At 45.9% G+C, this 144,179-nt stretch overlaps 1 protein-coding gene across 7 annotated transcripts; it reads right to left on the reverse strand.

The window, feature by feature from the left end:
- Window positions 1-49,678: 49,678 nt before the first annotated feature.
- On the reverse strand, window positions 49,679-114,177 carry LEMD1 (LEM domain containing 1). 7 transcript variants are annotated; one of them, XM_073587208.1, is made up of 10 exons: window positions 114,049-114,177; window positions 105,358-105,478; window positions 104,616-104,726; window positions 99,936-100,030; window positions 95,920-96,009; window positions 95,493-95,576; window positions 80,074-80,154; window positions 78,266-78,358; window positions 77,855-77,913; window positions 49,679-50,836 (listed from the first exon to the last, which is right to left on the reverse strand). In XM_073587208.1, exons 1-10 carry the CDS (start codon window positions 114,166-114,168, stop codon window positions 50,572-50,574), a joined length of 1,119 nt encoding a protein of 372 aa, XP_073443309.1. In that variant the 5' UTR covers window positions 114,169-114,177; the 3' UTR covers window positions 49,679-50,571. The 7 variants fall into 7 exon arrangements, with proteins under 7 accessions (XP_073443309.1, XP_073443308.1, XP_073443307.1 ...); XM_073587207.1 differs by having other exon boundaries at window positions 77,855-77,916; XM_073587206.1 differs by having other exon boundaries at window positions 77,855-77,916; window positions 78,239-78,358.
- Between the last annotated feature and the right edge of the window lie 30,002 nt (window positions 114,178-144,179).

The raw sequence follows: 144,179 nt of genomic DNA on the forward strand, positions 1-144,179 counted from the left end.
GGTTGTGCAACCAAGTATTAGGCTGAGGGTGCCAATACTTTTGTCTGGCCCATTTTTGGAGTTTTGTGTGACATGATCAATGTTTTGTTTTTTGCTTCATTCTCTTTTGTGTTTTTTCATTTAAGACAAATTAAATGAAGATAATAATACCAAAGATTTTGTGTTTGCAATCATTTTCAGGAAGAAACTGAGTATTATCTGACAGAATTGCAGGGGTGTCAATACTTTTGGCCACAACTGTATATGTCCCAAATAGGCAGGTAAATGTCCCCAATAGGCAGGTAAATGTTCCCAATAGGCAGGTAAATGTCCCCAATAGGCAGGTAAATCTTCCCAATAGGCAGCACAGGTCCCCAATAGGCAGAAAAATGTCCCCAATAGGCAGCATAGGTCTCCAATATGCAGTATAGGTCCCCAATAGGCAGCATAGTTCTCCAATAGGCAGTGTAGGTCCCCAATATGCATCCATTCACACACAGGAAAGCACACACTATACACACTATTACATGCACTATGCATTACATTCCATATACTCACATGTGCTGCAGCACAGCCTTCACTGAGGTTAGTGCTCCATATTGGCCCCAGCACAGGACGACACAGGGAGCTGCTGAGTCTCTGCAGACAGGATCTCCTCCTCCTCCTCTGTATGACTGCCTCCAGTGATCTCAGGATGGCAGCTGCAGGTGGAGTTATGGAGGGGACAGTGTACAGAGGCATCAGCAGGCAGGGACAGCAGCTATTCTCAGGAATGTTGGAGGCTGGGGGGTCCTTCCTGCAGTGGAGGGACTCGGAGCAGCCCTATGGGTCACCCTCCCAGGGCTGTGGGGTACTCGGTACCGGGCCGGTCTCTCAGAGGGAGGTGTCACAGCAGCGGTGACCCGGTCCGTTGCCCTGGGCGCCCATGTAAAAGGGGGGTTTGAGTGATGAAATAAAGTTTATGAGTGATTCGTAACGCCACCTGTGGTGTTCAGCAATGAAGGTTTTAAGCCGACGCTGCAGACAGATCCACTGGGACAGATGGTGTAGTGCAGCAAAGATGTTGTAGCCCTCCACAGGCAGGGCTGTTGGTCCCAGGGCAGTGTAGATAGGTGTTGGGGAATAGGGTGCAGTGTCTGGCACAGAGATGTAGCAGTGCTGAAGAAGTTGCGGGAAGAAGGCAAGGACACAGCGGAATGTAGTTTCTTTACCTTTACTTGTAAGTGCAGTCCAGGGTCCAGATTACAGATGGCACAGGAGCTGATTAGCCTGGAAGCAACTTAGGAATCTCTCTGTCAGATGGGTTGTGTAGTCTCCTCTCTAGCGCTGACTTGAGGTACATGCAGTACTGTGTTACAATGAAGTTCTTCCTTCTTCCCTTTTGGATCTACCTCATATGGCAGACAGCTGTAGCCCTCTATTTCTCTTGGCTCACCCGTCGCTGTTGTGCCTCCGAGTCTTAGGAGGGAATAAAGCATTTACAGCTTCCTATTCGTCTGGTTTCTGTTGCAGGACCTTCAGTATCCATACAACCATGGAGACCAGGCTCCAGATCATGCGCTATCACTGGGAGGGAGCTCTCTATCCTCAGCTCAACCTCCAGCTTCTCTCCACACATCTACACTCTTTGCCCTCCTCACACTAACTGACTAATTTCTCCTTCCTGGCCCCCAGAGAGAAGCTTTTCCCCTTAGTATTGGTTCGGAGCTCCCTCTGCTGGCCAGGAGTGGGAACTGTGTTGTATGTAGAGATTAACTGTCAGAGAGATCCTTCATTGCTTCCAAGCCTGACATCACCCTCCCTGGAGGAAGGCAATGCCACTGTGGCGACCATGCTTCTGGGGGCGCCACATTTACATCTGGAGCCAGGAGGGGGCAGCATCTATTTGTGACACCTCCACCTACTGGCCTCTAATTGTCACACACTGAGGAGATTTCTGGCCCAGAGCTCCTCCTGCTTTGACCCTCACTGCCGATGTACTGATCAGCCAGAGGGTGAGAGAAGACAGAGGAGGTGCCGGTGCTGGAGGCGGCACCGAGCTCTGCATAGGAGCAATGCTCAGGACTTTGTGCATCAGGTCTCCTGCACTGAGCGCTCCCACTGCCGCCCAGCAGGTGGCACCGCCTGAGGCAACAAGCGCAAGTTGCCTCATTATAGGTGCGCACCCGCTCACAAGGTGATCCTGCATCTTTCCTGGCAAATGATGGCAGTGATATTCAGAAATCATCTGTCACTAACAGCCGCATGTTCACTTGTTAAACATCGCTGTGGATCTGTGACAGCAGCATTTACAGCGTGTTGGCCGGAGAGAGTGCCGTTCTAGGCACCCACTGGCTCTCTTGTCACATGATCGTGGGGAGCTGATGGGCTGCCATGATGGCCAGAGGCCTGTTGACCGTCTGTGCCTATGTTGACAATACTCTTGTGAAGACCAGCCAGTAGTTGACTTTCATAGGAGATTGTGATTTTTGCAATATTCAGCAATATTGTGGCACTGCTAAATATAGCACAAGTTATCGGATTATTGCAGGTTCAAGCCCCCTAAGGAGATAAACAAATACAGAAAAAAGTAAAAGAAAAATGCTTTGAAAAATATGAAAAAGATCAAAGTACCAGAATTGTGGTTTCTCATCATCCACAACAACATAAGAAAATGTAATAAGAGGTGATCAAAACATTAAATCTGACCAAAAATACTATCAAAACTACAGCTTGGGGGCGGAAGAAACAAACCCTTACACGACTAAGTGACAGAAAAATAAAGAGTCATTTAGAAATAAGGGGAAGAAAAAAACAAAACGTGTTATTGCTAACCTGAACCGTGTTTTGCTAACCCTGAGCGGGTGGATCCCCGCTACCACAAGGACTGTGCTTTGTGTTGTTTTCCTGTTTTGCCCAAAGGGCCGTGTTTATTTTTACTTCACCATGGTTTATGCCGCATATATAATAAACCAGTGAAGATCTTAAAGGGACAGCCTAACTCTGTGTACAGCTGTGTATAGCTGAATGAGTCTATCTAGCACAGGGGTTCAAGCCCTTGTACACATTTGAAGTCAATAAGCACCGATCAGAGGGACTTTGAACAGTCATTGTGTGCTGACAGAGTCATTTAAAACCTTAGTTCCTTGCCCCCTGTCGTATATTGACCTTCCAGGGTCTTCACCATTTTTCAGCACCACTGCAGTCCCGCTGCACCATCTTGTAGGTGCAACTTCTGACCCCTTAGAGCATAATGCAGCCACCCCACATAATATAATGAACCCCCCATAGAATATAATGCAGTCCCCCTCATAGAGTATAATGCAGCCCCCCATAGAATATAAAGTAGCCCCCTCATAAATTATAATGAAGCCCCCATACAGTATAATCTAGCCCTTCCATAGAATATAATACAGCCCCCCATAGAATACAATGTAGCCTCCTCATATAGTATAATGTAGCCCCCATCATAGAGTATGATGCAATCACCCCCCATAGAATATAGTAAATATAATACAGCCCCCATAGAATATAATGTAGCCCCCCATATTATATAACACAGCCTCCCCCATAGAATATAATGTATAATGTACCCCCCATGGTATATAATGCAGCCACATAGTATATAACACAGCACCACATGGTATACAGCACATCCTCACATGGTATATAGCACAGCCCCACATGGTATATAGCACAGCACCACATGGTATATAGCACAGCACCACATGGTATATAGGACAGCACCATGGTATATAGCACAGCACCACATGGTATATAGCACAGCCCCACAAGGTATATAAGACAGCACCACTTGGTATATAGCACAGCACCATGGTATATAGCACAGCACCACATGGTATATAGCACAGCCTCACATGCTATATAGCACAACACCACATGGTATATAGCACAGCACCACATGGTATACAGACTGCCCCACATGGTATATAGCACAGCACCACATGGTATATAGCACAGCACCACATAGCATATAACACCCCCCTGAGAATGGCCCCATAGTCCAGACAGTACTCACTGTTACATTTAAAAAAACACACTCCTCACCTTTCCTCGTGCCCGCGCTGCTCCTGGCTCCTGTCTCAGCCTACTCTGCCTGGTACACAGTGAGTGCGCAATGATATGATGTCATCGCACACCCACAGTGTCAGAGGCAGAGCGGGGAAAGCATCAGCTGACGCTCTCTCCTCCATCATTGCTTTGAACTGTACTAGCATCTATGATGCCAGTATAGTTCAATGCTGTGGCGGGGCAAGTTGGCACTGGTGGCAGACGGGCCTTCCTGCCTTACAGGGATCCCATAGCGGCTGTGTGATGTGCCGCTAGCTGGGGGCCCCTGGGGGAGCGGGGGCCCTAGGCAGCTGCCTGGTCTGCCTGCTGCCAACGCCGGCCCTAGGTAAGTAATATACTTCAGTATTTGAAAGCCAAAACCAGAAATGGGTGAAAAATACAGAAGTGGTGACGAGTTTCTGTTATACTTTTCCTCTGATTGTTCCTCTCTTGATTTTGGCCAAAACAAAAGCTGCTGGCTCTGTATGTGGTGATGGAAACTGTTACTGTATGATTGGTGAGGATGTGGTGCAGAAGTGGATTTTTTCCAGGAGTGGGCGGTGGGACTGTGGACGGTTCGAGAGGTGGAGGCGGAGCAGGGGTGGAGCCTGAATGGAGTCTCAAGGGGGTACTGAAAATTTTGCTAGTATTGGACTCCGAAATTCCTAGTGGCAGCATCAATACATGCAAAGTAGGGCAGCATATTTTCAAAGTTATTAGTATCTGTATTTATCGTGTAGAGGCTATGCTTTTTTTATACAGACAAAACCTGCTGTCTTGGAAATAAAGAAGTTACTTTCAAAAAGCAGGTTTTGCTGCTTTTTTGTTGCGTTTTTTTTTCAACTTTTCTCAGGATACAAAAGTTTAGCTTTGCATCCACTTTGAAAGCAGGTACAATGCAAGGTGTTAGTCGACCAATGCAAGATGTTAAGAAAATGGCAATTTGCTCAAATTATTTAGGGGAAAAAGTTTGTTTATGTCTTAAAAATTAGTGACAATTCTGAACATAAAAGCTGGATTAATGGATGAAGTGTAGCAGTGAACTAAGGTTACATGAGTTCCTGAAAAAACACTGAATTGTAAATGTAAAAACAGTGGGGGAAGTTGAATCGGTTCGGTTGTCATTGTTTACGTAAAGCAGCAGCAAGGCTTTCAGTTGGTAGGGCACTGCTAAGTTTCACACATTGGTAGGGCATTGCTTACTTTCCCACTTTAGTTGGGCATTGAGTTGGTAGGCCATTGTTTACTTTCACATATACTACTAATTTAATTAAACTTTACTAACAGCCATGCTCAGGTGAAGACACTAAGACATTATGGCTTAAACTTGGGAAAATAGTAAAAATAAATGAATGGGTTTCACATACTGTGGTACCTGCATTTTTTAACGAAAAATACAGCAAAAACTGATAACACGGTTTTTGCTGCTTTTTTAACTTACTAATTGCTTTTATTGGGTGAAGAAACACTGCAAAAATACTGAAAGAAGTAAAATGCGGCAGTTTAAAAGAATGCAGCAGTTTTCCAATTCAGTCTGGAATAAAAAAAACAATTGTGTGCATGAGATTTCTGAAATCTCATAGCTTTTGCTGATACTGTAAAAAAGCAGCTTTTGATTTGCATAAAAAACAGCAAAAATGCAACGTGTGAACATAGCAAAAAGCAGATCTGTGACCGTATTTGTAATGTAAGCTACATGCACTATGAAATTGATCTCTAATACCTGACGAGCCTTGTGTACATACTTAAAAAAAATGTCAGAATGGCTGTATAATCCTGATATTAAAATAAGCATTTTAAGAGAAAAGCTTTCATAGTCCTTAGCTGGACTGATAAAACGCTCATTTTAATGTAAAAAATTATAACACCATTCTGTCATTCCTTGACCGTAGTGCCAAGTGTTGTGAGTTCATTTTCCCCTTCATTACTGAGGCCCGAGGAACTCCCTCTTCTGGTAAAGAAAGGTAGTGAGCCTGATTATCAAACACCTGAGGCTGATGATGATGACTGGCTGAGTGGAGTTACTGACTGGATATAAGGCTGCCGACACCCTTCTGCCCTGCGGGTGATTTCTCTGTGGGATCCTTGGAGACCAGTCTGAATTCCTGCTCCTCTAAAGCTAAGTTTGCTGCTCGGGCCTTTTGCTTTTGTGCTTTGACTTTGTTTTGCTTTGTTTTTCTGGATTTCTGCCATTCCCTGCTGGGGTGTGCTGGATTCATTTAGCTCTGTCTTCTGAAAATACCTGAGTGCTGATTTAGTTTTTGAAGCCTAGCTGCTTCAGGGCCTTTTTTATATCAGCTTGTTGGCTTATGTCTTTGATAGGGTTTTGGCAGATTGCAGACAGCAGCCTTCCTGTCCTTTCCTTTCTAGGTAGTTTTGGGCCCCGTCTTTGCTCAGTCTATCTTTCTGTCTGTGTTAGTATTTTCATCTTGCTTCACCGTCATTATATGTTGGGGGCTGCCTATTGCTTTGGGGTCTGCTCTGGGGCAGTTTAGATTTCCCCTTTCTTTCTTTAGGCCTATGTAATTCTCCGTCTGTGATCGAGGGGTCTAGGGCATCGTAGGAACCCCCCACGGCTACTGCTAGTTGTGTTGATAGGTTCAGGGGTCTGCAATCTGATAGTTGCCAACTTCTCTGGTTTTCTGGACTTAGCTTGTATTTCTGCTTTTGCCTCCTACGGTGACTCATTCATAACAGAATCACCCGCCATACCGCAGATTCTAGGGTACTCAATAGCAGGAAAGAATTGTAAAAAAAAAACAAACAAAAAAAAAAGTGTGTATATTTTTTCCTCTATATCTCTGAGGCCGTAGGGGGAATTTTTTTTTTCTCTCAATGGAGATAAAGCAATTGTCTGATCGTGTGTAGCAGCTCACTGCGGAAGTGCGGGGAATTTCCGCCTACCTTGCTCATTCACATGCTGCTGAACCAAAGATTCCTACACCTGATGTATTTTTTGGGGATCGGTCTAAATTTTTGAATTTCAAAAATAATTGTAAATTATTTTTTGCCTTGAAGCCTAACTCGTCAGGGAGCTCTGCGCAGCAGGTTAAAATTGTCATCTCTTTGCTGCGTGGCGATCCCCAGGATTGGGCATTTTCTTTGAAACCAGATGATCCTATTCTGACTAATGTGAACGCATTCTTTCAAGCTTTGGGGTTGTTGTATGACGAACCTAATGCCATTGATCAGGCTGAAAAGACCCTGCTGGCATTGAGCCAGGGTCGTGATTCTGCAGAATTGTACTGTCAAAAATACTGAAAGTGGGCAGTACTTACTACCTGGAATGATAATGCCTTGGCTGCTCTCTTTCGGAAGGGGTTGTCAGAAGCCGTAAAAGATACTATGGTGGGATTTCCTGTTCCCTCTGGTCTTGACGATTCTATGTCATTAGCCATTCAGGTTGATCGGCGTTTGCGCGAACGCAAAGCTGCACGAGAGCTGTTGCCACCTGTTGAACAAATGTCTGAACCTGCAATGTGATAGAGTTTTTTCCAGAGAGCAGCGTCAGGAGTTCAGAAGGCGTAATAAGTTGTGTTTTTTCTGTGGAGATGCCTCGCATATTATTTCTGTCTGTCCTAAACGAGAGAAACGCTTTGCACACACGTTTTCTGTCGGGGGTGTTCAACCTAAGTTTCTTCTGGCTATTACTCTGATCTGCTCCCTGTCCACATTTTCCGCCAAGGCTTTTGTGGATTCGGGAGCAGCCCTAAACCTAATGGACTTGGATTTTGCTAAACGTTGTGGATTTCCGATGACACCTCTGCAGACGCCTATCCCTTTGAGGGGGATTGATGCTACTCCTTTGGCTAAAAATAAACCCCAGTTTTGGACCCAGGTGGTAATGCGGGTCGCCCCAGACCATCAAGAAAATTGCAGATTTTTGGTGTTGCATAATCTGCATGATACTATTGTTCTGGGGTCTCCCTGGCTACAGATTCATAATCCAATTTTGGATTGGAAATCTGTGTCTGTGGTGAGTTGGGGTTGTCGGTGTGCCTTTAGTGAGGCTCCGGTGTTTTCCACCTCTCCTCAGTCGCATGATGTTCCTGATTATTTGGCGGACTTTTATGATGTATTTAGTGAGAATGAGTCTGCGTCTCTGCCTCCTCATAGGAGTTATGACTGTGCAATTGAACTGAGCCCGGGGTGTAAATTTCCCAAGGGTCGGCTCTTCAATTTATCTGTACCCGAGCACGAGGCTATGCGATCCTATATTAAGGAGGCGTTGGAGAAGGGTCATATTAGACCATCCTCGTCACCCTTAGGTGCCGGGTTTTTTTTTGTAGCCAAAAAGGATGGATCATTAAGACCTTGTATTGATTATCGTGCCCTCGGCAAAATTACTGTTAAATATCAGTATCCGTTACCCCTGATTTCTGATCTATTCTCCAGAGTTAAAGGTGCTTGCTGGTTTACCAAGCTTGACCTCAGGGGGGCGTATAATCTTATTCGCATTAAGCATGGGGATGAATGGAAGACGGCATTTAATACTCCGGAGGGACATTTTGAGTACCTGGTGATGCCTTTTGGGCTCACTAATGCCCCTTCTGTCTTCCAGTGCTTCATGAACGATATTTTCCGAGATTTTGTCGATAAATTTTTGATTATCTATCTGGATGATATTTTGATCTTCTCCAAGGATTGGGATTCTCATGTGGAACATATTCGGACTGTGTTCCGGATCTTGAGGGAGAATTCCCTGTATGTCAAAGGATCTAAGTGCCTTTTTGGAGTACAGAGGATTTCTTTTTTGGGATTTATTTTGTCCCCGTCAACTATAGAAATGGACCCGGCCAAGGTACAGGCCATTCACGATTGGTTTCAGCCCACTTCTTTGAAGGCCCTCCAGAAGTTTTTGGGTTTTGCTAATTTTTATCGGAAATTTATAGCAAAATTTTCTAGTATTGCCAAGCCATTGACTGATTTGACTAAAAAGGGTGCTGATGTGTTGAATTGGTCTCCGGAGGCTGTTTCTTCCTTTCAGGAGCTGAAGCGAAGATTCACCTCCGCCCCGGTTTTGCGGCAACCTGATGTCTCACTTCTATTCCAGGTAGAGGTGGATGCTTCTGAGATTGGTGCAGGAGCTGTTTTGTCCCAAAAGGATCCTGTAACATCTAAAATGAATCCCTGTGCTTTCTTTTCCTGAAAGTTCTCTCCATCTGAACGTAACTATGATGTGGGGAATAGGGAACTGTTGGCCATGAAATGGGCATTTGAGGAGTGGAGACATTGGTTGGAGGGAGCTAAGCATCAAGTCGTGGTCCTCACTGACCACAAGAATTTGATTTACCTAGAGTCGGCTAAGCGCTTGAACCCTAGACAGGCTAGGTGGGCCTTGTTTTTTAGACGTTTTGATTTTGTGATTTCTTTTTTTCCTGGAACAAAGAATGTCAAGGCAGACGCCCTCTCTAGGAGCTTCTTTGCTGATTCTCCGGTGGTGACCAAGCCTGCTACCATCTTAGGCGAAGGGGTAGTTCTTTCTGCCATCTCGCCCGATTTGAGACGTGCTCTGGAAGAGTTCCAGGATGACAAACCTGAGCGTTGTCCCAGTGGAAAGTTGTATGTTCCTGACCAGTGGAAGAAGAGAGTGATGTCTGAAGTTCATTGCTCTGCTTTGGCTGGTCATCCAGGTATTTTTGGTACTAGAGATCTGGTGAGACGTTTTTTTTGGTGGCCCTCCTTGTCTCGTGATGTCAGGAATTTTGTGCAGTCCTGTGGGACGTGCTCCCGGTCTAAATCGTGTTCTCGCTCTAGTGGGTTGTTGATGCCTTTGCCTGTCCCCAAGAGGCCATGGACCCATATTTCAATGGATTTCATCTCTGATATGCCTGTCTCTCAGAGGATGATTATGTTATTTGGGTGATTTGTGATAGGTTCTCTAAGATGGTTCATCTTGTACCACTCCCTAAGTTGCCGTCTTCCTCTGAGTTGGTGCCCCTGTTTTTACAACAGGTGGTTCGTTTGCACGGGATTCCTGAGAACATTGTATCTGACAGAGGAGTCCAGTTTGTGTCTAGATTTTGGAGAACTTTCTGTTCCAGGCTGGGAATTCAGATGTCCTTCTCCTCTGCTTTTCACCCTCAGACCAATGGGCAGACAGAGAGAACAAACCAGACCTTGGAGTCATATTTGAGATGTTTTATTTCTGCTGATCAGGATGATTGGGTTTCATTTTTGCCCTTGGCCGAATTTGCTTTAAATAATAGAGCTAGTTCTGCCACTTTGATGTCACCTTTTTTTTGTAACTTTGGGTTTCATCCTCGATTTTCTTCAGGGCAGGTGGAGCCCTCTGCCTGCCCAGGTGTTGACACTGTGGTGGAGAGAATGCACCAGATCTGGGACCAAGTGGTGGATAAGTTATCTCTCTCCCAGGAAAAGGCCCAGCGGGTTTCCAACCGACATAGGACCATTGGTCCCCAGTTTAAGGTTGGTGATATGGTGTGGTTATCATCAAAAAATATTGCTATGAAGGTGGCTTCTAGTTTAAGCCTAGATTTATTGGACCTTACAAGATTGTGGAGATTATTAATCCGGTCTCTTTTCGTTTGGCTCTTCCTGTCACATTTAAAATCCATAATGTGTTCCATAAATCTTTGTTGAAGAGGTTTGTTGAACCTGTTGTTCCAGGGGTGGCACCTCCAGACCCTGTATTGGTTGAAGGTAACATGGAATATGAGGTAGAGAAAGTACTGGATTCCCGTCTGGCTAGACGGAGACTCCAGTATTTGGTTAAGTGGAAGGGTTATGGTCAGGAGGATAATTCCTGGGTCTCTGCCTCTGATATTCATGCCAAAAGATTGGTGCGTGCCTTTCATCGGGCTCACCCTGATCGCCCTGGTGGCGTAGTTGAGGGTTCGGTGACCCCTCCTCAAGGGGGAGGTACTGTTGTGAGTTCATTTTCCCCTTCATTACTGAGGCCCTAGGAACTCCCTCTTCTGGTAAAGAAAGGTAGTGAGCCTGATTATCAAACACCTGAGGCTGATGATGATGACTGGCTGAGTGGACTTGCTGACTGGATATAAGGCTGCCGACGCCCTTCTGCCCTGCGGGTGATTTCTCTGTGGGATCCTTGGAGACCAGTCTGAATTCCTGCTCCTCTAAAGCTAAGTTTGCTGCTCGACCTTTTGCTTTTGTGCTTTGACTTTGTTTTGCTTTGTTTTTCTGGATTTCTGCCATTCCCTGCTGGGGTGTGCTGGATTCATTTAGCTCTGTCTTCTGAAAATACCTGAGTGCTGATTTAGTTTTTGAAGCCTAGCTGCTTCGGGGCCTTTTTTATATCAGCTTGTTGGCTTATGTCTTTGATAGGGTTTTGGCAGATTGCAGACAGCAGCCTTCCTGTCCTTTCCTTTCTAGGTAGTTTTGGGCCCCGTCTTTGCTCAGTCTATCTTTCTGTCTGTGTTAGTATTTTCATCTTGCTTCACCGTCATTATATGTTGGGGGCTGCCTATTGCTTTGGGGTCTGCTCTGGGGCAGTTTAGATTTCCCCTTTCTTTCTTTAGGCCTATGTAATTCTCCGGCTGTGATCGAGGGGTCTAGGGCATCGTAGGAACCCCCACGGCTACTGCTAGTTGTGTTGATAGGTTCAGGGGTCTGCAATCTGATAGTTGCCAACTTCTCTGGTTTTCTGGACTTAGCTTGTATTTCTGCTTTTGCCTCCTACAGTGACTCATTCATAACAGCCAAGTGTAAGAGGTGTAGGGTCTGTATAATAATTTATGTAACCATCCAGCCATGACCGTAAAATGACATATTAATTAGATCCCGTAGTTTATAGGTTGTGCTTACCTGTTTTGTTTATTTTCTCTGATTTGGTACATGAAAGATTTCGGTTCCACTCCATGAGAACAAATTATGATCCGTGACTATAGTCACACACGAATCTATCACAGACTCACCAGGAAGTCACTGCTTGAAAGGCTCTTTATCAGAACGTCAATGAAGAATATTTATAAAGTGCTGTACAAAAAACTCCAGTGACAAAAAGAACATTAGAAATTAAGTGTTGCACATCCACTGAGAAAAATGAGATATAGTAAATGGAAACCTGGCGGGTTGCTTAAAGAGGACCTATTTTTCTTTTCTAAATCAAACATCCGGTTCCAGAGATATGGACCTTTTTATTTAATGCAAATTTTTATGGTCTTTATCAAAGGATGGGGGGACGTTGTAAATGTAAAAAATTACGTTCATCATGCAGGCACCGGTGCCTGCGCTGTAGCATGATCAGATCCATATTTTTATTTTATTTAGTATATATTTCTTGACAAAAAAAAAAATTGTTCCTCAAAATGGCGCCGGCCTCCCCTGCGCAGTGGCATAATTTGGAACGCGATAGATGCTACTGCATAGGTGCTGCTGACGCCATTTTGAGGAAGACTTTTTTTTCGCAAGAAATGTATAATACTAAATAAGATGAAAATATGGATGTTATAGGTCTGATCATACTACAATCCAGGCCGTCTGCATGATAAATGTAATTTTTATTTTTTTGCCATACAATGAGATATACAATATGTAACACAGGTGGCAGGTCACTGAGGGATCAGTGGCCTGTCATAAGACATCAGTACGAATATCTAATCCGAGCATCACATGAAGACCCCCCCACATTAACTCAAAACAACAAATAAAGATTAAACAACAACCACAAGACAGATTTAATCAACCCAGGTGTCATTTTAATCAGTATAACAGCGCCAACCTGACAGTGTGTAGGTTACTGAGCACAATCCTGCTGACCGATTCCCTTTAATAATATGAACATGTTTATACATACATGGGCATACATGCTGGCTCAGTGGTTAGCACTTTTGTTTTGCAGCGCTGGGGCCCTGGGTTTAAATCCCACCAAGAATAACGTATACATGAGTTGGAGTAAGTAAATGTCTACTACGCCCCAAAGAAGCTACCATGGTAGATAGATGTCTACAATTTCTGGCCTCATAAATAAAACAAAAATCTCATACAAATGGAAAATATATATTGTAACGTGGAAACAATATGTGACCTATGGTTAACTGTGTAATTGATTCTTCTTGAAACCCAGACATGCCTCATATGAGGCCTCGAATATAACAGATTTCTTCTCTGTATGTTCCATTTTTAAACACTGATGTAGGGTGTGATATTTTTATGTGTTGAATCTGGTTCATGCTTTAAAACTGCTAAAAGCCAAGTGATAAATGTTATTGGAAGTGGTAATGTTTATCTGGGAAGACAGTATCCAGAGACATGAAGAGGCCAGGAGGAACGAAATTTCAGTCTACAAAGTCTACAAACATCACTTCCTCACATTACCTCATTTAAATGAAACAAGCCATTAAGCTTAATATTCGATTAACAAATCACCACAGTCTACTTTACACTCTTTTGTTTAAATACCCACAAAGGATGATGGGCCAACATGTTGTGGGCATTGTGTGAAGACTCACTAACAAATGCTTGATATTTAATCCCTTCACCCCGAAGCCTGTTTTCACCTTCCAAATTTTACAATTTTGACCAGTGTCACTTTATGTGGTAATAACTTGTTCAATATGATTTACATTTATTTGTGAAAATGTCAGAAATTTGGCGCAAATTTTTAAAATTTTACAATTTTCAAACTTTTTATGCCCCTAAATCAGAGAGTTGTCACACAAAATAGTTAATAAATATCATTTCCCGCATGTCTACTTTACAACAGCACAATTTTTAAACCATATTTTTCTTTTGTCAGGCAGTTATAAGGGTTAAAAGTTGACCAGCAATTTCTCGTTTTCCAATAAAATTTACTAAACCATTTTTTTAGGGACCACCTCACATTTGAAGTGATTTTGAGAGGCCTGTATAACAGAAAATACCCAAAAAGTGACACCAACAATTTTATTAACCCTTCAGATGCGTCAAAGGAATTAATGGAATGTGGAAGGAAAAAAATTAACATTTAACTTTTTTTTCTACAAAAATTTTACTTTTTTTTTTATCTTGCAAGGGTAACAGGAAAAAATGGACCCCAATATGTGTTGTGCAATGTCTCCTGAGCATGCCAGTATTCCAAATATGGAGGAAAACAACTCTTAAACGGGCACACAGCAGATATCTGAAGTGACGGAGAGCCATTTGACATTTTGAAAGCAAAATTTGCTGGAATCATTAGAGGATACCATGTTGAGTTTGGAGAGCCCTTGATGTGCCTAAAGAGTGGAAACCCCTCAAAAGTGACACTATGTTAGAAACTAGACCCCTCAGGGAACATATCTAGATGTGTGGTGAGAACCTTAAATCCCCAGGTGCTTCACCGAACTTTATAACTTTGAGCTGTAAAAATAAAAAACACATTTTTTCTCAAAAAATGTTTTTTTAGTCCCAATATTTTTAGTTTCACGAGGGTAACAGGAGAAAATGCACCATACAATTTGTTGTGCAATTTCTCCTGAGTACGCAGATACCCAAGATGTGGAGGAAAACTACTGTTTGGGCACACAGAAGGTTTGGAAGGGAAGGAGTGTCATTTGACTTTTGAAATGTAAAATTTTATGTAATCATTAGCAGATGCCATGTCGCGTTTGGAGAGCCCCTGATGTGCCTAAAGAGTGGAATCTCCCAAGTGAACCAATTTTAGAAACTAGACTTCTCAAGGAACTTATTTACAGTGGGTACGGAAAGTATTCAGACCCCTTTAAATTCCTCCCTCTTTGTTTCAATGCAGCCATTTGGTCAATTCAAAAAAGTTCATTTTTTTCTTATTATTGTACAATCTGCACCCCATCTTGACTGAAAAAAAGCAGAAATGTAGAAATTTTTGTAAGTTTATTAAAAAAGAAATATCAGAGGGTATACATCGGCCCTTATCCCATTGGGACACTTATATAGGGCGGGTTGTTTCGGACATGGCAATACCAAATATGTGTACTTTTTTTTGTTTATGTTTACATAAATATGTGTATTTATTGGATTTTTGTTTTGCTTTATTTTGTGATTTTTTAAAATATTTTTACTATTTTTTTTAACTGTTTTACATTGTCCCATGATGGAAGTTAATGGAAAGACTCAATATATACAGCGTTGACTCTTATTTTTCAAGAGTTCTGGAATTCACACTGGCAGCTGGATATCAGCTTCTGGGCAAAATCTTGACTGATGGCAACTAGAGATGAGCGACTTTGCCTTTTTTTGGGTCGAGTCGGATTTCACGAAACCCGACTTTCGCAAAGGTCGGGTCGAACGAAATCAGCCGATTATCGTGAAAAGTCGAAGGCCGACTGAAACACGAAACCCAATGTAAGTCAATGGGGAGTAACAGTCGGCAGTGAGTGGAGGATAGGAAACACACCTAGAGTGCCCATTTAATGCCAAAAACATCAATTCTTATTCCTTAAGCTTGTCAACCTTAATTTACTTTATAATAATAGTTAGGCATTGAAAACTGGGGGTTATTTGGCTAAAGTTGTGGGGGGGTTGTGCTGGCTCCAGATTTTCGTGGGCCCAGGGCCAAAGAGTGTCACTGGGCTCCTTTAACACTTGACACAATTCATGATCCTTTGATTCGGCAGAGAAATAGCGGTACAGTACAATGAAAAATACTTCAATTCTTACATCACATGAAACAGACAGTATATTCCTCCATACAGTATTATGGCCACCGCATAGTGCGCCATACAGAGTAATGAGGCCCATATACTTCTCCATACAGAATCATTGGTCCCATATAATGTTCGATACAGCATATGATGTGCTCCACATAATGCTACAGTATATGTTGTTCACCATGGATGAAGCTCCAGTGTCTTATGAGCCCAAATAATGCTCCATATATAATGGGCCTCATTTCTAATGCTCCAGTGTATAATGGGCCCTGTAAATGCTGCTCCAGTAACTGATGTCCACCTTTTTAATGCTCCAGTGTATGGTCGTCCCCAGATATCATTCTCCAGAGTATCGTGCTCCCCAAAAATTGCTCCCAACCTTTAAAACAATTAAATAAGTCTCCTCGCTAGGGAATCCCTGTACTCTGGACTCCTCGTCGTCCCCATCTTCCATCTCTCTACACTTGGACTGTTTAGGCAGAGGGCGTACAGACGTGATGTCATCGTGCTCTTTGACCAGAATGTCACTGTCAGGAAAAGTGTTTGGTTTCCGGGGGCAGTATGGTTCCAAAGCTGAACCTTAAAGGAATGTCCAGAAGGGCACCACCAGGAGTGGAGCCTGTGGCTTAATTGGACTCAACACGGGCAACCTCAACCATGCCATCCACAAAAAAGTTGCACAGATTGCAAGCTTAATTACGTTAACGAACGAGACTCAGGCATGCCCCCGCAGTCCGCGTCCAGCTTACTACAGGGACACGCGAGGCTCTGGCACGCAAGATCTGCCAATAACAGGTCTGTCATGCCCTTACATGTCCGGGGCTGCATGTGTGCTACAATGAATGGACCAGCGTGTATCGCTTACAGGTGCGGATAACATGCTGAACCCCGTTAGTGATGGGGATCTGGGATTACAATTCTTCCCCGCGAACAAGCATTTCCCAGTAAGTGCAGGTCAACCGTAATTCCGGAATTAGGCCTAAACGGCATTCCAGAAAGAATGTGAAAAAATTAAGTGTACAAACCACAGGTGCTGTAGCTTGCTTTACAGCTGGGCTCCTCTGCTGAGTAGCACACAGTTCTTACATAAACAGGCAGCATAGCTTGGTCCACGGGTGGCCAACTCTGCTGAGTAGCATACAGCTACTAGGCCCAAAGTATTAAGTGGTGTAAATGCAGTCAAAAACTGGTTCTTTAATAAACAGGCGCCATAGCTCGGTTCACGGGTGGGCTCCTCTGATGAGTAGCAGACACAGTTACTAGGCCCAAAAGGATTTTCAGGACAATATGTGGTAAAAAATTATTAGAAACACACACGGTGTAGCTCCTTCACAGGTGTACTACACCGCTGGCTACCAGACACCGCTACTATGCCCTAAAACTGTCTATTATCATTGAAAACCATTATTAATGTGAAAAAAAGATATGCTTTTGTTTAACGAAATATTCTCGAACGGAAACTCGAACAGCCAAATTTTAATCAAAGTGTTGTAGTTCAACGAACGGATCTAACACAGCCCAAAACAGCTAGAATTTGAACTTGGCCAACAGTTCCACTCAAACACCACTCACCTGTAATCGGGAGGCAGACTCAGATGGTCTCAGGCACAGTATGGATTCGACAAGATTGCAGAAAGTTGAGAAAGGGTACAGTATCACCGGATAACAGGTATATATAGCATAGTTTAAGCATTTAAAATCTCCGTGTTTATTTCCGGAGTCCGACAAAGACACTCACAGCCTCAGTATGGATTAGACAACAATCTAAAAAGTAGAAAAAAGGAAATGATTTTGAAGCGTACACCAGTATACACTGTTAGGGTATTTTTAAATCTTCATATATATTTCTGTCTCAGTAAGACAGTCCAGACTCTCCGCAAGAGGAAACGAGATGGATAAAAGTACAGACATAAAGTCGAGTGATTGCAGAAATTTAGGAATTACTAATCAGGGGAAAAACTCCCGGGAGAATTCTCAAAGGCGATGCTGACCTTCAATTACTTTGTGTGTGGAGACAGCGAAAACAGTTCTTTGTGAAGAAAGGGTTGCTGTATCGCAGTACCATTGATCCCATCACCGTTACTCATCTCCATCAAATTTTGATCACAGGGAGAGATGTAGACATGGTCCTCACTGCCTATCATGATCTGTCAGGTAACTTTGGAGTGCAAAAGACACAAGCCACAGGCTGTAGGCGATTCTATTGGATTGACATGAGAGGGCATATTTAAAAATGTGGCCAGGAATGTCACACGTCTGTGAGTAGGAAAACTGTGAAAGCTGATGATAAACCACCACTGCATCTCATTGTGAGTCGACGTCCATAAGAAATGGAAGCCATTGATCATCTGAAGCCAGAGCCCGGCCAGCAGGACAGGGCATAGCTACATCTTAACCATCATCTATCAGTTCACCAAATTTGTAGTGGCAGTACCAGGGAAAGATTTGACAGCCTAGACTACACAGCGGAGGAGCAGGGAGAGGTAAATATTGCAAATGCTGGGTTCCTGCCCAAGCAAGGGGGGCCCACTCGTGGGCCTCGGTACTGGCACTGGGCCCCTCATAGTACGCCGGTGTGTCTGACGGCAGATGTGCACCCCCACCATCAGAGACACTTGATTGCACTATGAGGGACCCTGTGCCAGTGACGGCGCCCAAGAGTCGGCTCACCCACCTGCCCAGGGCAATGGCACTCGCACGGTTGCAAGCGCTAGGTGGTGACCCCGGCCATGGGGGAGGGCAGCCCAGTTAGGGAGGTTTAAAAAATGGCATATGTTGATGTTGGACATTCAGCAGCTGCAAATGAAGGAATTGGAGAAGTCCGAGGAAGAGGAGGACAAAAGTGAGCCATTTTTCTGGCAACCTATGTGTCATCAGGGGAAGGTGGGACAAAATCCTTTGAAACCCATGCATGGTTCATTTTAATGAAGGTTAGATCATCAACATTTTGGGTCGACAGACGGGTCCTTTTTTCTGTCAGGAATGAGCCAGCAGCACTGAAGACTCTTTCCGATAGCACACTAGCAGCAGGGCAAGCGAGCTCCTGTAAGGCATATTGTGCCAATTCAGACCAGGCGTCCAGTTTAGAGGCCCAATAGTCAAAGGGGAATGACCTGTGAGGTATAACATCGATATGGGACGAGAAGTAGTTTGTAACCATAGTTGACAACTGCTGTCTCCTGTCACTTTCAACCGATGCAGTATTACCAGTCATGTGAGTGGGACTTGAAAAATCAGTCCACAACATGGTCATGAAACCCCTGTCTCCAACGCCACTTCTGATGTGTGCACCACGAACACCTCTTCCATGTTGCCCACTACATCTCGTTGGAGAACCATCACTGCTGCTGTGTGCTGGGAATGCCTCAAACAAACGGTTTACCAGAGTTGCTTGTTTGTTAGCCAATATTAGCTCTAGGTTCTCCTGTGGCATGATGTTTTGGAATTTGGCTTTATAGCGTGGATCCAGGATGCTGGCCAACCAGTAGTTGTCATCATTCATCATTTTGGCAATGTGGGGGTCCCTTTTTAGGATCTGCAAGGCATAATCTGACACGTGGGCCAATGTTCCAGGTGTCAATGATGCACTGCGAGTGCTGAGCGGAGGAGCACTTTCTGGCAAATCCACATCCCTCCAGTTACGCACACACCCTGTACCAGACCTTGCCACGCCAACATTTTCTCTTGCCCCACAAGAAGCATCCTCCTCCCCTAAATAATCATCCCCATCATCCTCCTCCTCCTCCTCTTCTTCCTCCACCTCGTCCAGGAGAGGTCCCGGAGCAAACAATGGCTGACAGTCATCAAGGCTTCCCTCCTCTTCCTCATCCTCCTCGGCTGCAGACGCCTGCTCCTTAATGTGTGTCAAAGTTTCCATGAGCAGACGCATAAGTGGGATTCTCATGCTTATGATGGCGTCATCTGCGCTTACCAGTCGTGTGCATTCCTCAAAACACTGAAGGACTTTACAGAGGTCTTTCAGCTTCAACCACTGCACACCCGACAACTCCATGTCTGCCCTCAAAGTGCCTGGCCATGTATCCTCCCACAAATGCATTACAGCCTGCCTCTGTTCGCACAGCCTCTCAACCATGTGCAGGGTAGAGTTCCACCTTGTTGCAACGTCGATAATTAGGCGGTGCTTGGGAAGTTGGAGCAATCACTGCAGCTTCTGCATACGCCTGGAGTGTACAGGCGACCGGCGAATGTGCAAGCACAGTATTCGGACCTTCTGGAGCAGGCCTGTTAATTCTGGATAATTATTGAGGAAGCACTGCCCCACCAGGTTCAAGGTGTGAGCCAGGCAAGGTATGTGTCGGAGTTTTGAAAGGGCTATGTGTTGTGAACTCATTTTCTGGTTTACCTCTGGCTTCTGGTGAGGGTGGTGGAGCTGGCTGTGTTGACAGAGGAGTCGTGAGTTCTCCATCTGGGCTCCCTCTAGTGGTGACAGTAGGTAATGAAGCTGATCTAAATGGCAGAGACCTGCCACCTGAGGAGGAGGACTGTGAGTGGACATCAGGAGTCTCTGACTGGATTTAAGACAGCCGACTCCCTAATTTTGTGCTGGTGATTTTTTTCCTGCCCTGAGGTTCTGGTTTCCAGTTCTGTTCCTGCCTTCTCAAGCTAAGTGTGCTCTGCTATTTTTTCACATGAGATTTGGTCTGGTTTACTCAGTTTTTGTGGTCAGCCACCCCCTGCTGGGGCTGTGCTGAATTTCCATTCTTATGTCTCTGTTTATGCCAGTTTGCTTTTTGTCCCTGATCAGATTGTTCTCTTTTTGCTCTTTCTTCAGAATATACCAGAGTGCTGATATAGGCAATTGAAGCCTAGCGACTTCAGGGTTTTTGTTATCAGAAAGTGTTGGACATTTTTTGGCAGGGTTTTGTGCGTGATTGCAGACAGCATCTTTCCTTTGCTGTCCTTTCTAGTTAGTGTGGGCCCTATCATTTGCTCAGCCTAATTTTCTATCTTTGTTTTCATCTTGTCTCACCAACAATACATGTTTGGGGGCTGTCTATTGCTTTGGGGTCTTCTCTGGGGCAGTTAGGAATTCCGCTTTTCTTGCTTTAGGCTTAGTTAGTTCTCTGGCTGTGACAAGGCATCTAGGATCATTGTAGGTACGCTCCACGGCTACTGCTAGTTGTGTGGATAGGATCAGGGGTCTGCAATCCGCTTAGTTACCAACCTCTCTGGTTTTCTGTGGCTTAGCTTGTTTTTGTTTTTCCTCTTTGGTGACTCATAACAGAATTACCAGCCATACCGCAGATTCTAGGGTACTCAAACGCAGGAAAAAAAAGTGTCAGATTTTTATTTATATGTATTTTTTCCTCTTTTTCTCTGGGGCCGTAGGAGGATTTTTTCCTTAATGGAGATTAAGCAATTGTCTGATCATGTGGAGCAGCTCGCTGCTGAAGTGCGGGGAATTTCCACCTGTCTCGCTCAATCACATGCTGTTGAATCAAAAATCCCTATTCCTGATGTGTTTTCTGGGGATTGGTCTAAATTTTTGAATTTTAAGAATAATTGTAAATTATTTCTTGCCTTGAAGCCTAACTCATCGGGGAGCTCTGCGCAGCAGGTTAAAATTGTCATCTCCTTGCTGCGCGGCGATCCCCAGGATTGGGCGTTTTCGTTGACACCTGAAAATCCTATTCTGACTAATGTGGATGCATTTTTTCAAGCCTTGGGGTTGTTGTATGATGAACCTAATGCTATTGATCAAGCTGAGAAAGCCCTATTGGCATTGAAGCAGGGTCAGGATTCTGCAGAGTTATACTGTCAAAAATTCCAAAAGTGGGCGGTCCTTACTACATGGAATGATGGTGCCTTCGCAGCTCTCTTTCGCAAGGGTTTATCAGAAACCGTAAAAGATATTATGGTGGGATTTCCTGTTCCCTCTGGTCTTGACGATTCTAGGTCATTAGCCATTCAAGTTGATCGGCATTTACGTGAATGTAAAACTACACGAGAGGTGTTGCCACCTTTTCAACAAATGTCTGAACCTATGCAATGTGATAGAGTATTGTCTAGGGTGCAACGTCAGGAGTATAGAAGGCGTAATAAGCTGTGTTTTTTCTGTGGAGATGCCTCTCATATTATTTCTGTCTGCTCTTAACGAGAGAAACGTTTTGCACACACATTTGCTGTGGGTGGCGTACAACCTAAGTTTCTTTTGGCAATTACTCTGATCTGCTCCTTATCCACATTTTCCGCCAAGGCTTTTGTGGATTCAGGAGAGGCTTGGAATCTGATGGATTTGGATTTTGCTAAACGTTGTGGTTTTCCCATGATACCTCTGCGGACGCCTATTCCTTTGAGGGGTATTGATGCTACTCCTTTGGCAGAGAATAAACCTCAGTTTTGGACCCAGGTGATAATGCGGGTCGCCCCTGACCACCAAGAAAATTGTAGATTTTTGGTACTGCATAATGTGCATGATACTATTGTTCTGGGTTTTCCCTGGTTGCAAATCCATAATCCAGTTTTGGATTGGAAATCTGTGTCTGTGGTGAGTTGGGGCTGTCGGTGTGCTCTTGGTAACACTCCTGTTTTCTCCACCTCTTCCCAGTCTCATAATGTTCCTGACTACTTGGCTGATTTTTATGATGTATTTAGTGAGAGTAAGTCTGCGTCCCTGCCACCTCATAGGAGTTATGACTGTGCAATTGAGTTGAGGCCTGGGTGTAAATTTCCCAAGGGTCGGCTTTTCAACTTATCTGTACCTGAACATGAGGCTATGCGATCTTATATTAAGGAATCATTGGAGAAGGGTCATATTAGACCATCCTCTTCACCCGTGGCTAAGAAAGATGGTTCATTAAGGCCTTGTATTGACTATCGTTCCCGTAACAAGATTTCGGTTAAATATCAGTATCCGTTATCCCTGATTTCTGATTTATTCTCCAGAGTTAAAGGTGCCTGCTGGTTTACTAAGCTTGACCTCAGGGGGCGTATAATCTTATTCGCATCAAGCATGGGGATGAATGGAAGATGGCGTTTAATACTCCGGAGGGACATTTTGAGTACCTGGTGATGCCTTTTGGGCTCACTAATGCCCCTTCTGTCTTCCAATCCTTCATGAATATATTTCTGGACTTTGTGGATAAGTTTTTGATCATCTATTTGGATGATATTTTGATCTTTTCCAGTGATTGGGATTCTCATGTGGAACATGTTCGGACTGTGTTCCGGATTTTGAGGGAGAATTCCCTGTATGTTAAGGGATCGAAATGCCTTTTTGGTGTACACAGGATTTCATTTTTGGGATTTATTTTGTCTCTGTCAACTATTGAAATGGACCAGGCCAAGGTACAGGCCATTTATGATTGGGTTCAGCCCACTTCTTTGAAGGCTCTCCAGAAGTTTTTGGGTTTTGCTAATTTTTATCGTAAATTTATAGCTAATTTTTCTGGTACTGCCAAACCACTGACTGATCTGACCAAGAAGGGCGCTGACGTGCTGAATTGGTCTCCAGAGGCTGTTTTGGCATTTCAGGAGCAGAAGCGGAGGTTCACTTCTGCTCCGGTTTTACGGCAACCTGATGTCTCACTTCCATTTCAGGTAGAGGTAGATGCATCGGAGATTGGTGCAGGAGCTGTTTTGTCCCAAAAAGATCCGGTGACTTCTAAAATGAATCCCTGTGCCTTCTTTTCCCGAAAGTTCTCCCCATCTGAAAGCAACTATGATGTGGGGAATCGGGAATTGTTGGCCATGAAGTGGGCATTCGAGGAGTGGAGACACTGGTTGGAGGGAGCTAGACATCAAGTTGTGGTCCTCACTGACTATAAGAATTTGATTTACCTGGAGTCGGCCAAACGCTTGAATCCTAGACAGGCTAGGTGGGCCTTGTTTTTCACGCGTTTTGATTTTGTGGTCTCCTTTCTTCCGGGCACTAAGAATGTTAAGGCAGACGCCCTATCTAGGAGTTTCTTTGCTGATTCTCCTATTATGACCAAGCCTACTACCATCCTAGGTGAGGGGGTAGTTCTTTCTGCCATCTCGCCCGATTTGAGACGTGCCCTGGAAGAATTTCAGGAGGACAAACCTGAGCGTTGTCCTATGGGAAAGTTGTATGTTCCTGACCAGTGGAGGAAGAGAGTGATGTCTGAAGTTCATTGCGCCGCGTTGGCTGGTCATCCAGGTATTTTTGGTACCAGAGATTTGGTGAGTCGGTCTTTTTGGTGGCCCACCTTATCTCGTGATGTCAGGAATTTTGTGCAGTCTTGTGGGACTTGTTCCCGGTCTAAACCCTGTTCTCGTCGTTCTAGTGGGTTGTTGATGCCCTTGCCGGTGCCCAAGAGGCCATGGACCCATATCTCAATGGATTTTATTTCTGATCTTCCTGTCTCTCAGAGAATGACTGTAATCTGGGTGATTTGTGATAGATTTTCTAAGATGGTCCATCTTGTACCACTCCCAAAGCTGCCATCTTCCTCATAGTTGGTGACCTTGTTTTTACAACAGGTGGTTCGGTTGCATGGGATTCCTGAGAACATTGTGTCGGACAGAGGAGTCCAGTTTGTCTCCAGATTTTGGAAAGCTTTTTGTTCCAAGCTGGGAATTCAGTTATCCTTCTCCTCTGCGTTTCACCCACAGACCAATGGGCAGACTGAGAGAACAAACCAGACTTTGGAGTCCTATTTGAGATGTTTTATATCTGCTGATCAGGATGATTGGGTCTCATTTTTGCCCTTGGCCGAATTCGCCCTAAATAATAGAGCTAGTTCTGCCACATTGATGTCGCCCTTTTTCTGTAACTTGGGTTTCATCCTCGATTTTCTTCAGGGCAAGTGGAATCTTCAGCCTGCCCAGGTGTTGACACTGTGGTAGAGAGAATGCAGCAGATTTGGGACCAAGTGGTGGATAAGTTGTCCCTCTCTCAAGAAAAGGCCCAGCGGTTTTCCAACCGGCATAGGACCATTGGTCCCCGGTTTAAAGTGGGTGATATGGTTTGGTTGTCGTCAAAAAATATCTCTATGAAGGTTGCGTCTCCAAAGTTCAAGCCAAGATTTATTGGACCTTATAGGATTTTGGAGATTCTTAACCCGGTTTCTTTTCGATTGGCTCTTCCAGTTACGTTTAAGATCCATAACGTGTTTCATAAGTCTCTGTTGAAGAGGTTTGTTGAGCCAGTGGTTCCTATGGCAGCACCTCCTGATCCTGTGTTGGTTGAAGGTAATGTGGAATATGAGGTAGAGAAAATACTGGATTCTCGTCTGGCTAGACGGAGACTCCTGTATTTGGTCAAGTGGAAGGGTTATGGCCAGGAGGACAATTCTTGGGTCTCTGCCTGACATTCATGCCGATAGATTGGTTCGTGCTTTTCACCGGGCCCATCCTGATCGGCCTGGTGGCTTGGATGAGGGTTCGGTGACCCCTCCTCAAGGGGGGGTACTGTTGTGAACTCATTTTCTGGTTTACCTCTGGCTTCTGGTGAGGGTGGTGGAGCTGGCTGTGTTGACAGAGGAGTAGTGAGTTCTCCATCCGGGTTCCCTCTAGTGGTGACAGTAGGTAATGAAGCTGATCTAAATGGCAGAGACCTGCCACCTGAGTTGGAGGACTGTGAGTGGACATTAGGAGTCTCTGACTGGATTTAAGACAGCCGACTCCCTAATTTTGTGCTGGTGATTTTTTCCTGCCCTGAGGTTCTGGTTTCCAGTTCTGTTCCTGCCTTCTCAAGCTAAGTGTGCTCTGCTAATTTTTCACATGAGATTTGGTATGGTTTACTCAGTTTTTGTGGTCAGCCACCCCCTGCTGGGGCTGTGCTGAATTTCTATTCTTATGTCTCTGTTTATGCCAGTTTGCTTTTTGTCCCTGATCAGATTGGTATATTCTGAAGACAGAGCAAAAAGAGGCCAGAGTGCTGATATAGGGAATTGAAGTCTAGCGACTTCAGGGTTTTTGTTATCAGAAAGTGTTGGACATTTTTTGGCAGGGTTTTGTGCGTGATTGCAGACAGCATCTTTCCTTTCCTGTCCTTTCTAGTTAGTGTGGGCCCCATCATTTGCTCAGCCTATTTTTCTATCTGTGTTTGTGTTTTCATCTTGTCTCACCGACAATACATGTTTGGGGGCTGTCTATTGCTTTGGGGTCTGCTCTGGGGCAGTTTAGATTTCCCCTTTTCTTGCTTTAGGCTTATTTAGTTCTCTGGCTGTGACGAGGCGTCTAGGATCATCGTAGGTATGCTCCACGGCTACTGCAAGTTGTGAGGATAGGATCAGGGGTCTGCAATCTGCTTAGTTACCAACCTCTCTGGCTTTCTGTGGCTTAGCTTGTTTTTCCTCCTCGGTGACTCATTCATAACAGCTATGGCTGCCACAAAATTCCGTCCGTTATCACTAACTTCCTTGCCTGCCTCAAGATGTAGACTGCCCAGCCTTGACTCAGTTTGTCGCTGCAAGTAGTCGGCCAGTACCTCCGCGGTGTGTCTGTCGCCCAAACACATCATCTTCAACACAGCCTGCTGACGCTTACCACTAGCTGTTTGATAGTGGGACACCGAGTGTGCAACACTGGCAGCTGCGTATGGAGTACTCGAGCGGCTTCCCCTGTGGACGAGCTTTGGCTTCTGGAGGAGGAGGAGGGTCGAATGCCTACACCCAACTGTTTCCTATACCGTGGGCTAGGCAGCACTGACCCACCGCTGTTATGGATGAGTCACCGAAGGAGGAAAAAACAAAAATAATAGCTAAGTCCAGAAAACCAGAGAAGTTGGAAGCTATCGGATTGCAGACCCCTGAACCTATCCACAACAACTAGCAGTAGCCGTGGGGGGTTCCTACGGTGCCCTAGACCCCTCGATCACAGCCGGAGAACTAAATTAGCCTAAAGACAGAAAGGGGAAATCTAAACTGCCCCAGAGCAGACCCCAAAGCAAAAGGCAGCCCCCAACATATAATGACTGTGAAGCAAGATGAAAAACACTAACACAGATAGAAAGATAGGTTGAGCAAATGATGGGGCCCAAGCTAACTAAATAGGACAGGATAGAAAAGCTGCTGTCTGCAATCCACAAAAACTCTATCCAAAAAATGAACCAACAGACTGATAGGAAAAACAGGCCCTGAAGTCGCTAGGCTTCAAAAAGACTATATCAGCACTCGGGTATATTCTGAAGACAGAGCCAGAGATCAACAGATCAGAGACAAAAATGGAATTCAGCTCACCCCCGGCCGGGGATGGCTGAACTCCAAAAAACAAGGCAAACAAAACCAGAACTAAAGTGTACAAAAGGCAGAGCAAAACTTAGCTTTGAGAAGCAGAAATCAGACTGGTCTCCAAGAATCCAGCAGGAAGGTCACCAGCAAGGCAGCAGGGCGTTGGCTGCCTTATATCCAGTCATCAGTTCCTGTGACCCAGTCATCATCTACCTGCTCAGCTGTTTGGTAATCAGCCTCACTACCTTCCTTTGCCAGAAGAGGGAGTTCATCAGACCTCACTGGTGAAGGGAAAAATGACCTCACAACAGTACCTCCCCCTTGAGGAGGGGTCACCGAACCCTCAGCCATGCCACCAGGGCGATCAGGGTGAGCCCGATGAAAGGTACGCACCACTCTTTCGGCATGAATATTAGAGGCAGAGACCCAGGAATTATCCTCCTGACCATAACCCTTCCACTTAACCAAATACTGGAGTCTCCGTCTAGCCAGACGGGAATCCAGTATCTTCTCTACCTCATACTCCATGTTACCTTCAACCAATACAGGGTCAGGAGGCGCCACACCAGGAACTACTGGTTCAACAAGGACTTATGGAACACATTATGAATCTTAAACGTGACAGGAAGAGCCAACCGAAAAGAGACGGGATTAATAATCTCCAAAATCTTGTGAGGTCCAATAAATCTAGACTTAAACTTAGGAGAAGCCACCTTCATAGCAATATTTTTTGATGACAACCAAACCATATCACCCACCTTAAACTGGGGACCAATGGTCCTATGCTGGTTGGAAAACAGCTGGGCCTTTTCCTGGGAGAGAGACAACTTATCCACCACTTGGTCCCAGTTCTGGTGCATTCTCTCCACCACAGTGTCAACACCTGGGCAGGCAGAAGGCTCCACCTGCCCTGAAGAAAATCGAGGATGAAACCCAAAGTTACAAAAAAAAGGTGACATCAAAGTGGCAGAACTAGCTCTATTATTTAAAGCAAATTCGGCCAAGGGCAAAAATGAAACTCAATCATCCTGATCAGCCGAAATAAAACATCTCAAATACGACTCCAAAGTCATGTTTGTTCTCTCCGTCTGCCCGTTGGTCTGAGGGTGAAACGCAGAGGAGAAGAACAACTGAATTCCCAGCTTGGAACAGAAAGTCCTCCAAAATCTAGACACAAACTGAACTCCTCTGTCAGACACAATGTTCTGAGGAATCCCGTGCAAGCAAACTACCTGTTGCAAAAACAAGGGCACCAACTCAGAGGAAGATGGTAACTTAGGGAGTGGTACAAGATGGACCATCTTAGAGAATCTATCACAAATCACCCAAATAACGGTCATTCTCTGAGAGACAGGCATATCAGAGATAAAATCCATTGAAATATGGGTCCATGGCCTCTTGGGCACCGGCAAAGGCATCAACAACCCACTAGAGCGAGAACAAGGTTTAGACCGGGAGCAAGTCCCACAGGACTGCACAAAATTCCTGACATCACGAGACAAGGCGGGCCACCAAAAAGACCGACTCACCAGATCTCTAGTACCAAAAATACCTGGATGACCAGCCAATGCAGAGCAATGAACTTCAGACATCACTCTCTTCCTCCACTGGTCAGGAACATACAACTTTCCACTTGGACAACGCTCAGGTTTGTCCTCCTGAAACTCTTCCAGAGCACGTCTCAAATCGGGCGAGATGGCAGAAAGAACTACCCCCTCGCCTAAGATGGTAGCAGGCTTGGTCACAACAGGAGAATCAGCAAAGAAACTCCTAGAGAGGGCGTCTGCCTTGACATTCTTAGTGCCAGGAAGAAAAGAGGCCACAAAATCAAAACATGTGAAAAACAAGGCCCACCTAGCCTGTCTAGGATTCAAGCGTTTGGCCGACTCCAGGTAAATCAAATTCTTGTGGTCAGTAAGGACCACGACCTGGTGTTTAGCTCCCTCCAACCAATGTCTCCACTCCTCAAGTGCCCATTTCATGGCCAACAGTTCCCGATTCCCCACATCATAGTTACGTTCGGATGGGGAGAACTTTCGGGAAAAGAAAGCACAGGGATTCATTTTAGATGTCACAGGATCTTTTTGGGACAAAACAGCTCCTGCACCAATCTCAGAGGCGTCCACCTCTACCTGAAACGGGAGTGAGACATCAGGTTGCCGCAGAACCGGAGCAGAAGTGAATCTTCGCTTCAGCTCCTGAAAGGAAGAAACAGCCTCCGGAGACCAATTCAGCACATCAGCACTCTTCTTAGTCAAATCAGTCAATGGCTTGGCAATACTAGAAAAATTAGCTATAAATTTCCGATAAAAATTAGCAAAACCCAAAAACTTCTGGAGGGCCTTCAAAGAAGTGGACTGAACCCAATCATAAATGGCCTGTACCTTGGCCGAGTCCATTTCAATAGTTGACGGAGACAAAATGAATCCCAAAAATGAAATCCTCTGTACCCCAAAAAGGCATTTCGATACCTTGACATACAGGGAATTCTCCCTCAAAATCCGGAACACAGTCCGAACATGTTCCACATGAGAGTCCCAATCCTTGGAAAAGATCAAAATATCATCCAGATAGATAATCAAAAATTTATCCACAAAGTCTTGGAAAATATCGTTCACGAAGGACTGGAAGACAGAAGGGGCATTAGTGAGCCCAAAAGGCATCACCAGGTACTCAAAATGTCCCTCCGGAGTATTAAACGCCGTCTTCCATTCATCCCCATGCTTAATGCGAATAAGATTATATGCCCCCCTGAGGTCAAGCTTGGTAAACCAGCTAGCACCTTTAACTCTGGAGAATAGATCAGAAATCAGGGGTAACGGATACTGATATTTAACAGTAATTTTGTTGAGGGCACGATAGTCAATACAAGGCCTTAATGAACCATCTTTTTTAGCCACGAAAAAAAACCCAGCACCTAAGGGTGAAGAGGATGGTCTAATATGACCCTTCTCCAACGACTCCTTAATATAGGATCGCATAGCCTCGTGCTCGGGTACAGATAAATTGTTTGGTAATCAGCCTCACTACCTTCCTTTGCCAGAAGAGGGAGTTCATCAAACCTCACTGGCGAAGGGAAAAATGAACTCACAACACACCACCGCTGTTCCGTGTGGACCCTGCATCCACCACATTATCCCAGTGGGCAGTGATGGACACGTAACAGCCCTGGCCATGCCTACTGGACCATGCATCTGTTGTGAGGTGCACCTTTCCACTCACTTATTGCTTGAGTACATGGACAATGCGGTCTTTCACAAGAAGGTGGAGGGCTGGGATGGCTTTGCGAGAAAATAAGTGCCGACTAGGTAGGTCATAGCTTGGTACTGAGTAGGCCATGAGTTCACGGAAAGCTTCGCTTTCTACCAACCGGTAGGGCATCATCTCTAACGAGATTAGTTTGGCAATGTGGGCGTTCAAACCCAGTGTACGCGGATGAGAGGATGAGTACTTTCTTGTCCTACTCATAGTCTCTGGTAGGGTGAGCTGGACTTGAGAGCTGCATATGGTGGAACTAGCGGTGGACATGGCGGACTGAGAGAGGGTTGATGATGGAGTTGGTGTTCTTTCTGATGGCCTAGATTCAGTCTTTTGTAGCAATAACATTGTGATTCTCTGACTGCTTTGGCCTTGCGACGACACCTCAACATTTGCTGCTGGTGGTGTGCTAACCAGTGGGCTTACAGTGGGGGAAACGATGTAGCGTTGCTGACTACCTTCATTGGGAGCAGTTGCACATGTGGTACGTGATTTTTAGTACTCCGTCCACGCTTGCAAGTGCATGGTGGTTAAATGTCTGAGCATGCAACTGGTATTCAAATTTCTCAGATTTTTCCCTCGGCTAAAGGTCTTTGCGCACTTCTTACAGATAACCTTTGCCTGATCATTAGGATTTTGTTAAAAAAAGTGCCACACTGCACTCTTCCTACTATGGAAGACATTTTGAGGCCTTGCACGCTGTGCTAATTTGACTGTCTGGCCTAGCTGTCCTGCAACTCTTTTGGTTTTTGTAACCCGTTTTTGGACTGCTCCGGACCTGCCAGATAACAGTTGTTGCGATGTCGATGCCTGCTGCGGATGCTCCTCCTCCTCTTCTGAGCTATTGGCAGCGGCACCCTCTTCCCCCAATGGATGCCAATCTGGGGCAACAACTGGGTCATCCATCACCTCCTCTTCAATGTCATGTGTACCTTCCTCTGTGTCACCAGGTAAGGTGGTATAGTATGCGGGAAGGGGCACCTGAGTTTCACCAGGGTCAGATTCTGGCTCAGTACACTGCGAGGACAATGTAGTGCTCTGAGTGAATGTACCAGCAGATAAATCTAGCAGTGGCTGTGCATCAGTGCACTCCATGTCAGATTCTTCTCGGACTGGGTAAATCACGATTTGACTTGATAACCCAGGCATGGTATGTGAAAAGAGCTCCATGGAGTAATCTGTAGTTTGGCCTGCCACATCCTTTACTTTTGGTAGGGGTGAAGGACACAAGGAGAGGTGTGGTTCCTGACCATGAGCCTCCAATGACGACTCAGTGCTTTCATTTTTTGAAAGTTCAGAAGAGGAGGCGATAGAGCTGGAGGCTGTGTCAGCAATGTAAGCCAAAACTTGTTCCTGAAGCTCCAGCTTTAAAAGCGGTTTACCTACTCCCAGAAAAGGGAGCCTTCGAGGCCTTGTGGAGCCAGACGATGACGCAGGCTCAACACCTCCTGCATTAGGTGCTATTGTGCTTTTGCCACTACCAGCAGATCCACCACCAACATTATTACCAGCTGGCAACCCCCGCCCACTTCCACGGCCTCCTCCAACACACTTCATTTTTGGGAAAATGTACCCAAAATACCACCAGCAATATGGTACTGTAAAACAAGCTACAAGGGGTATATAGTATTGGGGAGAATTTGAATCTCCCTACAGACTTGAGGACACTGAACTATTAGTTCAGGACCAGTGTAGATTACACCTCAATATAACAGGCTGAAATTGGATGGTGTAAAAAATGTCTATATAGGACTGGGGAGAATTTGAATCTCCCTACAGACTTGAGGACACTGAACTATTATCTCAGGCCCAGTGTAGATTACACCTCAATATAACAGGCTGAAATTGGATGGTGTATAAAATGTATATATAGGACTGGGGAGAATTTGAATCTCCCTAGAGATTTTAGCAAGCTGACAATGATGCTCTCAGTCCCAAGTATGGCAGCAGGCAGCCTAATAAGCAGGACTGCTGCACACAAAAGTGTGGAAAAATGAACGATTGGTAACTGGGCAAAAAAGAGGATAAGTATTTTTGCTTTTAAAAAAGCAGTTTGCACAGCAGTGTGAAAACAGTAATGCAGCTATCAGGGAGCCTTATAAGGCAGCCTAATAACCAACAGAGCTGATGCACCAAAATATAGCCTCCCCTTGCACTGCACACTAACTATTGTGTTGTACAGGCAAAAACGCTAGTAGCAGAAGCAGTTTTTTGTATCTTCTTCCCTGCCTAATGCTCTCTCTACAGAATCATCAGCAGCTCTCCCTATTCTGAGATCAGCAGAAGTAAGATGGCGGTCGACTACACACCCTTTTATAGCCCGTGACGCCACACAAAGCAAGCCAATCACTTGCATGCCCTTCTCAAAGATGGTGGTGACTGCTGCCTATGTCATCGCGTTGCCCACAGTGTGCGTCCTCCATCATTGGCTGAAAAGGGGCGCTGGAAGCATCTTTTGAAACGCGACTATGGTCGGGTATCGTTTCATGAAACCCGACTTTTGCGAAAGTCGGCGACTTTTGAAATTGACCGACCCGTTTCGCTCAACTCTAATGGAAACACATTCTTGTCTAATCACTGTCTGGAGTTTATCACAACACTGTGTTTATGTTTGTCCACCCACTTTTTGAGTATTGATTATCAATGGGAATGAGATCTGGGCAATTTCCTGGCCATGGACCCAAAATATAAATGTTTTGTTCACTGAACTACTTACCGTAGACATCACCTTTGCCTTGTGAAATGGGCTCCATCATTCTGGTTCGTTGGGAAAAATTGCTTCTTGAGGGTGTTTAGATTGCAATCCTTATCCATGGCAGTGGCTGTAGGAAAAATTGTGACTCCCTTGGATGAAAACAACACCACACAAATAATCTCAGGATGCATTACTGTTGCTTCTCCGGGCAATAATTTTTACAGATGTTCCAAAAAGTCTGAAGCGAGCTACATCAGAGAAAACAACTTTACAGCAGTCCAGTCTCTGTAGGTCCTGAAGAAGGTCCGACTGTCATTTGTTTTTCTTGGGAGAGAAGTGGCTTCTTTGCTACCCTGCAGCTAAACTTGTAAGACTATGGCTATGTGTATCTACCAACTGTACTAATGTAATTTATGTGAATTACTGCTAGAGGCTAATGTGTGTTGGTGGTCAGTATAATAATATTTATTGCTCTAACCTAATAAGCATTGGCTATGCACTGCAGGACCATGTCTGCTCTTAGCTATTCCCTATAGAAATTATCACACAGTCTTATGTCACCTATTAGTCGATATTCTTTTCATGAAAATTTTCTCTAAAAATTCTAGTAATTAAGGAATAAAACAAGAAAAAAAAATCACAACATGAAATATGCTTGGACTGTCAGTCTCTTCATTAGGCTTCAAACTTCCTCAAGGACCAAATATGGCCCCCAATGCCCAGATGGGCCACTTGTCCTCTGACCTGAACGAACAACCTTATGTTTGCCTATGAGGTGTTTAGTTTCGGTTAGGAGATCTGAAATCGGAGACATGAATGTTCGCGTTCATCCTAAAACTCGTGTTTGTAAAAGAAAAACATGCTGCCCACTAATTTATACTTTTTTTTTTTCTTTATTATACATAATTATTGTAATTTTTGTGTCCCACTTGGAATTGTAAAGTGGTCAGGGCTACAAAAACAAGATGGATAGAGCAGTCTCATTTTTTAAAAACTCCCTGATAAGTTAGTGGGAGTAATGGAAACATGGTACAGCGACACTGTTTCTCTAAGACCTATTCACTTTTATGGAAGTGGTGCAAGGCAGACCTTGCTGTTATCTGACGTTCTATGGTTGATGTATAGCTACTAATGATGAGCGAGTATACTGAATACATGTGGGAATTTCCTAACAAACAGGGAATGTCCACATGTATTCAGTGTGTCTAGCAGCCGCAAATCATGCAGCTATAGAGACAGAAACTAAATCTCCAAGCACATCCAAATACACGGAGATCACCCGAGCATGCTGGGGAAATCTCGAGTAATGAGTATACCCTCTCATCACTAATAGAGACTGATATTCCCGCTTCACCCATTTATGGCTGACATGGTAGTAGCCATTTAATCCTGTTGTTTCATTAATACATAGCACTACTCTTGTATTGCAGTGTATATTGCCTGTTATGTGTAACACTAAGGCTATGTGCACACGCTACGGATTCTGCTGCGTTTCCGCAGCCTTTTTGGCCCTGCGGAACTGCAGCAGTTCAGCAGACATGGTACAGTACCATGTAACCCTATGGGTTTTAAAAACCGCTGTGCTCACGCTGCGGTTTATAAACCGCAGCATGTCAATTGTTTCTGCGGATTCCGCTGCGGTTTCACACCTTTAACATAGTAGAGGTGTGAAACCGCAGGGGAAAACCGCAGGTCACTTTACCTGCGGTTCCGCACGGAAAAACCCGCAGGTGAATCTGCAGTGTGTGCACATAGCCTTATGGGTAGTCGATTGAGCCTAATAAAACACATGTTATCAATTGGCTCTCCACAGTTGTGTTGCAAAGACACCAAAGGGCTGTCAGAGGAAGCTAATGCCTTTGGCATCCAAGTTGGGACTCGAGTTATCTCTGATCCTGGTTGTCACAACAGGATGCCAAACATATATTACAGCTACAGCTTTTGCGCTTGCACCATCAATGTGCTGTCATATAGTGTAGTAGTTACTTGTTATTGCAACATTTATTCCATGGCGCTTTACATGTGAAAATGGGTGTACATAACAAAAAATCAAGCCCAACAATCTTGAACAAAGCGAGTCACCGACTTACAGGAAGAGATTGGAACCTGCCTGCAAGGGGTCATAATCATGTGAATGACTCATTTACCACAACATGCTAGTACAGCACGCAAAGGAGTAAATTCTCTTTATATGACCTACGTTCCTAGATAATCATGGAAAGACCCTGTTAAAAGAGAACTAGCCCTGATTAAGTTGTCCTAAGGTGGCATTCTTTTCGTTTTTAATCATATGATGTCATAGACCTAATGGAAAAGAGAAAAAAAATACTGGGTAGAAAGGCAAAAGGAGAAAATGTGAGTACACAGTGCGATAAATTATGATGATTACAATATATTAAGAGGATAAAAACATTGATGGGAGGAGTACAATCATGGCCAAAAGTTTAGAGAATGACACAAATATTATATTTTCACATGATCTGCTGCCCTCTGGTTTTTATGTGTGCTTGTCAGATGTTTTCATCACATACAGAAATATAATTGCAATCATATTATGAGTAACAAAAGGTTATATTGACAGTTAGAATGAGTTAATGCAGCAAGTCAATATTTGCAGTGTTGACCCTTCTTCTTCAGGACCTCAGCAATTCTCCCTGGCATGCTCTCAGTCAACTTCTGGATCAAATCCTGACTGATAGCAGTCCATTCTTGCAAAATGAATGCTTTTATTTTGTCTGAATTTGAAGGTTTTTGTTTGTCCACCCGTCTCTAGATGATTGACCACAAGTTCTCAATGGGATTAAGATCTGGGGAGTTTCCAGGCCATGGTCCCAAAATCTCAATGTTTTGTTCCCTGAGCCATTTAGTTATCACCTTTGCTTTATGGCAAGGTGCTCCATCATGTTGAAAAAGGCATTGTTGATCGCCAAACTGCTCTTGGACGGTTGGGAGAAGTTGCTCTTGGAGGACATTCTGGTACCATTCTTTATTCATGGCTGTATTTTTAGGCAAGACTGAAAGAGAGCCCATTCCCTTGGCTGAGAAGCAACCCCACACATGAATGGTTTCAGGATGCTTGACAGTTGGCATGAGACAAGACTGGTGGTAGCGCTCACCTGGTCTTCTCCGAATAAGCCGTTTTCCAGATGTCCCAAACAATCGAAAAGGGGATTCATCAGAGAAAATAACTTTACCCCAGTCCTCAGCAGTCCACTCCCTGTATCTCTTGCAGAATATCAGTCTGTCCATGATGTTTTTTCTGGAGAGAAGTGGCTTCTTTGCTGCCCTCCTTGAGACCAGGCCTTGCTCCAAGAGTCTCCGCCTCACAGTGCGTGCAGATGCACTCACACCTGCCTGCTGCCATTCCTGAGCAAGCTCTGCACTGCTGGTAGCCCGATCCCGCAGCTGAAACACTTTTATGAGACGGTCCTGGCGCTTGATGGTCTTTCTTGGGCGCCCTGGAGCCTTTTTGGCAACAAGGGAACCTCTCTCCTTGAAGTTCTTGATGATGCGATAGATTGTTGACTGAGGTGCAATCTTTCTAGCTGCGATACTCTTCCCTGTTAGGCCATTTTTGTGCAGTGCAATGATGACTGCACGTGTTTCTTTAGAGATAACCATGGTTAACAGAAGAGAAACAATGATGCCAAGCACCAGCCTCCTTTTAAAGTGTCCAGTGGTGTCATTCTTACTTAATCATGACAGATTGCTCCATTAACACAGGTGTGGGTGTTGATGAGGACAGGGCTGGAGATCAATCACTGAAACGATGTTAGCTGGTCCTTTTAAGGCAGGGCTGCAATGATGTTGAAATGTGTTTTGGGGGATAAAGTTCATTTTCTAGGCAAATATTGACTTTGCAAGTAATTGCTGTTAAGCTGATCACTCTTTATAACATTCTGGAGTAGATGCAAATTGCCATTAGAAAAAATGAAGCAGTAGACTTCGTAAAAATTAATATTTGTGTCATTCTCTAAACTTTTGGCCATGACTGTACTTATTTAAATAGGCAAGTCTCATCCAAATACAGAAGAGACTAAAGTATGAGGGGATTTTATTCTACGTGGACATTTAGTCTGTGTGAAAGATGGTCATCTAACCAGCCCAAAGGAATAACATTTGTCCGAGTGCTGTCAGTTTTCAGCATGGACCGAAAATACGTGAACGTAACAAATATTGCTGCAAATTTTCAATAATATAACATGACAACAAAAAACAAGGGTTTGAAGAATCTTAACATAACAACTAGTGAGACTGGAAAAATAAAAAAATTTTGAACAAAAAATGATTTATTACTATTACACATATTGAGGGACAGTATACATGGCCATTGCATTTCCTGTTTTCAAAATCCTTTTAACATCTTAATCTTTTATACTTATTTTCTGAAAAATACCATTCTGTGAGCAGGAGACATCTTGTAAGTTGTCCTATTTCTGATACTTCAAAGTATTTTTCCAGAAATTCTTAAAGTGGTTGTCTATAGTGCAACATATTGATGACCTGTCCAAAATGATAAGTCATCTATATCAGATTGGTGGGGTTCTGACATGTGACACCGCCACAGAGGAGCTGTTTTTGATTTGGAGGCTGCCAAACACTTTGACCCCCGATTGATGAAATTCCAGAAATCTGGAGTAAAAAGCTTTGAAAAGTAGCAAAATGTTTGTGCAATGTGATGCTGCCATTTTCAAGACATTTTCAAGCAGCTGTGTCAAACTGTATGGAGTTGGGGTGGGATAGGATATAGGCCAATATCTTGTGTCTGGAAAACTTTTTTTTTTTTTTAAGATAACTGCTATATTACATACGTACTGTATATACAGTGGAATGTAAAAGTTTGAGCACTGCTGGTCAAAATTAATGTCAAAATATCTCTAAAAGGGCTAAAGTTAAAGATGACACATTTACCTTGTACTGTAGGAAAAAAAAATGTCTTACCTTTTAAAAATTACAAAAAGGAAAATGGGCCGAAGTTGAAAAGAGGATGGCTTTAACAAATGGATAGGGATTCTAAACACATGTCAAAATCCACAATAGACGACCTGAAAAGGCGCAAACTGAATGTTTTACAATGGCCCTCACAGTCCACTGATCTGAACATCATTGAAAATTTGTGGCTAGACCTCAAAATAGCAATGCATGCAAGACGACCCAGGAATCTCACAGAACTGGAAGAGTTTTCCAAGGAAGAATGGATGAAAGTCCCTCAAACAAGAATTAAACAACTCTTAGTTGGCTACAGAATTCATCAAAAGTGCTATGGTTGACTGTTAGAATTGATGGTGACAATCACACAGGTACAAACCACAAAGGAGATGTGCTAAATTCAATAAGTGGTGTTTGCCTCTTAATTAATTGCACATGCCAATGAAGGGCTTGCTGGAGAGCGATGTGCCAAATTAAAGTCTTAAAGAATCAGCCCCCAAAAATGAATGTAATAAATCTTGCAGATTTTTTTCTGTGGCAGTAGGTATTTGTGCCCACTATTTCCTGTTGTGAGTTCATTTTCCCCTTCACTACTGAGGCCCGAGGAACTCCCTCTTCTGGTGAAGAAAGGTAGTGAGCCTGATTGTCAAACACCTGGGGCTGATGATGATGACTGGCTGAGTGGAGTTAATGACTGGATATAAGGCTGCCGACGCCCTTCTGGCTTGCGGGTGATTTCTCTGTGGACTTCTAGGAAACCAGTCTGATTCCTGCTCATCTAAAGCTAAGATTTCTGCTTTGCCTTTTTGCATTAGTGTTTTGTTTTCCTTGCTTTTCTGGATTCTGCCATTCCCTGCTGGGGTGAGCTGAATCTCCTTTTGCCTGTTGCTCTGTCTTCAGAATATTCCTGAGTACTGACATAGCTTTTTTGAGGCCTAGCGTCTTCAGGGCTTTTTTTACTGTCAGTTTGTTGGCTCTTATTTTCATAGGGTTTTTCACGGATTGCAGACAGCAGCCTTCCTGTCCTTTCCTATCTAAGCTAGCGTGGGCCCCATCTTTGCTCAGTCTATCTGTCTGTGTTTTGTTCTTCTTGCTTCACCGTCATTATATGTGGGGGGCTGCCTTTTGCTTTGGGGTCTGCTCTGGGGCAGTTTAGATTTCCCTTTCTGTCTTTAGGCTATGTAGTCCTCCGGCTGTGATCGAGGGGCCTAGGGCATCGTAGGAGCCCCCCACGGCTACTGCTAGTTGTGTTGATAGGTTCTGGGGTCTGCAATCCGATAGCTGCCAACTTCTCTGGTTTTCTGGACTTAGCTAGCATTTCTATTTTTGCCTCCTACGGTGAGTCAATCATAACAGAATCACCCGCCATACCGCAGATTCTAGGGTACTCAATAGCAGGAAAGAATTGTATAAAAAAAAAAAAAAAAAAAAGTGTGTATATTTTTTCCTCTATATCTCTGAGGCCGTAGGGGGAATTTTTTTTTCTCTCAATGGAGATAAAGCAATTGTCTGATCATGTGGAGCAGCTCGCTGCAGAAGTGCGGGGAATTTCCGCCTACCTTGCTCATTCACATGCTGCTGAACCAAAGATTCCTACATCTGATGTATTTTTTGGGGATCGGTCTAAATTTTTGAATTTCAAAAATAATTGTAAATTATTTTTTGCCTTGAAGCCTAACTCGTCAGGGAGCTCCGCGCAGCAGGTTAAAATTGTCATCTCTTTGCTGCGTGGCGATCCCCAGGATTGGGCGTTTTCTTCGAAACCAGATGATCCTATTCTGACTAATGTGAACGCATTTTTTCAGGCCTTGGGGTTGTTGTATGACAAACCTAATGCCATTGATCAGGCTGAAAAGACCCTGCTGGCATTGAGCCAGGGTCGTGATTCTGCAGAACTGTACTGTCAAAAATTCCGAAAGTGGGCAGTACTTACTACCTGGAATGATAATGCCTTGGCTGCTCTCTTTCGGAAGGGGTTGTCAGAAGCCATAAAAGATACTATGGTGGGATTTCCTGTTCCCTCTGGTCTTGACGATTCTATGTCTTTAGCCATTCAGGTTGATCGGCGTTTACGCGAACGCAGAGCTGCACGAGAGGTGTTGCCACCTGTTGAACAGATGTCTGAACCTATGCAATGTGATAGAGCTTTTTCCAGAGAGCAGCGTCAGAAGTTCAGAAGGCGTAATAAGTTGTGTTTTTTTTGTGGAGATGCCTCGCATATTATTTCTGTCTGTCCTAAACGCGAGAAACGCTTTGCACACACGTTTTCTGTTGGGGGTGTTCAACCTAAGTTTCTTCTGGCTATTACTCTGATCTGCTCCCTGTCCACATTTTCCGCCAAGGCTTTTGTGGATTCGGGAGCAGCTCTAAACCTAATGGACTTGGATTTTGCTAAACGTTGCGGATTTCCGATGACACCTCTGCAGACGCCTATCCCTTTGAGGGGGATTGATGCTACTCCTTTGGCTAAAAATAAACCTCAGTTTTGGACCCAGGTGGTAATGCGGGTCGCCCCAGACCATCAAGAAAATTGCAGGTTTTTGGTGTTACATAATCTGCATGATACTATTGTTCTGGGGTTTCCCTGGTTACAAATTCATAATCCAGTTTTGGATTGGAAATCTGTGTCTGTGGTGATTTGGGGTTGTCGGTGTGCCTTTAGTGAGGCTCCGGTGTTTTCCACCTCTCCTCAGTCGCATGATGTTCCTAATTATTTGGCGGACTTTTATGATGTATTTAGTGAGAATGAGTCTGCGTCTCTGCCTCCTCCTAGGAGTTATGACTGTGGTATTGAACTGAGCCCGGGGTGTAAATTTCCCAAAGGTCGGCTCTTCAATTTATCTGTACCCGAGCACGAGGCTATGCGATCCTATATTAAGAAGGCGTTGGAGAAGGGTCATATTAGACCATCCTCGTCACCCTTAGGTGCCGGGTTTTTTTTTGTAGCCAAAAAGGATGGATCATTAAGACCTTGTATTGATTATCGTGCTCTCAACAAAATTACTGTTAAATATCAACACGTTACCCCTGATTTCTGATCTATTCTCCAGAGTTAAAGGTGCTTGCTGGTTTACCAAGCTTGACCTCAGGGGGGCGTATAATCTTATTCGCATTAAGCATGGGGATGAATGGAAGACGGCGTTTAATACTCCGGAGGGACATTTTGAGTACCTGGTGATGCCTTTTGGGCTCACTAATGCCCCTTCTGTCTTCCAGTGCTTCATGAACGATATTTTCCGAGATTTTGTCGATAAATTTTTGATTATCTATCTGGATGATATTTTGATCTTCTCCAAGGATTGGGATTCTCATGTGGAACATATTCGGACTGTGTTCCGGATCTTGAGGGAGAATTCCCTGTATGTCAAAGGATCTAAATGCCTTTTTGGAGTACAGAGGATTTCTTTTTTGGGATTTATTTTGTCCCCGTCAACTATTGAAATGGACCCGGCCAAGGTACAGGCCATTTACGATTGGGTTCAGCCCACTTCTTTGAAGGCCCTCCAGAAGTTTTTGGGTTTTGCTAATTTTTATCGGAAATTTATAGCAAAATTTTCTAGTATTGCCAAGCCATTGACTGATTTGACTAAGAAGGGTGCTGATGTGTTAAATTGGTCTCCGGAGGCTGTTTCTTCCTTTCAGGAGCTGAAGCGAAGATTCACCTCCGCCCCGGTTTTGCGACAACCTGATGTCTCACTTCCGTTCCAGGTAGAGGTGGATGCTTCTGAGATTGGTGCAGGAGCTGTTTTGTCCCAAAAGGATCCTGTAATATCTAAAATGAATCCCTGTGCTTTCTTTTCCCGAAAGTTCTCTCCATCTGAACGTAACTATGATGTGGGGAATCGGGAACTGTTAGCCATGAAATGGGCATTTGAGGAGTGGAGACATTGGTTGGAGGGAGCTAAGCATCAAGTCGTGGTCCTCACTGACCACAAGAATTTGATTTACCTAGAGTCGGCGAAGCGCTTGAACCCTAGACAGGCTAGGTGGGCCTTGTTTTTTTACACGTTTTGATTTTGTGGTTTCTTTTCTTCCTGGAACTAAGAATGTCAAGGCTGACGCCCTCTCTAGGAGCTTCTTTGCTGATTCTCCTGTGGTGACCAAGCCTGCTACCATCTTAGGCGAAGGGGTAGTTCTTTCTGCCATCTCGCCTGATTTGAGACGTGCTCTGGAAGAGTTCCAAGAGGACAAACCTGAGCGTTGTCCCAGTGGAAAGTTGTATGTTCCTGACCAGTGGAAGAAGAGAGTGATGTCTGAAGTTCATTGCTCTGCTTTGGCTGGTCATCCAGGTATTTTTGGTACTAGAGATCTGGTGAGTCGGTCTTTTTGGTGGCCCTCCTTGTCTCGTGATGTCAGGAATTTTGTGCAGTCCTGTGGGACGTGCTCCCGGTCTAAATCGTGTTCTCGCTCTAGTGGGTTGTTGATGCCTTTGCCTGTCTCCAAGAGGCCATGGACCCATATTTCAATGGATTTCATCTCTGATATGCCTGTCTCTCAAAGGATGACTGTTATTTGGGTGATTTGTGATAGGTTCTCTAAGATGGTTCATCTTGTACCACTCCCTAAGTTGCCGTCTTCCTCTGAATTGGTGCCCCTGTTTTTACAACAGGTGGTTCGCTTGCACGGGATTCCTGAGAACATTGTATCTGACAGAGGAGTCCAGTTTGCGTCTAGATTTTGGAGAACTTTCTGTTCCAAGCTGGGAATTCAGTTGTCCTTCTCCTCTGCTTTTCACCCTCAGACCAATGGGCAGACAGAGAACAAACCAGACCTTGGAGTCATATTTGAGATGTTTTATTTCTGCTGATCAGGATGATTGGGTTTCATTTTTGCCCTTGGCCGAATTTGCTTTAAATAATAGAGCTAGTTCTGCCACTTTGATGTCTCCTTTTTTTTGTAACTTTGGGTTTCATCCTCGGTTTTCTTCAGGGCAGGTGGAGCCCTCTGCCTGCCCAGGGGTTGACACTGTGGTGGAGAGAATGCACCAGATCTGGGACCAAGTGGTGGATAAGTTATCTCTCTCCCAGGAAAAGGCCCAGCGGTTTTCCAACCGACATAGGACCATTGGTCCCCAATTTAAGGTTGGTTATATGGTGTGGTTATCATCAAAAAATATTGCTATGAAGGTGGCTTCTCCTAAGTTTAAGCCTAGATTTATTGGACCTTACAAGATTTTGGAGATTATTAATCCGGTCTCCTTTCGTTTGGCTCTTCCTGTCACATTTAAAATCCATAATGTGTTCCATAAATCTTTGTTGAAGAGGTTTGTTGAACCTGTTGTTCCGGGGGTTGCACCTCCAGACCCTGTATTGGTTGAAGGTAACATGGAATATGAGGTAGAGAAAGTACTGGATTCCCGTCTGGCTAGACGGAGACTCCAGTATTTGGTTAAGTGGAAGGGTTATGGTCAGGAGGATAATTCCTGGGTCTCTGCCTGATATTCATGCCAAAAGATTGGTGCGTGCCTTTCATCGGGCTCACCCTGATCGCCCTGGTGGCGTGGTTGAGGGTTCGGTGACCCCTCCTCAAGGGGGAGGTACTGTTGTGAGTTCATTTTCCCCTTCACTACTGAGGCACTCCCTCTTCTGGTGAAGAAAGGTAGTGAGCCTGATTGTCAAACCCCTGGGGCTGATGATGATGACTGGCTGAGTGGAGTTAATGACTGGATATAAGGCTGCCGACGCCCTTCTGGCCTGCGGGTGATTTCTCTATGGACTTCTAGGAAACCAGTCTGATTCCTGCTCATCTAAAGCTAAGATTTCTGCTTTGCCTTTTTGCATTAGTGTTTTGTTTTCCTTGCTTTTCTGGATTCTGCCATTCCCTGCTGGGGTGAGCTGAATCTCCTTTTGCCTGTTGCTCTGTCTTCAGAATATTCCTGAGTACTGACATAGCTTTTTTTGAAGCCTAGCGTCTTCAGGGCTTTTTTTACTGTCAGTTTGTTGGCTCTTATCTTCATAGGGTTTTTCACGGATTGCAGACAGCAGCCTTCCTGTCATTTCCTAGCTAAGCTAGCGTGGGCCCCATCTTTGCTCAGTCTATCTGTCTGTGTTTTGTTCTTTCTTCACCGTCATTATATGTGGGGGGCTGCCTTTTGCTTTGGGGTCTGCTCTGGGGCAGTTTAGATTTCCCTTTCTGTCTTTAGGCCATGTAGTCCTCCGGCTGTGATCGAGGGGCCTAGGGCATCGTAGGAGCCCCCCACGGCTACTGCTAGTTGTGTTGATAGGTTCTGGGGTCTGCAATCCGATAGCTGCCAACTTCTCTGGTTTTCTGGACTTAGCTAGCATTTCTATTTTTGCCTCCTACGGTGACTCAATCATAACAATTTCCTTTATCTTAAGGGGGTTTTACACATAGCGATATCGCTAGCAATATCGCTAAAACGGCACCGGTTTTGTGACGTTATAGCGATATTGCTAGCGATATCGCTATGTGTGATACTTACCTCCGACCGGCTCCCCCGCTGTCCATCGCTGATCGTGCGAGATTGGGCGGCTCCATTTCTCGTCGTCTGCTTCCTGCTGGGCTTCCTGCTGTGTGAGACGAGCGACGCGTGGAGGCGGGCGGGAGGACGTCAGGATCGCTATGTGTGAAAGGTAAGTATCGTGCGCTGCGTCGCTGCTGCATCGCTGTGAGATCTTTCTGTGTGAAAGCTCACTAGCGATCATTTAGCAATGCACCAGCGATCTTGACCGGGTCGGATTGCTGGTGCATCGCTAAATGTAAAAGGGCCTTTACACCAGTGTTCCTCAACTCCAGTCCTCAAGGCCCAACAGGGAATGCTTTCAGGATTTCCTTAGTATTGCCAAGGTGATAATTGCATCACCTGTGCAATACAAAGGAAATCCTGAAAACATGACCTGTTGGTGGGCCCAGAGTACTGGAGTTGGGGAACACTGTCTCAAAAGTGTAAGATAAAGAGAAATAGTGAAAACTGTTCCAGGACTCCCCATACCTCATCAAGAATAAGTTTAACATGTAACCAGCAATTGGTCTTGTGCCACATATAATGCGGTTAGTTTCAGTCATGAGGCCGGTGGTCAAATTGGGAATTGAAACAGTAGAACAAACTCAATTCAATCTCTTGCCTTCCAAAAAAAAAAAAAACTAAAAATATCAGCAATGGGTAAAGTAACTTTAAATGTCTTAATTAAACGATCCTTGCTTAGTGAGAAAACGAGGTTGTAAGGTGAACATTTTTCTTGTACGTTGGTATCCTTTTATATGATGCATGTCATATTTTAAAATTAGTTTTTTCCTTTGCTACACAGAAAAGAAACATTTCATAACAAAAAACAAACAGATTTAGAAGCAGACCCAAAAAGGTAAGTAATGGTCTAGAAAGAGATATAGTTATAACTTATCAAATACATTTTTTTTTTTATTGGTTTTATAATAAAAAAAAGGCAATAGGTGTAACACTAATGCTGGAGTCCCGGCATGTTCCCCTTTCCACCTTCTGGCAGGGATACCGACAAAATTACAGCTGCAGTTGCTTGGCAGCATTTCCCTAGTGTGCGCACTCTGAATATGCCCTCAGACAAAAGCTTGGCGGCATCTAGTATTTAAGACACACTCACCTGTAGGGAGGTGCCTGTACAATGTCATCAGTGTTAGTTGAGTAGCCCTTGCCAGGTAGTTGTCAGGTCCCTTGATCCTTAAGTTATACCTGAACCCCTGGTCTGTGTGTGGCCAGGGTCTGAACCTGAAACCGCATCGGTGGTCCCTGAACCAGGAACTGCGTGCCTGATGCCACACCTGCAGTACCTGAACACGGAAGCTGCATCGGCAGTCCCTGAAACTAAACCGTATCGGTGGTACTGAACCTGCACCAGTGTCTGTCCTGATTAGAGTTTCAGAGTTTGTACTACCAGAGCCTGTTCCAGTATCCAAATCCAGCCTTGCCTGTAATTTTGTGTCAATAACCGTTTTGTCCAATGACCCAGAACCTATGTAGTCTGAACAGAATTTGAGTCCTGTCCTGCTAGTGACTCAGAGCCCATGTCTGTGATCCTGCAGCTACAGTACTGGGGACTACCTAGGAGTGGTACCTGATGTCTACCTGCCGTTTAAGTCTAACTCCACCATCATGAGCTCTAGCGAAGACCAGGTAGCCAAATAACCATGCCCCTGTAAGGTAAGACTGGCCCCGTGGATCTAGGATCCACATGCGGAACGCAAGTGCATGACAATAGGAAGGGGGTTACCAAAATAAGGGGAGTCAGTCAAAAGGGAACATTATAATTGTTACATTTCGTTTAAAAGCCAGTAAACTCATCCGCCTTGACTACTGCAACCTTCTGCTCTGTGGCCTCCCCCTCTAACAGTCTCGCACCCCTCCAAACTATTCTAAACTCTGCTGCCCAACTAATCCACCCGTCCCCCCGATATTCCCAAGCCTCCTCCTCCCTGCACTGGCTCCCCATTACCCAAAGACTCCAGTTCAAAACCTTAATCATGACATAAAAAGCCGTCCACAACCTGTACCCTCCATACATCTGTGACCTCAACTCCCGGTACTTACCTGCACACAACCTCCGATCCTCACATTATCTCCTTCTCGACTCCCCTCTATTTCCTCTTCCCACAATCGCATACAAGATTTCTCCAGCGCATCACCCCTACTGTGGAACTCTCTACTACAACATATCAGACTCACCTACCGTGGAAACCTTCAAAAGGAACCTGAAGACCTACCTCTTCCGACAAGCCTACAACTTGCAGTAACCATTGATCCACCAAATCGCTGCATGACCAGCTCTGCCCTCACCTATTGTATTCTCACCAATCCCTTGTAGATTGTGAGCCCTCACGGGCAGGTCCTCTCTTTTCTGAGGAAATTCTTTCAATTTATTTTATGCACATATAGCACCTTTAAATCTACATTGCTTTGTCAGCACTGTGAGCCCCAGTGGGGACAATCTAGATTCCCTATCAGTATGTCTTTGGCGTGTTAGATGAAACCGGAGAACCCGGAGGAAATCAAAGCAAACACGGGTAAGAAAAAAAAAAAAAAACTCTTTGCAGATGTTGTCCTTGGTGAGATTTGAACCCAGGACCCTAGCTCTGCAAGCTTACAGTGCTACCCACTGTACTGCTTATTTCTAATGTCAGGAAGTTCTGATTTTTTTCCATTTCCATGCAATAAAACATTTTTTAAACTAAAATGATGTGAAATAATGCACTTTAATTTCCTTGGTAAGTGCTCTAGAATAGATCAATAGCCAAACTAGTCTACTGTGGAGTTAATTCTACATTTCTCTGTGACTATTTGGATCAGAGATCATAATTATAACCCGTCTGAATTTTGTCCATAATTATTCCAACAAGTTGGGGTTGATGAGTATATCTGATAAGTAGCTCAAATTATATTTTTTAACGCAGAAATGAATCCTGGAAGCATATGTGACCGAGAACAAGCATGGGCATCTTCAAATGGCTCAGTACTAATCTAATCATCTACTCCCGCCCCTTATACATTTTTAGCAGTTCTTGTCACCAATTGTTATTTTTGTTACTACTGTATGTAATTTTGTTAATAAATTTTGATATTGCTTTTCTAATCCTAGTTTTCTCGGTTTCTTATAAGGCACAATTCCGTACATTTACACATTTAGTACTGAGCCATTTGAAGATACTCATGCTTGCTCTCGGTCACATATTACCGTATAGTTTGGGTTGGAAAATTTTATGATTGCTTTGACTATATCTACACTGCCTTTTATTTTTTGGTTGGGCAACCTTACCAAATTTTGCTATTGCTACATCTATATTGGTTTGACTATCAGAAAGTTGAGTTTTTTATTATACCGGTTTATTTTTTCTAGTATTTTAATTAGATCCAAGTTCTATTCATTTATATTTGTTTAGTATGGTTTGGAAAAGTATTGGGCTATCATTTTTAAACAATTCATGTGAACATCTTTATTCCATGTTTTCAATGGATTAATTTAACCCCTTAAATGACCTATGACGTGTATATCCATCATAGATCGCCCCCCCCTCTTTAGCGCGGAGCCCGCACCTTTCCCGGCACAGCTGATCAGATTATACTCATCAAAAATTATATCTTTTCATTCTATTCTTAAGTTTATTTTCAGTGATTGAATAGAATTATAACTTTTCAGCAGCTTGGTCAATCACAACCAACCAAAGATGCCTGGGTATTAAAGATGGTCATTCATAATTATGCACGAGAAAATTTAAGAATTCTAAATCTATAAAATAATCAGAAGAATGTAGAGATGTCTTTCATAATTGCTAAAAATGGTCCATAGATTAGTGTTCAATCATTGGATTCTACAGGAAATTTCCAGATCCCAAAAAGTGCACAAATTTCAAACTATGGATATTAAAGGGTTTCGGTCATGTCCCCAAATGCTATTAAAATTGTAATTTCGGCACTCCTGTGGATGGTGCCCAAGTAGGATCCTATCTCATGTAAATCCTGTCGAAAACTGGTCCCTTGTTATGAATGGGTCACCGAGGAGGAAAAAACAAAACCAGCTAAGTCACAGAAAACCAGAGAGGTTGGTAACTATGCAGACTGCAGATCCCTGATCCCAACCACACAACCATCAGCAGCTGTGGAGCGTTCCCACGATGAACCCAGATGCCTCATCACAGCCGGAGGACTAAATAAGCCCAAAGCAAGAAAAGGGGAAAACCAACTGCCCCAGAGCAGACGCCAAAGGAAAGACAGCCCCCACACATGTATTGACGGTGAAACAAGATGAAAACACAAACACAGGCAGGAAAATAGGCTGAACAAACGATGGGGCCCAAACTAACTAGAAAGGATAGGAAAGGAAAGACACTGTCTGCAATCTGCCAAAAACCCTACAAAAATAATGTCCAACACTTCTGATAACAAAATTAACCCTGAAGTCACTAGACTTCTCCCACTATATCAGCACTCTGAAATATTCTGAGACAGAGCAAAAAGAGGCCAATCTAATAAGGGACAAAAAGCAAATTGGCAAATACAGATAAATAAGAGTGGAAATTCAGCACAGCCCCAGCCGGGGCTGGCTGACCACACAAAAAAACTGAATAGACCAACAAAATCAAGTGTGAACATTAGCAGAAACACTTAGCTTGAGCTGTCTGGAACAGAGCTGAGAACCAAGACCTGACAAGCCAGAAGGAATCACCAGCACCAGAATAGGACGTCGGCTGTCTTAAATCCAGTCTGAGATTCCTGAGGTCCAATAGTCATCCTCCTTATCAGGTGGCAGATCTCCACTGAATAAATCAGCCTCACTACCTCCTGTTACCACCAGAGGGAGCCTGGAAGGAGAACTCACAACTGGTAAACCAGAAAATGAGCTCAAAACAGTCACTTAGGTAAATGTTGTGAGCAGATCATTTTATTGTGTGCAGGCAATCCAAAAATAAAGACAACGTTTCAGTTCTACAATAACCTTCATCAGTCAGACAGATTGCAGTGTGCAAAGGGTTACAGGCAGAAACGAACGCTCAGGATCAGCAGCAGATGCTGCAGCAGTGTGTGGCATTCATGTGATGCTGATCCTGAGCGTTCGTTTCTGCCTGTAACCTTGTGCACACTGCAATCTGTCTGATGAAGGTTATTGTAGGACCGAAATACTGTCTATTTTTGGATTGCCTGCACAATAAAATTATTACTTTGGATCTCACTGGGGAAAGTCATTTGCCAGTACTACTTTAACATGAAAACCACAGAAAGAGGAAACCTGATGCTCTGCATTTCCTGTGTGAACACTGCCACATATAGATTATTTTTTTGCACTGGTGTGCCACATGGCCATCCCTGATTGTAGGCTGGCTGTCTCATTTGGTATTCTGCACCTGTGCAGTTGCCATTTTACTTGGGTCTGCTGCACCCTGTTTAGTGCAGATGTATTGAGGCCTGTTTACACAGGTAAGCATCTATGCCTGTTTTTGGTGTTTTCCTGAATATTGGAGGATTTTTTTCCTCTTTCTGTGGTTTTGAAAGTCACATCTAAAAAGTTCCCTAATAACGAGAGCAAAATTATTCTTGCTTGAAAATAAAACCATAGGTGGCAAATTAAACATAAGCTTTATTTCAACAGTGACGGAAATAATTTAACAGGGACAAGACAATAAGCCAAAATTGCTGGGTAGAGAAAACACAGACCCAGTGGCTAAAATCAGTGCACAACAATTTAAATTAGCAGCAAAAACAGACACCCAAAAAATAACTTTGTGAAAACATCTACTGCTTTCTAACCTCTGTAGTTTTGTTCTATTACATAACATGTAATGCCGTGCAGAAACATTAAATGCTAAATGGGTCAAGGAACCTTGCAACTTTACAGGGTTAAAACAAAACTTTGTGGACTCTGTGGACTCCATCTATGATTTATCACAAAGTTAAGACAATGTGGAGAACATTACAAAACGAGAGGTGACAGATCTTGTGCTTTTATACATCACAGAACCTCTACAAGCCTTTTTTTATTTAAATCCAGTAATGTTGTATCAGATGCATAGTATTTTTCCCATTATTAGCAGTAGATTACAATTCTTCTTTTTGGTAACTATTGTTCTTAATTAGCAACCATTCTAAAAAAGGAAACATAAAATCAACACTTTTCTTCTGAGATATGACTAGTGTTAATACCTTTTTTGTCTCAATAGTATCAAGAAATGGCAGGGCTCCAAAACTGCCCTATAAAGCTGAATCCATTACTACACTGCAGGACTCAAACATTCAGTGCCCTATTCTAAAACAATTCGGTGAACTTCGTTTGAGAGGTCAGTGTAAAGGGCTGGCATTGATCAGACTTTACAACCACTGCTAGAAGTATGCCACTAATTCACATGAAACATTATACAAACTGAACACAACAAGAAGTGAACAACTGGGCATCGCTCCAAGATCTTTTCCACCTCCTCTTCTGGAAGAACGTAGCGATTATGTAAACATTTTACATTAAGGTTGCTGCACTTCAGCAAGGTCTTCTGTAGCAGTGTCGAAAGGATTTTCTGGACTGCTCTCCATTGTGATATAGACAAGGACAACAAAAGCTACTATAAGAAAGATAACAATCTGAAGACGCACAGACAGCAGGCGTTGTGGCTTTCCCTCTGTTGCACTTTTCGCTTGCTCGTGCATCCTGGCTCTAGTGACGATATCATCGTATCGAAATTGAATAGGTCGACCAGCAGCCCCCTTTATAGGCTTCCTGCGTGTTGCACTGTAGATAAATTATAAAGGAATGTTAAAATGGAAAACTTTACATAAAGAAATATACTGATTAAAATGTACCGCACACGTGCACAGTGATGATATAACAGCCATGTATCATCAGTGTGACACATACCGGCGCCTGGGAATCAGCAATACTGTTCGCACTGTTTTCTGGTGTCTGGTGCCTAAGACAGCTCACATCACAGTCCCCTGCTCGCACTGTGATCAGAGCTAGCAGGGGAGAATGTTAACAGTTGAATACAACTCTCAACAGCGAGAGTAGGCGGTGACTGACGGGAGTATTCATCAGCAACCGCCTGCGGTATAAATAAAAATGACCAGCCAGGTGTCTGCTTATGGAACTATTACTCCCATCAGACTACTCCTGCTAGTAACAGTGAGAGTAGACAGAAGCTGAAGGGAGTATTCATTAGTCTTGTAACAATAATGTAAAATATCATGCATGATGTTCCTTGTTATTACACTTTTCTAGAATAATTTCATAGCTGCCAGCGACTAACGACCCCCCTTCCTTTCCCCTTCTTGTCAGCCTGCTAGCAGCTGCAAATTACTTCACTCACAGCCTGTAACACTGTCCAACCCCCTCCCCTCCTCAGCCTGCACATACACACTCAGTGTAACCTGAAATACCAGTGACTGGTTTCCCACCTCACAGCAGGGGGTTTCTTTGTCTTCTCATGTGACTCGACTTCCTATAGACAATAGTGAGAATCTAATCATTTGGTCATAAAACGGTGTGAGGTTGTGCTACATATTTGGAGCGTTCATTTCTGTACTCGGAGAGAAGGGGAGGGCAGCCATAACTCAGCCCCTTTAGTGATGTCACAAGCCCAGACACAAGTCTGCAACTGAGCCCCCCCAGTTAGTTGCTGCCTAGACGCTGTTGTCAAGACCTCCACATGCATTGGGATGTGTCACCCATCTACCAGCCTGGTTCTGCCTGAAATGATCTAAGTAACATGTGAGTGCCTCTTTTCTTCTGTTAATTCTCTTTTTTTACTTGTAGTCATATTGTACATACTTTTAAATTGTCTCATTTTGTAAAATCCTTTTTAGATCTTCTGTAAACACTGCCTACCTTTTTTTGGAGTAAAGATAAAATTTATTAGTTCGGTCTCCCGGCTCTGTGACGAATTCATACATGCCTGAAGATAACTATGCTACTAATTTGGGTTGGCTTTGGACCCCTTTATTAATTATTATTGAGTAAAATTAATATAGAATTGGAGCTGGTGGCAGCGAAGTGTGTTTTGGCTAGGTGGGTAGCGCTGGCAGTGACTGAGCGAGTTTTATAAGCAGATTGTGTGGCTGCGGCCTAAGCATTTATAATTCCCTCGCCGCAGTGGGCCTAATAGCCAGTGCACAACAAGTAGACCGACGGCGACTAATTATCCTAGGTGCAGTTCTCTGACTGACCTGAGGGTAAGGGGGGCGCCGGAGAGCTGCAAGTTCCAAAGTAGAACTAGAAAGTGGGATATACATAAATCCCGGCAGTTCGTGACATATTGTGGCAGCAGTGGGATATCTACAATAAGCCCCTGCGATAAATTGTGAGGGCAAGACTAGCTTGCTGTTTTCGTCACATTGTTGGCAGCGGTGGGATAACCAAGATAAGCCCCCCTGCACATGTGATAGCCATGTGTGGCCAAAGGTCACACCCCTGATCGTGACAAGTCTGCGCTATAAATATAAAAAATAGAAACTGCCTGGGTATCCCTGTATTTTTGACAACCAGCCAGGCAAAACTGACAGCTGCGGGCTGCAACCCTCAGCTATCACCTTTTGTAACGTTTGTTATTTAAGGAAATCTGTCACCTACCCATTGGCGGGCGATTAAAACGAGGTCGGTCCGGTCCGATGGGCGGTGTTCCCTTTGTGTGCCGCCTTCCCATCCTTTCCCGCCGTCCGCAGGTTATTGCTGAATTGGACTGCGCATGCGCCGGTTAACTAAGCCCCGGAGGCATTTTGCTGTGTTCCGGGGCTTAGTTAACCGGCGCATGCGCAGTCCGGCTTTTCGGCTTTGCCCGCAGTTGGGCAAAGCATATTGTGCGTGCGCTAGCTATGAATGCTTAGCGCACGCGCAAAAAATGGCGAACACCTACTCCAATTCAGCAATAACCTGCGGACGGCGGGCAAGGATGGGGAGGCGGCACACATCAGGAACACCGCCCATCGGACCGGACCGACCTCGTTTTCATCGCCCGCCAAAGGGTAGGTGACAGATTCCCTTTAAGAATAGAGGAGTCTTCATGCTGTTTTTCTTAAATATAAAGAATTACAAAAAAAAAATGAAGGAAGAAAACAGCGTGCATTCCCCTCCCATTTTTTACAACCAGACCAACTAAAGCAGACAACTGGGGGGCTGATATCCTCAAGCTGGTAAGCAGCCAGATATTCTAGCCTAAAAATAGCAACCCACAGCCGCCCAGAAAAGGCTCATATAATAGATGTGCCAATTCTGGCATTTTGCCTCGGCTCTTGCCACTAGCCCTTTGGCGGTGGAAGGTAGGGGTTCATATTTGTGGTGTTGATGTCATCTTTGTATTGTCACAAGATTGTTGTCACCTCTTCAGACATGGATTACACCATGGGACAGAATGTCGAACAGGTGGGGGATATGGTTGTTTTTTATTACAGGAGACAAGGGATTCAAAGGAATGGGCATTAGACAAGTATAACTGTTATTTTTAAATAAAAATGGAAAAGTGTGTTTTGTTTTTATTTCCAATAAAGAACTTTATTCTGGCTGTGTGTTTATTTACAACATAAACTATAGGAATCGTAATGGATAGGTGTCTTAGGCCATGTGCACACGATGCAGATTTGCAGCGTTTCCGCAGCGGATTTTACCGCGCAGAAACGTTGCATATCCGCATTGTGATGTACAGTACCTTTAAAATGAATGAAAAAAAAAAAAACGCTGTGCAGACGCTGCGGATTTTTCCGCGCGGTTTTCCTGCGGTACAAAATCCGCAGCATGTTACTTCTTTTGTGCGGTTTTCTATTTCCCCTGTTACCAAATCCGCAGGGGGAAGACCGCAATGGAAAACCGCATGAAAACCGCGTGAAAAATGGAAGAAATCCGCAGGAAAAATGCAGGTCATTTGACCTGCGTTTTTCTTCCATTCTGCACGGAAAAATCCGCAGGGCTCAAAACTCCGTCTGCACTCAGCCTTACAGACGCCTTTCTATTACCAAGCTGTGGGCATGATGTCACTGAACAATACAAAGGTGACATAAACCTCACAAATATGAGCCACACATGCCAATGCCACAGGGCAAGTGGGAAGAGCCGGGCAAAGTGCCAGCACTGGCGCTTCTAATAGATGCGCCTTTTCTGGCGTGGCTGTGGGCTGCTATTTTTAGGCTGGGGGGTGGTGGGAAGCACAATATCCATGGCCCCTTACCAGACTAAGAATATCAGAGCCCACAGCCGTCTACCTTAACTTGGCAAAAATGGGGGGACTCCACACCATTTTTTAAAATTATTTAAATAATATGGCGTGGAGACCACTTTATTCTTGATAACCAGCCTTGCTAAAGCTGATAGCTGAGGGTTGCAGCCCGCATCTGTCAGTTTTGCCTGACAGGTTATCAAAAATACAAGGAAACCCCATTTTTTTTATATTTACTTATTTATAGTGCAGGCGGCGGTTGATGAATACTCCCATCAGCCACCTACTGCTTTTGCTGTAAACAATTGAATACAACTCTCAACACTTGGCCCTGCTAGTGCGGATTGCAGCGCGATCAGGGGACAGTGATGTGAGCTGTCTTCAGCACCTGGTGCAGGGGGAACAGCACAAACAGTACCGCTGATTCCCAGCTGCTGTTCCTTGTAATACTGATGTGGCACACGGTTGCCACACGGATTAAACACAAAGACACTGATCTCAGGGTGTGTGAAAGAGCCCTTAGATCAGCTGATTCTTTTCTTGCATCTTGAAGTTTCCATGTAATTTTTAGAAAAAAAAAAAAAAAAGATAAAATAGTCGACCATATTTTCTGGGTAAACATGACATTTTTCTTTCCATTTTTTGGTACACACCGTAAAATCTTTCTCGCAGCCTTCATTGGGTGTTACAGGAACAACAAGTTTAAATGCTACCACCTGGAAGCGGACACTACAAATACATCTTAGAAAAAAAGCAGACTCCTCCCCAAATAGGTTACACCAGGGTAGCTGACACCCAACTATTCAGTTAGTTGAAAACCAGTAGGAAAAGCAAAACCAAGACACCCTCAAACAAGGGAGGGTGCAGTGTCCGCCAAGAAAAATTTTACTGCACCAAAATTCTTTATCTCTCGGTCGCTTCATTGGGGGACACAGCAAGCATTGGATGTCCTAAAGCGGTCCCTGGGACATCCGCGCGGCTCTTGAATACCCACTGTTTACCCTAAATACCAGCTTGCTTGCTGGTCCTGATCGCTGGCGAGTCTGTCTATGTGACAGGTCACCAGCGATCAGCCTAACTATGTCCCAGTGATCCCATCCATGTCGGATCGTTGCTGGGATCGCTGGGACATCGTTGTGTGTAACAGGGCCTTTAAGGGAGTGTCCTAGTGTATCTGATCAATGGTCTAAGATGCCATAAACAATTAGTGTATTGGAGGGACTGAGACCTCAGTGAAACGCCAACAGGCAAGCAGCCAAAGAGGAGGACCCAGACTTCAAAAAAAAAAAAAAAAAACGGCCATGAGGAAGCCAGTGCAACGCAGGGTCCCAGCAACACACTTGCTCAACTGTCCATAAAGGGGTCATCCAACCACAAAATCCAGATTTTTTTTAAGCTAATCTATGCTGTACTGAAATATAAAAACTCCCCTATAAATTTTATTTTTTGTTTCTGCCTTTTGTTCCTGTATTTCACTTCATTCCCTGCACACATTTTGTTTGCCTTTTTCCTCCTGGTTGGTCCCAGGGGTGAACCTAGCCTATCTGCTGCCTGAGGCGAACAGCAAAATGACACTCCCCCCCCCCCCCCCCCACACAAAGTAAATTTTCATATCCATCCTGTAAAACTGAGTACAATAGTGGACATTTGATTTAAATAAATAGAAAAGAAAGGTGTCCAAACACAAGGATGCCAGCGCCATCACACGCATATACAAGAACAACACATAAGTATCCAGAACAAGGGTCAATAATGGCAATGGTAGGCCTGGCACAGGGCCGGACAGGGACAAAAAAGCAGCCCTGCCACACAAATCCCACCAGCCCACAAACTATAACACTCATCACCCCGATCAGTGAATTTTTGCTATACTTTGTCGTCCCCTCATCACTCTTTAAGGGTATGTGCACACACAGTGAAATCTGCTGCGCTTCTGCAGCGGTTTTGGCTCTGTGTAAACGCAGCAGATTCTGCTGCGTTGTACAGTACCTTAATTTCCAATGGAAGAAAAAAAAAAAAAAAAAAAAACACGCTGTGCACATGCTGCGGATTTTTCCGCCCGGTTTTGCTGCGGTTTACAATTCGCAGCATGTCAATTGTTTGGTGCAGAAATGCTGCAGTTTTACACCTCATCCATTATGAGGTGTAAAACCGCAGGGCAAAACCGCAGATAAATCGCAGGACTTTTTTCCTGCGGATTTACCTGCGGTTTTCTCTCCAAAATCCGCACACCCAAAAAACTACGTGTGCACATAGCGGAGTTATTTGAAGAGCCACATGTGAATGGCACCACAGTGCATATGATCGACCACAGCTCCATTTACATGGTGCTCTTCAAAGCTACGTTTCCCAGGATCATGGGGGTCCCAGCAGTCTGATCCACAACAAATAAAGTCATCCCCTATCCCCACATAATGCTCCATACAGTATTATGGGCACCATATATTACTTCATACAGTATAATGGGCCCCATATATTACTTCATACAGCATAATGGGCCCCATATATTACTTCATACAGCATAATGGGCCCCATATATTACTTCATACTGCATAATGGGCACCATATATTACTTCATACAGTATAATGGACACCATATATTCCTTCATACAGCATAATGGGCACCATATATTACTTCATACAGTATAATGGGCCCCATATATTACTTCATACAGCATAATGGGCTCCATATATTACTTCATACAGCATAATGGGCCCCATATATTACTTCATACTGCATAATGGGCACCATATATTACTTCATACAGTATAATGGACACCATATATTCCTTCATACAGCATAATGGGCACGATATATTGCTTTGTACAGCATAATGGGCACCATATATTACTGCATACAGTATAATGGGAACCATATATTACTTTATACAGTATAATGAGCACCATATATTACTTTGTACAGCATAATGGGCACCATATATTACTGCATACAGTATAATGGGCACCATATATTACTTTATACAGTATAATGAGCACCATATATTACTTTGTACAGCATAATGGGCACCATATATTGCTGCATACAGTATAATGGGCACCATATATTACTTTATACAGCATAATGGGCACCATATATTACTTCATACAGTATGAGCCCCATATATTACTGTACACAGTATAATGGGCCCAAAATATTATTTCATACAGCATAATGGGCCCCATATATTACTTCATACAGTATAATGGGCACTATTTATTACTTCATACAGTATAATGGACACCATATATTACTTCATACAGTATTATGAGCGCCATATATTACTGCATACAGTATAATGGGCACCATATATTACTTCATACAGTATAATGAGCCCCATATATTACTGTATACAGTATAATGGGCCCCAAATATTTCATACAGCATAATGGGCACCATATATTACTTCATATAGTATAATGGGCACCATATATTACTTTATACAGCATAATGGGCACCATATATTACTTTATACAGCATAATGGGCACCATATATTACTTCGTACAGCATAATAGGGCACCATATATTACTGCATACAGTATAATGGGCACCATATATTACTTCATACAGTGTAATGGGCCCCATAAAATTCTTCTACCCAAACCCCGCTGTTCTGGTCTCCTCAGTGCTTGGCACAGGGACATCATTAACTTTACCTATATAATTGTCCACTTGGACTGATAGTAATAGTGATTTGTTTGTACCCTGTTGTCTGGCGCTGGCCCACTTTATGGGGGTGCTCAGGGCATATGATTATACACCAGTAAAAAGTATGAGAGGCTCAATGTGACCAGTGCCACCTAGTTTCCTACCCCTCTTATTCGACTGGTACTGTGGGCACACGGACTGGTACTGAGGAAAAGAAAGAAAGAACAGAGAGAAAAAGAAAACAGAGAGAAAGAAAGAACAGAGAGAGAGAGAGAAAGAAAGAAGAGAGAGAGAAAGAAAGAAAGAGGGGAAAGAAAGGAAGAAACAGAGAGAAAGAAAGATTCTATAAAGATACTATAGCAGCCCGGCTCCCACTGTAGTGCCCACCAGAGCATCCTGATGCAGGACATATCATGATCCGCTCACATGGTCGGCATCCCGAGTCCAAGGCGATCCTGATGTCCGCGCTGTTGGGGGAGGATACGGTGATGGATCTGAAGCATTCCCTCAAGTACCTCCATGGTTCCGTCACAATCTCCTCCCGAAATTACCTCATTTCCAGTCAGCTTCTAGCACGTCACTTCCGGTGGAACGTCACGTGCAAATTTTAAAGTGCTCCGTCGTGTACTCCTGTGTCCGCGGGAAAAGTAAGCTCCCAGCCGGGGCAGTGGGGCAGAATCTCTCTCAAAATCGGGACTGTCCCGCTGGAAGGTATGAATGCTCCCCACCATACACCTTGTACACGTATGGCTCCGCATACATCATACACACACGATTCCGCTTTTTATGCCTCATACACACACGGCTCCGTTCTGTACACCTCGCATACACACGGCTCCACTCAGTACACACATCGCTCCATTCCGTAAACCTCGTACACACGCGGCCACGCTCCGTAAACCTCGTACACACGCGGTTCCGCTCCGTAAACCTCGTACACACGCGGTTCCGCTCCATACACCTCGTACACACGCGGTTCCGCTCCATACACCTCGTACACACGCGGTTCCGCTCCATACACCTCGTACACACGCGGTTCCGCTCCATACACCTCGTACACACGCGGTTCCGCTCCATACACCTCGTACACACGCGGTTCCGCTCCATACACCTCGTACACACGCGGTTCCGCTCCATACACCTCGTACACACGCGGTTCCGCTCCATACACCTCGTACACACGCGGTTCCGCTCCATACACCTCGTACACACGCGGTTCCGCTCCATACACCTCGTACACACGCGGTTCCGCTCCATACACCTCGTACACACGCGGTTCCGCTCCATACACCTCGTACACACGCGGTTCCGCTCCATACACCTCGTACACACGCGGTTCCGCTCCATACACCTCGTACACACGCGGTTCCGCTCCATACACCTCGTACACACGCGGTTCCGCTCCATACACCTCGTACACACGCGGTTCCGCTCCATACACCTCGTACACACGCGGTTCCGCTCCATACACCTCGTACACACGCGGTTCCGCTCCATACACCTCGTACACACGCGGTTCCGCTCCATACACCTCGTACACACGCGGTTCCGCTCCATACACCTCGTACACACGCGGTTCCGCTCCATACACCTCGTACACACGCGGTTCCGCTCCATACACCTCGTACACACGCGGTTCCGCTCCATACACCTCGTACACACGCGGTTCCGCTCCATACACCTCACACACACGCGACTCTGCTCCGTACACGTGCGGCTCCGCTTTGTACACCTCGCACACACGGCTCCGCTCCGTACACCTCGTACACATGCGGCTCTGCTCCTTACACCTCCCACAGACAGCTCCGCACACCTCGTACACACACAGCTCCACTCCATACACATCTCTACAACGTACACCTTGTACACGTGCAGCTCTGCTCCTTGCACCTTCCACACGCACGGCTCCGCACACCTTGTACACACATGGCTCTGCTCCTTACACCTCGAACACACGCAGCTCTGCTCCTTACACCTCGTACACACACGGCTCTGCTCCTTATACCTCGCACACTCGCGGCTCTGCTCCGTACACCTCGTACACACACACGGCTCCACTCTGTGTACACACACAGCTCCACTCCGTACACATCTCTGCTCCGTACACCTCATACACTTGTGCAGCTCTGCTCCGTACACCTCACAGACTCGCGGCTCTGCTACATCCACCCTGTAAACCCCCCTGACCCCACAAATAAACTTCCCTCATCCAGGACGATGACAGCCAGCACAGACAGCAGAGTCCTGCATAAAACAAGGGCTGATGCGCACAGGACCTGTTATGAGGTCATAGGAGGGGGAGGAGTCAGGGTCACATGATATCCGGATTGAAGACGCTACAGATGAGGAGAGGAGCGACTACAGGACCTGTGAGGAGGTCACAGGAGGGGAGGAGTCAGGGGTCACATGATCAGGGGGCCCTGACTCCTTCCCTCCCGTGATCTCATCAATTACAGCCTCTTGCACGACCGCAGCACCAGCGTGCAAAGGCTAAATTGTAGGTGCTGCGGGTGGAGGAGCGCATAATGCCGCCCCCTGCCACTTCAGCACCTGGCTCAACTTGCCTCATTATAGCTGCGGCCCTAGTTGGTCCAATCAGCTGACTCATTCCCTTTCTGCCTGGCATTGTGTGCTTAACAGAAAGGCTGGAGCAGGAGGCAGGAAGGGGAGGGTCTGGCAGAGTCTGGGGGCTGGTGTCTGTTGTGACATCATCGACCAGTCTCTGCCAGATAGGAAAACTCTAGTCGGGAAGTGAGCGGCTCCTTCAGAATCAGGAGACAGCTGCTCACATGACTAAATGTGATAACTAGGACACCATGCAGAATGCTGACAGGGAGTATATTACAAAACTGTCAGCATTCTACAGCCTAGGTACACACACAAATTATACAGAAAGCCTGGACAATCCCTTGAAGAAGCTTGATTGGGTATACAGGAGTCAGGAAGTCCTGGCTCCATCTTTTGTGCCATGGAAAGACGTCGCACTATGGTGGGCAGTAGTCAAAACGTAAAAAGACCAACTGCCCAGGTATCTGATTGCTGACTGTGTCAAGGGAAACAGTTCTGCCATATGGGAGAGAAAGGATACAGGCTGAACAGTACAGGCTGTACTCTGTTGCGCCGTGGAGTGAAACAGCATAGCCTCATTCATGCTCCTTTACCTATCCCATGAAAAATTAAGGCCGTTGCCCACATATATTATATATATATATATATATATATATATATATATATATATATATATATATATATATATATATATGAAAAGAAGTTAGGAACTAACCTGCATAATCAAGAAGAAGACACTCAGACCCATGTTTGCCTTCGAATGACACTAAGCTACACTGAATAGCTGGGTGTCAGCTGCTCAGGTGTAGCTTTATTGATAAGTCAGGTTTTTAGCCCCCCAACATATATTCTTAGTGTCAGCCTCCACGTGGCTGCATATTGAAACAAGAATTTTTGGCAACTTTGTTTTCTAATTTTCCATATCACCATCAGAATTTTATTGTAAATCTAGAGAACTTGCAGTTATTAATAATCCGACACCTACTATTATTAGCAGACACCTCCTATGTTGCAGAGATCACTTTTCTGCAGTCACCATATTATACAGGTGGTACCTGTCATTGTATTTCTTGCTGTGATGATACTGATAAACACAAGAATTCACCATTCCCAATAGGTAATTTTGCAGATCACAGTCTCCCTGCATAATGACCTCTGCATAGGTCACAGCGCACACTCGATAAAACGCATTTCAAAATATATATCTGGAGTTGTCTAATTCACAGTTCTGCTCAGTTTACACCGCGAGTGTTCCCAAAATTTTTTAAAAACTAATGCTGTTGGTGTAATCATCCCAAACAGATCATTAGAGATGGGCAGACCCCTGTAAGTTCGGGTCTGGCCAAACAGTTAAAAAAAAAAAAAAAAAAAAAAAATAAATATGGAGGTAAAAGTTTTGTCTCTGGTCACTGGCATAGGCGGATGGGACTACTACTCGGATCATCCTACGTCTGCCGCTACGAAAGCAGGCGGTGGCTGATAATATTCATCAGCCTGCGCTTGCACTCTAAATAAATTTAAAAAAAAAAATACATGGTGTGGGTTCCCATGTATTTTTAGTAATCAGCCAAGCAAAACGGATAGCAGGGCGCTGCAACCCTCAGCTGTCAGCTTTAGCAAGGTTGGTTACCAAGAATAGAGGGTCCCCACACAGCGTCTTTTAAATTATTTAAAGAATTTAAAAAAGAAAAATGACATGGTGTCCCTTTTGGACAACCAGCCTTGCTAAAACAGACAGCTGGGAGCTGGTATTCTCATGCTGGTAATGGGCCACGGATGGTGTGCCCCCGCCTAAAAATAGCAACCCGCAGCCGCCCAGAAAAGGTACATTGATCAGATGCCCCAATTCTGGTGCTTTGTCCGGCTCTTTCCACTTGCCCTGTAGCAGTGGCAAATGGGGTTCATATTTGTGCGGTTGATGTCACCTTTGTATTGTTCAGTGAAATCAAGCCCAAGGATTAGTAATTGAGGGGCGTCTATAAGACACCTATTACTAATCCTATGGTTATACTTTAAATAAACACACAGCGAGAATAAAGTCTCATTTGAAATAAAAACAAACTCTTTTTAATTTAAAAATAACAAAACAGTTATACTTGCCTAACACCCCTTCTATTGCATCCCTCATCTCCTTTAAAAAAACCCAAAACAATAATATCCCTCACCTGTCCGATGCTTTGTCCCACGCCGGAATCCATGTCTGGGGAGGATTACTAGTTTTCAACCTGAACGGTGCCAAGATGCGACCATCCAGGCTGAAAACCACTGGGGAATGAGATGCTGCAAGTACAGCATCAGTGAGCAGCGGTGACCTCATCGAGGTTACCACTGGTAACTGAGGCCGCGTTCCCAGCCAGGCAAATGAACAGCGGTGACCTCCCTCCGGTGAGATCACCACTAGCACAGTGAGAAAAATTCTCACGCTGTAGAGGAGAGTTCAACGCAGTTCAAATTCACAGCAGTGAAATTCTCACGGTGAACTCACATCTGCATCGTGAGACTTTTTCCCACTGTGCTAACGGTGATCTCACCGGAGGGAGGTCATTGCAGTTTATTGGCTGGGAACACAGCCTCAGTGACTGGAGGTAACCTTGATGAGTTCACCGCTGCTCACTGATGCTGTGTGCTTGCAGCAGCTCATTCCTCAGCCTGGACGGTCACATGTTGGCACCATCCAGGTTGAAAACTAGTAATCCCCAGACATGGATTCCGGCGTGGGACAGTGTCACACAGGTGAGGGATATTGTGGTTTTTCTATTTTCCTTTATTACAGGAGACGAGGGATTCAGTGGATTGGGTGTTAGATGAGTATAACTGTTATTTTTAAATAAAGGAAAAGCCTGTTTTGTTGTTATTTTAAAATTAAAAAGGAAAAGCGTGCTTTGTTTTTATTTCAAATAAAGGACTTTATTCTGGCTGTGTTTTTATGTACAATATAACTATAGTAGTAGACACCTCTCCATTACTAATCCGTGGGCTTGATGTCACAGACAATAGAAAGGCGACATCAACCCCATAAATATGAACCCCACTTGCCACCACTACAGGTCAAATGGGAAGGGCCAGAGAAAACACCAGAATTGGTGCATCTAATCGATAAGCCTTCTCTGAGCGGCTGCAGGCTACTATTTTTAGGCTGGGGGTGACCAACATCTATGGCCCCCTTAACAGCCTGAGAATACCAGCCTCCAACAACTATCTGCTTTAGCAAGGCTGGTTGTAAAAAATGGGGGGGACCCCATGCCTTTTTTTTTTTTTTTTTTTTTTTAAATTTATATTTAAACAACATAGGGATCCCTCTATTTTTTATAACAAGCCTTGCTGAAGCTGATAGGTGAGGGTTGCAGCCCCAGCTGTGAGTTTTGCCTGAATGATTATCAAAATTACAGGGGAACCCAAGCTTTTTTTAAAAAAAAATATATATATATTTAGAGCGCAGGTGCCAGCTGATATTCCCATCAGCTGCCGCCTGCTCTCGCTGGTATTAGCGGCAGCAGGTGTAGACTGAAGGGAACAGTGTATCATCCAAAAAGGTCAGGGAAGCATATAGCCATAAAAAATAGCAAGCTTTATTTCAATCAATACAAAAAGACAATCATTAAAAGGAGATGAGTATCCAATAGGACACCACAAGGTGCAGTGACATTACAATTCCAATAATATCGTGCTCAATGCTACAAAAGGGGCGTGCTCATGAGTAAAAAGCATCCAATCTGATGAACTAGGTGTTCAAAAATATAAAGACATTACTATAATTATAACACTTATGGTACATTAAATAGATGGAAATACCACCAGAGTATGTGTCATAAGAGCGTTATTTCGGCAGAATCCTAGAAGATACAGTAACTGAAGTACACTAATAAGGGTAAGTACCCAGCATAAAGACACTGCTGTTAGTGCAATGAGTCATAGGATAAGAATAGAATAAAGTATCTTAATGAATAAATTTTAAGCAGAAACCCCAGTCTGAAATATATATAACACAAGTACCATCATGTGTATAAAACAAACACTGCCACAATACTCTGATCTTATCATGGGGTAGTTAGCAAGTAGAGATATCAGCGCAGATGCCTAGGTGTATAATCCATAAGGCTCCTACAGTCTACCGCCCCCATTCCCCAGGTGTGCCATGACAGCCCCATAAAGAAACATAATGAAATATACGACCTTGTGGTATCGTGGTCCCGGACACGCGTTTCGCGTTAGCTTCATCCTGGGGATAAGTGAGTGACTTACCCCCCAGGACAAAGCTCACGCGACACGCGCGTCGGGGACCACAATACCACATATGTTTGTTAGGAAGTGCCATTTATTTAGGCCCTATTTGTTGCATTCTGTAGGGAACAGTAGTTTCATCATACGACGCCAGTGACCGGAGGCAAATTCTTTACCTCCCATCACATCTGCGGGTTCATGTTATTTGACAGTGTGGGAACCGTGACTGTGTGACCGGCGGTAATGATTTTACCGCTGATCAGAAGCAGTGTTTGCCATGCTGTCATGCACACGACAGCATGACAAACACCCGGTGTTGGGGTGGGTGGGGGTTGAAACTGGTGAAGTCCGTGTTTGGCGTCCGTGACCGAACAGTAGGTGTTCAATACGGACACCAAACTTTACTGTTCGGGTTCGCCCATCTCTAATTATCATGTAAAAATGAAGATGGTAGAATGGATTATCAGAATCAAAATTGTATGAGTAGTAGAGAAGGATTATAATATAAAGAATGTAACAAAAATGCATCTAAAGATCTAATATCTATACAGCTCTGGCAAAAATTAAGAGATTACTGCAGTTTTATAAAAATCAGCTTCTCTACATGTCTGACAGCCATTCCATTCCAGTGTCAGTTGTATTCCAACCAGAGTACACCTCATTCTACTTAATGTGCTTCTGATTAGGTGATCACCTGAACCAAATCTTATTTAACGAAGTAAAGTATAAAAAAAACCCTGCTGTGGTGCTCACAATCGTCTTGCAATTGGACAAGCTGGATGGCAAAACAAGTGCTAGTAATATCCCAAAAGTAATTGGAATGAAAAAATAACTTTAAACTATGTCAAAGGAGTTGAAAAGAAAAGTCTTGAGTGAGGAAAAGAAGGGCTCAATTCTGGCTTTACTAGCAGAAGGCTACAGTGAGCGTCATGTTGCCTCTGTCCTTAAAATTTCTAGGACAGCAGTCCATTACAACAAGGTAAAGCAGCACACATTGGGGACAACAAAGCTACAGACCGGCAAAGAGCAAAAACGACTCTCCACTGACCGGGATGATAGTAATCTTATTCAAATGTCACTCAGCAACTGAAGGATGACATCAAGTGACCTACAAAAGGAATGGCAAATGGCAGCTTGGGTGAAGTCCACGGCAAGAACAGTTCGAAACAGGCTCCTAGAGGCAGGGCTCAAGTTATGTAAAGGTAGAAAAAAGCCTTTCATCAATGACAAGCAAAGGAGAGCCAGGCTGAAGTTTACCAAAGACCGTAAGGACTGGACCATAGAGGACTGGATTAAGGTAATCTTCTCTGATGAGTCTAATTTTCAGCTTAGCCCAACACCTGGTCATCTAATGGTTAGACGTAGACATGGAAAGGCATACAAGCCACAGTGTCTTGCACCCACTGTGAATTTTGGTGGAGGATCGGTGATGATCGGGGGATGCTTCAGCAAGGCTGGAATTGGGCAGGTTTGCGAAGGACGTATGAATCAAGCCACATACAAGGTTGTCCTGGAAAAACAGTTGATTCCTTCTGCTCAGGCAATGTTCCCAACTCTGAGGACTGTTTATTCCAGCAGGACAATGCGCCATGCCACACAGCTAGGTCAATCAATGTGTGGATGAAGGACCACAACATTAAATCCCTGTCATGTCCAGCCCAATCTCCAGACCTGAACCCCATTCAAAACCTCTAGAATGTAATCAAGAGGAAGATGGATAGTCACAAGCCATAAAACAAAGAAGAACTACTTACATTTTTGTACCAGGAGTGGCATAAGGTCACCCAAAAGCAGTGTGAAAAACTGGTGGAAAGCATGCCAAGACGCATGAAAGCGGTGATTAAAAATCATGGTTATTCCACAAAAACAGGTATTAGACCTACCGGTAATGATGTTTCCAGGAGTCCATCCTGACAGGACCATGGAGGACGTCCTCCTCCTCCTTACAGGGACAGGAAAGCACACGAGAGGTTAAAAGGCCCCGTCCCACCCCTTTCCCTCAGTGACTTAACAAGTACCACAGCGTGGATAATGCTATAACTCTTTTAATGGTATCATCATATTACATCAAATGACATAACTTAACATAACCTATCAGGGAGGGAACTACCCGTGATGTCAGGATGGACTCCTGGAATCATTACCGGTAGGTCTAATACCTATTTTCCAGGACGTCCACCTGACAGCACCATGGAGAGTACCAAAGCACCTCCTCAGGGTGGGATCACCGCCTGGAGAACTTTTCTCCCAAATGCGGTATGTTGGCCTGATAGCACGTCAAGTTTGTAGTGCTTGCAAAATGTATTCAGGCTGGCCCAAGTTGCCGCTCTACAAATCTGCTCGACTGAGGCGCCTGCGCGCTCGGCCCAGGAGGCTGAAACTGCCCTAGTAGAGTGGGCCCTTAAGGGATCTGGTGGGTTGGCGCCTTCCGACTGGTATGCGTCTGAAATTACTGAGGTGATCCATCTTGCGATGGACGCCTTAGAGGCTTTTCTCCCCCTATTTTTAGTTTGAGTCAATACGTCAGTCATTGGTGGCCTCTAGATAGCTTATAACTGCCCGTCTTACGTCTAGGGAGTGGAGACGCTGTTCTTTCTCATTGCGGGGATTGCTGCAGAAGGATGGTAGCACTATCTCCTGATTTATACAAACCCCTGATTTGTGGGGTCCTGGGTTCGAATCCCACCAAGGACAACATCTGCAAGGAGTTTGTATGTTCTCCCCGTGTTTGCGTGGGTTTCCTCCGGGTACTCCGGTTTCCTCCCACACTCCAAAGACATAATGATAGGGAATTTAGATTGTGAGCCCCATCGGGGACAGTGATGAAAAATGTGTGCAAAACTGTAAAGCGCTGCGGAATATGTTAGCGCTATATAAAAATAAAGATTATTATTATTATTATTATTATTATTATTATTATTATTTTTTATATTCTGGTAATAGGCTACCTTGGGGATAAAAGCCGGATCTAATCTTAAGGTTATATAATCGTCTCTGATCTGGAGATATGGATCCTTGGTGGACAGGGCCTGGATCTCCCCTATTCTTTTGGCCGTGGTAATGGCTACCAGGAAAGCCGTCTTCCGAGAGAGAGTCGAAATGGACATTCTACCACTAGGCATGTAGGGGTCCCAACATAAAGATCTGAGTACCAGGCCGAGGTCCCAGGGCGGGGTGAGCTGCCTAATTGTGGGGCAAAGACGCTGCATGTCCTTTATGAATCTTACCACCCAAGGATGGGAGGCTAAAGGGTAGTCGAAGAAGGCGCTCAAAGCTGAAATCTGGACCTTTAACGTGCTGGGTTTAAGCCCTTTATTATATCCCGACTGCAGAAAGTCTAGGACACTAGGGAGGACAGGGGTACCTGCCGAGAGGTCGGACCTGCCACCTTCCAGGCAGAATCTCTTCCATATTTTTCTGTAGATTGCGGATGTTACCGGTTTCCTGCTGGCCAGTAGAGTGGATATGACCTGCTCGGATAAGCCCTTTGCTCTCAGGATGTCCCTTTCAGGATCCATGCCGAGAGGTGTAGCCTTGCTGGGTCTGGATGGCGAATCGGCCCCTGGTGGATAACATCTCCCTTCAGGGGTAGCTCGACTGGGTTTCCTACTGCCATGGCTCCTAGCAGCGGAAACCAGCTTCTCTTTGGCCAGTATGGCACTATTAATATCACCGACACGCGGTCCTCGCAAAGCTTCCTGAGTACCGCCGGTATCAGCGCCAGTGGTGGGAATGCATACAAGAGGGGTTCCGTCCAGGCCTGGCTCAGGGCATCTACTCCGTCCGGGTGGTCTGCTGGGTTCAAGGAGTAGAATCTGGCGACCTTTGAGTTCTTCCGGTTTGCAAACAGGTCTATACTGGGGGTCCCCCAACGCTGACAAAGCTGATGGAAGATTTCTTCGTTTAGTTCCCACTTTGTCGGGCTGACCCGCTGTCTGCTTAAATAGTCTGCTACTACGTTCTGAGAACCCTCTAGGTGGATTGCCGTTATGGAGAGGACCACCTCTTCTGCTCAGGCGAATATTCGTCCTGCAAGTGCCTGGAGTGGTCGATGTCTCGGACCTCACTGGTGCTTCAGGAATGAGACTGCCGTTGTGTTGTCGGACAATATCTGGACATGTCGATTTCTCACTACCGACCGATTCTGACGCAGGGCTTCCCAGACCGCATAGAGCTCCCTGAAGTTGGAGGATCTGTATCTCCATCTTCCCTGAAAAATTCTCCCTTCTACGTGGGCTCCCCATCCCCACGTACTGGCGTCTGTGGCGATTACCACATACGGCGAGGTTGTCCATAGCACGCCCACCTGTAAGTTCTGGGGCTGTATCCACCACCGTAGGGATCTTCTTACCGTGTCTGGTAAGGATATGGGCCCGTCGAGCTCTGAGATGAGGGATGGATGGGGACCTGATAGTATGCACTCTTCAGGTCCAGAGTACACATGACGGCATCCCTGTCTATAAGTTGAATTGCTGAGCGTATTGATTCCATTCAAAACCTTTTGTATACCACCCAGGCATTTAGGGGTTTTAAGTTTATGATTGTTCTGGCCTCGCCAGATGGTTTCGTAATGGAGAATAGGGAAGAGTAATGACCTTTTCCCCTCTCCTGCTGCGGAACTGGCACTATGACCTCTGACCTGAGCAGGTCCTGTAGATCTGCCCACATGGTAGAGCCTTCCGGGACTACGGTGGGGGCGATGTATCTGTCGGGGGGAGGGGAATAACATTCTATGCTGTACCCTTCTGTGATGGTTCTGAGGACCCACTGGTTCTGGGTTACCTGGCGCCACCTTGCTGCGAATCGTCGCAGTCTTCCCCCGACACCTATGGCGTCATTGCCTTCTAGACCTGGAGGATGACGCGAAAAGAGGGGCTTTGCTTCTCCCCCCTTGGCTCTGAGTGTTTCTAAAGGAGCCCCTGTTGGATCTACCCTGGCTCCTAAAGTCGGTCTGTCTCCTGAAAAAGGACCCTCTACGAAAGGACTGGGGATGCTTGGGTTTTTCTTCTGGAAACCCCTTGTTTTTGTCAGACACCTGCTCTAGGATGCTATCTAGAGCTGGCCCGAACACCCTTGAGCCTGAAAAGGGGATGGAGCAAAGCTTTGCCTTTGAAGCGTTATCCCCAGACCAAGACTTCAGCCAAACCGCTCGCCTAGCTGCGTTGGAAAGGGAGCTGTTTCTGGCTGCGAATCTTACTGACTCGGCCGACGTATCTGAAAGGAACACAGTGGCTGATTTCATCAGAGGGAGGGAAGCTAGGATCTCAGATCTAGGGGTCTTGTTGGATAAATGCTCTTCCAACTGCCTCACCCATAGGAACATGGACCTGGCCACTGAGGTGGCTGCTATGTTAAACTTAGTAAGGGCAGCTGCCGATTCCCATGTTCTCTTTAATAGAATATCCGCCTTCTGGTCCATCGGGTCTCTGAGACTTGATGAGTCCTCGAAGGGGATGGCGTTTTTTTTGGTCACCCTAGCTACAGGAACATCGATTTTAGGAATTTCCTCCCACAATCGTGTTTCCTCTGGGTCAAAGGGCAGTCGGCTCTTAAAGTCCCGAGACAGTACGAGTCGCCGTTCTGCCTCTTTCCATTCTCCTAGGACCATTGCTTACGGGGAACACAGTTTGTTTCCGAGCGACCAGTCCCCCAAACATCAGGTCCTGTCGGGACTGCGGTTTTGGAACATCCTCTATCTGCATGGTGTTCCTTACCGCCTGCACCAAGTCCTCGGTGTCCTCTAACTTAAACAGGTATTTCCTGCCTTGGTCCCTCCTGTCAGTCGGGATCTCCCCCTCCTCGGGATCCGAGTCCCGGGGGTCTGACCCCTCAGGCGAGCTTGTCCCGGCTTCTAGCTGCCCCGGGTTCTCTATCGCCCACACCGCCGGCTGCGTGCAGGGCCCGGCTTCCAGCCGCAACCGCCGCGCGGTCTGTAAGTTGTCGCGTCGGCATCGCTCGCTGCCTGCGGGGACCCGGCTTCTAGATGCGACTGCCGCGCGGCCTGGAGCCGAGAGCCTCCCACCGGGAGGAGCGGCTTCCTCCAGGAGCGAAGTCCTGCTCCTGGCTTTGGGGCAGAGGGACTCCCCACCGGGAAGTGTCGGCCCTGGGCATCCTGACAGGGGGAAGGATTGGACCGGCCACCCGATCCCCCTGCGCCCTCTGGTAAGCTTCCTGCTCCTCTCGTATGTCCCTCCGTGCAGGGACAGGAAAGACACTGAGGGAAAGGGGTGGGACGGGGCCTTTTAACCTCTCGTGTGCTTTCCTGTCCCTGTAAGGAGGAGGAGGACGTCCTGCATGGTGCTGTCAGGTGGACGTCCTGGAAAAGGAGATTTTTGTGTACTCACCGTAAAATCTCTTTCTCTTAGCCTTTAATTGGGGGACACAGAACCGTGGGTGTTATGCTGCTGTCCACTAGGAGGAGACACTATGCATAATCTGAAAAAGATTAACTTTGGCTCCTCCTCTGCAGTATACACCCCTGGACGGCTTCAGCCTTCTCCAGTTTTGTGCCAAAGCATAAGGAGGAACGTAATCAAATAACATAACCATGCCTGTAAGAAGGCTACTATGTTCGAGCTCAAAGAACAATATGAGAACTCAACAGTAAACAACGGCCCATAAGGGCAACAGGGTGGGAGCTGTGTCCCCCAATTAAAGGCTAAGAGAAAGAGATTTTACGGTGAGTACACAAATATCTCCTTTACTCTGTCGCCTAATTGGGGGACACAGAACCGTGGGACGTCCCAAAGCAGTCCCTGGGTGGGAAGCAGTGGATGAATATTGTGTTGACAGTTCCCTAGACTTGGGGTACTGCCGCCTGCAGAACCAGTCTACCCAGGCTCGCATCCGCTGAGGACTGGGTATGAACACTGTAGTGTTTCGTAAATGTGTGTAGGCTAGTCCAAGTGGCCGCCTTACACACTTGTTGTGCCGAAGCCTGATGCCGAATGGCCCAGGAGGCCCCTACTGCCCGTGTAGAGTGTGCCGTGATACCGGCCGGAAGAGGGGAACTGTTAAGTCGGTAGGCCTCATGTATGGTGGACTTGATCCACCTGGCAAGGGTAGCCTTGGAAGCCGGCAGCCCCTTGCGACTACCTTCCGGAAGAATGAAGAGGGAATCAGATTTCCGGAAAGGTGCTGTCCTGGACACGTAAATCCGCAATGCTCTGACGAGGTCAAGCGTATGCAGAGCCTTCTCCACTCTATGAACCGGAACCGGGCAAAGGGATGGCAGTGAAATCTCCTCATTGAGGTGAAAGTTGGACACAACCATCGGAAGGAAGGATGGTACCGTGCGGAGAACCACCCTGTCCTGGTGAAAGGCTAGGAAAGGCCGTCTGCAGGAAAGTGCTGACAATTCCGACACTCTGCGTAACGAGGTGATCGCCACTAGAAAAAACACTTTCTGAGACAGAATGAAGAGTGGAACTCCTCTAAGAGGTTCGAAGGGTGGAGCTTGCAATGCTGTCAGGACCAGATTGATGTCCCACGTATCCATCGGACGTTTGTAGGGAGGAACCAATCGGGAAACTCCCTGGATGAAAGTCCTTACTTGCGGTTTAATAGCAATGCGCTTTTGAAAAAGGACTGAAAGCGCCGACACCTGACTCTTAAGCGAGCCTAAGGATAGCTTGGCGTCTAGGCCCGATTGAAGAAAACCTAGTACCTTCGGGAGGGAATAAGGGAGTGGGACTTGTCCATGAGATTCGCACCAAGAAAAGAAAGCTCTCCAGGTACGATAATAGATCTTGGCGGAGGCAGGCTTCCTTGCCCTGATCATAGTTGCAATGACTGCCGGTGAAAAACCTGCCTGGGTTAGAATCCAGGTTTCAAGGGCCATGCCGTCAAATTGAGAGCCCCTGAATTCTGGTGGAAGAACGGACCTTGAGACAGAAGGTCGTGACGGTCGGGTAGACGCCAGGGGGCATCTGCTGTAAGTTGGACGATGTCGGCGTACCATGTACGTCTGGGCCAGTCTGGCGCGATGAGGATGGTCGGAACTCCCTCTTGCTTGATCTTCCTCACGACCCTGGCGATTAGGGGGAGGGGTGGAAAAATGTACAGGAGTCGGAACTGGGACCAGTCCTGGACCAGGGCATCCGCTCCGAGCGACCGCGGGTCGTGTGTCCTGGCCATGAAATTGGGGACCTTGGTATTGAGATGGGATGCCATTAGGTCCACCTCCGGGGTTCCCCAGCGTTGACAGATCTGGCAAAAAATCTCGGGATGGAGAGACCACTCCCCCGAGTCCATTCCTTGCCTGCTGAGGAAGTCGGCTTCCCAGTTTTCTACAACCGGAATGTGTACCGCAGAAAGTACCGACCTCGTGTCTTCCGCCCAGCGGAGGATATGAGCCACTTCTCTCATCGCCTGGGCGCTGCGGGTCCCGCCTTGGTGGTTCACGTATGCCACAGCCGTGGCATTGTCCGACTGTATCCGTATGTGCGAGGCTGCAAGCAAGTGATGAAAGGCTCTCAGTGCCAAGAGAATGGCCCTGATTTCCAGAACATTGATGGGCAATGTCACTTCCCTCGGTGACCACTTGCCCTGTGATGTAGGTGCACCGCCCCCCAGCCTGTCAGGCTTGCATCGGTAGTCAGGATCTATCATTGTCCTGAGAGGAATGGCTTCCCTCGTGTAAGCGAGGTTGGTTTGAGCCACCAATGCAGGGACCTCCTGGTTGATGACGTCAACCTTAACTCCCTGTCGAGGGAGAAGGGGTTCCTGTCCCAAGATCTGAGTATGGCTAGTTGAAGGACCCTGAGGTGAAACTGGGCAAATGGCACTGCCTCTATTGCTGCTGCCATCCGGCCGAGGACTCTCATGGCAAACCGGAGAGATCGAGGAGGACTGCGAAGGAGTGTGCGAACTCCCAGACGGATGGCCAGTGTCTTGTCCTTGGGAAGGAGCACCAGGCCCCTGGCGGTGTCGAATACCATTCCCAGGAATGTTAGAGTCCGAGTTGGGATAGTCGACGATTTCTGTAGGTGGACTAGCCATCCCAGGCGACTCAGAGTGTCTAGTGTGATTGAGACACTGACCTCGCAGTCTTTGAAAGTGGGAGACTTGATGAGGAGGTCGTCCAGGTACGGGACGACTAGAATGCCTCAAGTGCAGGACGTCCATGGTGGCCGCCATGACTTTGGTGAACGTTCTTGGAGCCGTGGCGAGTCCGAACGGAAGGGCGACAAACTGGTAGTGGTTTTGGTTGACCGCGAACCTGAGAAACATTTGGTGGGCGGGAGCAATTGGTATGTGGAGATACGCATCCTGTATGTCTATGGAGGCGAGGTATTCTCCCTGGTCCATGGATGCAATGATGGACCGGAGGGACTCCATGCGGAAATGACGGACCCGTACGTAATTGTTGAGCTGTTTTAGGTCCAGTATGGGTCGGACGCCGCCTCCTTTCTTGGGGACTACGAACAAATTTGAGTAGAATCCTCGGAATCTCTCGTTCGCGGGAACCGGCACCACAACTCCTGATTGAAGGAGAGAGGAAACCGCTTGGTGGAAAGCACAAGCCTTTTCTGGTGGTGTTGGAGGAATAGAAAGGAAGAACCGGTTCGGTGGAACGGAAGTGAACTCTATCTTGTATCCGGAAGACACTATTTCCCTGACCCACCTGTCTTCTGTAATAGGCAGCCAGACTTGCTGAAAGAGTAAAAGTCGGCCGCCTACTGGTGGGGTGTCTTCCGGAGGTCGCAAGTCAAGATGAAGCGAAGTTCTGAGGTTTTCCTCCCTTGGGTTTCGCTTGGCCTGCTTTCGACTGCCAAGCCCTGTCCGGTCGCTGCTGCGTCCGTGGGTTGTCCCTGCGTGGAGAACAGTTACGGTTTTGCACTGGGCGCGAAACGGACCAGCCCGAGGAATTCCGAAAGGATCGGAATCGCGTCTGGTTTCTTCGTTTAAACGTGCGTTTCGGTTTTAGTTGAGGGAGAGAGGTACTCTTACCCCCAGTGGCATTGGCTATCATGGTGTCCAACTTTTCGCCGAAAAGTCTTTCAGTAAAATACGGAAGTCGCGTGAGGGACTTCTTTGAGGCCGCATCCGCTTTCCATTCTCTCAGCCAGAGGATGCGTCGGATCGTGATGGCGTTTGATGCTATTCCCGCTACACCTCTGTCGGAATCCAGGGCTGCATGAATAATGTAGTCTGCTACCACTGCTATCTGGACCGCTTGGTCCGAGAGCTCAGGATTTGAAGCCTGAAGACCCTCCTGTAGTTTTTTGGCCCAAGCCAGGATGGCCTTGGCTGCCCAAACTGAAGCAAACGCAGGGCCCAGAGAGGCGCCTGCCGCTTCGAAAATAGAACGAGCCATGCGTTCTACTTGCCGGTCTGCTGCGTCCCTGAGGGTTGAGCTATCCGGCAGAGAGAGTAAAGTCTGCGCTGCAAGCCTAGAAACCGGAGGGTCCACTTCAGGTGGATCTGTCCATTGTTTGGTGTCTTTCTGTGGGAAGGGGTACTTCGCTTCCAAATATTTGCGATTAGCGAATTTTTTCTCAGGCTGCGCAAACTGTTTGGTAAGTATTTTCTCAAACTCATGGTGATTAGGGAAGACCTTAGGTGGTTTCTGAACACTTTCAAAGCATATCCTATGTTCTGGGACTTCCGGGGCGGACTCTGGAATTTTTAGCACCCGATGAATGGCAGAAATTATGTCCTCAACTAGCGCTGTATTGCTAGGGGAGAAGGTACCACGGACCTGTCCGTTTCGTTATCTGAGTCGGAGTCACAGATGCCCTCCGAATCCTGTGCCTCGCTAAGGTGATCCCTGGAGGGCGACCTGGGGCGGGGGTCTTCTGTGGTGGGGGATCCCTGTGGTAAATTGCACTGTCTGTCTGTGGCAGGGGACTGCCCAGGAGACCTGGAATGACGCTGTCTCTCCCTGGAGGGGGACGACCTTGTGCTATAGTGCGATTCAGGTGATCGAGACCTGTGGGTCCGCTTACGTCTGTGAGAGTCGGAAGCCCGACTCTGCAGAGCTTGCAGCAATGTAGCAGTTAGGTTGTCTATGGACTGTGTCATGGACTGAGACATCCGAGTTGCCCATTCCGGCGTGGCCTGTGACACTGAAGCGTCAGTAGGGACTCCCTGGGGTTCTGACCCAGAATTCTGGATGCAGTCCCGGCAGTGCGGATACGTGCTGCCACTAGGGAGCGTGGCTTTGCAGGCTGTGCAGAATGCATAGAAACATTCCTGCCTGGTTCTCTTCCTTGAGCCCGGCATAGTGCACAGAGGCTGGCTATAAGGGATCGTACAGGGGTGGCTACGCAGAGGGAACCCACAGAGAGCCTTATAGGAAGTATAGATTCACAGCTGAGTAATGAGAACCCAGCTGTGAGCTTACCCCACCGGTGTGCCCCTAGGTCCAGCGCCGACAGATCCAAGTTCTGTGCCCCCCGGAGACCGCTGTGATGCTCCTCTCCTGGATCTCATCCAGAAAAAATGGCCACCGGGACTCTGAGGAGAGGGAGGAGGGGGCGGAGAGCTGAAAAGGGCGCGCTGGGCTGTGTAAGAACGCCCCCTTTCTGCCTCAATCCGCCCCTTCTATGACACTCCAGTGTGTCATTTTGGTCATCCGGGGGGCGGGGAAAAGGCGGCGGCTTCGGCTAGGCCGAAGCCGCTGTCTACATTAGAGGCCTGATGCCCAGGAGGGCTCCAGAGCGGCGCGGTAGTCCGGGGGGGGGGGGGGGGGCCGATTTGTACCAGACCCCCCCCAGAATGGTCGACTGGATAGCGGTGGGGGTAGCAGGGGTAGCGGTTTCTGTATGTGGGGCCCCTGAAGCGCTATGGAGCCGCTGCTGCTGCAGAGACAGGGACGCAGAAAAAGCCCTGTCTCTGCTGTGCCATCCAGTCCGCACCCTCCCCCGGCCCCAACAGGATCCCTCAGCCGGCCTGGGGTCCCTGGAAGCTGCGGAATGCTGCCTGATCTCCGACCCTACCTGAGGCGTCTCAACCTAATGCCCCCTGCGGGGGATTAGGGAGGGTGCGTCTGTCACCATCAGGGGGTCTTCATCCTCGCCTCAACCCAGACCCCTTAAAGGGGTTGGGGAAGGAGGGGGGTCTCGACCTCGAACCAGGACCCGAGGGACTGGGGAGGGAGCGACATGGGGAATAGCCACCTCGACCTCAACCGGGTACCCCTAATAGGGGACCGAGGAGGGAGCCATGCCGGGAGTCTCGCTGGAGACCCTCTTTTCTTCATCTGTATTTCCGGACGAAAAAAGGAAAAAAACGGAAGAAAAAAGGTGTGCCTCCTTGCGACACTAAGCAAAAACTGGAGAAGGCTGACGCCGTCCAGGGGTATATACTGCAGAGGAGGAGCCAAAGTTAATATTTTTCAGATTATGCATAGTGTCGCCTCCTAGTGGACAGCAGCATAACACCCACGGTTCTGTGTCCCCCAATTAGGCGACAGAGTAATATTGATTTCTGAACTTCTGAACTCTTCTTGAGTTGAAACATTAGTATTGTTGTTTCTAAATGATTATGAACTTGTTTTCTTAGCATTATTTGAGGTCTGCAAGCAGTACATTTTTTTTGTTATTTTGACCATTTCTCATTATCTGAAAATAAATACAAAATTTAGTGCTTGAAGTTCCAAGGCATGTTGTCAGTAGGTTATAGAATTAAAGAGCAATTTACATTTTACTCAAAAATATACCTATAAAAGAGAAAAAATCAGACAAACTGAACATTTTGCAGTGGTCTCTTAATTTTTGCCAGAGCTGTATAGTTTACACACACAGCGCCTGTTAATAGGTTAATAGTACAAGACATACAATGTTCTTTATGTGCCAAATGCGGCCACTTAGAGCTCTATGGACAGATCAAATGCCCAAGGCAGACAGATACCAGCATAGAGTATCCTATTGTGTGACTAGTAAATAGCCAGACAATCTATCCCACTGAAGAGACAAAACTGTCTTTAATTCCAAAGAAGCCAATTCATCTTAACTGAGCCACCTGAAGTAGGAAAAAACAAATCAATAAGGAAGACTAAGAAAGTACATAGACACCATTGTCTTAAGGGATTATTTGTATTTTAGTGATCATTCTCAGTCCTCCTCTACCCATCTGTGTAAGATAAGTTGTCATTGCCTTCATTATACTCTAGCAATTTATCTCTATTAGGTAGGGAGCTGTAAAACACAAAACGATCTTCCGAAATACCTCATTCCTAGGGCGGACTGGGACAGCAGATCCGAAAAGTCGTCAAGAGAGGCGTCATCCTGCTGTGGATACATGAAGCATAAATAATTGAAGACTGAAAAGTACAACTAGTGTCCAATTTTACAAACCCATGAGGCAAATGAGTAAATAAGACCTACCCATGACAATTCTGTATAACAGGGTGCACAAATGATATAATTAAACCAAACTAACGGCACAAGTACTATATGCCACCTTGTGTTCACAGAAATCAAAAATGGTGCGTTGTCAACTCACAACGAAGTGCAAATCACCCATGTGACCAGAAGTTAAATTAACTAATAACTGAGAATGACCACCCAACCGGATATTATGTTACAGTGAGAAGTACAGTAAGATGCCCACAGCCATCGCCGTAGGAGAGATCATTGCCTGGAGTCTGCTCGGCTTTGTAAAGACGCAGGCCTTGGGTGTGTTAGCTGGAGCTCTGTAGGTCATGGTGTTCTTGTCCACAGTAACTTTTTCCTGACAAACACAAACCTTATTATTAGGTTTATCTAACACATCATCTGAGCTTCATGAAGCTAAAAACACGTGTGATGTGTTTTGTGGTACAGTTTGACTTCGTACTGAAATACTTTCTAATGTTTTAGATTATGGAATTCAAGAAGTTGAGTAAAATTGTATGTTAAAAAAAAAAAAAAGAAAGAAAAAATTATTATATAAAAATGTTATAGCACCCATTTTATATTACTGCTAAAATGGGAAATGGCTGCACTTACCCAAACAGTGAGCAATTCTAGTGATCCCAAATTAATATACTTTTTTTGTTTTAATGTCTTAAAAGATTCAGCTCTTTGTTGGAAGTAAAATTATTGTTTTTTTGTTGCTATTTTATAAGATAAAACATTTTATTTTTCAATCAATGAAGCTGCATGAAGGCTTGTTTGTTTGGTTTTTCTTTTGCAAGGCGAGCTGACCTTTTTATTGATAGAAATTTCGGTCTGTATAAACAACATTTTGATTGTTTTTCAATGCATTTTTCCCTAATTTTTTGCTATGACTGAAAAAGCAATTTGGGGGTTTTGATTTTCCTTTCCTATTTATGGCATTTACTGTAAAGAGGATTAATTCATCTCCTATTTTGATCATTCAGACTTTTACGGGCTCGGCAAAACAAAATAGGTTTTTTTTTATTTCTTTACTTTTAAACTGGGGAAAAAAAGGGGGATGAATCAAACTTCTACAATTTTTTTAGTCACTTTAGGGGATTTGAACTTGCAAGTGTAGCAGTACAGTATTGCAGTGTATAGTGAAAAATCATAGTCTCCTATAATCAGGGCTGCAGGGAGGCAGATGCCCGCAATGACACCGCCCTGGGATTCCAGCACTTGGTGTTTGTGGAACAGCGGAGCCTGGTCCATACTCCCCTCGATATGAGATATACTTTTTGTTACACACCGGGGAGGTCCAATCTACCTAGAATCCTCTTCTAGAATCTCCTGGCAGCAACTTATCTTCCTCAGGAACAAAAGGATCAGGTTTGTTGAAATCTGTCTGATCCTTTCCCATACACAGCTGCCCTTGGATGTGAATAGGCAAACCCCAATACACTTTAGATTAATGGCACATGACCATCTAATGTGTATAGTCACCTTAAAAGGGGTGTCCACTAGTCGGACAACCACTTCTCAAATGCTATATTAACCCCTAAAAAATAACGGCCTATATTCCACTCCGGTGAGGCCGCAGTTCCAGCAACGTCGACACCTGGGGCCTGGGAGCTCGTATGACATTATGTCAAGCGAAACCTGCAGCCAACCAGCAGCAGCTTCATTCCAACTTCCTTCAGACCTAAGACAATCAGAGGAAGTCTGAGCAGCAACTTTGCCTTCTTCCTGATGTCAGTTTCATCCAAAATGGCCACTGATTTACATAAGGAAGAGCAGGCCCTAACATTGCTGGAATGGCGTCCACACTGGAGAACAGTATATGTTATTTTATAAGAGGTAATATAGCAATTGAGGATGGGTTTTCTGAGTTGTGGACAACCAATATAAGGCCTATCATTTATTTAAGCAGGCATAAAGTAAAGTATTTACAAGTATAGAAACTGGGGGAAAAAACAAAAACATTTTTTTCATTCTTTGGAAACACCACCATGCTTGCACACAGCCAAAGTATAAGAATAGCTCCCTTAAGGTCTTGATAATAAAGTCTGGCTGTAGATGCATTAGTACCTGGCTTTTGGAAGTCAAATTCTTGTTTTCCTTTCCATTTCTGTAATCTGCTGTCTGACTTAATGACGGCCTTCTTTCCATCTGCTCAGACATATGGTTGCAACATTAAAATATGCCAATATGGTCAAAACAAAAATTGTTTTACAGTGACTATACCCAAGAAAGCTATGTAATAATATACAACGTAGTTGCAGCAGTTCCTATATCGGCTAGACTATCCAAAATAATTGTCCTGCGTTCAGGGCGACAAACTTTAATGTGACTTTAAGGAAACCAGTCATTTACAAACATAATAGCTACCTAAAGATATAGGTGTAATCTGCAAATAAATAGAGTTCAAGTCATGTCTGCCAGGTTTAATGGAACAGCGGCTACATGGATAAAATTAAGTTATATTCTCCTAGCAGCCGCTCGCTTCCAGTCATCGGGGTGGTGCAGGGAGCGGCTACATCAGGATGTACTAAACAAAGAGGACAACTCATCACTCCCCCTGCAGACTGATTGACAGACCATTCTGTGTGTGTGTACAGAGCAGGATGTCAAAATGTCAGGAAATGATTACAGCACACTCATAATATAGCGAGTGGTGACTGTAATTACAACACCATTTTATTTTTAGGGACCACATCACATTTGAAGTCACTTTGAGGGGTCTATATGATAGAAAATACCCAAAAGTGATACCTATTCTAAAAACTGCACCCGACTGTACTCGAAACCACATTCAAGCAGTTTATTAACCCTTCAGGTGCTGCACAGGAATTTTTTGAATGTTTAAAAAAATAAAATAAAAAAAATGAACAAACTTTTTTTCACAAAAAAATGATTTTTTTTATTTTACCAAGCGTAACAGGAGAAATTGGATTGCAAAAGTTTTTGTGCAATTTGTCCTGAGTACGCCGATACCTGATATGTGGGGGGAACCACTGTTTCAGCGCATGGCAGAACTTGAAAGGGAAGGAGCGCCGTTTGACTTTTTCAATGCAAAATTGGCTTGAATTGAGATCGGACGCTATGTCACATTTGGAGAGCCCCTGATATACCTCAACAGTGGAAATCCCCCACAATTGACCCCATTTTGGAAAGTGGACCCCCCTAGGAACTTATCTAGATATGTGGTGAGAACTTTGAACCCCCCCCAAGGGCATAACAGAAGTTTATAACGTACAGCCGTACAATTAAAAAAAATCATTTTTTCCACAGAAATGATATTTTCATCCCCAATTTTTATTTTCCCAAGGGAAACAGGACCCCAAAAGTTATTGTGCAATTTGTCCTGAGCACGCCGATACCCCATATGTGGGGACAAACCACTGTCTGGGCGCATGGCAGAGCTCGGAAGGGAATGAGCGCCGTTTGACGCAAAATTGGCTGGAATTGAGATTGGGCGGCATGTCGCGTTTGGAGAACCCCTGATGTACCTAAACTGTGGAAACCCCCCACAAGTGACCCCATTTTGGAAACTGGACCCCCAAGGAACTTACCTAGATGTGTGGTGAGCACTTTGAACCCCCAAGTGCTTCACAGATATTTATAATAATAATAATCTTTATTTATATAGCACCAACATATTCCGCAGCGCTTTACAGTTTAACAGTTTCAAAACACAAGTCATAAGTAACAACGTTAACAATACAATAATTGAAGCAAAATAAGACGAAATGAGATGACCCTGCTCGTGAGAGCTTACAATCTACAATGAGGTGGGGGAGATACAAAGTACAGGTGTGTATTTACAATTGTGTATTTACAATGAAGGTCCAGCCATCTTGAGGGAGTGAAGGATGGATGGAGATAGTGAATGGGCTACACAAGCACACTTACACAGAGAATTACTTTGATCAGTGAACGTGATAGGTCGCTCTGAACAAGTGTGTTTTGAGGGAGCACCTAAAACTATGCAAATCGTGGATAGTCCTGATTTCTTGGGGTAGAGCATTCCAGAGGATAGGAGCAGCATGGGAGAAGTCTTGGAGTCGGGAGTGGGAGGTACGGATTAGTGCAGAAGTTAGTCGAAAGTCATTTGCAGAGCGCAGCGATCGGCTAGGCCGATAGACAGAAAAGAGGGAAGAAATGTAAGGGGGTGCTGCACTGTGGAGAGCTTTTTGGGTGAGAACAAGTACTTTGAATTGGATCCTATAATGAATGGGCAGCCAATGTAAGGACTGGCGAAGAGCGGATGCGTCCGAGTACCGATTAGCCAGATGGACGATCCTGGCCGCTGCATTAAGTATGGACTGGAGGGGGGATAGTCGAGTGACGGGGAGGCCAACTAATAGAGCATTGCAGTAATCCAGGCGGGAGTGGATCAATGCAACAGTGAGGGTTTTTGTTGTTTCCATAGTGAGAAAAGGGCGGATTCTAGAGATGTTCTTTAGGTGTAAGCGGCAAGAGCGGGCAAGAGATTGTATATGGGATGTGAAGGAGAGATTGGTGTCAAACAAAACACCCAGACAGCGTGCCTGCTGCCGGGGTGTTATTGTGGTACCATCCACGGAGAGGCAAATGTCAGATTTAGGGAGGTTAGTAGACGGCAGGAGCAGAAGTAGTTCAGTTTTAGAGAGGTTGAGTTTCAGATAGAGAGTGGACATGATATTGGAGACTGCGGACAGACAGTCACTGGCGTTCTGTAGTACAGCGGGGGTGAGGTCGGGGGAATATGTGTATAGTTGTGTGTCATCAGCATAAAGATGGTACTGAAAGCCAAATCTGCTGATGGTCTGTCCAACTGGGGCTGTGTAGAGAGAGAAAAGAAGGGGACCAAGGACTGAGCCCTGAGGTACCCCAACAGCAAGAGGAAGAGGAGATGACGTGGAGCCAGAGAACAAAACACTGAAGGAGCGGTCAGAGAGATAGGAAGAGAACCAGGAGAGAGCAGTGTCCTTAATGCCTAGTGATTGGAGCCTAGAGAGTAGGAGATGGTGGTCAACAGTATTGAAAGCTGCAGATAGGTCATGAAGAATGAGCAGAGAGTGGTCACCATTACGTTTTGCTGTCAGAAGGTCATTGGTCACTTTGATGAGTGCAGTTTCAGTCGAATGTAAGGGGCGGAAGCCAGACTGTGAAGGGTCTAGAAGGGAGTGAGTGGAGAGGTAACGGGTAAGGCGGGAGTAAACTAGGCGTTCCAAAAGTTTAGAGATGAAGGGGAGATTGGAGACTGGTCTGTAGTTGTTTGTGCAGGATGGGTCGAGAGCAGGTTTCTTTAGTAATGGAGTAACAATGGCGTGTTTGAAGTAGGATGGGAAAATGCCCGAGGAGAGGGAGAGATTAAAGATTGTAGTCAGGTGGGCTGTGACGACTGGAGAGACAGACTGGAGGAGATGTGAGGGCATGGGGTCGGTAGTGCATGTAGTCGGACGAGAAAAAGAGAGGAGTCTGGAGACTTCTTCTGTTATGGGATCAAATGTGGAGAGTGAGCCAGGGGAGATGTAGGAAGGGATGGGAGTCACAGCACTTGGTGGTTGGGAGCAGATTTCTTGACGGATATTATCTATTTTTTCTGTAAAGTGGGAGGCCAGGTCATCAGCACAAATGTCTGTGATAGGGGCTTGTGCTTTTGGCCTGAGGAGGGAGTGAAAAGTGTCAAAAAGTTTCTTGGGGTTGTTGGCTAGTGAGGAGATCAGGGTGGTGAAGTAGGTCTGTTTGGCAAGGTGAAGGGCAGCGTTATAGGTTCTTAACATAAATTTGAAGTGGATGAAGTCTTCTGGTGTGCGGGTTTTTCTCCATAGGCGTTCAGCACTCCTGGAGCATCGCTGGAGAAGTTGAGTTTGCGATGTGAGCCAGGGCTGTTTTACTCTGTGTTTGGAGGTTCTGAGGGTGAGGGGAGCTACTTGGTCAAGGGTGCTTCTAAGAGTGTCATTGTAGTGATGAACAGCCAGATTAGGACAGGAAAGAGAGGAGATTGGGGACAGTGATGAGTGTAGGGAATCTGAAAGTGTCTGAGGGTTAATGGCTTGTAGATTTCTTAATGTGTGATAGGTAGGAGTGTGCTGGGGTGGATGAGGATTTGTGAGCGTGAAGGAGAGAATGTTGTGGTCAGAGAGTGGAAGCGGTGAGTTATTTAGGTGGGAGATTGAACAGAGCCAGCAGAAGACCAGATCAAGGGTGTTACCGTCCTTATGTGTTTCAGAGATTGAATGCTGTGAGAGGCCTAGAGAGGTGGTTAGTGATAGAAGCTGGGATGCAGATGTGGAAGTAGGGCTGTTAATGGGGATGTTGAAGTCTCCCAGGATGAGGGTTGGTAGTTCTGAGGACATGAAGTGCGGCAGCCAGGCTGAAAAGTGGTCAAGGAAGTGGGTGGGTGAGCCTGGGGGCCGGTATATGACCGCTACCCTGAGTGAGAGGGGATGGAAGAGCCTGATGGTGTGGACCTCAAAAGAAGGGAATAAGAGTGATGGAACTGGGGGGATGACCTGGAAAGTGCATTGTGGGGACAGGAGTATGCTGACTCCACCACCATGTCTGTTTGTGGGTCTCGGGGAGTGAGAGAATTGTAAGCCACCGTAGGAAATGGCAGCAGGAGAGACAGTGTCAGAATCCTGAATCCAGGTTTCAGTGAGGGCCAACAGATTAAGAGAGTTGTTCAGAAAGTAGTTGTGTAGGAAAGGAAGCTCGTTACAAACAGACCGTGGATTCCAGAGGGCACAATTAAAAGATGTAGATGAGGGAGAGCAAGTAATGTTAATAAGATTATTATGGTTTCGATATGAGGTAGGGTAGGGGTTGAGGTTGGGGGATGGTGGACCAGGGTTGGGGGAGATGTCCCCTGAAATCAGTAGGAGTAGGAAGATAAAGAGCAGATAGTTGTTGGAATTGTAAGTGTTTTTTTTCTGTGATGTGTTTGGGCAAGATGGGCTGAGGTTTCTCAGGATGGTGAGGAGTGCGTGGGAGCTGTACATGGGAAAGGGAAGTATAGAGGGGCTGATGTGTATGAGTCGTGATGGAGGGGGGATGGGGTGGTGAATGTGGATGGCAAGGGAACACAGGAGAATAAAAATAAAGCACATGAATTGGCAGGAATTGAGATCAAACGCCATGTTGCGTTTAGAGAGCCCCTGATGTGCCTAAACAGTGGAAACCCCCCCCCAATTCTAACTTCAACCCTAACCTCAACACACCCCTAACCCTAATCTCAGCCCTTACCCTAACGGGAAAATGGAAATAAATACATTTTTGTTTAATTTTATTTTTCCCTAAGGGGGTGATAAAGGGGGGTTTGATTTACTATTTATGGCAGGTTTTTATGTTTGGCAGCTGTCACACACCAAAAGACGTTTTTTATTGCAAAACATAAATTTTTGCATCTCCACATTTTGAGAACTATAATTTTTCCATATTTTGACCCACAGAGTCATGTGAGGTCTTATTTTTTGCGGGACGACTTGACGTTTTTATTGGTACCATTTTCGGGCACGTGACATTTTTTGATCGCTTTTGATTCTGATTTTTGGGATGCAGAATAAACAAAAACCAGCATTTCATGAATTTCTTTTGGGGCAGGGCGTTTACACCGTTTAGCGTGTGGTAAAATTGATAAAGCAGTTTTATTCTTCAGGTCAGTACGATTTCAGCGATACCTCAATTATATTTTTTTATGTTTTGGCGCTTTTATACAATCAAAAAATTTTATATAAAAAATTATTTTTGCATCGCTTTATTCTGCAAGCTATAACTTTTTTGTTTTTTCGCTGATAACGCTGTGTGGCGGCTCATTTTTTGAGGGACAAGATGATGTTTTCAGTGGTACCATGTTTATTTATATGTCTTTTTGATGTTATTGCACTTTTTGATTGTCTTTTTTTTTTTTTTTTTAAGGGGTTCACTAAAGGGGTTAACTAGTGGGATAGTTTTATAGGGCGGGTCATTACAGATGTGGCGATACTAAATATGTATACTTTTCTAGTTTTTTGTTTTTTTTTACAAATAAAAATTTATTAGGGAATATTTTTTTTAATTTAGGAATTTTTACACTTCTTATACTGTATTACATCACTGTAAAGTGTCAGATCGCTGATCTAGATCTGCGAACTGACAGGCACTGAGGAGGCTCTCAGCAGGCACTGAGAAAGCCGCCTCCCTGCAGTACCCTGAAGGCCCCCGTGGCCATCTTGGATCCGGGGGCCTGCAGCGAGGAGGCCCTCTGAACAGCGCGATCACATTGCGCTGTTCCGAGGGGCTCAGGGAAGCACACAGGGAGCCCCCTCCCTGCCCGATGCTTCCCTTTGCCCCCAGTACACTGCGATCATGTTTGTGCCTGGGGTTAATGCGCCGGGGGCGGTCCGTGACTGCCCATGGCAAATAGTGCCGGGTGTTAGCTGTGATAATTAGCTCACTCCCGGTGGTGATCACCGGCGCTCACCCTGTGAGCGCCGCTGATCGCGTGTGACGTACTATTCTGTCCATGGGACTTAAGTCCCAGGTCACATGGACGGAATAGTACGTCCAATGTAAGGAATGGTTTCATATTTTTTTAAGTTTTTTTTGCAAACAGTAGTATGAAGGCTTATTTTTCTGCAAGAGTTGGAAATTTTTTTGGTACCATTTTGTGTACATAGCGTTTTTTGATCGCTTTTATTTGAGGGTTTTTTAGACCCAGAATGAACAAAAAACAATTCAATTATGGTTTTAATTTTTTTTTTTTTGCGCAGTTCACCATGCAGTAAAACCGACAAGAACGATTTTTTCTTCGGGTCAGTATGATTAGAGAGATCAGATTAATATCCTTATTTTATGCTTTGCTATTTTTACCCACGCTGAAAACAATATTTTACAAAAATTGATTTGTGCTGGCATTACAATATTCGGAGAGCTGTAACTTTTTTGCCGAATGAGTTATATCGGGTTTTTTTTTTGCCGTATGATTCTTTTGCCTATTTTTGTTTTAATGCAATTGCTGCATTTTTAGTGGCGAAACAGCTTTTCGTGACTGGTGTGCTCTCTGTTTTTTTTGGGTTTTAACACTTTTTGCTTTTTCACTTAGTACCACTGTGGGACATGTATATATTTTTTTTTCAATCGATGGCCTCATACATTGCAGTACCTGTGTATTGCAGAGCTGGAGACATATCACATCTCCTCCAGTCCCTTTCCCCTGCTGTCACCACTCACCTATCAAAAATATTCAACCTCTCACTCTCTTCTGGTATCTTTCCTTCCTCATTTAAGCATGCCATCATACAGCCATTACTTAAAAAACCATCCCTTAACCAAAACTGTGCCGCGAACTATAGACCTGTCTCTAATCTTCCCTTCATCTCTAAACTCCTGGAACGCCTGGTCCACACCCGTCTTATCCGCTATTTCTCAGAAAACTCTCTCTTCGACCCTCTCCAATCTGGTTTCCGCTCTTTACACTCTACTGAAACTGCCCTCACTAAAGTCTCTAATGATCTTCTAACAGCTAAAGCTAATGGTCACTACTCCATGCTAATTCTCTTGGATCTCTCTGCAGCATTCGACACTGTGGATCATCAGCTCCTCCTCCTACGCTCCGTTCCATTGGCCTCAAGGACACCGTTCTCTCTTGGTTCTCCTCCTATCTCTCTGACAGCTCCTTTACTGTATCTTTTGCTGGCTCCTCCTCTCATGTTTCCCTTACTGTTGGGGTTCCTCAAGGATTGGTTCTAGGCCCCCTCCTCTTCTCTTTGTATACTGCCCCTATTGGTCAAGCAATCAGTAGATTTTGGTTCCAGTACCATCTCTATGCCGATGACATCCATTATACACTTCTGATATCACGCCTGCCTTTTTGGAAAACACCAGTGATTGTCTTACTGCTGTCTCTAACATCATGTCCTCCCTCTATCTGAAACTAAACCAGTCAAAAACTGAACTCCTTGTGTTTCCTCCCTCTATTAACCTACCTATGCCCGACATTGCCATTTCCATGTGTGGTTCCACCATTACTCCCCAGCAACATGCCCGCTGTCTTGGGGTCATACTTGATTCAGAGCTTTCATTCACCCCCCACATCCGATCACTGGCTCGCTCTTGTTATCTGCACCTCAAAAACATTTCTAGAATTCGACCCTTTCTTACTTTTGACTCTGCAAAAACGCTTACTGTTTCTCTTATTCATTCTCGTCTGGACTATTGTAACTCTCTACTAATCGGTCTCCCTCTTAAACTCTCCCCTCTCCAATCCGTCCTGAATGCAGCAGCTAGGATCATATTCCTCACCAATCATTACACCGATGCCTCTACCTTGTGTCAGTCCTTACACTGGCTACCCATCCACTCCAGAATTCAGTATAAACTTATTACCCTCACCCACAAAGCCCTCCATAGCTCAGCACCACCCTACATCTCCTCCCTCGTCCTAGCCTACCACCCTAACCGTGCCCTCTGTTCTGCTAATGACCTGAGGTTAACATCTTCAGTAATCAGAACCTCCCACTCCCGTCTCCAAGACTTTTCACGAGCCGCGCCAATTCTTTGGAATGCACTACCCAGGCTAGTACGATTAATCCCCAAACCCCCCAGTTTTAAGCGTGCCTTAAAAACGCATTTGTTCAGACTGGCCTATCGCCTCAATGCATTAACGTAAATATCCCTGTGTGGCTCATTTCTAAATTTTTTTACCATAACCAGGTTCCTCGCATCATGTTCTCACATGCTTTTTGCATTTAATAGCCCTCTGTGTCTGTACTGTTACATATTTAGACTGTTAACTGGTTCATGCAGCAACAGGAACACCCGATTCTTACACTAGGTAAGGTCCAAATCATAAAAACAATAAAAGCAATTGTTACCATCCACCTTTCGTGTCTCCCCTTTTCCCTTATAGATTGTAAGCTTGCGAGCAGGGCCCACATTCCTCTGGGTATCTGTTTTCATCTATGTGTTTATTGCTATGCTATGCTGTAATGTCTATTGTCTGTACAAGTCCCCTCTATAATGTAAAGTGCTGCAGAATATGTTGGCACTAAAGGAATAAAATTATTATTATATTAATGTCTCACTCACAGTGCCTGTAAGACCCTGATTATAACTGGATTCAACAGGCTACGTACCCTGGGGTCAATAGATTACCATAGGGTACCATGCCAATGATTGGCATCTGCGATTACAATGCAGTGGGGTTGATCCTGTCAAAGGGGCTTTTAACCACTTAGATACCGGCCTCCATTTGCTCCAAAACTGTCCAGAGCCAATACTCCAGGGTGTCAGCTGTTATGTACAACTATCCCCTGCAGCAAGGCGCTATTCTCTTATTATTGACCGTTGTTTTTAAAACGATGATCTGGAATAAGGCCCTCAACTTTCGTATTTATTTTTAATACTGATTGTCCTTAAACAAAAAAAAAAAAAAAGTTCAAATGTAATGAAATTCCCCCCAAAAATATTTAGAAGTTACTTTGCTTTAGTTCTATAGATAGAACTGACATATGCCCCAGAAAAAAAAAGCCGGATTACTTACCGGTAATGCTCTTTTAATGAGTCCACGACAGCACACACTGGAGGTATCGGATCCGCCCCATTTGGAACAGGAAACCTTACATAAAGATAAAAGGGGGCGGTCCGCCTTTCCTCCTCAGTTTTGCATTTCAGAGTACCAGGAGGACCGCCAAGGGTTAGACAATGTCTTTCCATCTCTAACTTTACTTATTCATCTTTAGCAGATATATTTTATTATTGATATCTTAGCAGGGAGGGAAGTGAGCGGGTGCTGTCGTGGACTCATTAAAAGAGCATTACCGGTAAGTAATCCGGCTTTTTACCCTTCGCCACGACAGCACCCACTGGAGAGATTCCAGAGACCATCACCTGGGTGGGACCACCGTGCCAAGGACAGTCCTGCCAAAGCTTAGGTCAGAAGTTGATGAAAGGTCAAGTCTATAGTGATTATAGAAGGTAGAAGGAGTTGACCAAATTGCTGCCTTACATATGGCTTCAATTGGGACGTCTCCCCTCTCGGCCCAGGAGGTTACCACTGCTCTAGTGTGCTCTGATGTTCTCCGCAAGATCTTCATCTTTTGCGGAGTAAGCTAAGCGAATGGCATCCCTGATCCATCGGGAAATGGTGCTCTTCGTGACTCCGTACCCTTTTTTACAGCCCTGAAAAGATATGAACAGAGCCCTACACTGCCTCCAGCTCCTGGACCTCTCAATATATTTTAGGACAGCTCTTCTAACATCCAAGATGTGGAATTTCCTCTCCTCCGGAGTGGAGGGATCTCCAAAGAAGGTCGGGAGAAGTATCTCTTGAGATCTATGGAATTTTGTTGATACCTTAGGCAGGTATGAGGGGTCTGGCTTTAATATTAACCTATCCTGGTATATCTGAAAAAAGGGTGGGTCTATTGATAGGGCTTGGATATCACTCACTCGCCTAGCAGACGTAAGTGCCACTAAGAGGGTCGTCTTGAGTGACAAGGATTTCAGGGAAATTATGTCTATTAGCTCAAAGGGCTTCTCCATCAGGGCGTCTAAGACCAGATTTAAGTCCCATGCAGGGAATGCAGGTATGTGAACCGGAGTTATCCGTTCACAAGATGTAATAAATCGTGATATCCACTTATTTCCTGCTATATTATGGCCGTAAAGTGTCCCTAATGCGGACACTTGGACTTTCAGCGTGTTTACCACCAGGCCCAAGTCCTTCCCTTTCTGTAGAAATTCCAAGATAGGAACTATCCGAACTTCTGTGGTATGAGGCGCTGTATGAAACTGCAGGAATTTCTTCCATATCCTTGTATAAATTTGGGTAGTGGACTGCTTCCTGCTCTGTAGGAGCGTAGCAATTAGTGTTTCAGAAAACCCTCTTGATCTTAGTAGCTGCCTTTCAAATTCCACGCCGTCAAGTGCAAGCTGTCCACTTGGGAGTGGAAAAAAGGGCCTTGGGAGAGTAGGTTGGGAATGGAAGGGAGAACCCAAGGATCTGTCACCGACATGATTTGTAGCCATGAGAACCACGGTCTCTTGGGCCAGGGTGGTGCTATCAAGATTACTCTCGCCTTGTCCTCTCTGATCTTCCAAATGACCAGTGGTAGGAGAATTATCGGAGGGAAGGTATATGCCAGGTCGAATTTCCATGAGGCCTGGAGGGCATCCAGTATGTCTGGATGATCTGACGGAGACAGGGAAGCAAATGTTTTTGTCTGTTCTCCTTTGTGGCAAAGAGGTCCACCTGAGGTTGCCCCCATAGAGCTACTATGTCCTTGAAGACTCGGCGATTGAGGCACCATTCCCCTTGCCGAAGTGTGTGTCGGCTTAAGAAGTCTGCCTCTTGGTTGTTCTCTCCCCTGATATGAAGGGCCGAGAGGGACAACAAACAACCTTCGGCAAAGTTTAAGATTTTTGCCGCAGAAGACATCAGAGTCTCTGATCGAGTACCTCCCTGTCTGTTTATGTAGGCCACTGTAGTGGTGTTGTCCGGTAAGATCCTGACATGCTTCGGTTGGAGCGGAGGAAGAAAATGGTGTAGAGCATAATATATCGCCGTCAGTTCTTTCAAATTAGATGAGTAGCCCAGTTCATCTCTATTCCACCTTCCTTGACAAAAGCTATTCCCCATATGGGCTCCCCAGCCGTGGGGGCTAGCGTCGGTGGTTAGGATACAAGATGGTACTATAACCCATGGGACTCCTGTGGTCAGATGGTTATCATCTAGCCACCACTCTAGTGAAGCCAAGACCTCCTGTGTTAAGGTTATCTTGCTCTCAAGGTGCCCACTATGTCGCCTGTCCTCTTGGAGGATCTGATGCTGCAGTGTGCGGATGCGACAATGGGCCCACCGGACTGCCGGAGAACAAGAAGTGAGCGACCCTAATAGCGACATTGCCCCTCTCAGAGACATACGTGGTCTACTTATGGCTGCCTCAACTCTCTCTTTTACGAGCGCAATCTTTACCTGAGGGAGTAGACATCTCTGGGTTGTGGAGTCTAATTGGAACCCTAAGAACATCTGAAGGGAATGCGGAACGAGTCTGGACTTCTGGAAGTTGATGATCCAGCCTAGATACTGCAAAGACGAGACCGCGTCAGCGACACGTCTGGTTCACTGGGTGACCGAGTTCCCGATAATTAGGAAGTCATCTAGGTAAGGCACGATTAGGGTGTTTTTCAGACGAAGATAGGCCATTACCTCTGCCATCACCTTGGTGAAGATTCTTGGCGCCGTAGAGAGGCCGAAAGGCATGGCCGTATACTGAAAATGACGGATCTTGCCTTCGAATACCATCGCGACCCTTAGGTACCTTTGGTATCTATCATGAATAGGAAGAGGATAGTAAGCATCTTTCAAGTCAATCCCCGCCATTACACAGTTTGGAAAGAGAAGCTTTATAGTGGATCTAATTGATTCCATTTTGAACTTATAATTTTTTATAAATGTATTAAGCTTCCTCAAGTTTATAATTGTCCTAAACGTACCATCTGGTTTGGAAATTAAAAATAAAGGAGAGTAGAACCCTCTACCCTCTTGTCCCTCTGGGACTTTTACCAAAACTCCCTTGGACAGTAGGCTTCGAATCTCTATTTAGAGGGCCTTTTGTTGAACTATAGAGTTAAGGCGGGTTATGATAAAGAAATCATAAGGGATTTGAAGGAATTCTTTTTTCATTCCCTCTTTAATTATACTTAGAATCCATGGACTTGAAGTTATTTGTTCCCATTTTGAAGCAAAAAATTTTAGTCTACCCCCCACTGGGAGGACAGATTTTTTAGTTTTTATTTTCCTTTCGGAATGTTGAACCCCTAAACATGCCACCCTTTTGCTTTTCTTCCTTTGTGGGCCATCTATTTGATCTATCCGCTTGTCTCCTTCTTCCAAACGGTCGCCTTTTAAAGGTTCTCCTGTAGAAAGGGATAGAAGAATTAGGGAAGGCCTTCTTCCTTTCTTTCGCTTTGGCGAGTATGTCATCTAGGGCTTTCCCAAAGAGAAACTCACCCTCGCCCGGGGTTGTGCAAATCTTAGATTTTGATTGCACGTCCCCCTTCCAGCTCTTCATCCATAGTGCCCGCCTGGCGTTGTTTACCAGACCAGCCGACCTTGCTGCTAGCCGCAGAGTGTCTGCTGATGCATCGGCCATGAAGGCTGCCGCCCCTCTAGTTAACGGAATAGCGGCCCGTAGTTTTTCTCTAGACACCTTCTGCTCGATTTGTTGATCCAACCATACAAGCATAGACCTGGCGGTGCATGTGCTGGCTACTGCTGGCTTAAAAATGCCTGTGGTAGACTCCCTAGACCTTTTCAATGATGACTCCACTTTACCGTCTAGTGGGTCCGCCAATAAACCTGCGTCCTCTACCGGAATAGTGGACTGCTTCAAGGTAGAGGCTACAACGGCATCAACCTTTGGAACTTTGGTCCATTTTAATAGCTTGTCGTCGCTAAATGGATACTTCCTCTCTGAGGCCGATGGGAGAAAACCTCTTTGATCGTGTTTTTCCCACTCTCTCTTTATTAGGGACTTAACTGCCGGTATTACTGGAAACGCTCTCTTTTTCTTTTCCGCCAACCCCGCAAACATTATTTCTTGTGCGGTTTGGACGCCCCTTGTCTCCTCACACCCCATAGTGTTCCTCACGGATTTGACTAAGTTATCCACACTATCCAGGGGAAAACATGATCGTCCTTCAATATATGATGATGATGTGAGTGAAGAACCAGAGATTATCCCCTGTTCTTCCTCTGATTCTGAGCTGAGGGTCACTTGTTTTTTGCTCCTAGTTTCTGAGGGAGTACTGGCACGGGTGATATCCTGTATTTCCTCCCTAATTATGGCCCGAATGTCCTTTGATGACACTGCCGACCCTCGTCTAGTCTCTCTGGTGCATTGCTTACAGAGCTTTTTGGGGTAGGAGTCAGGGAGAGGCTGAGCGCATAAAGCACATTCTTTATGTTTGGATTTCTCCTTTTTCTTTGCCTGGAAGAGGGGAGACATGGCGAAAGGAGGGGGGAGGGGGGGAGGAGAGGTCAGCTTAATAGGCAGAGTATATATATTTCACACTCACCCATTGAAGCTATTATTACCGGATGAGATGGCTGAGATCCTGTCCTAGGTCTTGACTCTCCCACCTCGCTCCTGTGGGCGGTGTCTGTCCTGGTAGCGCGGTCCCTGGAGGAGCTTCCCCCCGCAGAGTCATCTGCTGGAGCGTGTACTTCCGTTGGAGATGACATGGCTCCCTGCCGCTATGCTGCGGCGCTTGTTTAAATAGATCTTTTTCCCTCTTTTTTTTTTTCTCCGGAAGTCGCTCCTCCTCCCCGGGTTTACTGCGCATGCGCCGTCAGTCATCGTGCCCTGAAAGGTCACCCATTACTTCCGGGGCCTAGGAGCAGCTGCGCCGGCCGGCTACCTCGCCGCCGCCTTAGTATGCGTCCCTCGCTTCTCCCCACGCTGCCGCCACCGCTGCCCTTTTTCCTTCTTCGCGCCACAGGCGCACTTACCACTCCCAGCAGCGGCGGCTCCTACACGCTTGGTGCCACCTGGCGCACTCCTAGGTGAGACCGGGCGGCCCTTCCCGGACCCGGTCATCACCTTCTAGCCATGAGACGAAGTGGGAGCCGTCTAACGGAGTCTCCCCTGACGCTGCCTCCGGACCGCAGCACCTGCATTTCCAGCGGACACCGCACAGGCAGCGTGCACAAGGCCCAGGTATGTCTTCCTGAAGGATATCCTGAGGTTCCCTGGGAACAGGAAACCAAAACTGAGGAGGAAAGGCGGACCGCCCCCTTTTATCTTTTTGTAGGGTTTCCTGTTCCAAATGGGGTGGATCCGATACCTCCAGTGGGTGCTGTCGTGGCTAAGGGTAAAAAAAATCTTCCAAGATGTATGATAAAACTTTTGAAGGAACATTCTGTATGAACCTGGAAGATAAAGTAAATCACTTTATGTACTAGGGAATGGATAGTGCGCTACGGTATTATTGCCTTTAGCAGCACAAGCATTCTAGAGTGAGCAGGAGATCACATATCATAACCTCCAAATTATTTCTATGCTCAGGTGTCAGGATGCACTTTTATAATCCAATATATGCTTCTAGCACAGAACTCTTGATAATATTTTTTATAAGAACATGTTGATAACTAGCTGCTGGTTTAAAGGGAATCTGTCACCAGCTTATTGCTACCCCATCTGAGTATGATCACCAGGTTATTGCTACCCCATCTGAGAGAATGATGTAGGGGGCCAGACTAGGATTCCAATAATGCATCATTTACATCACAGGGTGATAGCATTTTTTTTAAATCACAGTATTAAATACTGCAGATCTATCAAAGCTCTTTATAACCTCACCCACACCACTGATTAACAGCTGTGTACACTGTGCATAGGCAGGAAGTTGCCCATCAGTGGTGGGGGTGTGGTGGTTCTACATGGTAGCAGGTTAACTTGTGGAGCTGAGGGGTATGATGACTGCTATCAAAAATCTATGAATAGATGTTTTGTCATCCAGGTCTAAAGGGCTATACTTTCCTGCTTTAACATTTTTGTAACGCTGAAATCAACTCCTAGCGTTGCAAGGTTCTTATTAAACTCAGCTGCAATACATGCAGGGACCTGAAAGAACAAAAGAAAAAAGTGTTCATCCTGACAAAGTAATCGCTGGTATAAAAAAAAAAAAAAAAAAAAAAAACAGTACACAGGTCCCAAAGCCAATGAAGAAAATGCCTCCAAGATTTATAATGAAAATTAAAATTAGGGAAAATTTATCAAAACCTATGCATAGAAAAAAAACCCAAAAACAATGTGAAGATGCTCACAGCCAATTAGAAACCAGTGCTCATTATTAGAGATTATTTTGAGAAATAAAATCATAAAATATACAGGAAAATGGAAAAAAAAAAAACCAAAACAACAACATTCACCCAGCGACAAGTGCTCTATTAAGTATTGAAATTACATGTGTATAGGGGCCTGCAGGAGGAAGTGTCACTGGGCGACTTGGTAAAGAGGATCGTCGAGAAGCTGAAACATCATGGTCTGTTAAAACCTAAAAAAATCAATTATACAAAAGGTTTACAGGTTACTAAATGTAAACCAGGATGTATTTTGCAATACAAGGCTTAAAGCGAACCAGTCAGCAGGATTTTGCCAAGTAAACTATAGGCATTGTAAGGTTGACAGTGTTAAACTGATTAAAATGATAGCTGGGGTGAAGAAATCCGTCTTGTGGTTCTTGTGTAATCAAGTGTTAGAACTTTTCAGTTAATGATATGCCAGTGCTCCGGACGGGGACTGTAGGCAGAGTCTAATCTTGGCAGAGAAGCCAAGGAGACACCTGCCCATATGCCGACCCAAAGCACAGCCTGTCTCTCTCTATGATGAAGAACAGGTTTGTGCTTTGGGGCGGCCTGTGGACAGATCTTTCCATGGTTTCTCTGGCTTAGAGCACAGGCATATCATTAACTGAAAACTTCGAACACTAATTACAGAAGAACTACAAGACGGATTTCTTCACCCCAGCTATCATTTTAATGAGTTTAACACTGCCAACCTGACAATGCCTGTAGTTTACGGAGCAAAATCCTGCTGACAGGTTACCTTTAATATATATACGCCACCAATCCATATAGTACATAGTTACATAGATTGAGAAAAGACCTAGATACATCACGTTCAACCTTCCATATGTAGTAACACTTGCTGGTATGGCATTACTTGCCCATCAAATTGTATAGATTTGGCTAAAATATTTCAGAACGGAAAATTTCAAGCAAAAATATGAGAGTGTTAAAATATAGTAAGAGAAGTGGTGCAGATTTCGGTCTATGATCAAATCCATTACGAAAAGCAAGACAGCTTTTGAATATTTTTTAAAAATGAACTAGGCTTTCTACATGGTCACTGTAACAATATCCCCTTTTTGGGTGGCTGAAGATAGGAAATTCACGTCAAATCCTACAATGTACAAGGAGAGAGGCAAAATCCGCAGCAGAAATGGACACGCTACAGATTTAGAAATCGGTCACACAGGTGAATTTCCGCACTTCATATTTTCCCAGCGTGTAGTGATCTGTGAAAATCTCATCTACGTGGCTAGTACTGTGATATGTTACAGATTTTCCATGTGCAGATCCGCACAAAAATCTACTGTATTTACACGATGTCTGCATTTACCCTTATAGTGTGTCTTCGTAATCAGCGGGTTTGATACGAATTGATTCTGAATGCCATGGTACAGGCTTAGTCTAGCTTAGGCAGTCTTCCCATGTGCGAGAACGCAGCTTTCAGCTGCTTCTTATCCTGCAGTTTACCACTTCAAAATACATAATAGTAATCTCTTCTGATTACTGGACTTTGCCTGCATTTTCAAGAAATCTCATCCAACTTGCTTGGACTGTTAAAGATGACCTGTTTTTTTGCAGTTTACTATTGGAGGTTGTGACTGCCTCCCTTTTCTGAATCACAAACTGCCAAAAGGCAAATAATCCCTAACTAAAGACCATGAAATTTAACTTTCAATGATACTACTAAAGGAAATATTAAAACCCACACTGGTCAGGATATTTTTATGGACACTAGCGTATTATTGATTAGACTCACATCCTATAAAGTGCTCATAGTCCTAATAATTGTATTCAATTTAGGTCAGGGGTATGGATCAAGGTGCGGCCGCTACCAAAACTATTACTACAACAAAGATTCACCGACTAGTGCTAATAAAAATTGCTCTAAGCCTCCCCAATATGTTTCACCAGCTAGACTGGCTGTAAGCCATAATCATCAACATTAACAGAAGTAAACACTTGAAATGCATCACTCTGTTTGTAATGACTCTATACATGAAATATGAGTTTCACTTTTTGTATTCAAGAATTGAAATACAGTTGTGGCCAAAAGTATTGACACCCCTGCAATTCTATCAGATAATACTCAGTTTCTTCCTGAAAATGATTGCAAACACAAATTCTTTGGTATTATTATCTTCATTTAATTTGTCTTAAATGAAAAAACACAAAAGAGAATGAAGCAAAAAGCAAAACATTGATCATTTCACACAAAACTCCAAAAACGGGCCAGACAAAAGTATTGGCACCCTCAGCCTAATACTTGGTTGCACAACCTTTAGCCAAAATAACTGCGACCAACCGCTTCCGGTAACCATCAATGAGTTTCTTACAATGCTCTGCTGGAATTTTAGACCATTCTTCTTTGGCAAACTGCTCCAGGTCCCTGATATTTGAAGGGTGCCTTCTCCAAACTGCCATTTTTAGATCTCTCCACAGGTGTTCTATGGGATTCAGGTCTGGACTCATTGCTGGCCACCTTAGAAGTCTCCAGTGCTTTCTCTCAAACCATTTTCTAGTGCTTTTTGAAGTGTGTTTTGGGTCATTGTCCTGCTGGAAGACCCATGACCTCTGAGGGAGACCCAGCTTTCTCACACTGGGCCCTACATTATGCTGCAAAATTTGTTGGTAGTCTTCAGACTTCATAATGCCATGCACACGGTCAAGCAGTCCAGTGCCAGAGGCATCAAAGCAACCCCAAAACATCACGGAACCTCCACCATGTTTGACTGTAGGGACCGTGTTCTTTTCTTTGAAAGCCTCTTTTTTCCTCCTGTAAACTCTATGTTGATGCCTTTGCCCAAAAACCTCTACTTTTGTCTCATCTGACCAGAGAACATTCTTCCAAAACGTTTTAGGCTTTTTCAGGTAAGTTTTGGCAAACTCCAGCCTGGCTTTTTAATGTCTCGGGGTAAGAAGTGGGGTCTTCCTGGGTCTCCTACCATACAGTTCCTTTTCATTCAGACGCCGACGGATAGTACGGGTTGACACTGTTGTACCCTCGGACTGCAGGGCAGCTTGAACTTGTTTGGAAGTTAGTCGAGGTTCTTTATCCAACATCCGCACAATCTTGCGTTGAAATCTCTTGTCAATTTTTCTTTTCCGTCCACATCTAGGGAGGTTAGCCACAGTGCCATGGGCTTTAAACTTCTTGATGACACTGCGCACGATAGACATAGGAACATTCAGGTCTTTGGACATGGACGTGTAGCCTTGAGATTGCTCATGCTTCCTCACAATTTGGTTTCTCAAGTCCTCAGACAGTTCTTTGGTCTTCTTTCTTTTCTCCATGCTCAATGTGGTACACACAAGAACACAGGACAGAGGTTGAGTCAATTGTAATCCATGTCAACTGGCTGCAAGTGTGATTTAGTTATTGCCAACACCTGTTAGGTGCCACAGGTAAGTTACAGGTGCTGTTAATTACACAAATTAGAGAAGCATCACATGATTTTTCGAACAGTGCCGATACTTTTGTCCACCCTCTTTTTCATGTTTGGTGTGGAATTATATCCAATTTGGCTTTAGGACAATTCTTTTTGTGTTTTTTCATTTAAGACAAATTAAATGAAGATAATACCACCAAAGAATTTGTGTTTGCAATCACTTTCAGGAAGAAACTGAGTATTATCTGACAGAATTGCAGGGGTGTCAATACTTTTGGCCACAACTGTAAATTAACTTTTTAATGATATTCTAATATTTTGAGAAGCACCTGTAAAAGATTGGCAGCGCCACAGTGCACCGGTCACCTGTACTTGGTTTGAACAGACATTCTGAGTCCCTTTAACATAAGTAAATGTTTTTTCTATTATGGATGGAGTAGTAAACTGATACAACCAATTTCATGGGGATGCCGTCACTAATTTTATTTTCTCAACTACTCTCAGGAGGCCACATCCCTGAGCAACTATATCACAATATGACTGGACACTAATAAGATCTCCTTAGGTTGGACTTTCTAATTCCACAAGGGTTAATCTGTGCTGGAAATGTGCTTTTTTTATTGCAAATATTAAAAGTTGCTCAAAAACAATAGAAAGAGTCGGAAAATAAAAAACACCCAAGTTAAAAATGTTAAGGCCAAAGTGTTTGTGTTTCATTAATCAGCCAGTTGAGCCAAACTTACATTATTTTGGCTGTAGTTATCGCAACCGAGTGTTTTATTTCCTCTATCTTCATTCAGCTCACATCTCATATCAGTCAGATTCTTCACCTGAACACCTTCAGAAAAAAACATTTAGATCTAAATAAGCAAAGTTATTAAAGTCAACCAGTCATGTCTGATCATACCATTAACCAGCGGATATGGGGTTAGTCAGGGGGTTAATAGCATTATGAAGGTCCCCAGCCGCTGTACTGAAAGTGCGGCACCTGGGCAAAGATTCATTCTTTCCCAAGTCACCGGCTTTCAGTCATGCAGGTATGCCGACACAGGTACAGTCACTGCTCACAGCACTGTAAAGGTACTGTCACACTTAGCGATCCCGACCAGCGATATGACGCGGTCAGGATCGCTGGTACATCGCTAAGAGGTCGCTAGTGAGCTGCCACACAGGCAGATCTCACCAGTGACATCGCAGGGGACGGGGGTCGCTACTTACCTGTTTACACTAGGCGATCCTGACGTCCTCCCGCCCGGCTCCACGCTCGTTGCTCGTCTCTCCACAGGAAGCGCCGCAGGAAGCTGACGACGAGAAACAGTCCAGGACGTTCTCGCGCGATCAGCGATAACCAGCGGGGGAGCGGTCGTAGGTAAGTATCAGACACAGCGTTGTCGCTAGCAATATCGCTATGACGTCACAAGTTATAGCGATATTGCTAGCGATATCGCTTAGCGTGACAGGCCTTTAAGCCTTGGCACATTCACTGACAGCCGTCTCAACAGTGCATTAATGCAGAGCAAACTGTCAATCAAAGGCTGGGGTGTGCTTACAGCTGCTGCTCACAGTATACTGAGCAATGACAGTAGCCACACCACCATGCCTGTATGACTGAAATCTGGCTGCTCCTAGAAGGAGAAATGTTAGTTTTCTACAGGGTGCCGCACTTTAACCCATTAACGACCAGGGGTATTTTTGGCTTTGCATTTTCATTTTTCCCTCCCCTTCTTTCCAGAGCCATAACTTTTTTATTTTTCCGTCTATATGGCCATGTGAGGGCATATTTTTTGCGGGACGAGTTGTACTTTTAAATGACACCATTGGTTTTACCATGTCGTGTACTCGAGAACGGGAAAAAAATTCCAAGTGCGGTGAAATTGCAAAAAAAAGTGAAATCCCATACTTGTTTTTTCCTTGGCTTTTTTGCTAGGTTCACTAGATGCTAAATCTGACCTGCCATTATGATTCTCCAGGTCATTACGAGTTCATAGACACCAAATATGTCTATGTCCTCTATTATCTAAGTGGTGAAAAAAAAATCCAAAGTTTGCTAAAAAAAAAAAAAAAAATTTGCGCAATTTTCCGAGACCATTAGCGTCTCCATTTTTCATGATCTGGGGTCGGGTAAGGGCTTATTTTATCCGTTCCAGACTGACGTTTTTAATTATACCACTTTTGTGCAGATACATTCTTTTGATCGCCCGTTATTGCATTTTAATGCAATGTCTTGGCAACCAAAAAAACGTAATTCTGGCGTTTTGAATTTTTTTGTCGCTACGCCGCTTAGCGATCGGATTAATGCTTTTTTTATTGATAGATCGGGCGATTCTGAACTCGGCGATACCTAATATGTGTATGTGGGATTTTTTTTTTACTGTATTATTTTGATTGGGACGAAAGGGGGTGATTTGAACTTTTAGGTTTTTTAATATTTTTAAACATTTTTTTTTTTTTTTTTTTTTTTTTAACTTTTGGCATGCTTCAATAGCCTCCATAGGAGGCTAGAAGCATGCGCAACCCGATCGGCTCTGCTACATATGGGCGATGAGCAGATCGCCCATATGTAGCAGATTTACTGCTGTGCTTTCAGCGCCGACCACCGGGTGGCGCTGAAAGCCATATGCCTGGAACAACCATAGAGGTCTCATAGAGACCTCTGGTTGTCCAGGCAACATGACGCCGACCCCCGATCACGTGACGGGGGTCGGCGATGAGGTCATTTCCGGCCCGGTGGCCAGAAATGCTATTTAAATGCCCGCTGTTAGTTTTGACAGCGGGATTTAACTAGTTAATAGGTGCGGGCGGACAGCGATTCCGCTCGCGCCTATTGCGGGCACATGTCAGCTGTTCATAACAGCTGACATGTCCCGGCTTTGATGCGGGCTCAGCGCCGGAGCCCTCATCAAAGCAGGGGAGATGCTTGATGACAGACTGTGCCTTCATTGGACATTAAGGGGTTAAGTACAGCTGCTAGGGACCTTCATAAAATGATTATCCTGCAGATTAAAGGCCCCGTCACACACAGCGATCTCGCTAGCGATATCACTAATTTTGTGACGCCAAAGCAATCTCACCAGCGAGATCGCTGTGTGACGGGGATCAGCGACCGGCCCCCCTGCCGGATATCGCTGATCGTGCAGCATCGGCCTGGGCCTTTTTTCGATCGCTGGTCAGCACTCATCGCTGCGTGTGGCAGCGAGAGACCAGCCGATCAGCGACGCTGGACGCTGGTTTCTAATGTAAACAGCGGGTATCCAGGAGTCGCGCGGCTCTTAGATACCCGATGTTTACCTTGGAAACCAGCGTGTACGCCGGTTTCCAAGGTAAACAGCGGGTATCCAGGAGCCGCGGCTCCTGGATACCCGATGTTTACATTAGAAACCAGCGTCCATCGTGGCTGGTTCTGATCGCTGGAGGGGCTGTCTTGTGACAGCTCACCAGCGATCAGCCCAACGATGTCCCAGCGTTCCCATCATGACGGATCGTTGGTGAGATCGCTGGGACATCGTTATGTGTAACGGGGCCTTAACCCTATATCTGCAAGTTAATAGCATTATCTGACCTGGAAGGTACCAAGCCATACAAGTTATTCATGCAAATCAACATAGTCCCTTCTAGATAGAGTGCAACTCCGTTTGCTAATAGTTTGAAATGGCAAATAACTGCAGTGGGTGATACAGAAATGGGGCCAACATCATTCCATAGCAAGGTAAATGTAGGTGGGGAAAAGAGTGGCAAGCCCTATGGATGCCATACTGGAGGCCACCTTAGTTTTCCCCCAGTATACAAATTAATGCAACTGCCAAAGAGCTGAAAAAGATTTAAAAACCCTGATCATAGAGAACTTTCTTTAATTTGTGGTCTACTCCTTTTTTGGATGACAAAACAATTTAAACGGGCTACACTTATCGCTTTCTAATCAGTGGGGGCTCACAGCTGGAATCCACAAGACCTTGAAGTCCCCCTCATCCTTCCGACATATCCTAGATATAAACAATCACTTTCTATGATGAGCAAAACTCTTAAAGGGGTTGCCTGGCAGAAGGAAAAAAAAATTAAGGCATGGATTGATTTAAAATCAACGGAGGCATACTCATCTTCCAGCACCCCTGGGTATCAATCACGCCGCTCTGGAGGTCTGCTACTTTTGAAGTCACAGTAGCATTTGATTGCAGTGGTCATGTTCATGGAAGAGCAAGTCATCAGAAAAACTTCCAATGACACGCTCTTCTAAGGGGCAGATATCACTTACAGAGTCTGTGTCCGTGGGTATGCCTTAGTTTATTAATTTTAATCAATCCATGTCTTAAAATACATACATAAATGTTACTGTCAGAGAACCCCTTCAACAACTTTTTTTCTTGTACATTTAAAGGGGATATCCGGGACAAAAAAATTTATCTAAAGCACTAACAGGTAGGTAATTGCAGCTTAGGCTAGTTTCACACTAGCGCTTTTGAGCGCAGTGACAGCCTGCGCACGGCCGCCGCTAAGCCCCGCCCCCTGCCGCGCCTCCGCCTACCGGCGCATGACGCTGCATGCGCCCCCTATCTTTATCACTGGGGGCGCAGGCCGTGCGCAGTATGCGTTTGGTGGCGCATGCGCCTTTTTGACGGTGCGCCAACGCAACCAAACTGCAGCAGGTTGCATTTGGCGCAGGTCGGCGCACCGTCAAAAAGACGCATGCGCCGCCAAACGCATACTGAGCACGGCCTACGCCCCCAGTGATAAAGATAGGGGACGCAGGGCGCATGCAGCGTCATGCGCCGGTAGGCGGAGCTACCGGCGGAGGCGGGACTTAGCGGCAGCCGTGCGCAGGCCGTCGCTGCGCTCAAAAGCGCTAGTGTGAAACTAGCCTTACTTGTCTGTTGTGCCCGGTGGCGTTCTTCCCCCGCACAGAGCGGTCACACACCACTTCTACTAGGGATTCGGCTGCCTCTGCTGACGGGGCAGGACTTCTGAAGTCATTCTGACTGACAGTCGATTTGCCCAGGTAGGCATCAAGGATCTGGCTGTCAATCAGAATGACGTTGGAAGTCCCATCCTGTCAACAGAGCAGACCGGAAAAGAAGCCTCCGCTCTGTAGACGTGACGTCAGAAGAGGCTTCTGAATCCTTGGCAGGAGCAGTCTGTGACCGCTCTGTGCTGGAGAAGAACGGCGCCGGACACAACAGGCAGATAAGCTGCAATTACCTGTTAGTGCTTAGATACATTTTTTGTAAAGTCCTGGATTTCCCCTTTAATAAGCTTTTACATTCAAGTAAGGTTCAAGGCACATGGCTGCAATAAAAGGGGCTACCCATATTAAACAGGAGGCTCCCCACTCAACTTCCTAGAAGAGTCGCAGCCTCTTCATTGGATGGTACTGATCTGATCACAGATACTAAACTCACAGCCAATACTGCTCTAACGCGGTTTGCACCAACCTTCATCTTCACTGTCTGAATACTGGTCCTCATGTCCACCTCCATTAACTTTCAACTGCTTTTCGTCAAGTAGTTGCTGTAACTTCCTTTCATAAATAGCCCTGGTGGTAGCTAGACAAAATAAGGGGGAAACCGATATGAATTAAAATCACGATTAATAGTTTTCATCCCTTAGATCACACATAATCCACAATGCTATACTGGATAATTTGCGAGCAGATCAGTTAAGTAATAAAACATTGCTCGCCTGGATATATTGTTTAAGCTCATTCTTCAAAAAATATCGAAATGTAAAAGAAAGCAAGAAGATAAGAACTGCAGGAGGAAACGTACGACAGCACTATGCAATCACCAAAATGAAGTCAGCACTTTTGTTCTCCGAAATGCACTAAAATATCTGGGCTCGCAGAGACAGACAGAAAGCATTGGGATCTTCCCTTATAAACCTGCGCTGCATTTCAATCCTTGCATAATACCACATCAAGGCGTGCGGTTTCTTTCTTTCCGAGATCTTTGTTTGTACCTAAATAATCATTATACCGCAGCAGACTTCATTTCTAACCAACTCGATTGCACCTGGAGGGCTAGAAAGCCACAAAGCATATAATAGACCCATGCTTGGATATTTTCTTTGATCTACAGGGAATGATTCGCTCTCGTGTTGAGTAATCATTGCTTATAGACTGATGTCCTGTACACTGCTCTGACACTCCCTCACTCGTGTAAAATATGAGATGCATACACAAGATGGGTCCTGGGTTAACCCCATGCTTCCTCAGCTGTTCCTTTAGCTCACTGTCACTCAAGCTCTTTAAGTCCATCTCGTCACTTCTCTTTTCCTTGTGGTCCCCAACGGGCTGAAGCTGAGAAAGGAAACAAGAACTGTATTAGTGGAAAATCAGTCGGAACCTGCAACACATGCTAAAGAGCACAATACATTAATGCTCTACTGTACTTTTGGTTTGATGAAGGGAGGGGCTGGGTTGGAACCTTTTTTTGGCTATATTCTCGCCTCCAGAAAACTTGGTGCAGCAATTTACAAGTGAAAAATTCATCTTACACAATCTTAATTTGCCTGACACAACTTGCCTTGCACATGGCTAAGATATACTGTACCTATGCTATAGTAGCATCACATCTTATTCTTTATCCGGCATGCAGGTATGCAAAGTAACGTAAAGAATAAAGAGGACAGAGAGCTAGATCAGAAAAAGGGTGCATAAAGATCAATAACAAAAAAGGGAAGGGAAAAAAAAAAGTGGTGACATATTCATACACACAGATAGAGTTGAAAGCAAAATGGAGGAGAGTTAGCAGACACGCCCTCCCCCATCAGCCCCCTCTGCCTTTGACACAGTGGGTGTGCGATGATGTCACTCAATCGCACACCATGCCGTGTGCAGGGCAGCCGGGGGTGCCTGGAGCATTGGGGGAACGAAGAGAGAAGAGAATTGCGTTTTTTTTTATTACTCCTCTGCGGTGTGCTGCATTATACTCTATTGGACTATGGGCAGTACATTATATATACTATATGGGACCTGCATTATACTGTATTGAGGACTATGGGGAATGCATTATACTATATGAAGAACTATTGGGTGCATTATATTATGGGGAGTGCACTATACTATACGGAGGACTATGGGGGGTGCATTATACTATACAGAGGACTATGAGGCATGTATTATACTATATGGAGGACTATGGGGCACATTATATTATATGGAGGACTATGGGGTGTGCATTATACAACATGGAGGACTGTGGTGCACATTTTACTATATGAAGGACTATGGGGTGCGTATTTACTATATGGAGGACTATGTGGAGTGCATTTACTATATGGAGGACTATGGGACATATTATAGTATATGAAATTATTGGTTGTGAGTTATACAATATGGAGGACTGTGGTGCACATTACAGTATGTGGAAGACTATGTGGTGTATTATACTAAACAAGCAAAATGCTGCCTATTCATCGAGTGACTGGATTGTTTATGCCGGTACAAAATACATTGTTTTCAGCAGCACATCGCCTAGTCAAAACTGCAGATATGCTGCGGATAACATTATACTGTGTGGGGACAGATTGATACTGATTGTTCTGTCCCCATCATTGTTCCTCAGTGGGAGTAAAGAGGCCGGGAAATAAGCGAATGACTTCAATATTGTTGCTCACACTCATTTAGCGGCCAGAACTCAGCACATATAAATACAAACAAAATGCTTCTGTGAGATGTGCAATATGTATATGGGACCGCATTTTAAACTTTTGCCCAGGGCCCCACTTTGCCTAAAACTGGCCCTGAGTGGGTTTATGATGAGTTTTTACTTTTGCTTTCTGCCCCTATTCATTTGAAATCGCACTTACCATATATACTCGTGTATAAGAGGAGTTTTCAGCCCCTTTTTGGGGCTGAAAAAGACCCCCCTTGGCTTATACACGAGTCATGGTTCCCACTTCTTCACCAATGCAGGGTGGAGGTCCCTTGCGACTCCAGATCTTCTGCTCGCTCCCCTGCAGCCTGTGTCCCGTGGCTGCTGACAGGGCCGGCGGTCGGGGTTGGCAACGGGACAAGTGCCGGCGTCTAGAGCAGGCTGAGGAACTGGCGCGCTATGGGGGCCAAGTGCCGATGTCACCACGGGCTCAGGCCCCCGGCACTTGCTATATTCACCTGTCCCTGTTCCACCGCTGCGCTGTGTCTTACGGCTCCTCTGGCTGTGACATTCAGGTCAGAGGGCGCGATGACGTGGTTAATGTGCGCCCTCTGCCTGACCAGTCACTGAAGAGAGCCAGAAGACACAGCAACGGGGGCCTGAGCCAGCGGCGACTCCGGCATATGGCCCCCAGCGACGAGAGGTGAGTATGTCTTTTTTATTAATTGCAGCAGCATTATTATACATGAACAACATATGGGGTCATCATTAACCTTTTATGCAGCATTACATGGGTCATATTATTCTATGGAGCATCTTATGGGGCCATTAACCTTTTATGCAGCATTATATGGTGCATATTTTTGTATGGAGCATGTTATGGGGCCCATCATGAACTTTAAGGAGCATTATATGGGGCGTATTTTGTATGGAGCATCTTATGGGGCCCATCATGAACTGTATATGGAGCATTATATGGGGCTCCTGATTCAATATGGATATTCAAAAACATTTAACCTACTGAGGTCTCAATTAATTTTACTTTCATTGGTATCCATTTTTATTTTTGAAGTTTACCAGTAGCTGCTACATTTCTCACCCTAGGCTTATACTCGAGTCAATAAGTTTCCCAGTTTTTTTATGGCAAAATTAGGGGCCTTGGCCTATACTCGGGTCTGCTTATACTCAAGTATATACAGTACTTTACCCAGCATTTTTCCTGCCAACACTCAATGTGCAGTGGATTTTTCTGAGAAAAAAAATAAAAAAAATTTGGCAACAAAAAAACTCTGTAAAATATGCCTGTTTCTGTTGTGTTTTTGCATTAATTTGGGTGAAAATCGCAGTGTATGAACAAGACCTTTATACAGTTTTATATATTGTAACCCTCTGTAGTGGTGTTATAGTAAAATATCTGAAATTAAACAAACTAAAACACCACTTCAGAGCACTGTAATATATAAAAATTTAAGGGACTTGGTCGTTCAAGCTGCATTTTTCACCCAAATTAATGGGGGAAACAATGCAAAAACACAACAGAAACGTACATATTTTAGAGTTTTTGTTACCAATTTTTTTTGTGAAAAAAAATTCACTGCAAATTGAGTGTTGGCAGGCAAAATGCTGGGTAAGATAAGTGCGGTTTCGTTAATGTTTTTACTTGCATTTTAACCCCCATTAATTTTTAATGGGTGAAAAGTGAGACAAAAATGCAGCGTTTGAACAAGCCCTTTATACAATTTATGTATTGTAATGCTATGTACTGGTGTTCGTCAATAAACTTGTCTTGAATCTGCGCATGCAAGTATACACAACAATGTAAGAGAAGAGAAATATTTTAGTAAGGCTAGTTTCACATTTGCGCATCATGCGTTTTTGCATGCGCATTCATTCTCTAGGGGTTAAAACCAGTGTCTACACATGTTTACGCCAAAAACGCATGCGCATGAAAACGCAGACGAACGCATATCCATGCGCACGCCTACATTCCCATAGACTGTAATGCGTTATTTTGATGCATTCCGTGCGCAAGCATTTTTTTACGCCTTACAGCGGACCCAAAAATGCCACAGGTTGCGCCTAGGCGCGCACCTTGAAAAAAAACACATGCGCACAAAAACGCATATGAACGTGTGCAAACGCAAGACCATGCGCACGCCATGTTAAACATAGGTACGCATGCATATGGACGCGCACAATGAGCTGCGCAAAAAACGCTAATGTGAAAACAGCCTAAGGCTATGCTCGCACATTGCGTTTTTGCTGTGTTTATTACACTCATTTTAAGCTGTGTTTTACAGAACCAGCAAAAGCAGAGATTTCAGAAATCTCATGCACACGCATTGTTTTTTTTTTCCTGACTGAATTGGATAACTGCAGCATGTCAATTCTTTCAGTGTTTCTGCTGCATTTTTTCACCCATAGAAAGCAATGAGGAAGTGTGGGGGGGAGCACTAAACCTTATTAGCATGCACAAGAGACAAATGTACCAGATAAAAATACAGCAAAACCTGATCTCTTGGCAGAGAGGTCCGGCGCCTGGGCAGAGCAGTACGCCTGCGCAGGAGCAGAGATGGGAAGCAAAGAAGAGGACATCATCGCTAGAAGGGAGGCGCCGGACCGGACCGCGACACCCATCGGACCTGGACCGCCCCTAGGTGAGTATAATCTAACTCATTTGTCTTATCTTTCAGGTTACATCGGGGGGCTTATCTACAGCATTACAGAATGCTGTAGATAAGCCCCAAATGGCGGTGGCCACATCTTATATGCGAAAAAATAGGTGACAGATTTCCTTTAATGGAGTTATTTGAAGAGCCACATGTGAATGGCGCCACACTGCGCATCGACCACAGCTGCATTTACATGGTGAACTTCTCTTCAAAGCTACGTTTACCAGGATCATGGGGGTCAATCAGAGACACCGCACTGAACTTGCTCACTGAGCCCGTGCGCGTGTCCTGAGTAAAGCGAAAGCGTGCTTAAAGCTACCTGTGGAGCGGGCAGCGGCCGAGTAGATGCGTACTTCAGAGCCACAGGACCTGAAGCACGTGACTGCTAGGGGCGTGGCTTAAACTCCACAGAGCTAGGAGCTGCAAGATAACTCCTAGCAGGGTAACTGCGAGACAAAGTTACCAAGGGGCATAGACAGGGAGGATAGTCAGGATATAGCCAATGAGTCACACACAGAGATAGCTGCAAAGGTACAAGAGGGGCGAGCAGAGAGTAGTCAGGTCACAGGCAATGAGTCATACACAGATAATAACGCAGTACAAAATCAACAGGCAAACTCACAACGGGAAACAGAACCATATAAACAAGCTATAGCAACAAACAGGCACACGGGGGTCAGCACACTAGTCCAAAGGCAAAAGTATAACTGGCAGGGATTGAAGCTACCCAGGGGTTTATGAAGCTCTCCCAGAACCAGAAAGAGGCCACAATCATTAACCCCAAGTGTGCAGGTCAAAACCTGCACAGAGCTCCAGACATTAACCCCCCGGTGTGCAGCTCAAAAACCTGCACTGGGATCATGACAGGGTCCCAGCGGTCAGATCCATAAACAAAGTCATCCCCTATCCAGAAGATAGGGGAGAACTTCCAAATTTGGGACCACATAGTCATCCATACAGTATTATGGGCATCACAGTCCTCCATACAGTATTATGGGCACTACATAGTCCTCCATATATTATGGGCACCACATGGTCCTCTATACAGTATTATGGGCAACATATAGTGCTACATACAACATAATGGCCTCATATATTGCTCCATACAGTATAATGGGCCCCACATATTCCTCCATACAGTATAATGAGCCCCAAATATTACTTGATACAATATAATGGGCCCTAACAACTGTATTCGACTATCCGGAAACCTTGCCCTGCAGAGCCCAGTCTGGAATAGTGCAGAGATGTGCATGCTCGACCTAAACTACAGTTACTCAGAGATGCGCATGCTCGACCTCAGCTCCATACACTCAGAGATGCACTTGCCCGACCTCAGCTCCAGTCACTCACTGAGGTCGAGCATGCGCATCTCTGAGTGTATGGAGCCGAGGTCAGGCATGTGCATCTCTGAGCGTATGGAGCCGAGGTCGGGCATGCGCATCTCTGAGTGTATGGAGCCGAGGTCGGGCATGCGCATCTCTGAGTGTATGGAGCCGACGACGGGCATGCGCATCTCTGAGTGACTGGAGCTGAGGTCGGGCATGCGCATCTCTGAGTGACTGGAGCCGAGGATGGGCATGCGCATCTCTGAGTGTATGGAGCCGAGGTCGGGCATGCGCATCTCTGAGTGACTGTTACTGAGGTCGAGCATGCGCATCTCTGAGTGTATGGAGCCGAGGTCGGGCATGCGCATCTCTGAGTGACTGTTACTGAGGTCGAGCATGCGCATCTCTGAGTGTATGGAGCCGAGGTCGGGCATGCGCATCTCTGAGTGACTGTTACTGAGGTCGAGCATGCGCATCTCTGAGTGTATGGAGCCGAGGTCGGGCATGCGCATCTCTGAGTGACTGGAGCTGAGGTCGGGCATGCGCATCTCTGAGTGACTGGAGCCGAGGTCGGGCATGCGCATCTCTGAGTGACTGGAGCCGAGGTCGGGCATGCGCATCTCTGAGTGACTGGAGCCGAGGTCGGGCATGCGCATCTCTGAGTGACTGGAGCCGAGGTCGGGCATGCGCATCTCTGAGTGACTGGAGCCGAGGTCGGGCATGCGCATCTCTGAGTGACTGGAGCCGAGGTCGGGCATGCGCATCTCTGAGTGACTGGAGCCGAGGTCGGGCATGCGCATCTCTGAGTGACACTTACTGAGGTCGAGCATGCGCATCTCTGAGTGACTGGAGCCGAGGACGGGCATGCGCATCTCTGAGTGACTGGAGCTGAGGTCGGGCATGCGCATCTCTGAGTGACTGGAGCTGAGGACGGGCATGTGCATCTCAGTCACTCAGAGATGCGCATGCCCGACCTCAGCTCCAGTCACTCAGAGACGCACATGCCCGACCTCGGCTCCAGTCACTCAGATGCGTATGCTCGACCTCAGTAACAGTCACATAGAGATGCACATGCCCGACCTCAGCTCCAGTCACTCAGATGCCTATGCTCGACCTCAGTAACAGTCACTCAGAGATGCACATGCCCGACCTCAGCTCCAGTCACTCAGATGCGCATGCCCGACCTCGGCTCCAGTCACATAGAGATGCACATGCCCGACCTCAGCTCCAGTCACTCAGATGCCTATGCTCGACCTCAGTAACAGTCACTCAGAGATGCACATGCCCGACCTCAGCTCCAGTCACTCAGATGCGCATGCCCGACCTCGGCTCCAGTCACTCAGAGATGCGCATGCCCGACCTCAGCTCCAGTCACTCAGATATGCGCATGCCCGACCTCAGCTCCAGTCACTCAGATGCGCATGCCCGACCTCAGCTCCAGTCACTCAGATGCGCATGCCCGACCTCAGCTCCAGTCACTCAGATGCGCATGCCCGACCTCAGCTCCAGTCACTCAGAGATGCGCATGCCCGACCTCAGCTCCAGTCACTCAGATGCGCATGCCCGACCTCAGCTCCAGTCACTCAGATGCGCATGCCCGACCTCAGCTCCAGTCACTCAGATGCCTATGCTCGACCTCAGTAACAGTCACTCAGAGATGCACATGCCCGACCTCAGCTCCAGTCACTCAGATGCGCATGCCCGACCTCAGCTCCAGTCACTCAGATGCCTATGCTCGACCTCAGTAACAGTCACTCAGAGATGCACATGCCCGACCTCAGCTCCAGTCACTCAGATGCGCATGCCCGACCTCGGCTCCAGTCACATAGAGATGCACATGCCCGACCTCAGCTCCAGTCACTCAGATGCCTATGCTCGACCTCAGTAACAGTCACTCAGAGATGCACATGCCCGACCTCAGCTCCAGTCACTCAGATGCGCATGCCCGACCTCAGCTCCAGTCACTCAGATGCGCATGCCCGACCTCAGCTCCAGTCACTCAGAGATGCGCATGCCCGACCTCAGCTCCAGTCACTCAGATGCGCATGCCCGACCTCAGCTCCAGTCACTCAGATGCGCATGCCCGACCTCAGCTCCAGTCACTCAGAGATGCGCATGCCCGACCTCAGCTCCAGTCACTCAGATGCGCATGCCCGACCTCAGCTCCAGTCACTCAGATGCCTATGCTCGACCTCAGTAACAGTCACTCAGAGATGCACATGCCCGACCTCAGCTCCAGTCACTCAGATGCGCATGCCCGACCTCGGCTCCAGTCACATAGAGATGCACATGCCCGACCTCAGCTCCAGTCACTCAGATGCCTATGCTCGACCTCAGTAACAGTCACTCAGAGATGCACATGCCCGACCTCAGCTCCAGTCACTCAGATGCGCATGCCCGACCTCAGCTCCAGTCACTCAGAGATGCGCATGCCCGACCTCAGCTCCAGTCACTCAGAGATGCGCATGCCCGACCTCAGCTCCAGTCGCTCAGAGATGCGCATGCCCGACCTCAGCTCCAGTCACTGACTCAGGGAGAGCCCAGCACTGCGCTCTGTATCCCCAGCAGTCTCTTAGAAGATGAATGTAGCAGAGGTCGAGCATGTCCAGTTCTGCCGAGGCCCGGCCTTCAATGGGGAAAGTATAATTCCTGGGGTTTCAGAGCCTCGGGATCACTGGGGGTCCCAGCAATCAGTAAGTGGTCCACTAGACTTTAGTTAGGGGGTAATTTGTTATTTTTGCAATAATCCTTCAAGATTGCATGCACATGATAGCTGTAAGGCTTGGAAGGGACACAGGGTGGGCAGGAGAGAAAGGAGGGCTAGGTGGGAGAGAGGCCGACTACTGCCATGTCCAGAGGCCGGCAGTACGCTGGCGCTTACCATGCTGCTGCCCTCCCCTGCGTGTATGTACGTCCTGCCGTGCGGCCACTGCCTCCTCTCCCTCTGCGTCCTGTCAGCAGAGCCGAGGCGGTGAGGCCCCGCCCTCTTCTGCTGTTCACGCCAGGCCCCGCCCCTCCACAAGAGACCACGGGAGGCCACAGCGGCGTGAGCCTAGTCTCCTGACCTGCGCTGACGGCGTGGGCTAAAGCTGCTGCACTGCAGGTCCCAGCATGCCCAGGCAATCGGGAATATCGTGGTTCCGACCTTCTCGGCTGGGACTTCCTGTTCATGCTGGAACCAATATGGCTACATTATAGCAACGCATTCAGAGCAAGTCCCAGGGAGGAAGCATCCTCTGCGCTATTGTACAAATAGAGATCTGAAGCACCTACTGATCTAACCGAGGCCATTACAGTCACGATATCGGGAGAGCGGCCATCAGGAGGACTACTGCAGCTACAGAGAGAAAGCTGCTCAGGAGCGCCCCCTACAGGTTCCAGCATGTATATCATATAGCAGCAGATTGCATCCAACAGGGTTTATTGACATGCTCAGATCCGATAGACGCGCCCCATGACAGTCTCCGCGGGTGATCCGCAGGCGCAGATAGACGGACTGCGACTGAAAATCAGCCCTGGCACACAAACCATAGCAGCCCACGCAGGGTCGGACTGGGGTGCCTAGGACCCACCAGGGGAATTGACTCTAAGGGCCCACACTATGACTACCATAAACGGTTTTATTACGTGTTCATTAGACCGCGCTCTCAGCCTCCCATACATCGTACGGACCGCGCTCTCAGCCTCCCATACATCGTACGGACCGCGCTCTCAGCCTCCCATACATCGTACGGACCGCGCTCTCAGCCTCCCATACATCGTACGGACCGCGCTCTCAGCCTCCCATACATCGTACGGACCGCGCTCTCAGCCTCCCATACATCGTACGGACCGCGCTCTCAGCCTCCTATACATCGTACGGACCGCGCTCTCAGCCTCCCATACATCGTACAGACCGCGCTCTCAGCCTCCCATACATCGTACGGACCGCGCTCTCAGCCTCCCATACATCGTACGGACCGCGCTCTCAGCCTCCCATACATCGTACGGACCGCGCTCTCAGCCTCCTATACATCGTACGGACCGCGCTCTCAGCCTCCTATACATCGTACGGACCGCGCTCTCAGCCTCCCATACATCGTACAGACCGCGCTCTCAGCCTCCCATACATCGTACGGACCGCGCTCTCAGCCTCCCATACATCGTACAGACCGCGCTCTCAGCCTCCCATACATCGTACAGACCGCGCTCTCAGCCTCCCATACATCGTACGGACCGCGCTCTCAGCCCCCTATACATCGTACGGACCGCGCTCTCAGCCTCCCATACATCGTACAGACCGCGCTCTCAGCCTCCCATACATCGTACGGACCGCGCTCTCAGCCTCCCATACATCGTACGGACCGCGCTCTCAGCCTCCCATACATCGTACGGACCGCGCTCTCAGCCTCCCATACATCGTACGGACCGCGCTCTCAGCCTCCCATACATCGTACGGACCGCGCTCTCAGCCTCCCATACATCGTACGGACCGCGCTCTCAGCCTCCCATACATCGTACGGACCGCGCTCTCAGCCTCCCATACATCGTACGGACCGCGCTCTCAGCCTCCCATACATCGTACGGACCGCGCTCTCAGCCTCCCATACATCGTACGGACCGCGCTCTCAGCCTCCCATACATCGTACGGACCGCGCTCTCGGCCTCCCATACATCGTACGGACCGCGCTCTCGGCCTCCCATACATCGTACGGACCGCGCTCTCAGCCTCCCATACATCGTACGGACCGCGCTCTCAGCCTCCTATACATCGTACGGACCGCGCTCTCAGCCTCCTATACATCGTACGGACCGCGCTCTCAGCCTCCTATACATCGTACAGACCGCGCTCTCAGCCTCCCATACATCGTACGGACCGCGCTCTCAGCCTCCCATACATCGTACAGACCGCGCTCTCAGCCTCCCATACATCGTACAGACCGCGCTCTCAGCCTCCCATACATCGTACGGACCGCGCTCTCAGCCCCCTATACATCGTACGGACCGCGCTCTCAGCCTCCCATACATCGTACAGACCGCGCTCTCAGCCTCCCATACATCGTACGGACCGCGCTCTCAGCCTCCCATACATCGTACGGACCGCGCTCTCAGCCTCCCATACATCGTACGGACCGCGCTCTCAGCCTCCCATACATCGTACGGACCGCGCTCTCAGCCTCCCATACATCGTACGGACCGCGCTCTCAGCCTCCCATACATCGTACGGACCGCGCTCTCAGCCTCCCATACATCGTACGGACCGCGCTCTCAGCCTCCCATACATCGTACGGACCGCGCTCTCAGCCTCCCATACATCGTACGGACCGCGCTCTCAGCCTCCCATACATCGTACGGACCGCGCTCTCAGCCTCCCATACATCGTACGGACCGCGCTCTCGGCCTCCCATACATCGTACGGACCGCGCTCTCGGCCTCCCATACATCGTACGGACCGCGCTCTCGGCCTCCCATACATCGTACGGACCGCGCTCTCGGCCTCCCATACATCGTACGGACCGCGCTCTCGGCCTCCCATACATCGTACGGACCGCGCTCTCGGCCTCCCATACATCGTACGGACCGCGCTCTCGGCCTCCCATACATCGTACGGACCGCGCTCTCGGCCTCCCATACATCGTACGGACCGCGCTCTCGGCCTCCCATACATCGTACGGACCGCGCTCTCGGCCTCCCATACATCGTACGGACCGCGCTCTCGGCCTCCCATACATCGTACGGACCGCGCTCTCGGCCTCCCATACATCGTACGGACCGCGCTCTCGGCCTCCCATACATCGTACGGACCGCGCTCTCGGCCTCCCATACATCGTACGGACCGCGCTCTCGGCCTCCCATACATCGTACGGACCGCGCTCTCGGCCTCCCATACATCGTACGGACCGCGCTCTCGGCCTCCCATACAACGTACGGACCGCGCTCTCGGCCTCCCATACATCGTACGGACCGCGCTCTCGGCCTCCCATACATCGTACGGACCGCGCTCTCGGCCTCCCATACATCGTACGGACCGCGCTCTCGGCCTCCCATACATCGTACGGACCGCGCTCTCGGCCTCCCATACATCGTACGGACCGCGCTCTCGGCCTCCCATACATCGTACGGACCGCGCTCTCAGCCTCCCATACATCGTACGGACCGCGCTCTCAGCCCCCTATACATCGTACGGACCGCGCTCTCAGCCTCCCATACATCGTACAGACAGCGCTCTCAGCCTCCCATACATCGTACGGACCGCGCTCTCGGCCTCCCATACATCGTACGGACCGCGCTCTCGGCCTCCCATACATCGTAGGGACCGCGCTCTCGGCCTCCCATACATCGTACGGACCGCGCTCTCAGCCTCCCATACATCGTACGGACCGCGCTCTCAGCCTCCCATACATCGTACGGACCGCGCTCTCAGCCTCCTATATATCGTACGGACCGCGCTCTCAGCCTCCTATACATCGTACGGACCGCGCTCTCAGCCTCCCATACATCGTACAGACCGCGCTCTCAGCCTCCTATACATCGTACGGACCGCGCTCTCAGCCTCCCATACATCGTACGGACCGCGCTCTCAGCCTCCCATACATCGTACGGACCGCGCTCTCAGCCTCCCATACATCGTACAGACCGCGCTCTCAGCCTCCCATACATCGTACAGACCGCGCTCTCAGCCTCCTATACGCTTATATCGTACAAACCGCATTCAGCCTCCTATAACAGATACTTTCTATAAGAGGTTGAGAGTGTGGTATGTACAGTATATAGGATGCAGATATTGCGATATGTATGGCATATTGGCCTCGTATATGACACAGGCTGTCGGCCTCCTATGAGATATACAGACTGTCGGCCTCCAATGAGACATACAGAGTGTCGGCCTACTATTAGGCCCACTATAAGACATACAGAGTGTCGGCCTCCTATTAGGCCCCTATAAGACATACTAAGTGTCGGCCTCCTATTAGGCCTACTATAAGACATACAGAGTGTCAGCCTCTTAGATACTGTGCAGACCACACTCTCTGCCTATGTATGGCATACAGGAGGATGATAGTGCAGTCTGTACGGTCGATATACAGGCCTCATATGACATATTAGGCCATATAAGAGTGTGGTGTGTGTATCTTATATAGGAGGCAAAAATGGGGCCCCAAATGCTAACATATTGCACATCACCCAGAAGTATTTTGATTGTATTTACGTGCGCTGAGTTCAGGCTGCTAAATGAGTGCGATCGACAATATTGAAGTCGTTCAACACTTGTTTCCTGGCCTCTTTCCACCGTCTGAGAAAGAATGATGGGGACAGAACAATCACTAATGGATCAATCTGTCCCCATACAGTATCATGTTATCAGCAGCACATCTAAAGTTTACACCTCATAGTCCTCCATATAATATAATGTGCCCCATAGTTCTCCATATATTATAATACACTCCTCAGTCCTCCATATAGTATAATACACTCCCCATAGTCCTCCATATAGTATAATACACCCCTCATAGCCCTCCTTATATTAACCCCTTCACGACCAAGGGTGGTTTGCACGTTAACTCCGGGGCCAATTTTTACAATTCTGACCACTGTCCCTTTATGAGGTAATAACTCTGAAACGCTTCCATGGATCCCGGTGATTCTGACACTGTTTTCTCGTGACATATTGTACTTCATGATAGTGGTAACATTTCATTCATATAATTTGCGTTTATTTGTGAGAAAAATGGAAATTTGGCGAAAATTTTGAAAATTTCGCAATTTTCCAACTTTGAATTTTTATGCCCTTAAATCAGAGATACGGCACACAAAAAGCTTGATAACTAACATTTCCCACATATTTACTTTACATCAGCACAATTTTGGAACCAAAATTTTTTTTTGTTAGGAAGTTATAAGGGTTAAAAGTTGACCAGCGATTTCTCATTTTTACAACACCATTTTATTTTTAGGACCACATCACATTTGAAGCCACTTTGAGGGGTCTATATGATAGAAAATACCCAAAAGTGACACCATTCTAAAAACTGCACCCCATAAGGTGCTCAAAACCACATTCAAGAAGTTTATTAACCCTTTAGGTGCGTCACAGGAATTTTTTTGAATATTTAAAAAGAAAATGAACATCTAACTTTTTTTCACAAAAAAAATACTTCAGGTTCAATTTTTTTTATTTTACCTGGGGTAACAGGAGAAATTGGACTGCAAAAGTTATTGTGCAATTTATCCTGAGTACGCTGATACCTGATATGTGGGGGGGAACGACTGTTTCGGCGCATGGCAGAGCTCAGAATGGAAGGAGCGCCGTTTGACTTTTTCAATGCAAAATTGGCTGGAATTCAGATCGGACGCCATGTCACGTTTGGAGAGTCCCTGATGTACCTAAACAGTGGAAACCCCCTACAAGTGACCCCATTTTGGAAACTAGACCCCCCAAGAAACTTATCTAGATATGTGGTGAGAACTTTGAACCCACAAGGGCTTTACAGAAGTTTATAACGTACAGCGGTACAATTAAAAAATCATATTTTTTCCACAAAAATGATTTTTTCACCCCAATTTTTATTTTCCCAAGGGTAACAGGACCCTAAAAGTTATTGTGCAATTTGTCCTGAGTACGCTTATACCCCACATGTGGGGGTAAACCACTATTTGGGCGCAAGGCAGAGCTCGGAAGGGAAGCAGCGCCATTTGACGTTTTTGGCTGGAATTGAGATCAGACATCCCAAAACAGTGGAAACCCCCCACAAATGACACCATTTTGGAAACTAGACCCCCTAAGGAACTTATCTAGATGTGTCCTGAGTACGCTTATACCCCACATGTGGGGGTAAACCACTATTTGGGCGCAAGGCAGAGCTCGGAAGGGAAGCAGCGCCATTTGACGTTTTTGGCTGGAATTGAGATCGGACATCCCAAAACAGTGGAAACCCCCCACAAATGACACCATTTTGGAAACTAGACCCCCTAAGGAACTTATCTAGATGTGTGGTGAGAACTTTGAACCCCCAAGTGCTTCACAGAAGTTTATAACGCCCAGGCGTGAAAATAAAAAAATATTTTTTTTCCACAAAAATGATATTTTTGCCCCTAAATTTTTATTTTCCTAAGGGCAACAGGAGAAATAGGACCCCAAAAGTTGTTTTGCAAATTGTCCTGAGTAGGCTGATACCCCATATGAGGGGGTAAAACACTGTTTGGGTGCATGGCAGAGCTTGGAAGGGAAGGAGCACCATTTGACTTTTTCAACGCAGAATTGGCTGGAATTGAGATCAGACGCCATGTTGCGTTTGGAGAGCACCTGATGTGCGCAAATAGTGGAAACCCCCAATTCTAACCCTAGCCCTAACCCTAGCCCTAACCCTAATGGGAAAATGGAAATAAATACATTTTTTTAATTTTATTATTTTTCCCTAACTAAGGGGGTGATAACGGGGGGTTTGATTTACTATTTTTGGCGGTTTTTATGTTTGGCGGCTGTCACACGCTAAAAGACGCTTTTTATTGTAAAAATAGTTTTTGCATCACCACATATTGAGAGCTATAATTTTTCCATATTTTGACCCACCGAGTCATGTAGGTCTTATTTTTTGCGGGACGAGTTGACGCTTTTATTGGTATCATGTTCGGGCATGTGACATTTTTTAATCGCTTTTTATTTCGTTTTTTGGGACGCAGAATTTACAAAAACCAGCGTTTCATGAATTTCTTTTGGGTGGTGCGTTTACGCCGTACCGGGTGCGGTAAAATTTATAAGGCTGTTTTATTCTTTATGTCAGTACGGTTACAGCGATACCTCATTTAGGTCGTTTTTTTATGTTTTGGCGCTTTTATGCAATGAAAACAATTTTATATAAAAAATAATTATTTTTGCATCACTTTATTCTGCGAGCTATAACTTTTTTATTTTTTCGCTGATGATGCTGTATGGTGGCTCGTTTTTTGCTGGACAAGATGACGTTTTCAGCTGTACCATGGATATTTATATGCGTCTTTTTGATCGCGCGTTATTGCACTTTTTGTTCGGCGGTATGATAATAAATCATTTTTTGCTTCGTTTTTTATTTTTATTTTCTAAGGGGTTCGCTTAAGGGGTTAACTATTGGGACAGTTTTATAGGGCGGGTCGTTACGGACGCGGCAATACCAAATATGTGTACTTTTATTGTGTTTTTTTTTTATTTCCAAAAAATGAATTTATTGGGGAATTTTTTTTTTTTTTTTTTTTAATTTATTTAGCGATTTTTTTAAAATTATTTTTACACTTTTTTTTTTATTTTTTTACTTTATTACAATGTCCCAGGGGGGACATAACTGTCCTGTGACAGATTGCTGATCTGTCACATCACAGATCACTGTGACAGATCAGCGATCTGTCACAGGCACTGCACACTTGCACAGGCTTCCTCATGCCTGCGCTTTGCAGGCACTGAGGAAGCCAGCTTCCTGCAGGCCCCCGGAGGTCCCCGTCGCCATATTGGATCTGGGGACCTGCAGGAAAGGAGTCCCCCGCAGCAGCGCTGCACATTGCGCTGCCGTGGGGGGCTCAGGGAAGCACGGAAGGAGCCCCCTCCCTGCCGATGCTTCCCTATAAGCTCCGGTACACCGCAATTGTGTTTGATCGCGATGTGCAAGGGGTTAACGTGTCGGGGCGGTCCGTGACCACCCCTGACACATTGTGCCGGGTGTCAGCTATGATAATTAGCTGACACTCGGCCGCGATCAGCGGCGCTCACCACGTGGGCGCCGCTGATCGCGGTGACGTAATATTCCGTCCATGGTAATTAGGTCCAGGGTCACATGGACGGAATATTACGTCAATTGTAGGTAAGGGGTTAAAATACACTCAGTCCTCCATATAATATAAAATACACTCCTCCATATATTAAAATACACTGCTCAGGCTTCCATATAGTATAATAAACTCCTCATAGTGCTCCATATAGTATAATACACCGTCAGTCATCCATGTAGTACAATTCAATTCCCTTAGGATAATGCATCCCATAGTTCTTCATATAGTATAGTGTATTCCCCATAGTCCTCGATACAGTATAATGCAGCCACCCCATAGAGCATAATGCAGCCACCCCACAGAGTATAATGCAGCCCGTCATACAATATAATGTAATCCCCATAGAATAAAATGCAGCCCCCCTCTTAGAGTATAATGCAGCCACCCCTTAGAGCATAATGTAGTCACCCCACAGAATATAATGTAACCCACCATAGAATATAATGCAGCCCCCCTCGTATAGTATAATGCAGCCCCTCCATAGAATATATGGCAGCCCTTTATATAGTATAATGTAGCCCCTCCATAGAATACAATGTAGCCCTTGTCATATAGTATAATGCAGCCCCAATAGAATATAATGTAGCCCCCTCAAAGTATAATAAAGCCCCCATACAATATAACCTAGCCCCCTATAGAATACAATGTAGCTTCCTCATATAGTATAATGTAGCCCCTTCATAGAGTATGATGCGATCACCTTCCATAGAATATAATAAAGATAATACAGCCCCCCCATAGAATATAATGTAGCCCCTCATATTACATAAAACAGCCTCCCCCATAGAATATAATGTATAATGTACCCCCCATGGTATATAACACAGCCACATAGTATATAACACAGCCCACATAGTATATAACACAGCCCAACATGGTATACAGCACAGCCCCACATGGTATACAGCATAGCACCACATGGTATACAGCATAGCACCAAGGTATACAGCGCCATGGTATACAGCACAGCACCACATGCAGTGGCGTAACTACAAAGTTATGGGCCCCGGTGCAAACTTTCAAATGGGGCCCCTCCATGCAAAAATACATGCACATCTCCGCTCCTTACACCTTGTACACGCGCAGTTCCGCTCCATACACCTCGTACACATGTGGCTTTGCTCCATACACGCACAGCTCCGCTCTGTACACCTCATACACACACGGCTCCGCTCCGAACACATGCAGCTCTGCTCCGTACACACGTAGTTCCGCTCCGTACACCTCGTACACACCCGGCTCCTGGCTCCACACCGTACACCTCGTACACACGCGGCTCCGCTCCGATCACGTCGTACACACGCGACTCCGCTCCGATCACCTCCTCGTACACACACGGCTCCGCTCCGTACACCTCGTACACACACGGCTCCGCTCCGTACACCTCGTACACACACGGCTCCGCTCCGTACACCTCGTACACACACGGCTCCGCTCCGTACACCTCGTACACACACGGCTCCGCTCCGTACACCTCGTACACACACGGCTCCGCTCCGTACACCTCGTACACACACGGCTCCGCTCCGTACACCTCGTACACACACGGCTCCGCTCCGTACACCTCGTACACACCCGGCTCCGCTCCGTACACCTCGTACACACACGGCCCCGGGCTCCGCACACCTCGTACACACACGGCCCCGGGCTCCGCTCCATACACACATGGCTCCGTTCTGTACACCTCGTACACACACGGCTCCGCTCCATACACCTCGTATACACATGGCTCTGCTCCGTACACCTTGTACACACACAGCTCTGCTCCATACACACACAGTTCTGCTCCATACACACACAGCTCTGCTACATTCCCCCCCCTCCCGACCCCACACTCACATAACCTTCCGGACCCTCATCCAGCACCATGACAACCTGCATCGCAGAGTCCTGCAGACTGGAGGCTTCTGATCATGTGACCACTGACTCCTCCCCTCCTGTAACCTTATCACAGGTCCTGTGCCAGAAGTGAAGAACACAGCCTAGCGATGACTCATAGCTGGCTGCGGTGGCTCGGTGCATGGGGGCGTGGTGGCGGGTACCCAGACAGCGTGAGTGGGCCCCCCGTCTCATCAGGGCCCCGGCACTTGCCCGGGTGCTGACGCCGGCCCTGGCGCTATGGTATGTGCATGCGCGTCCCTGCAAATTATGGGACGCGCTTTTAAAGGGCCCACACATTTAAAGGGGCAGCATTTTTAAAGGGCCCCAGCGACCCTCGGGGCCCACCGGGCATTTACCCGGTACCCCACCAGGCCACACCGAGCCTGAGCCCACGTACTAAAGCGTCCTCACCCCATTAAAACGGCTTATATACAAAGAATAACACAGATACTGAGAATTACACCCACTATCCAGGACAGGAGAATACTAATATGTGGACTATATTGTAGTATATACTGTGGATATATTTAATGTGGAGCTGTGACTGTGTATATGATATATTTTGGGAAGTTCACACCATACAACGTTCCGTACTATATTCTGTATTACAGAATACAGTATGGAGTTGTGTACAGTGGGGAAAAAAAGTATTTAGTCAGTCAGCAATAGTGCAAGTTCCACCACTTAAAAAGATGAGAGGCGTCTGTAATTTACATCATAGGTAGACCTCAACTATGGGAGACAAACTGAGAGAAAAAAATCCAGAAAATCACATTGTCTGGTTTTTTTTCATTTTATTTGCATATTATGGTGGAAAATAAGTATTTGGTCAGAAACAAGCAATCAAGATTTCTGGCTCTCACAGACCTGTAACTTCTTCTTTAAGAGTCTCCTCTTTCCTCCACTCATTACCTGTAGTAATGGCACCTGTTTAAACTTGTTATCAGTATAAAAAGACACCTGTGCACACCCTCAAACAGTCTGACTCCAAACTCCACTATGGTGAAGACCAAAGAGCTGTCAAAGGACACCAGAAACAAAATTGTAGCCCTGCACCAGGCTGGGAAGACTGAATCTGCAATAGCCAACCAGCTTGGAGTGAAGAAATCAACTGTGGGAGCAATAATTAGAAAATGGAAGACATACAAGACCACTGATAATCTCCCTCGATCTGGTGCTCCACGCAAAATCCCACCCCGTGGGGTCAGAATGATCACAAGAACGGTGAGCAAAAATCCCAGAACCACGCGGGGGGACCTAGTGAATGAACTGCAGAGAGCTGGGACCAATGTAACAAGGCCTACCATAAGTAACACACTACGCCACCATGGACTCAGATCCTGCAGTGCCAGACGTGTCCCACTGCTTAAGCCTGTACATGTCCGGGCCCGTCTGAAGTTTGCTAGAGAGCATTTGGATGATCCAGAGGAGTTTTGGGAGAATGTCCTATGGTCTGATGAAACCAAACTGGAACTGTTTGGTAGAAACACAACTTGTCGTGTTTGGAGGAAAAAGAATACTGAGTTGCATCCATCAAACACCATACCTACTGTAAAGCATGGTGGTGGAAACATCATGCTTTGGGGCTGTTTCTCTGCAAAGGGGCCAGGATGACTGATCCGGGTACATGAAAGAATGAATGGGGCCACGTATCATGAGATTTTGAGTGCAAACCTCCTTCCATCAGCAAGGGCATTGAAGATGAAACGTGGCTGGGTCTTTCAACATGACAATGATCCAAAGCACACCGCCAGGGCAACGAAGGAGTGGCTTCGTAAGAAGCATTTCAAGGTCCTGGAGTGGCCTAGCCAGTCTCCAGATCTCAACCCTATAGAAAACCTTTGGAGGGAGTTGAAAGTCCGTGTTGCCAAGCGAAAAGTCAAAAACATCACTGCTCTAGAGGAGATCTGCATGGAGGAATGGGCCAACATACCAACAACAGTGTGTGGCAACCTTGTGAAGACTTACAGAAAACGTTTGACCTCTGTCATTGCCAACAAAGGATATATCACAAAGTATTGAGATGAAATTTTGTTTCTGACCAAATACTTATTTTCCACCTTAATATGCAAATAAAATGAAAAAAAAAACAGACAATGTGATTTTCTGGATTTTTTTTTCTCAGTTTGTCTCCCATAGTTGAGGTCTACCTATGATGTAAATTACAGACGCCTCTCATCTTTTTAAGTGGTGGAACTTGCACTATTGCTGACTGACTAAATACTTTTTTTCCCCACTGTATATACTATATATTGTAGAACTATGCCTGTGTCTATTATGTATAGTGTGGATTCAACACTATATACCAGTGATGGCGAACCTATGACACGCAGAGCCCTCTCAGCTGGCACGCGGCCTCGGCCTCACCTCACTGTTCAGAGCTACAGCTTCCTCACACACATTGAGCGGCGCGGCCACAGAGCTGAATGATGATGTGATCCAGCCGCGCCTCTCAATGTGTGTGAGGGAGAGGAAGGAAGCTGCCGGCGCACGGAGAGGCGAGTGTGGCCGCTGTGGTGTGTGTGTGGTGTGGAGAGTGTGGCCGTGTATGTGTGGAGAGGGCCAGTGATGGGAGTGATGGGGAGAGGGCAACGATGGTGGTGGGGGAGAGGGCAATTATGGGGAGGAGGAAATGATGGAGATGGTGGAATGGGCAATTTCTACATTTCTACAAGAAGGGGGTCATGATGGAGCATATTTCTACATGAAGGGGATCACGATGGGGCATATTTCTACATGAATGGCATCACGATGGGGCATATTACTACATGAAGGGGATCATGATGGGGCATATTACTACATGAAGGGGATCACGATGGGGCATATTTCTACATGAAGGGGACCACGATGGGGCATATTACTACATGAAGGGGATCACGATGGGGCATATTTCTACATGAAGTTGATCATGATGGGGCATATTTTTGCATGAAGGGGATCACGATGGGGCATATTTCTACATGAAGTTGATCATGATGGGGCATATTTCTGCATGAAGGGGATCATGATGGGGAATATTTCTGCATGAAGGGGATCATGATGGGGCATATTTCTACATGAAGGGGATCATGATGGGGCATTTCTACATGAATGGGATCACGATGGGGCATATTTCTGCATGAATGAGATCACGATGGGGCATATTTCTATATGAATGGGATCACGATGCAGCATATTTCTACATGAAGGGGATCACAATGGGGCATATTTCTGCATGAAGGGGATCATGATGGGGCATATTTCTGCATGAAGGGGATCACGATGGGGCATTTCTACATGAATGGGATCACAATGGGGCAAATTTCTGCATGAAGGGGATCATGTTGGGGCATATTACTACAAGAAGGGGATCATGATAGGCAGCGTCGGACTGGCCCACCGGAGAACCGGTGGATTCTCCGGTGGGCCCTGGCATCTGGTGGGTCCTGGCACCTGCTGGCATACAGGGCCAGCAGTTGCCTAGGGCCCCCGCTGCTCCAGGGGCCCCCAGCCAGTGGTGTGTCGCACACCATGCAGCTGCTATGGGGCCCCCTGCCAGCGGAGCAGCAGCGGGTGTCAGGAGGCAGGAGCCCCTGTCCCCGCTACTAAAGAGAAATGAATATTCACTGCGAAGCAGTGAATATCATTTCACAGTCTCCACCCCCAGAGGCCCCGCCCCCAGCCCAGTAAGCCGCTCTGCAGACTACAGCTGTAAATCAGGGCCGGCGCCGCCCTCAGTCCTCTCTGCTCCTGGCTCACAGCCAGTGCGCGATGACGTCACTACATCGCGCACCCGCTGTGTGTCTGGCAGAGGGGGCAGCTCCTGACACTGAAGCCGGGATCAGCGTGGGAGCGAGGAGGAGAGGTGAGTATTGTGTTTTGTTTTGTTTTTTATATCTCTCTCGCTCTCTCTATCTATCTCTATATATATCTCTCTCTCTATCTCTCTTATATCTATCTTTCTATCTCTATCTATTATCTATATCTATCTATTTCTATATCTATCTATCTATCTATCGCTCTATCTTTATATCTATCTTTCTATCTCTACATCTATCTCTATATCTATCTATCTCTATATCTTTCTATATATATATCTCTATATCTATCTATTATGTCTATCTATCTTACTCTATCTATCTCTATATTTATTATCTATCTAGCTACCATCTATATCTATCTATCTTTATCTATATATATCTCTATCTAATATCTATATCTATCTCTATACCTATCTATTTATCTATCCGTTATCTATCTCTATATCTTTTCTCTGTATCTATCTCTATATCTATATCTCTCGCTATCTATCGCTCTATCTCTATATCTATATCTATCTCTATATCTATATATATCTATCTCTATCTATATCTATCTCTATATCTATTTCTCTCTATATCGATCTCTATATCTCTCTCTATAGCTATCTATCTATATATCTCTATCTATCTCTATATCTATCTCTCTGTATATCTATCTATCGCTCTATCTCTATATCTATCTATCTTTATCTATTTCTCTCTATATCTTTTCTCTGTATCTATCTCTCTCTATATCTATATCTATGTATCTCTATATATATCTATTATCTCTATATCTATTTCTCTCTATATCTCTCTCTATATCTATCTTTCTATCTTTATATCTATCTCTATATCTATCTATTTATCTCTATCTATTATCTATATCTATCTCTATCGCTCTATCTCTATATCTATCTTTCTATCTCTACATCTATCTCTATATCTATCTTTCTATCTATCTCTATATCTATATCTATATCTATCTATTAGGTCTATCTAGCTATCTCTATTATCTATATCTACCTATCTCTATATCTTTCTATCTTACTCTATCTCTATATCTATCTGTTATCTCTATATTTATTATCTATCTTTATCTATCTATCTCTATCTATTATCTATATCTATATCTATCTCTCTATTTATCGATCTCTGTATCTATCTCTCTCTATATCTATCTCTCTACCGCTCTCTCTATCTCTATCTATCTTTATATCTATATCTATCTTTCTCTATATCTATCTATTATCTCTATATCTATCTACCTATCTATCTCTATATCTATCTCTATATCTACATCTGTTTCTCTCTATATCTATCTCTATATCTCTATAGCTATCTATATATTATCTCTATCTATCTATCTATATATTATCTCTATATCTATCTATCTATCTCTATATCTATCTGTTATCTCTATATCTATATCTATCTATCTCTATATCTATCTTTCTATCTAACACTATATCTCTATATCTATCTCTATATCTCATTATCTATCTATCTCTTTATCTATCTATCTATTGATCTATCCATCTATCTCTATATCTATCTATTATCTCTATTATCTATATCTATCTATCCATCTATCTATCTCTATCTATCTCTATATCTCTCTCTATATCTATCTATCTTTCTAACTCTATATCTGTCGATCTCTATACATATCTCTATATCTAGCTATTATCTCTATATCTATCTCTATATCTATCTTTCTATATCTATCTGTCTCTATATCTATCTATCTATCTCTATATCTATTATCTCTATATCTATCTATCTCTATATATATATATATCTATATCTATTTTTATTTATAGCCATCTATCTATATATATATATATTTATCTCTATATCTATCTATATATGTCTATATTATTATTATTATTATTATTATATCTGTATATCTCTATCTATTATCTATCTCTATCTATATATCTATCTATCTCTATATCTTTCTATCTATAGCTATCTCTCTATATCTATCTATCTATCTATCTATCTATGATATCTATCTATCTATCTATCCATTATCTATTTTCTATCTATCTCTATATCTATCTACCTATCGATCTATCTATCTATCTATCTATATTTCTTTCTATATCTATCTCTATCTATCTCTATCTATCTATCTCTATGAATCTTTCTATCTATATCTATCCATTATCTACTTTCTATCCATTATCTACTATCTATCTCTATATCTATCTATTTCTACATCTATCTTTCTATCTATATCTATCTAACTCTATATCTATATAGCATTATACCCTATGAGGGGGGCATTATTCCCTAGGAGGGGGGCAGTATTATACCCTATGAGGGGGCAGCATTATACCCTAGAGGAGGCAGCATTATACCCTATGAGGGAGTGCATTATACCCCTATGGGGGGCAGCATTATACCCTATGAGGGGGGCAGTATTATACCCTATGAGGGGGCAGCATTATACCCTATGAGGAGGCAGCATTATACCCTATGAGGGAGTACATTATACCCCTATGGGGGGCAGCATTATACCCTATGAGGGGGGCAGCATTATACCCTATGAGGGGGGCAGTATTATACCCTATGAGGGAGTGCATTATACCCCTATGGGGGGCAGCATTATACCCTATGAGGGGGGCAGCATTATACCCTATGAGGGGGGCAGCATTATACCCTATGAGGGGGCAGCATTATACCCTATGAGGGGGGCAGCATTATACCCTATGAGGGGGGCAGCATTATACCCTATGAGGGGGGCAGCATTATACCCTATGAGGAGGGCAGCATTATTCCCTATGAGGGGGGGGCAGCATTATTCCCTATGAGGGGGTGCATTATACCCTATGAGGGGGTGCATTATACCCTATGAGGGGGGCAGTATTATATTCTATGAGCTGGCTGCATTATATTCTATGAGATGGCTGCATTATACTATGTGAGGGGGCTGCTTTATATTCTATGAGGGGGCTACCCCAACTCCTGCTACATAATTAAGACATGTACAACCTTATATTATACCCGGATATTAGCGTGTTTTACCGCATAATTGGTGGTCTGGTATTTAACTCTATGCAGCTACATAGTGGGCCCCAAGAATGATTTTCTCTGGTGGGCCCAAGGTGTTCCAGTCCGACGCTGATGATAGGACATTTGGCACGTGTTGGCACTTTGTCATATTTAATTGAGTTTTAGGTTGCAGTTTGGGCACTCGGTCTCAGAAAGGTTTAGTCATCACTGCTATATACCATACACATACAGCTCCTTACTATAAACTGTATACACAGGTCTACACTATATAGTTAATTATGCTACGTATATAACATAGAAGACACCAGGGCTGGGGAATATAGCTCACATAGAATACTCTGAGGCCTTTGCATACCAATTTCATAGGGGATGCTGGGGTTGGTGTATACCTATCACATAGGGGATGCTGGGACTGATTTATGTACACCACATAGGAGATCCTGATGCTGCAGTTTATACATCAGCACAGTAGGAGAATAAAGAAAGCAAACAGGTGTATATAATAAAAAAAAAAAAAAAAATCGAAAATTTATTTGTTAGTACAAAAGTATTAAAAAGACATGAAAATCCATAACAAGTCGCAATCCAGAAAAAACGCAGTAGAAACCAGGGTTGGTTGATCCTGCTGCATTATATTGCACAAATCCCTAAAGGAAAGTAAAAAAAAGTGCCAGTGAAACGTTTCACATGTCTGATACACCGCTTTCTCAAGGGGATGTCTTAAGTTGTGCATGAAGGACCTTATGAACCCATGTGACTAATTACATGGTGAACAATGGGCCAATCGTGGCGAGCAAGTCGGCGCGTGCGCAATGCACCTGCCAGGTCCCAGCAGATGCAAAGCAGGCGTCCAGCGTTACTGCGCTCATGTGGGGACTGGTGTGTGATCGGGCGTCCTCCCTGGCCTGCGTACGCGCGGGGGTTTTCCCCCTCCGCACACGCGTCGGGGCACTACCACCTGGCCCAGGGTCTTCGTTGTCCTGCTGCTGATAAGCGCTACCCCTAGGTATTGGTCACTTTGATCGTTCTAACACGTGTTATGGCGTTACTTGTCTGGGTACCTGAATCTTGCTTTTTAAGTGATCTGTTTCGCTAGCATTTTTTTTTACTTTCCTTTAGGATTTGTGCAATATATTGCAGGAGGATCAACCGACCCTGGTATCTCTGCCTTTTTTCTGGATTGCATCTTGTTATGGATTTTCTTGTCTTTTTAAAACTTTTGTACTAACAAATAAAATTTTGATTTTTTTATTATTTACACCTGTTTGCTCCCTTTTTTCTCCTACTGTGCACATGTTTCTTTGGAGTTGGTGTACTTTTTGTATTTCGGTGGACCACTGCTTAGTGCTACCACCTGGTATATACTATGCAGCGGAGGTTATTGTTTGTGTTTACACATCAGATAGCAGACGGTGGGGCGTATGCATCACATAGGAGACCCTGAGGCTGGTGCATCTACATCAGATAGCAGATGGTGGAGCATATGCATCACATAGGAGACCTCAAGTCTGGTGCATCTACATCAGATAGCAGATGCTGGGGCTGGTGTATATACACCACATAGCCCAATCCAACTCATCCTGCTGTCCTACCCAGGGTCAGATTCCGCCTACACAGGCATCGTGTATGTTGATGTAGCATCCGGAAATGTGCGCATGCACATAGCAGTGTCATGATAGTAGAAGCAGAAAAGCAGTAGCTATGCAAGTTATCACTACATGGACACATCGCTATACATTTCAACCAAGCAGCTGAGCTCTTATCTATCCACAGGCTGAAGGCAAGCATTGACAAAAGCAAGTTACCAGCACAAGTTAGTAGCCACATCCCCCATCTTGTTCCTCCAGCCTCAAGCTGCTTCATACACTGCACAAAGTTCACGCCAAGTCCAGGAAGAAGCGGGAGCCGCTCCGACCACATGACCGTCCACACACTGAGCGTCCAACGCTTCCAGCAGGTGATGTCAGTGATACAACCTGAACAGTGGCCGACACAAGCAGCAATGGGCCCCTGTGCAGGAAATATGTCAGGGACGCCCCCTCGTGCATGTACACTGTGTATAAAAAACCTATAATCACATACATGTATACACAGCAAGATAGACACACACTAGCGCTATATACACAGCATATGTACACACTAGCCCTATATACACAGCAGTATATACACACACTAGCCCTATATACACAGCAGTATATACACACACTAGCCCTATATACACACCAGTATATACACACACTAGCGCTATATACACAGCACATATACACACTAGCCCTATATACACAGCATATATACACACACTAGCCCTATATACACAGCAAATATACACACACTAGCCCTACATACACAGCATGTAAACACACACTAGCCCTATATACACAGCATGTATACACACACTAGCCCTATATACACAGCATATATACACACACTAGCCCTAAATACACACAGCATATATACACACACTAGCCCTAAATACACACAGCATATATACACACACTAGCCCTATATACACAGCATATATACACACACTAGCCCTATATACACACAGCATATATACACACACTAGCCCTATATACACAGACTAGCCCTATATACACAGACTAGCCTTATATACACAGCAAGTATATACACACACTAGCACTATATACACAGCATGGTCCTCCTCCCCATCAACCGATTAGGAAGGCCGGGATATATACCTGGGAGTTCCCGGCGGTGCGGTCTCTGCTCCGGTGCAGGCGTGGTGGCAGCGGACGCTGCCCGGTGAGACACCGGGGACGGCGGTGGAGTCAGTAGCAGCTCCGGTTCTGCGGGGGTTGCTGGCGGGACCTGCGCAGCCACGCCAGGTCCAAGCAGGAGCTTCTCTTCCTCCACTTCAGCTCCCTGGGCTGTGTACAACTCCTCCGGTATCAGCGGCAAAGAAGGGACAGAGTACGCTGCTGGTGGCATGGCAGCGGCTCCAAGCTCCGTGGGGTCTGCCAGGAAAAGATCCGGTGCAGCAGCGGCGGGTACCGGTGTCGTGGGTACCGCAGGTGTAGGCCCCTCCGGGGCGCGCTGCCGGCTCAGTCTCCCCAAGGCCTCCTGCCTCAGCCGCAGCCGGTGGTCAACGTGACTATTTCTTCTTCCAAATGCCGGCGGTTCATCTCATAGTTCGGGTTGGAGCCATCAGCCATGGCGCCAGGGAGATCCTTTTTCCCGCGCTCCGCAGGCCTCCTTCCCTCACCAAAATGGCGTTCTGGTGTTCTTCCTGCCTAGGCCTCTTTCCCGCCACTGGCTTCTTCTGCCCCTCCTTCCAGGGGCGGCGTCTTCTTCCAGCGCCTCCATACCAAGCCAGTATGCGTACCCCTCGGGGGGTGGGCCATGTATCTGTCACATAGTAATTCAGGCAGGGAAGGTCCAATACTCTTCGCGGTCTTTTCTTAGGACCTCCTATCTCTTCACGCCCTTCTTCTCCGCGCCAGCGGCCATTTCTAATGTCCATTTTACAGTTTATTAAATCAGGTCTTCTGCACATTTTCAAAAGCACAAAGTCTCACAAATTTCAGGCGCACAGAACCCGATGGCATCGGGTTTCGTCATCCTGTTCGTGACGCCAAAATTGGGTCGCCCTCACACCCAGGGCAGCGGGGTACCCGGTACCGGGCCGGTGTCAGGGGGGAATGTGTCACAGCAGCAGTGACCCGGTCCGTGGCCCTCGGCGCCCAATATCAATGGCGGTAATGTTAATGGTGTTAAAGTTTATTTGAATAGTTTGTGACGCCACCCGTGGTGTTTGGCAAGGGAGATGGTAAGCCAACGCTGCATGCAGATCTGCTGGGACTGATGGTGTGGTGCAGCAAAGATGGTATAGCTCCCAACAGGTGGAGCTGTAGTCCCAGGGCAGTGTAGGTGCAATGGATGAGGAGAGGCGCAGAATGGTATAGATGCTGGTACCCAGATGTAGCGGTGCTGAAGGTGTTAACGGCGAAAGAATGGAGGACACCAGGACTTGCAGTTACAAAGCTTTACTCACAGTTCGTAGTACCCCCTGTTGCCTGCCTCCGTGTCGTGTCCTCCGGGGTAGAGACTCAATCAACCTCCCGGGCAAGTCGGGGTTCTCCTCTCCAACACTCCGCCAACATGTGCCTTTCCTGAATGACTCCTCTATTGCGCCTTTTCGTGTGAAGAACTCCAGTACCGTAGTTCTCTGGAATTCCTCCTGTCAGATGTTCCCAGAACCTTACTTGTATGACAGACAGCTGTAGCCTCTATCGGGGACTGCCTTCTCAGAAGTCCTGGCTCTCTATCCAGTTGCTGTTGTGTCCCAAGTCTTTGATGGGAGTAGTGCATTTACAGCCAACTACTCCACCGGTGTCTGTTGCAGAACCATAATTGTCCATACAACCTCGGGGACCGGGCCCCGGCCTTGCGCTGAGAACCTATAGGCAGGGTTCCTCTTCCAACCCACAACTCCTCTCTGTTCTACTCCTTCGTTCCGCGCTATTCCTTCTCTCTCTTATGGAAGCGGAGGTTGCAGGTCTACGTCCTTCTCCTTCTCTTCTCTTTCCCGTGCCAGCTGGCTCAGATCACTGAGGCAGCTGCAGCACTCTTTCTAATCTGTACTCAAACTGAGCTCAAAACTAACTTCAGAACTGAACTTCTCTGGGACTCACCCCTGACTGGCCTTCTGTCAGACTGACCTACAATTCTCCACTTTCCCCCTCTTTTATACTAACTCCACCCACCTCCCAGCACATCTCGTGTTACGAAGCAGGGTTCCACGAAGGGTTCTCTGCTACCCCCAGCCTGAAGCTGCTAGGCGGACCTACTGAACTATCCTGTGTGTGGGATGCAGATGTTGGAGTGTGGAAAGGAGTTCCCAACTTACCTAGTTGGTGGGGCACTACACCTTAGGAGAAGGTGCAGTAACTCTGTGGCGACTGAGCCTCAGGGGCGCCACACTTGCATCTGTAGTTACTACTCGGGACACTTTTGTTACCCAAGGGACTCCTTTTTTTTAAAATTGTTCATATTTTCCTACCAACTCAGGGAATGAATAGTAGCCAAAGAAAGTCATGCGCCCTTCCAAATGACCTTTTAGTGAAATTTGCTTTTTTAAAGTCTCCCACTGGAAGTCTCTGGTGTGAATCTGCGCCCACTGGACAGCCGGCAAACAAGCGGTCAGAGAACCCAGCAGGGACATGGCCGTCCTCAAAGTCATAGATGGGTTTTTACTTGATCTTCTCCCGTTTTTCTACTGTGAGGCGGCACTCTTGCTTCCGTGAGTCCAATATCAGTCCTAGGAACTCTTGTACAGTCTTTGGTTCGAACCTTGTTTTTTTAAGCTTAAAAGCCAACCCAGGTCTACCAAGGTAGTCATAACTCTGTCTAGTTGTTGCCTGCAAAGTTGAACCGAGTCACCTATTAACAGAAAGTCGTCCAAATAGGGGACAATCAAAATGTCCTGTTCCCTTGGGTGCACCATAGCCTCTGCCACTAACCTGGTGAAAACCCGAGGGGCTATCGATAACCTGAAGAGAAGGGCCTTGTACTGGAAAAATTTTATTTCTCCTTTTATGGAGACTGCAAACCTGAGGAACCTCTGGAAATCCTTGTGTATAGGGACATGGTCACTGTCCCTGCTGGGGAAGTAGAGCCACTGTAAGCCGCTGTTCCTCAACGGCAGGAGCTGAACGCAGCAGACATCCATTCCATGCCGGCGAGCAGAGGAAAATGAATGAACGAAAAACTGACCTGCTGTGACTTCAGGACTGATGGAGAATGCAAGTGATGAGGTCATGGCAGTTCAAGCTCTGACACAGTGACCTAGTCACTTCCATTCTCCGACAGTCCTGAGGTCACAGCAGGTTAGTTTTTCATTCTCCTCTGCTTGCGCTGATCACAGCAGAGCAGGGGAGAATGGAGGACAGCCGGCTTCAGAACCAGCCGCCGGGGAATGGCGGCTTACAGTAGCGCTTCTTCCCCGGCGGCCGTCAGTGTGGTCCTGATGCAGGACGCGGTTGCCACACGGTTGCCACACGTAGAAAACACACGGACACTGATATCTCCGGTACTGGAAATATCAGGTTGTGTAAAACCGGCCTAACCCTGTAAGCCCCAATTATAAGTAAACAAGCTAAAACAAAGCTCGTAGGAATACAGGTCCCAGAGCAACATTACTGGCTTGCAGCGCAGAGGATCTCCTCTGCGACACATACCAGCCATTCCCAATGACGCCGGACACTGTCTCACTATCACTGTTACGCCTCCATGCATAGTCTGAGGAGCACATACAGCGCCCCCTAGCTGTTACAGGGGTCACTGTCTCACACAGGTGACTGGTAACTGTTACACATGGGACAACTCCTGTGTTTGAGCTCCCTCACTCTTTTCCTTCCCTGCATAACGAAAGAGAAGAAAAGGGGGACCCCAAGTACAAGGTGAACTTTCACGAAGATCACTCAGACGCAGCCACGGGTACCGGTTCTGGAAGAGGAACAGGGTCCATTAAGGGGTTTTTAGGACGGAGACTTGTCCATTGCGCCGGAACTTCTGCTGTGCCGAGTAGAATGGTTGCTGGAACTTCCGCTTCGCTTGCCTGCAGAATCATGCCTCTTAGGTTGCTGCTTCTGTCTCTGGCGCTGCTGCTGTGGTGGCTGCTGCGGCGGGTCGCTGTCCTCCATGATGCCGGGGGGACCGCTAGATGCAGGGAGCATCTCCATCTTCTCCTTTTTAAATAAGCCGTCCGGCTTCCTCAGCCCAACTTCCAGTTTACCCCGGAAGCACCTCTTTCCTCACATGACCTCCCTGGTCGTGTCATCAGGGGGCGCTTCGGCTGGGAAACCTGGAAGCCCTGTACCTGAAATCTGGTGCAGTGGCTGTGCCCCCCCCCCCGCTCACCCTGCAAGACCCATCGGTCCCAGCAGAGGCGGCTTCAGGACACCACACCAGCCGCGGCAGGGGCCTCCCTGCTGTCTGAGCCAGACTGGCAAGGCCTGGCCCATCTTCATCCGGATTCTTCATTCCAGGTACGCCGAACTGAAGTTTCCCCATCAGGGCCAGAAAACCAACTGATGCAAGGGAGAGGTACCACCCTTTTATCTGTGGGTTTCCTGTCCCTGAAGGGCAGATCACCTCTCTCCACGGTGCTGTCATGGGGGAAGGAGAAATAGGAACGATTACTCACTTTCAGCTGTCTTTTACCCATAATGACAGAGAGGCACACAATTTAAAGGGGTTGTTCACTGTTCAGACAACCCATTCTCAGGTTTCCCCTTTGTAAAATAATACCATTTATAATCACCTCTCAACACGTATATGATCTCTGGCAGAGTACAACATGGTTATTTCATGCGACCTCTGCGACTAATCAGTACTGGCAGCACTCAACCACTTTTGGAGAAATCACATACATTTTGAGTAAGTGAGATCTGCTGCTCTCTCACCTCCTCCAGATGTATGTGATTTTACCTAAGGCCTGTTTCACACTTCCGTTTTTGACCATCAGTCAAAATCCGCAGGTTTTTCAAAAAAACGGATCCGCCATTTTTTTTGGCGGATCCGTTTTTTCCCCCATTGATTTGCATTACCGACGGATCTTGACGGATGGCCATCCGTTCGATCCGTTTTTTTACGGATCCGTCAATTTTTTTGCGTCCGCCGAGATGCCTGGACGGACCATGCAACGTTTTTTGTGCTGCAGGATCCACATTTTTATAGTGCGCATGCCCGGAGGAATGAAGTCAGCCGGAAATTTAACCATGAAATCATTTCTGGCGGACAGAAAAAATTCTCTCTCCCCCCCCCCGGGCAACGGTTCCTTTAAAATTCTTCATTCGGTGGATCCGTAAAAAAAAAACGGTCCGATGCCATCCGTTCACATCAGTTACCAACGGATCCGCTTTCCGCCATTTTGGCGGATTTTAACTGACACAAAAAAACTGATGTGTGAAACAGGCCTAAGATGGGGAGAATGAAGCCAGTGCTGGTTTGCCGCAGGGGTCACATGACCTAATGTTATGTGTTCCCTGGAAGTGTCAGTGCGGACATGGCTGGAACAGGACCGGTGGTGAGTATAAGTGTTATTATTTTACGAAGGGGAAACGAAGATTGAGAAAGGATTGTCCGAGTAGTGGACAACCCCTTTAAAGTTACTTTATGGCATGATTATTCTAGTCTGAGTTTAAAGCATCACTCAGGGCTGTAATGATCGCGGTTGTAGAGGTCACGCACGAGTGAGGAGCCCGCTGACACCAGCGCATACTTCAACTTGATGTATATCCACAGACGCAAATTCAGTTGTAGTGTACTGCAGCGCAGAGACCCTTCTGAACCAGGCCATAGTTGTGCCCATCCTGACCTTTCCCCAGCTAGTAGTACCAGAAAAGGATACAACTCAAGACCAGCCTGAAGACCAGTGGGCTCAAGCAGCAGATGCTTCACAAGCAGCGGAGCAAGAGAATTAACACCTGCCAGTGGCGAATCTGTCATGCCCACAGTGAGCACCAGTGGTCGTAGAAAATCAGGTTTACCTATGCTATGTAGAGTCCCCCATAGCGTAGCCAATAGAGAACACACTACTCCAGTGATAGCAAGCACAGTGAATCCGGTTAGGTCACTAGCAATACCAGTGCTATGAAAGTCTACCCGTAGTACCCAAGGTCAAACCCCCGTAAGGTCCCGCATGTAAGATTGTGTAAATAAAATATTTAAATTGTTTAATGAAAATGACCAGGCCAATTCTTGTATATAGTTATTCACCTGGCTCAGGAGTGAACAATGGACAATGACGCATGGACTAGTCGTCATCAGGACTATTTTTGAGCTTTGGTTTTTGTAATATTTTTTTTTTTGAAATCTTGTAAATAACTATGATTGCTCACTTGTTAATATGTTGTATTTCCTCAGTCCGAGAGTACTGAATTTCGCTTGTGGGGAATGTGGCATCGCCTCCATCACAGGGGTGATGACGTGCCTGGAAGCAAGGAGGGATCTTCTTACCAGGTAACACCAGCATCCAACACTTTGCCTAACTCCAGACCAGAAGGGGGAGCTCTAACACCTGGTTTCAGGGGCACTTCCCTATACGTTATGGCCTGCAGAAACTGGATGCCGGAGTCCGTGGCTGCGTGGGTACAGAAGTCCCAGCAGCTAAATCTGGAGGGCAGGGGACTGCAGGTCTCCTGGCCCCATCAAACACCTGTCGGCACAGTAGCACCCAGAGCCGCCATGAAGGAGTGACACCTGTATTAGGCTCAAGCTGCCTGCCATACGGGCAAGGACTTAAGTACAGGAAAGAACAGAGGCCCGAACATAGCTTTAAGCAGCAAGGACCTGAGAGAACCGCGCAATAGAAAGGTCTCCAAACCCATCTGGCTTACTCAATTGCTTCCAGGCTGCCCGGATCTCCATTACCTTCTGTTATCAGTGCTCCAGTCTGCACCTCGAACCATCAAGTAAAGGTAAAGGAAACCACAACCCCTTCTTGAGTCATTCCTCATTCCCTCAGTCCTGCACCCCAACGTCCACGATTCCTTATAAGAACAGTACCGGTAGCCCTGGGGCCCCGCTCCACCTGTGGGGAGCAGAACCATCCCGGCTGCGTCACCATCGGCCCCAGTGGACTCCTTAAGCAGCGTCGGCTATCAATTGAACACCACAGGTGGTGTCACGTTAAATCCCCTATAAACGTTCCCCCTCAGCATTTTAATGCGCGCCCAGGGCCACGGACCAGGTCCCTGCTGCTGTGACAACACCCGGGAGAAATGTCCGACCCGGACTGAGTATCCCATGGCCCTTGTGGACGTTACACTTGCACATTGAAGTCAGCTGCTGGCTTCAAGAACGGACACTGCGGGGAATCGAACGGAAGGCGAGTAGAATCATTTATTTTTTGTATGGGGGGATATATACCAGGATGGGGCCTAGGATAAGGGACATTTCACAGGAGGGTGCCCTAGATGGGGTCATTCCTGTCATGATCCAGTCCTGGTTTTGAGTCCTGTCTGCCCCTTTCCCGGACTGATCATGTCAAGGGTTAATTTTGCCTGACCTCGTTTTGGGTTCAGGTCTGCCATTTCTTCCTGCTGCGTCCTGCAGGCCATGTCAGTTATATTTTCTGCCTACGGCGTGAGTATCTGACTGGTAGTACCCCGATTTGTCCTGCTGCGCTTTCTTACCTTGCCCGTGTCTGTTCCTCAATCTCTGCCCATCCCGTCTTAGTGTTTGCTTTTGGATTTCCCGGTATTTGACTCAGCCTTGACTCTGACTTGATGTTGCCTCTGGTCCCTGGTACATCTGCCTTTTGTCTGGTATTGACCCTTTGGCTCTCCACTGACTTTGTGCTTGTTTTTCCCTTTGTAGTGCGTGACGGTCTAGGTTTTGACTTGGCTTGTTTGACTATTCTGCTGCCATCTGGTGGTACTTTGCTGTAGCACTGCAGGTCTGCTCTTGCTGACTTATTATCATCCTTCCACTCTATTGCCATTTAGTAATGGTCGCAGTTACCTGCATAGCTGCAGCGTGACAATTCCTACATAATTAGGGGCAGGGTGCAACTTGTATATCCTTATAGGATTTAAAGTGCTAAAAGGGACCATATATCTAACTAACATGTGCAGGGGTGATATGGTGAGGGGAGCCTGGTCCAAATCTTGCACCGGGGCCCATCGGACTCTAGTTACACCATTGGCAAAAGTCCAGTGTAAGTTTCCACCGTCTTCATCAGTTATTATCACGACTTCGGTTGGTCTTTTGCAGGTTGTAACCTGCTAGATTGCTCCAGTGTTTGAACGATGGGCAAGTTGGAAGTCACAACTGAATACAAGTCTACCGGAACAAGGTTTTCAAAGACTTTCATTGAGAGATTGTGACCGTTAGGCCGGAGTCACATTACCATACAATACGGCCAAGTGCTGTGTGATAAAACATCGCATAGCACTCGGCCCAGTGTTACTCTATGGGGCAGCTCAGATCTGAAATTATTTCCTCATGCTGAATCTGCATGCAAGAGCAATCGCAGCATGCTACAATTGGCAGCTAGTATCAGCTCACTCGCATCCATATAAGTCTATGGGTGCTAGTGACAACGTACAGCACTCAGGTATCATCCAAGTGCAGTGCGATATACGCCGCCGTGAGCAGCTGAGGAGATGGAGAAATTATTTTCTTCGTCTCTTCCGCAGCTGTGCGAGAGGATCGGAACTCAGTAGCATGACATTCGGCTCCCGCTTGCAGCAGAGCAGGAGCCGAGGGTCATAAACATATCGCATCCACTGCTCTCACATCGGATGCCATACGCTGGTGTGACTCCAGCCTTACCTTCAGACTTCCATTCAATCAGAAGTTGCAGTCACAAGATGGTGAATCGGGAGCAGAGCGGCGCCAGGATGAGCTGTAGATGGCAGATGGTGAGTATGATACTAGGGTCAGGGAACTTGCATTAATGGCGCCATTCCAGCACTGAAATAAAAAAAACAAACAAGCGCTGGACTGGTGCTTCAATGCAAAACATTTACGATATGTCCAAAAATTCACATAAGCATTGGATGAAAAATAGATTCATTACTGATCTGATAGCATCTTAAAGGAAGCAGGTTGCTTCCCTCTGTAACACCAGCTTGTCATAGCTCTTCAACGCAATGGAAATTCAGCAGTATTGGCTCGGAGATGCTCACAAATATGGTGATAGAAAAATCTATGAATTTGTAAGGAGGTGGCGGGGACCCTCATTTGCCCCCTCTCTCCCATGCGCTGGGCCCATACATCTTATGTGGTACCCGGACGGTGTACCCGTTTAGTAATGTCTGTATTACTTATGTCTTGTGTATTAATGTATTGACCTTTTTATCCCTATGTTATGACTTATGATAACTTGTAACGTAATGTATGTACTGTGTTAGTAATGTTTGATAATATTCACTATGGTATTTGCCTGTATGTTACAGACAGGAACAGAATGGGTTAACGCAGGGGGTTGGGTTAACAGCCCCAAAAAAGGAGCAGGAAGTTACTGCTCCTCAGTGCTGACCATACCCCAGGAGGGGTAAAGACTTCTGTCCTGGACCCATGGGCAGAGAAATGGGGACCAGGACTGAATAGTGCCCCGCCGAGGACTATAAGCGTCCAGGAATCTGCTAAAGGACTGACTGTCGCCGCGGCTGTCATTGTTGACGTCGCTGATTCAACAGCAGCAGAACTTAGGGAAAGAGCAGGAAGGTTGATGCAATTGCAGGAAATCAATTTTTCTTCCTTCTTCTACATTACTACCTCCTCTACACATTCAATAAAAAGTTATCCCTGTTGGATTTTTACCGAGTCCCTGGATCCTGTTTGCCTGTGCTACAGCGACTGAGGAGAAGAGGTAATTCATCTGGGTTATATCTGTCCTGTCCATTTCATGTGCAAGGGGTCTGGGTGCTCACTGACTGGTTGCTCAGTGGACTCTGTTCGTGAATTGTAGCTTAAGTGACTCGGCTAGGACTACCACCCTGTGCCACCTTGTTACAAATGCAATGTCAATATATCCAGTGTTAACCTCTCAACCGGAACTGTAGTGAGGGTCATGATTCACAATAGGTCCAAGAAGGAGCTCTTTCAGCCACCCACCCCAGTCAAAAGTACCATGGATAGGAAATGCAAGCCATTAATGTGGTCGGGTTATAGCTGTACAATCTACAGTGCTGGGCTCCAACCTCTGCCCCCAATAGCCTCATAGTATTTTTGGTAATAGCTGTAGAGTCACAGCTGGGCCCCTGTGCAGGAGTGGGGCACCACCCTCTTCAGGGCCGGTTTTAGGCAAAGTGGGGCCCTAGGCAAAGTTTAAAATAGGGCCCCAAATGCTAAGATATTGCACATCACACGGAAGCATTTCGGTTGTAGTTACGTGCGCTGAATATCAGCTGGAGGCCCCTGGGGGAGTGGGGGCCCTAGGCAGCTGCCTGGTCTGCCTGCCCCTAAAGCCGGCCCTGACCCTCTTATATGACCAGTACTTGGCACAATATACTTGAATCACTATGTACAAAGGCGGCATCTTATTCATTTGAAAATCTACTCAGGTCATTGTGATATAAATTTTTGATTTATGATCTGGTCACATTTTAGCATAGCTGAAAAGTGGGGCCCTGGGAGTTGATGTTTGGTGGGCCCTTGGCACCCCAGTCCGACACTTATCACAGCCAGCATCTAAAGAGAATCTAGGAAACTGGGTTATTCTAATATATTCAAGATTGTCCAGCATGTGTACATTTATCAAGTTCAGTGGATCTATAATCACATCAAACGCGCCTTTACTAGCATTTAAGTTTTATTCCATGAGATAGTGGAATCCCCCGGTGTGCTTGGCCAGAGGTTCACTGAGTAAAAGGTAAACAGGTAATTTGCATCGACTATTCGGCGGATCTCGACACCTGTCTTCTTGGCAGTTTTGAAAATCTGTCAACATTTTCCCCACTAAGGATTTTGTTGCTTAGCAACATCCCTACGTGCTATGACCTTCTGCTCTGCCTGTCAGCCCTAGAAATGACTACCAAGTCTAACGCCAAATTTAATGAGTCAGTCAAAAGCCTGTTTCCCCTCTTAGGAATCCTGACATTTGTATTAATATTTGTCAGAAAGAAGGAAGATAGAGGTTATATTTTACTCAGAGAAAAATGAAAAGCCATGTACTCCTGCAGAAGATGAGGAGGAGGAAATGTCTCAGCAAAATGAGCAGTTTACATCAGGAGCTTTTAATCAGACACAATAGGAAAAAAAGCCGCCCAACTTTGCTCCATCTCGTAGAACTACAGGTCCCAGGGAACCGACGTACTTGTGGACCCGCCACCTTCTTATCAGTGGTGCGGTGATAATCCGTTATTTACATTGATAAAAAGAATAGAAAAACCATGACAATCAACAAGAATGATAGAAAGCTAGCAATTATTTCCGTCAGGGGTGTAAAAATATGTTAAGGAACCTATGACATTTCGC

The sequence above is a fragment of the Dendrobates tinctorius genome, unplaced genomic scaffold, assembly GCF_039654945.1.
Source record: "Dendrobates tinctorius isolate UK_male_01 unplaced genomic scaffold, ASM3965494v1 ptg000098l, whole genome shotgun sequence".
Lineage (NCBI taxonomy): Eukaryota > Metazoa > Chordata > Amphibia > Anura > Dendrobatidae > Dendrobates > Dendrobates tinctorius.

What these genes read in the sequence shown, in the direction of transcription:
- LEMD1 (XM_073587206.1), bottom strand. Translation starts at nt 114,168, where the DNA reads ATGATATACATGCTGGAACCTGTAGGGGGCGCTCCTGAGCAGCTTTCT. An exon ending in TAATGGCCTCGGTTAGATCA is followed by an intron (nt 105,479 to 114,048) that starts GTAGGTGCTTCA and finishes TTCCTTTCTCAG; the next exon opens with CTTCAGCCCGTTGGGGACCA. An exon ending in TTCAGACAGTGAAGATGAAG is followed by an intron (nt 100,031 to 104,615) that starts GTTGGTGCAAAC and finishes TTTTTTCTGAAG; the next exon opens with GTGTTCAGGTGAAGAATCTG.